The following is a 143517-nucleotide window of genomic DNA, read 5'->3' on the forward strand; positions in this document are numbered from 1 at the left end:
TGTTTGTTTGTTTTGGGGACAGAGTTTTACTCTGCCACCCAGACCGGAGTGCTGTGGCACTATCATGGCTCTCTGCAGCCTTGACCTCCCGGGCCCAAGCCATCCTTCCACCTCAGCCTCCTGAGTAACAGGGACTACAGCCATGTATTTTTGTAGAGATGGAGTCTCACTATGTTACCCAGGCTGGTCTCGAACTCCTGGACTCAAGTGATCCATCCACCTAATCCTCCCAAAGTGCTGGAATTATAGGTGTGAGCCACTGCACCTGGCTTGAACTTGAACTCTTGACAGACTAGACAAGCAACTCACACCGGAAGCTATCCATACTTAAGCAAGAAAGTAAAATGGGACAGAGCACATATTTATAAAAATACGATGACCCAGGCACTTTGGGAGGCCGAGGTGGGCAATTGCCTAGGTCAGGAGTTCCAGACCAGCCTGACCAACACAGTGAAACCCCATCTGTACTAAAAATACAAAAATTAGCTGGGAGTGGTGGTGCCTATAATCCCAGCTACTTGGGAGGCTGAGGCAGAGAATTGCCTCACACACACACACACACACACACACACACAGGTTTTTGTCTTTGTATTTTGGACTTTTTTAATACTCTCTGGGGGATAAAACAAATTAATGATGTTATATTTCATTATTGCAAATAATTTGGGAGAGGGGCTTGATCCCTGATCGTGAGATCAGGATTAATTTCTTGTTTTCAGAAAAACTTTCCATTTCCTGAACTGAAAGCTGTCTCTCTCCCCAGAGGCAGGGAATGGGCAAGGCCCCAGGAAGTAAACACCTGCCTCATACCGAAAGGAGTGTCTCAAGGCTGCATGGCGTGCATCTGCTTCCTTGCTGTCCCTCCTGCCATTACTAAACTTCTTACTATGGAGGAGGTCCTACTATCCCTGAATGCTCAGTGCTGGGCCCAGGGTCTGCAAGAGACAGTGTGAGAAGGCATGCAGCAGGCAGGATGGATCACCAGGAAGAACCATGAGGCCCTCAGAGGGGGTGTGGAAACCTGGGAGTAGCAGTGGGCATTGACTTACCTAGGAAAGATGGAAATAATAAATATAGGCAAGAAGAGAAAGAAATTAGCATTTGTTTAGCACCTCCTAAGTTCCAGGCAACATACAACAAGAGGAATCAATTACATGGTGCCTGGTAATTTCCTACAATCTCTCTCCCTCTCTCTCTCCCATTTTCCATAATGCTTTTCACCTCTGAGCATCAGATTATATATGCATCTACTCATTTACTTGTTAACTGTCTGGCCCAATGGAATGTAAATTCACAATGATACCTTCATAGGTTGAATGTACTGCTGCCTCCCTAGCATCCAGTATGGAGCTTGGCACACAGCAGTGTAGAGTTTAGTCGACATTCACTTAGTGAATAGATAAATAAAATCATCGTGGTAACTTTTTTGAGAGGAATCTTCTTACACTTCTTCCCACCGTGTCATCTGCCTTATCCATGAACATGATCTGGTCCTTACCACACAGTTGTAAAGGTAAATTCTCTTTTTTAGAGCAAGGAGGTTTGGGCTCTGAGAAGGCAAGTGACTTGCTCAAGGTCACTCAGCAAGTAACTGTCAGAGACCAGATTTGAACCCAGGACTCTGCCATCTTTCCCCACAAAGAGAGAGAGAAGTTCAAGGACATGCTGAGAAGCAAGGGCAGACGATGCCCACTGGCACAACTGCTCCCGGACAGGTCCCAGTGCTCTGCAGTGGTGAGGAAGAGTGTGCCAGTGGGACCTGAGGATCTTGGGCAGTCCCTGAGCCCTTAAGCGCTAGCCTTCTCATCTGCAAAATGAAGGCTTCAACTAGGTGATGGCTGAAATTTCTTGTAACTCTGAGATGCTAAAACATAATCCCCTTTGTGATCATGGACCTGAGCCAGAGGACTTGTGCACTGAATTCCATCTTTCCCCTTTGTCTGTATATATGTCCAAAGTCCAGCTAGTTCATCAGGACCTTTGTCACACAGGGGCATAGTGGAACTGGGGTGGGCTAAACTGGGGACAAAGATGAACATTGAGGCAAGGGCAGATGGGGATCGTTCTGGGAAGGAAGAGGCAACAGAGAGGGGAGCAGGGGCCAGGCCAGAGACACTCTGGGTGGCCTCCCTCGAGTCATCCCATGTCCCTGCAGGTAGCTCTCTCCTCCCCTTCTCTTTCCTGTCATTCTCTATCACTCTATGTCACTGAACAGAAGACAGAACTGAGTGTATTCCCTTGCTAGTTTCCCTACAGCTGGATAGTCCTTGATCTCTATTTCAGAAGTGAGTTGGCTGTACATTTTTCTTTCAAGCCCATTTTTCTTCCATATGGCTTATGTTTCTGCCAATGAACATGACTAATGCCTTTTCCTTTGGATCAGTATCCTTAGCAGGGGTCTCTGGTGTCTAGGGCGCTGTCAGCAGCTCCCTGCATAGTGTGAAGAGGCTGACCCCATAAGAGTGCTTAGCATGAGGCAGCTTCCTAGGGGAACACATCTGTCACCCCCACCTGATGGGTGCACCCTTGAATAAGTGCCCTGCACTGCCCACCCATGCCCTCTGTTCCACCTTTGCTTGGCATGGCAGACTAGGGATTAGGTGACATGTATTGTTGACTGGGGGGTCCCTGGGAGCTGAGCCAGTGCCATCTGTTGTGGCTGTAACCTGACAACCAACATACCTGCTGGGCAGAGGAGTGGGGATGGGGGCGCTGATGCTGCTCTGAGCCTGGCTTGTGGACATCTCTCTTCCATCAGGCAACACAAAGTACCCTCCAAGGGGGCAAACCCCAGCCAAGCAGATGGGACAGAGCCAGACGTGACACCCCACATCACAGTTGACATACTGCCAGCTCCATCCTTGCCCCAGAGTGAGTGGCCTTCTGGAGATGACCAGATGTTTGGGTTCTCAGGGGTAACTCCAATTCACATGGAAGTCCTGAGCCTTCCAAGAACTGGACCCTGAAGGACAGGACTGTTCAGAGCTGCAGAGGCTTGCTAGGGAGATGTCCACTGTCTGGAAAGAGGAAACAGCTTACTGGATGCAGGCTGAGAGGAGAGGGCCCAGTCACGCCTGGGAAGAGGCTTTCCGCAGAGGCAGAGGCAGCAGCAGTGAGGCCCAGAAGACAATAGTCCTGAGAGTAGAGGTGTCCACAGGCGGAAGCAAGGTTAGCTAGTGCAGGGATAGTGGCCAGGGCTAGAAAGGCTAGGAAAGTGGCTTTTCTGGGAGAGAAAAGGTCCTTGAATGTAGGATAAAGGGGCATAGGCTTTTTCTGGTAGGAAGTGGGGCACAACCTCATGATTTCCACCCCACTGCTCAGTCTTTCTGTTTATCTTCTTTTTTTGTTTTTTCTGATACGGAATCTTGCACTGTCACCAGGGCTGGAGTGCAATGACACAATATCAGCTCACTGCAACTTCCACCTCCCAGGTTCACACAATTCTCCTGCCTAAGCCTCCCGAGTAGCTGGGATTACAGGCATGTACCACCACACCCAGATAACTTCTTGTATTTTTAGAAGAGATGAGTTTTTACTATGTTGGCCAGACTAGTCTCGAACTCCTGACCTCTTGATCTGCCCACCTCGGACTCTCAAAGTGCTGGGATTACAGGCATGAGCCACCATGCCCGGTCTCTATTCATCTTCTTAAGGTGCGAGGTGGAGATTGCAGGAAGCCAAGATTGCGCCACTGCACTCCAGCCTGGTTGATAGAGCAAGACTCTGTCTCAAAAAAAAAAAAGAACCCAAGTATATCAGACCATTCTTATGTTGCTATAAAGAAACATCTCAGGCTGGGTAATTTATACAGAAAGAGGTTTAATTGGCTCACAGTTCTGCAGCCTTTACAGGAAGCACAGTGCAGGCATCTGCTCAGCTTCTTAGGGGACCTCAGGAAGCTTCCAATAATGATGGTAGGGGAAGGGGGAGCAAGTGTCTCACATGGCAAGGGGAAGAGTGCCACACACTTTTAACCAACCTGATCTTGATAGAAAGCATTCACTGTTGTGAGGACAACACCAGGGGGATGGTGCTAAACCATTCATGAGAAATCCACCTGCATGAGCCAGTCACCTCCCACTAGATCCCTCCCGCAACATTGGGTATTACATTACAACATGAGATTTGGTCAGGACAAATATCCAAACTATATCACTAAGTATAGCAAGAACTTACTTGACAGCAAGAGAAGGATAGCAATGGCTTCTTGCCCATCGGAAGGAAGCAGCAGGCCTAATAGAATAGTGGAAGGGCCTGCTGAAAACCCAGTTACAACTCCAGTTCGGAGAAAACTCCCAGCATAGGCCTTGACTCAACAACCAGTATATGATGCTGCTTTCCCCATCGCCAACATACAGAAGTCTGGGAATCAGGGGCGGAAGTAGGAGTGACTCCTCTCACTATGATAGCACCCACGCAGCCATGTTGCTTCCCATCCCAACTTAGAACCCTGCTGGTTTGGAGGTCTTAGTCCCCAAAGAGAGGGCACTCTACCAGGGGACACAAATACTGATTCCACTGCAATAGAAGATGGGACTGCCATGTGGCCATTTGGGGATCTTTGTGCCACTGAGCCAGCAGGCAGAAAAATGGGCTGCTTTACAGGTTAAGGTGACTGATCTTGTTAGGGGAAACTGGGTTATTGCTGCACAGTGGTGAGGAGCACTATGCCTGCAACCCAGAGGATGTCCTAGGGTACCTATTGGTATATCTATGTCTAAGTCCTGTGGCTACTGCCCAGAGATGGATACAACAATGGTGGAATGTTTTGTATCTGATTTTGTTGGAGGTTGAGAGCATCTTTGTTTTTATAAAGTTTAGAGAGTTGCATCTTGTCATATGGAAGCATACGGTTGTAATTGTTACATGGAAGTTAAAGTATTTACAAAAGGGCGTATATATCAGTGTTCAGTAGCTAAAGAGGTAGACTGTGTTGGTCATTGTGTCATTATCTCTCTGCCCCACCTCCATCTCCTTATGCTCCTGTTAATGCTGGGAGTAGGACTCCACACACCGTATCTTCTCTTAGCTAGCTTGGTCCCTGTTGGGCTCCACTAATAGGAGGTGCTAGATAGAGGCAGAACTTGTTCCTTCCTTGTTGCTTTCTGTCTTAGAAATGGGCCTTCCCCCGTGCAGCAACATTGGGTTCCAGCCCCCAGTTTCTTTATAAATTCCTGGAACCAACTTCATCTAGGTTGTGATAACCACACCTTCTCTTTGTTCTCCTTTAAACTTTGGTGTGTGTGTGTGTGTGTGTGTGTGTGTGTGAGAGAGAGAGAGAGAGAGAGAGAGAGAGAGAGAGAGAGAGAGAGAGAGAGAGAAAGAGAGAGAGAGAAATTATACATCCTGGGTTACAATATTAAATGGTTGTTTTATTTTTTTAATTATAGATTGTGGCCAAAGAGTTTGGAGAAACCACTGGTCTAGGGATCTTTCTTTGTTTCTTTGCTTTGCTTTTTAGATGTGGGGAAAGACCTAAGAGCGTCAGTATATTTTATTTTATCAGTCAAATGAGTACTCACTGAGCAGCTATATACCTGCTGGAGATTCAGAGGGAGCATTGCATGCCCTAAGGAGTTTACACTGTACCAACATAGCAGGCAATATAAGAGAGGTGGTGGCACGTGAGAGGGCAGGTATAGGCAGCATGAGAAGCTGGATGTCTGGATGCGCTCACTCGGATGCTACCTTCTTGACATTTTGACAGGTTATATCAAATCGTAAAACTGTGTTTCTTAAATCATCAGTCAACATACAAAACAGACTCTAATAACCCTTCATCCAGTCCTGACTTTCATTCTACCTGGAGGTGAGGCTCAGGAAAGAATGTCTATGTACTTGGTCTTTTTTTTCAGCCTAAAGTTTAATGGTTGGGTTTTAGACTGAGTCAAAAGGCCCTCACATCAAAACAACTGCGTGCGAAGCAGCTGCTACAGTTGCAGTCAAAATGGATGCAGGAAAATTCCATGGGCCTTCCCCGTGGAGGCCCCTCACACAAACTCTTGCTTTTCCCCTCTGCCAACTTGAGGTCAACATGGCTTGAAAAGGGTGGCATTTGTGTCAGCCAGCTCTGGCCTCCCAGGCGAGAGCTAAGTAAACAGGAGTCCTGGGTACGGCAGTTTCTTCACGAGAGGGCCGAGGTGGGTTTTTCCAAGGGAATGAAAGGTTGCCTTTGTGCAGAGGAGAGGGGAAGGAGAATCTGCTCTTTCAGGCTGCCTGCTCTTCATGACCTCATCAGGGTTGACTTTCCCACCATTTCATCCTGGAGCCAGAGAGAAGGTGGAGAAGAGACTGGTGAATAGTGTCACCTCACTATAGAGTCAGGGAGGCAGGGCAAGTCACAGATGGCCACTGCTCAGGTCAGGTAACCGGTGCTGAAGGAGGGAGAAGGGGCAGCCAGGATGCCCCAAAACAAAGCTGTCTTCGCCCCGGACAAGACACCCAAGTTGCCCCAGGTGCCAAATGCCTGTATGATTTTTCTCGGGAGGATCTAACATGGAAATAACACTTTGCCCTGTAATTTTGGCACTTCCTGGAAAACCATAATTACCCATCCCATTATAATTACCCTGCCACCACTCTCCTATTTGGAACCCTCGCTTCCGTGCGTTCTATTCTTACATTCCTTCCCTGCCCTGAGACCCAAGACAAAGCACTTTAAATAGTTTCTTGATGGGCATTTTTCTCCTCGAAGGACCTTTATATATTCCATACTACCACTTGAACATCTATTTTAACTTTCATATTTATGAGTGCATTTTTCTAAGTGAGTAAAAAGAGAGGAATAAGGAGTTATTTTTTATGACCAGCCAAGAATAGAACCAAATGTTCTGTTCTCATCTATGAGCTGCTGCTTTAAAATGTCCACAAAGAATTCAACCTTTTCGGGAAGAGCCAGCCTGATGTGGCAGAAAGAACACACCAAGATCCAGATGTTTGCCCTTGCAGGAAGAGCCACACCCCCCTGGGGTTGGTTTATTAATTGAAGAAATAAGGATTAGAAAAACTCAGCATTTGGTATCTCAGAATTTGCCTGAGTGCTAAAGCTATGCTACCAGGGATTTTGGGTGGCATATAAACAAGGCATCAAATGACGGTGAAGCAGACACTAAAAGAATTCTTTCCTTTGTGACTCTCTTTCAGTCTTTTGATACTAAAGGGCAGAAAGTCTCAATTTGGTGCTGGTGGGCCTCTCATAGATTTCTAATGCTTTCTAATCTCCCTTTATGACAGATAAGAGAACAGGTCTTAGGTCTTAGCCTCTGCTGGCAGTAGAAGTTGGGATTGAATAACATCGTTTTGATTTTATTTTAATTTTTTCTTCTGCCCTCTGTTTATTTTAGGTACAACTGGTTTTCTACTTACAATGAAAATATGGCTTCCTGTTTAGTTTTTATTTTTTCATTAAAAAGGGTGTTCATTTCTTCATTGGGGGAGAAAAGCAAGAATTGGGGTAGAAAGTGTGCTTTAAGTAAACCTGTCTGGATTAACCTTCCCAGATATTGGAAGAGTCAAACGAAGGAAAGCTATGGCACTTGCAAATGTTGTATTATAGGTGATCAATTTGGACATGCACTCTGCAAACGAACTCTGATTTAAATAGCAGAAATAAACCGAGTACAGATAAACACCTCTGACTATTAGGGAATTAGAGGGATTTCTTTTCTTCATATAAAAAAAATTGCTCTCAACTTTGGCCAGGCGTGGTGGCTCATGCCTGTAATCCAAGCACTTTGGAGGCCAAGGTGGGCGGATCACCTGAGTTTGGGATTTCAAGACCAGCCTGATCCACATGGTGAAACCCCGTCTTAAAAATAAATAAATAAAAATAAAAAATAAATCACGATGGTTTTCTTTCCTTTAAAATAATTTATACATTTATACTTTGGCACTGTTTGTTCTCACAAAAATGAACTCATGTTGTACATACTGTCCTGCATTTTGCTTTATTCATTCAAAATTACCTCTCAGAAATCTCTCCAAGTCCACTGCTATGGCTTTTATTCATTTTTAGAATCCATATATACTGCATATATACTATGGTGTAGATTTATCACAATTACTTCAACCGTCCTTCTACGTATCATGCATTCACACTGATTCTGATTCTTGCCCTTCATAAACAACGCTGCTAGAAACATTCTCACATATATGCCTTGACACACTCATTGTTTAATTTCTAAGTGATAGATCCTCAGGAATGGGATTTCTGGTCAAAGGGGGACTGAATTTTTATTTTAATAGATGTTCATAGATTATATTCCAAAACACCTATAGCAAGGCACATTTCAACCAGGTCCATAGGGTAGTACCTCTTTCCTCAACCTCCTCCTGCAATCCATGCTATACCTTTTTAATTTTTCCTAGTCAAATGAGCAAAAAGTGATATTTCATTTTTTAGTTTAATGTGTATTTCCTTGATGGTTGGTGTTTTTGAGCATCTTCTCTTTTGTTTCTTGGTCCTGCCAAACTTCCTCTTCATATCCTTTGCTCATTTTTTTTTTCTATTGAGTCATCTTTTACTTATCAACTTGCAAAAGTGCTTAGTATATTGTAGATATTACTATTTGGCAATTATGTTAAATTTTTTAATGAATATGTTGGAATAATCTGTTATTCAAAGTATTTTATCCATGCAAAAGCTTTACGTTCTATGTATAGTTAAATATGTCTATCTTTTCTTTTCTAGCTAGTGCTGGTTAAGAAGGACTATCCTAGATTGTATGAAGAGTGTTCTAGGTTTTCTTGCAGGAATTTGTCTTGTATGATCAATCTAAATTTATTTTTTGATATGATAAAGAGGTATTGTCCAATTTTTATTTTTTCCAGGTAGATAGCCTGTGGTGCCAATAACCTATTTCATATCTCACTGATTTACTAATAAATATATTCATAATAAATCCTCATATAATCTGGAATCTATTTACAGATTGTCTAATCTGGTCCACTTGTCTATGTGTCTATTCCTATGTCAATATTATAGTAATTTGATTATACTACTTTGTATTATTTTGATGTCTACTGAAGACCCACTCACCTATTATTTTTCATATACAGTTTAATCTTTATAATCATTAAAAACATTTTATCCTATTCAAATTTTCCCATAAAAAATGACACTTTTGTTGTTTGTTTGTTTGTTTTTTCTTTTTTTGGTAAGACAGAGTCTTGCTCTGTGGCCCAAGCTGGAGTGCAGTGGCACAATCTTGGCTCACTGCAACCTCTGCCTCCTGGGTTCAAGCTATTCTTCTGCCTCAGCCACCCACGTAGCTAGGATTTACAGGCACATGCCAGCACACCCAGCTAATTTTTGTATTTTTAGTAGAGACAGGGTTTCACCATATTGGCCAGGCTGGTCTCAAACTCCTGACCTCGTGAGCCCCCCACCTCAGCCTCCCAAAATGCTGGGATTACAGGCATGAACCACCTCACCCGGCCCAAATTGACACGTTAAATTTGTATCTTAATGATGGAGAACTGATAGTTTACGATATTGCCATCCCAAATAAGAATATATTATGTTTTTCAATAAGATTTTATAGTTTTCTATAAATAGTCTATGTATTTTTTGTGCTAAATTTATTCTAGACACCATATAGCATCTGCCACCCTTGTAATGAAAAATGTTTTCTGCTTCTATATCTAGATGCTTATTGTGGAGATAAGGGAAAACTATTTTGACATATGTATTATCTGTCAAGCCACCTTTTAAATTATCTTACTAATTCCAGCAGATCTTTTTCCCTAAACTCTTTTGGATTTTCTGCATGAACTATAGCATAACCAGAAAAAAATACATAGTTTTAATTTTGTTTGTAACAATAATTTAATATTTTCCTATTATTGCATCTGTTAGAACCTCCAGATTGATGGACAGTAATGATGAGAGCAGACATCCCTGTCACGTTCCTAAGTTTAGTTGAAATTATTTCGGTGTTTCCCTGATTAATAACATTTCCCATTGGATTTTGAAAAAGTCTTTTTAAATGTTTAGTTTTCTTTCTACTTCTATTTTGCTTTTTTTTGTTTGTTTGTTTGAGACGATGTCTCACTCTATCACTCAGGCTGGAGTGCAGTGGCGCAATCACAGCTCACTGCAGTCTCCCCCTCCCAGGTTTAAGCGATTCTCCTGCCTCAGCCTCCTGAGTAGCTGGGATTACAGGCGTACACCTCCAAGCCCGGCTAATTTTTGTATTTTTAGTAGAAATGGGGTTTCGCCATGTTGGTCAGGCTGATCTTGAACTCCTGACCTCATGATCCGCCTGCCTCAGCTTCCCAAAGTGCTGGGATTACAGGCATGAGCCACTGCGCCCAGCCTTTACTGTGCTTTTTTTAGGAATGGCTATTGAATTTTACCAAGCCTTTGCAGTATCTGTTAATATGATCATATGAGTTTTTGCCTTTAACATGCTTATGTAAAAATTATGTTGAATGGAGTTTCTGACATTTATTCTTAGAAAAAATTCTGTTTGGTCAAAATACACTTTTTAAATATTTTACTGGCATTTATTTGCTAGTAACAAATATTTGTGGACAGCTTACTATATGGTAGGCATTGTTTATGTCCACAACAGTGAACAAACTATGAAATTTCTGACCTCATGGAGTTTACCTTTTAGCAAGCTGTTTTTTAAAAAAATTCAGTGACTTTGAACAACAAACCATTCATTTCTTACTCACAGGTCTGTGGGTCACCTGTTAGTTGTCTGGACTTGGATTAAATTTTCTAGTGTACTTTTTAGACTTGTTGAGTATCATACTTCCAGAAAAAGCACAAATCATAAGTGAGGAAACAATTATGTAACCACTACTCAGGTCAAGATAGAGAACATTTCTATTATTTCCCCTTATACAGGTTACTAAACAGGATTATTGTACACAGTTACAACTCTGGTTCTTTTTCTTTCTTTCTTTCTTTTTTCTTTTTCTGAGATGGAGTCTCACTCTGTCGCCCAGGCTGGAGTGCAGTGGCATGATCTCAGCTCACTGCAACCTCTGCTTCTCCAAGCGATTGATTCTCTTGCCTCAGCCTCCCCAGTAACTGGGACTACAGGACTGTATCACCATGCCCAGCTAGTTTTTTGTATTTTAAGTAGAGATGGCATTTCACCGTATTAGCCAGGATGGTCTTGATCTTCTGACTTCATGATCCGCCCACCTCAGCCTCCCAAAGTGCTGGGATTACAGGCGTGAGCCACCATGCCCAACCCCACTGTTACAGTTCTTTCATTCCCCAGCCTCCAACTCCCACCTTTGCCATGGCTTCATTGAAGTTGGAGTATACTCCCCCACCCCACTGATAGTTTGTGAGTTGCTTTGGCCAGTGAAAGGTGAGAAAACACAACAGATGTCACATTCAGCCTTAGTTTGGCTTGACATCTTACAGTGCTGTCCTTCTCCTTGAGAAGATCATTTTTCTGGAAAAAATGTGGAGCAGAAGTAACCCCAACCTGTAGCCTGAAGCCAAGCCTAACCAACCCAACTAAGCTTTGGTTGATGGACAGACCTGTAGCCTGTGTGGAAAGACACTGAGGTTTTATTTTGTTCGTTTGTTTGTTTGTTTGTTTAAAATTGTTATGTAGCATTCTTGTAGCAGGACATCACTAATATAGCCAGCTTTATTAAATGAATTGAAAACATCCTCTTTTTTCCAATGGCCTGATTTTCTTTAAAGGTCAAAAAGAAAAACACAAACTCAGCCATTAACCCAGCTGATACTAGTTGTTTTTCAGTAGTAGATCGTTTATTACATTTCCTCTCATGGGAAATGTGACCAATTTTGGAAATTTGTTTCCAGAAAATTATCCATTTTCCCTAAGTTTTAAAACGTGTTCTTTAAAACGTATGTGTAATATTCTTTATAATTATTTTATTTTTTTTATTTTTTCAAGACAGAGTCTCACTCTGTTGCCCAGGCTGGGGAGAAGTGGCACACTGTTGGCTCACTGCAACCTCTGCCTGTCAGGTTCAAGCAATTCTACCTCAGCCTCCTGAGTAGCAGATTACTAAGGTGCACCACCATGCCCAGCTAATTTTTGTATTTTTAGTAGAGAGAGTTTCACCTTGTTGGCCAGGTTGGTCTCGAACTCCCAACCTCAGGTGATCTGCCCGCCTCAGCCTCCCAAAGTTCTGGGATTACAGGTGTAAGCCACTATGCTCAGCCCTAATATTCTTTATAATTATTTTAATCTAATCTGTAGTTATGTTTCCTTTCTCATTCCTAGTCATGTTTGGTTTTGCCCTCTCCTTCCTTTGGTCTAAGGATTGAGATCAAGTTTGTGAAAAGATTTATTTCATTCACCTTTTCAAAAAAACTCCATTCTGAAGTTTCTTTGTCCATTTTTTTGTTGTTTCTACTTAATTGATTTTGGTTCTTATCTTTTCTTAATTCCCTTTTTCTTGTTTCTTTCTCTTTAAAACTAAGATCCATTTTTTTATTTCTCTTGGTTTATTTTGCTTCTCTAATTTGTAACATTAATATTTAATTCCTGTGTTTTTCATTCTTTGTCTTAAATAATGAAGGCACTTTAAGCCGTAAAATTTTCTGTAGTGAAGTTTTCACTGTGTTCTACTGGTTTTGGTATAAAAAAATCTTTGCTTTCTAGATATTTTATAATATAACTTTCAATCTTTTTTACCCAATATTTGTATGTGTGTGTGTCTGTGTGTGTGTAGGTATGTGTAGGTACGTGCCACTACACCTGGCTGTCATACTTTTAACTTTTTGAAAATTATACTTATAAAGAGGAATCAACTAATATATTCAATTACTTCAATAGTCAAATAGAATCTTCATCAATCAGAATCTTCATTTTGAGTATATATATGTATATATATAATATATACACTCAATATATATATACTCAAAATATATATATACACACACAACTATTGGGATATATATATTGCAGAGAAAAAATTGAGGGAAGAATACAGAGTCCTATATAGCCCCTGCTCCCTCCCATCCCTGCCTCCCCAGACTTTCACTGTCAACATCCCACATCAAAGTGCTATGTTTGTTACAATCTCTGAACCTGCACTGACACATCATTATCATCCAAAGTCCCTACTTTACCTTAGGGTTCACTCTTGATGTTATATATTCTATGAGTTTTGGACAAATGTGTAATGACATGTATCACCATTATAGTGTCATACAGAATAGTTCACCACCCTAAAAATCCTCTGTGCTCTGCCTATTTTATGATGGATTTGATTTTTCAGTCACCCCTTAATTCAATAAAATCAGTCCTAAGAAATTAAAAAATAAAATCTATCATAAAATGAGGAAACATGCTATTTGAAATGCTTGTGTGTCATAAGGGAACTAAAAATTAAAACAGCTACGACATACCTGCTAGAAGGGGCAAAACCCAGAACACTGACAACACTAATACTGGTGAGGATGTGGACTAATAGGAGCTCTCTTATTCATTGCTTAGGACTGACTTTATTGAATTACAGTTGGAGAATGTAGCCCATAACACTGATAATTAATAAAATATGTTAAAGTGTTCATCATGTACATACTAAATTTTTACAACTGTTCCATGAATATATATATATGTATATGTGTATATAATTTACTCAAAAAATGAAGATTCTGTTTGGCTATTGAAGTGAGATAATTGAATATATTAGTTGATTCCTCTTTATGAATAAGTATAATTTTCAAAAAGTTAAAAGTATGACAATCAGGTGTAGTGGCACATACCTATAGTCCCAACTACCTGGAGGCCAAAGCAGGAGGATCATGTAAGCCTAGGAATTTAGGTTGCAGTGAGCTGTGATTGCACCAGTGAACTCCAGCCTGGGTGACAGAGCAAGACCTGATGAAAGAGAGAAAAAGAGAGAGAGGAAGAGAGAGAGAGAGAGAGAGAGAGGAGAGAGAGAGAGAAAGAAAGAAAGAAAGAAAGAAAGAAAGAAAGAAAGAAAGAAAGAAAGAAAGAAAGAGAGAAAGAGAAGAGAGAAAAGGGGAGGAGAGGGGAGGGAAAGAAAGGGAAGGGAAGGGAAGGGAAGGGAAGGGAAGGGAAAGGAAGGGAGAAGAGAAGGAAGGAAGGAAAGAAGGAGGAGGAGAAGGAGAAGAAGGAGGAGGAAGGAAGGAAGGAAGGAAGGAAGGAAGGAAGGAAGGAAGGAAGGAAGGAAGGAAGGAAAAGAAAGAAAGATTCAATGGAAATTGGAGGACTGGATATTTATAGGAATGTTAGTGTAAGATTGTCAGATTAGATACTAAACTGGTTAATGTTCTATAAGGCAATAAATCTTTACCTTTAATGTTATCCTTTACAAGTCAGAGATTATTTGCATATTTATTAGACAAAAATATGCAAGTTAAAAGGTAAGCATTCTATGTGTAAGACCTTTAATCAATAATAATGAATGGGTTGACTAAAGTGCATTCACCCTAAATCACATACCCTTTGGATGGCTCGGTGCCCCATGTAACTTTGAAAAGACATGATACCCAAATGTCTGCCTTATTTTCAAGTTTTGGATAATTTTTTAACAATGCCTTGTCAATTTTTGAAACTGATCTATTTAGTTCTGTGAACTGTATTAAAATTCTCTCTATATATATCTGTGTTTTTACCACATTTAGTAGTCTTATCATTTTTATCTGTTTAGCTGCTTGCTATGCTGTTTGTTGCACACAAGTTTATGTTTGTTATGCCCTATTCATGTCATGATTTCCCTCCTTAATCTTTTTATGCTTTTAGTCTTAAATTCCAACTTGTCTGATTAATATTGCCAATTAATTGTCTATTACATTCTTTTGTCTTTTTTGATACCTCTTTATGGCCACCCTTATTTTTAATCATTTTATCATCACATTGTGTTAGGTACTTCTTGTAAACATCATATGGCCTTAAAAAACTGGAGTGTTTAGTTCAGCCACATTTAAGGAAGTTGTTAATTAGTAGTCTTTCTTCCATCCTATTTTATGTGTATTAAGACAGCCCATTGTCATTATTCACAGTAGTTTTGTTCTACAGAGTCACTGAAAATGCTAAATTGGTGAATGCTGAACCATTGCTCCTAGGAGAAATGCAGGGTTAGGTTTCTGTGACTCTCTGGGTTACATTTCATCAACCAATTAATGCATAACTTTGTTGTGGGTGTGTTTGTGCCTAAAGACACCTTATTGAATATTTGTCATTGAACTTATTAACATTGAACTCACAGCCAACAGCACTATAACACATGCCTGAATCAAGCTTGTGTATTTTGTCCATGCAGCACATAACAGCCTCTTGCACACGGGAGCAGTAGACAGCACTCAGCACTGCACTTGGGGGCCATTTGGAAGTGGAGAGAAAGAAACCATATTCCAGTTACCATGTCCCCACAATCACCACTAAAGTGACTCTTTAAAAATGAAATTTAAGGGCTGGGTGCAGTGGCTCACGCCTGTAATCCCTACACTTTGGGAGGCCGAGGCGGGTGGATAACGAGGTCAAGAGATCGAGACCATCCTGGTCACCATGGTGAAACCCCGTCTCTACTAAAATTACAAAAAATTAGCTGGGCACGGTGGTGCATGCCTGTAATCCCAGCTACTCAGGAGGCTGAGGCAGGAGAATTGCCTGAACCCAGGAGGCAGAGGTTGCGGTGAGCCGAGATCACACCATTGCACTCCAGCCTGGGTAACAAGAGCAAAACTCCGTCTCAAAAAAAAAATGAAATTTAAGGATAAAATTGGATTTATGGAAAAATATTAATAATATTATAGGTGGTACCTGATATTACAGAAATCACAAAGGCGATGTTTGAATGACAGAGCCTGAGAGCACTGCATCAGAAAAATGTCAAATTTCCCTTCCAACTCTGGTGCTCTATTACTTTTCACAGTAGTTACCAGAATCTTCTCCTAACAGAATGTGATGCATCACTTTAAAGAAAAAAAGGAGGAATGATAATCATGATTAAACTAGTTAAATGAGTGGTTTTCAGTCAAGCCATACATATATATCAAATCTATAGCATAGGCATGAAGAGACCTCAGAATAGAGACAGATAATGAAAGAAAGCAAGGAGGCAGAAATTACTGTGTAATGAATGTTTTGGAAACAGTCCGGCGATTGCAGCAAGGTCACAAAGCCATGGGGCTATTAGAGAAAGGCAGGACAGGAATTGCCACCCCGATGGGGATTCCTCTCATGGGGCAACCCCTCCATAGAGGCATCTGTGTGAGTGAGGACCTGGACCCCAACCTGCCTTTACTAGAGAGAATTTCTCCCCAGATAAAGGCCCCAAATGTTTGTTTCTTTTGTTGTGTGGTATTTATTACTTGTCAACTCAATGTGTGGGTGAGGGGAGGAAGGCCACTGTGGCACTTCTTAAAGGCCCGGGTAGTACACCTATTCTTCTTAAAGCCACAGACACACACAGACCTTGAACATTCGCAACCTTGGTCACTCGGGCTGCCATTGGCTCTTCAGCAACACGCAGTATGGCACTTAGTGCCGGGAGGTCTTACTTCCATCTGCAGAGGACTCGCCGAATTGCTCAATGTTTCCCGAGGATGCAGATGATTTTCATAAGGGCCCAACACTACACTTAGCTGAGGACTCACAAGAACGCCTCCCTGTCCTCAGGAAAACTTCAGGACCAAGGCATGGTCAGAAAGGGCTTGCTTTCAGGCCACCTGCTTTACCCGTTCTGGTTCATTTCGTTTAAAATGAAACATAAAGCACACGGAGGGAATAGAGCCCATCACAATAGTTGCAAAAGCCTGACAGCCAGAGGGAGGAGGTGAAGGTGAGCCCTCTCCACAGCGGCTCAGGGAGCCAGCCCGTCGACTGCCCCCCACCCCACCCCTCCTGCTGAGTGGCAGGGCATGGCCGGGCTGCAGCTCTCGCTTCCAAATTCGGGTCAGGACTCTTAAGTGCCTGACCCGCTTGGGTTTCCCAAACCCGCGTGGCTCATGATATTGAGCTCATCACTCAACACCAGGCGCCATTTCTTTCTAAAGTCTGCTGTGTGCCCGAGCGCACACGGGCCCAGGGCCCTTGGGGACTCCGTGCGCACGGCAACGGACCAGCTCCAGCCAGCACAGCACAAAGGTCCGCTCTCCCCGGCTGGCGCGTGGCCCAGCCCGGGGGGTTTCAGTCACTTCGGAGAATTCACTTATTGTTCGTGGGGCTCGGCGGCCGCCGCCTGCAGCCGGCGGGCTGCAAATCTATTCACGCTGCAGCCTGGCGTCGGGCACTGCCGCCGCGCGTCTCCCCCGCGCACCTGCCCCGCTCCCCTCCCTTCCCGCCCGCCATCTGTCGTCTGAGAGCCATTGTAAGCAGCCGCGCCTGGCGTCCTGGACGACACCCAAGGGGACCCGGGGTTTAGGCTGGGCGAGAGGCAAACAAGGAGGGTTTATTCCAGTCCCGTTTGGAGGTGACCTTAAACAAAATAGCCAAGTCTGGGGGCATCCGCCTGCTCCCCCGGCCTCTAGCTTTTATCGCAGGGTTTGGGGGCCCCTTCTGGACGCAGAGTCCCAGGGTTCACAATGTGAGTGGGAGCTTCCTGCCTGGGCGTTCTGGGATGTAATCTGGCCTAGGGGAGCCCAGAAGCGACCGCTCGCCTCTCTGAAGAGCGCGGGAGCCCGTTTCAAATGCAGATGTTGGTTTTGTCTGCCTGTAGGTCCGATCCTCCGAATTGATACCAATTGTCCGGGCCTCTTGGAATAATGGGTTGAAAGAAGGCAATGGCAGATGCAGCCCTTTCAAGTCCCACCAGCCAACCTGCTGCCCGCAGAAGTCTGTACCTATAGTTGTTGAATATCACGCACCCTCCTTTCAAGTCAGTGGAAAGTTTGAAATGTTTTAACATATCCCGACCAAAAAGAAAATAAAACAAAGCTATGATCATCGTGGAGCTTGCCTTTCGAACTACAACCTTGTCCCGCAGTGGTTCGAATCCACCCTCTTCCCTATGCATCTCTCCAGCCCCAGTTTGAGAATCTTTCCCTCCTTTCACTGTGCACTCCCCGCCCAATATACACACACAACAAGCACACCACATCTTTTCATAGAAGGGAAAGCCAAGGCCAAAAGATGGGAGGAGCTATGGATAGCTGTGAACTTTATCTCGCTGTGGATTTAAAACAAAAAGGACCCACACTCAATTTGAACTATTACTAACAGCCATTTCCATGCAAAGAGAAGTGTCAGGGCTCAATGCAGGAGATTTGGGGCTGGTCCCTCAGGTAAAGCTTCTCTAGATGGACACCTCAGTGGGGTTACCTGGGGCAGTAACCCCCCAACTTCTGCTCAGTCTCTTGACCCTGCCACCAAGAAACGGGAGTGCCTGCACCCCAGAGGCTCCAGATCCCAAGAAACACTCACATAAGGCGGGACAGAGTTCCATGCAGACTGGGCTCTCTTCCTTAGAACTTTTGGTGCTCCAGCCCATGATTCTCTATCCAAAGGGCAGCCTGGTGAGGATGAAACCACAACTGCAAATCAGAACTGGAAATGTGGGTGGTGTATTGTACCTCAGATCTCCACTCTTGGACACAACTAGAAAAATGGGGGGGGGGGGGGCGGAAATGAGCTTCTCTGCTTCCCTTTCCCCATCCCTTTCACAGATGGATTCTTTCTCTGTATTTGTAAATATCACATATTATGCCTCCTCTCTCTCTCTCTCTCTCTCTCTCTCTCTCTGTGTGTGCGTGTGTGCGTGTGTGTGTGTGTATCACATACACCTGGTACAGAATTCAAAAGGAACAAATGGCTATTCAGTGAAAACCAAGTCTCCCTTCCACCCTGTTCCCAGATAGCAGTGTTTGCTTTTCTCTTCCTGCTTGGCCCCAAGAGGGCCTAGGCTTCCATCTCCTGCCAGCTGTGGGACCTGGTGCAAGACTCTCTCTTTGAACCTTGGCTGCCTTCTCAGTAAAACCAGTGTAAGACTACCTACAGCATTAGCTTATTAGGACCAAGTGAGAAAAGTGTTCCAGGCCCACTGAAGTGCTGGGCACCCCTATGTCGCTATTTGACACAAAGCACTATTCTCATGCCCTCACCTTGTCTAGCCAGGGCTGAGGGATAGAATTTGAAGAGCTTGAATAAGAAAAGGAAAGATTTGCCAGGTGGCAGGTAATAGGCTGTTTCAATGTGGAGGAGAGCTGGAGTTAAGGGGGGAAAATAGCAAAGGGAGGTATGTCAGTCAGGTTGTGCTGCACAGCGAACGATCACAAAGTATAAGCAACTAGAAGCATTTCTTTCTCACTCGGCATGTGCAGGCCAGCTGCAGCTCTGCCTGAGACTGTAGATTTGTGGGGTGACTGGGACAGTTCCGTTGATGTGTCTTATTCAGGGGCTGTGCTGAGCTCCCTAGTGTGTGTTCTGACAACGCCAGAGGCATGAACTGCCAAACCAAACTACACAAGCATCATATCTGCTAACATCCTATTGGCCGAATAAGTCACGTGGGTAATGTTCACCCCACCCATCATGATATAGTGGCAAAGGTATGTATTATCAGGATGCAAAGAATTGAGAGCAATATTTCAGTCTCTCTTCTCTACATTCCCCATCCCCACAGCTTTAAATACCATGCATTTGCTAAGGATTCCCCAACTTACATTCCAGTCCACAGCTGTCCCCTAAGTTCCAAGTAGCCCCGAGTTCCCACAGCCCTCTCTTCCTCCAATATCTCCATCTGCACATCTCATACACTTCTTCAAATAGAAGTCTTAGTTCCTTGCCCCTACCCCAAACCTGATCTCATCAGCGGCCGCTCCTTCTACCCGCTCAATCAAACCAGAGGCAAAGGATCACCTTTCACCCACCATCTACCTCACCACACACACCACGTTCAACCCACCCAGACGATGCTGCCTCCAGAATGTGCCTCTCCCTGGTCAAGTCCCCAGCACCTCTCCCACCTACGGGTGGTTGCCGTAGCTTTGTGACTGCTCCCACTTCTTCTGCACTTGCTTCCTTCAGGCTTTTCTTGACATAGCCAGAGCAATACTCAAGAGTAAAAGGTCAAGCCATGTCACTCTTCTGCTCCAAACCTCTGATGGCTGCCATCTCAGAGAAACGCTGAAGTCCTTATGATGCTCTGCAAGGCCCTGCATAACCTTCCTGTAGTCCCCGACCTCTCTGACTTACCTCCCTGATACTCTGGCCCTCACATGGTCTGCTCCAGCCACACTGCCCTCCTTATGGCTCTGCAAACATCAGCAGGCACGCCCTGGCCCCAGAGCCTTCGTGTTGACTGTTCCCTCTCCCTGAAATTCTCTTCTCCCAAATATCTGTACTGCTTGTGCTCTTTCTGAGGAAAACTTCCCCTAGTCACCTTATCTAAAACATCACCCCCAACCCGTACTTATCACTGTCAAACATTAATACAATTTACTTCTTTATTTTATTTTCTGTGTCTAGTATAAATAATGTTTGCTCCGTGTTGGGTGGCCATCCCACTTTGCCCAGGCCTGTCCCTATTTTGGCACTGAAGTTTCCCAGGAAATCCCTGGAAAACTGGAATGATTGATCACCCATAAGGGCAGGGATTTTTCTGTTTTGTTCACTATCTTATTTCTCTTCCTGGTGCACATTGCCTGGAACTCATTAAACCGTGGTTGAATGGATGAATTAGCCATCAGAATGACCATCTGAAAATTTAAATCAGCTCATATCTGTCCCATGCTAAAAATTAAGTGACGGCTCCACATTACACTTGAAACACAATCTAAACTCCTTACCATGCTATATTATTTCATTTTCACACTGCTGATAAAGACATACCTGAGACTGAGCAATTTATAAAATAAAAAGGTTTAACAGACTCACAGTTCCATGTGGCTGGGGAGGCCTCAAAACCATGGTAAAAGACATATCTCACATGGTGGCAGACAAGAGAAGAGAGCTTGTGTAGGGAAACTCCCCTTTATTAAACCATCAGATCTCATGAGACTTATTCACTATCATGAGACTAGTACAGGAAAGACCCGCCCCCATGACTCAATTATCTCCCACTGGGTCCCTTCCACAGCACATGGATATTATGGTAACCTCAATTCAAGATGAGATTTAAGTGGAGACACAGCCAAACCATATCAAATGGCCTCCAAAACTGCATCTCCTAGTCCTTTCCTGCTACATTTCATACTTCCTCTTCCTCCATTCTGGTTAGGCTCTGGGCAGTCTGACCCCTTCCAGCCTCTTCATGAACACTCACCCTCATGACAGCTCTAGGTCTTTGCTGTTGCCATTTTCTCGGCTTCCCTTGGAGACACCTGCTTATCCTTCAAGGTTCAGTTCAGTGGGTCCACAGAGAGGCCTTCCTGGGCTTTCTGGTCAGAGAGGCTTCTTCCAGGGGCTACAGCTGCTCACCCACTGTACTTCCTGCATGGCCTCATCACTAACTATATTCACCCCTGTTTATCTGTGTGCCTGTGTGTTTATTACCTGTTGCCCATGAAGGCAGAAGCCTTGTCGGCCCTGTTGTCTACCACTGCACCACTCCCTAGAGCACAAGTGCTCTCTCACATCTGCTGGAGCAATGCCTTATGGTCATGGATGGAGGAAGGCATTGGAAAGATTTCCTACACACAGCGAGGAGCTAATTTTACTGAGGACCAAATGGGCTCTTTGGACAGTGAAGAAATTTCTTGTGCATTGTCAAGGAATGTATTTGTAATAAAATTATATTTTCCATTTATTCATTACTTAACATGGGCCAGGCATAGTGTTAAGCACCTTCTATACATCACCTCATTTAATCCCCACAGTAATCTCATTATTTTCTCCATTTTCAGCTATAAATACTAAATGTAAAATACACCGTTTATTAACTACCTAATTCACATCTTTGTTAATAGAGTCCTGGCTTTCTGTAGGGTGGGAATGTGTCTATCTCTGAGTGATGGATCACAATAATCCTGTTTCCTGCATTCCCAGACTCCCTTGCAGCTAGGAGTGACCATGTGAGCCTGTTCTGGACAGTGTGAAAGAAGTGGAGTCTGTTGAGGAACAAAGTGTTCCAAGAAGGCTTCTGTTTCTACCACATCTTTCTTCCTAACTTAAAGTGTTGTGTTGTCTAGAGCCCTGGCAGCCGTCTTCTAACCATGAGAAAACAAGCTCTGTGGTGAAAGTCATCAGACTAAATATTGCAAATCAGAAAAAGAGCTCCTTGCTATTCTGGTCACATTGCTAACCAGCTAAGCCAATGTCAGAAACCACCTCCAATCTTTTTGTTGCATGAATGACATAAGTCCCTATTTGTCTAAGCTACCATTAGCCAAATTTTCTGTCACTTGCAAGAGAAAACATTCCTAACTAACAGATTGGATTTCAGATAACTTTGGAAAGAATCAAACCTAGAGAGGAAGAATTCCATCTGGAGATTGTGACTTGTGAAAGCCCAGTAATATAATGACTGAAATTTATGCCCACATTTTATTGTGGTGATTGATACTGAAAACAGATGCTGAAGCCATTACTTTTTAGACTACTTAAAAGAGAGAAGAGGATGAAGGTCATATTCACTGCCGACCAGGATGTTATAGTAGATTTCCAAAAGTGTCAGAGAGAAATTTATAGGGAAGGTTGTGTTTAAAATGAAGGTTTTGCATTTTGACAGGGTGTAAAAGAACCAACATTTTCAACATTTACTGTGCTCCAGCACTATGTCAGAAGTTTTACAGTATCAGCCCATTTGAACTTCCCAATTTCCTTTCAGTGCAGAAACTAACATCTCCACATTACAGAGGAGGTAACTGAGGCCTGGGAAAGCAGTAAAGTAAAATAACTAAGAGCTATGGAATCAAAGCAATCCTACCTAAAAGCCCAGCAGGATTTTTTTTTAAATAAATTGACAAGTTGATCCTAAAATTCATATGGAAATAAGAAAGTTCTAGAATACCCAAAACAACCCTGAAGAAGAGGTTAAAAGTTAGAGGACTAATATCTGATTTCAAAAATTATTATAAGACTATCATAATCAAAACAGCATGGCATTGGTACAAAGATAAACAAATATATCAATGGAATATATATATTAAATATATAGTGATTTTCTTTCTTTTGGATATATACCCAGTAGTGGAATTGCTGGGTCACATTGTAGTCTATTTTTATTTATTTGAGACACCTCCATACTGCACTTCATAGTGGCTGTACTAATTTACATTCCCACCAATGGTGTACGAGGTTCACTCTTTCTCCACATCCTTGCCAGCATCTGTTATTTCCTTTGATAAAAGCCATTCTAACTTGGGTGAGATAAAATCTTAGCATGGTTTAATTTGCATTTCTCTGATGATTAGTGATGTTGTGCATTTTTAAATATACTTGTAGGCCATTGTATGTCTTCTTTTGGGAATTATCTATTCAGATGTCACCGATTTTTTATTCAGATTATTTGTGGTTATTTTACTATTGAAATGTTTGAGCGCCTTATATATTCTGATTAGAAATCCCTTGTCAGGTGGAAAGTTTGCAAATACCTTCTACCATTCTTTGGATTATCTCTTCACTTTATTGATTGTTTCTTTTTCTATGTAAGAGTTTTGTAGCTTGATGTCATCTTATTTGCCTATTTTTGCTTTTGCTGCTTATGCTTTTGAGGTCTTACACAAAAAATACCTGCCCAGACCAATGACATGGAGCTTGTCCCCCAGTGTTTTCTTCTAGTAGTTTCATACTTTCAGGTCTTAGATTTAAGTCTTTAATCAATCTTGATTTGATTTTTGCAATATTGTGAGAGTTAGGGGTCTACTTTCATTCTTCTGCATGTAGTTATCCAGTTTCCCCAGCAACATTTATTGAAAAGATGGCCCTTTCTCCATTGTATGCTCTTGGTGCCTTTGTCAAAAATGAGTTGACTGTAAATGCATGGATTTATATCTGGATTCTGGACTCTGTTCCATTTCTGTATGTGTCTGCTTTTATTCTAGTACCACACTGATGTGGTTACTATATACAACATCAAAAGGATAGTACATAAAAGAATAAGTGGGTAAATTGGACTTCATCAAAATTTAAAACTTTTGCTCTTCAAAATACACTATTAAGAGTATAAAAAAAGACAAGCTGCAGACTGAAAGAATACATTTGCACAATATATGCCTGATAAAGGACTTTTGTCCAGAATACAGAAAGACTTCTCCAACTCAACAATAAGAAAACAAATAAGCCAATTTTAAAGGGGGTCAGGGACAAAATATTTGAACAGAGACTTTGCCAAGAAGGTGTAAGGTTGGCAAAGAGGCACATGAAAAGATGCCTAACAGCATGAGCCACTAGGGAAATTCAAACTGAAACCACAATGAGACACTACTACACAGCATTTAGAATGGCTGAAAATAAGATTACTGTACCAAGTTGGTGAGTAGGCAGAGGCAGTGATAGTCTCATATGTTGTGGGTGAGAATGTAAAATAGTAATACCAGTTTGGAAAGCAGTTTGGCAGTTTCTTTAAACGTTGCCATATGCCTACCATATTAACCAGCTATTTCTTTCCTGGGTGACTATTCAAGAAAAAAGGAACTGCATGTCCATACAAATAATTGAACCTGAATGTTCCTAGGAGCTTTCCTTGCAATAGTAATGATTCTGGGAAAAAGTCAAATGTTCATTAAAAGACAAATGGTTAACAAATTGTGCTTCATCCGCACAATGCCAGACTACCTAGCAACAGAAAGAAACTATTGATACACATGACATGGATGACTCGTCAAGGGAATTACGCTAAGTGGAAAAAAAAATAGACAAAAAAGAGAGCCTACTGAATGATTCCACTTCTATAAACTTTTAAACAAGGTAAACCAACCTATAAGAACAGAAAGCAGATCAGAGATTACCTGGGATGGGGTTGGGGAGAGGGGTGGAAAGGAGACTGAAATGGAGCACAAGAAAACTGGGTGATGGATACACTCTCTATCTTGATGATGATGGTCTCATAGGTGTACACATTAGGTCAAAACTTAACAAATTGTTATATGTAGTTTATTATATATCAATAACAGTAAATAAGACTTTTTTTTCCTGAGATAGAGACTTGCTTTGTAGTCCAGGAGGGAGTGCAGTGGTGCAATCTCAACTCACTGCAACCTCCGCCTCCCGGGTTCAAGTGATTCTCCTGCCTTGGCCTCTAGAGTAGATGGGATTACAGCTGTGCACCACCATGCCAGGCTGATCTCTACAGACGGGGTTTTGCCATGTTGGCCAGGCTGGTCTCAAACTCCTGACTTCAACTGATCCACACGCCTGGGCCTCCCAAAATGCTGTGATTACAGGTGTGAGCCATCACACCTGGCCAAGATTGTTTTTCTAAAAAATACCCAAGAGCACATAAGGGGTCAGCAGGGAAGCCAGGGTCCTTACCATCTCCAGAGCTCAAGAGCACAAGCTCAGGCCATGGCCATGGGCTGCCCCCTAGATGGCCAAAGTCTGTTGGCAGGAGCCGTGTGTGAAAATTATGGGTGGAATAGCTGAAATTCTTTAAATAAATTCCAGGAAATCCAGGGACTTTTGGGTACCATATGAAAATATAAGAAGAAAATAAGAGGCTCATTTTGTGAGAAAAATGAAAGATACTTTATGGAGTCATGGAGCCATGCAAGCATTCCTGCCAGCTTTTTTTCTTGGTGCTTGTTGGGGCTGGGTGGGTGTTGGGAAGAGCAAACCCCAGTTCTGCCCGCCCTTTCCAGCTAGGGTCTTATACAGAAGCAGTCCATGGTGCCCATTGAGGCTATCAGGAGGGCAGCAGGGAAGAGGGGGGCACCCATAGGATCCAGGGAGGTGAGGCTCAGGCTGCACAGGGGTGCAGGGCAGCAGGAGCCCCAAAATCAGAGACGTGGGAAGTTACACTGTAGGACGGAGTCAGAGCAGGATCACAGATGTACCCCTGAGGAAGGCTGGTGTCACCTGCAGCTTTCCCTGGCGCCCAGGCTGAGGTAGGGTGTTTCCCACAAGAGCAAGCTCTTTTTGGCAAGTAAAGACACACTCATACCCACACAGCTACCCTGGCTGTGGGCAAGGCAGCAAATCAACTGCTGGTTCTCCTAACCAGTTTAAACTCTGTCAGTAGAGCTTGTCACTTTGTAAGCAGGCCTGGATCATATTATCTACTCCTTGTTCTGTTCAACAGATATTTATTGTGCCAGGCACTCTTGTAGTCTCTGGAAATCCTGACCCCCTGGGAGCTTACATTCCAGTGGGGAGAACAGACCATATGCAAGACAAGTGAACATATAGTGTCTCAGGTGTCGTGAACTGTGGTGGAGAAAAATAGAGTTGGGACAGGAGACAAAGAGACAGGACGAGGTGTGGACAGAGCTGGGAGGGACAGAGCTGGGAAGGATGGTGCACAGAAGTTCTGGTGTGATCCTGCTCTTCTTTTGTCTCCCGTGATGGTTTTCCCCCGATCGTGTAGCCAACAGCAAAGAATCAGGGTGCACTTTATTGTTCCCCTGGCAGCTGTATCCAAGAGCCCAGGGATGAGCTAACACCCCCAGAATTGAGTATTTTCCTCATCTCCCTTCCAAAAGCCAGTCCTGCTAATCCTACCTCCTAACCTTAGAAAGGTCCTACCCGAAGTCTGTCATTATTCTACCTTATGTGTATTCAGGTCTGTTTCTCCACGCGTGATCATGCTTCAGAAATTCCCAGGCCCCTGCCTCTTCTCTGTGCTCCTCACCTACCATGCCCTCCTACTCAAACACTTCATACTCAAAGGTGAAACTCTAACCGATCCATTTCCAGAATCCCTCCCTGCCCACAGCCCTGTGGACCTCTCTCCCTGATCTCCGATAGCACAGAATGTTGGAGCCCCATCATCGAGGCAGTGGTCTCCTGACGGTTGATTGATCCCTCCAGCCGTCCTGGTTGTGCCTCCTGTGTTTTTATCTCTTCTGTGTCCCTGAAATGCAAATTCATATGAGCATACAAAAGGTGCACCACAGATATAGTTCATTTCTTCTTTAAAAACAAGGCTTTTCTTTGTCTACATGTTCTCCTCTCCATCTGAGAAATGGAAGAGGTTTGGAAAATTCCAGCATGGGAGTGTTCAGCCTTATTTGAGTTGTGCAAGTGGGAAAAAATGTGCTTTTCCCAAAATTAAAAAAATTTCCCCAGCCTTTCCTCTGAAAGCAATTCACAAACCTCTGAGCCCAGTATGCAAGCTTGCCAGTTTCTTCACCTCTCTGAGGAATGAATTGTCCTCCCATTTGTATGTCATGGGCACACATGCATTTGTGGGCAAAAGAGGAGGACGGAGTCAGGGTGGAAGTTAACCAATCTAGAAACTGAAGCATGTGACAAGTGGAAAAGGCAAACTCTCTGATGCCCAAGTCCCCTGGCTTTCCAGTATACAGAAGAACCCGTTGCTCAACAGCAGTAACCCCTGCCTGTCTCTGTTCTTCCTCTCCATCTATCCAGATGTTTCCTCTTTCTGATGAAGGCAGCTGCCATGTTGTGAGTTGCCTGAAGTGTATGTGTCAAGAAACTAAGGGTGGGCTGGGCATGATGGCTCATACCTGTAATCCTGGCACTTTGAGAGGCTGTGGCGGGTGGATGACTTGAGGCCAGGAGTTCAAGAGCAGCCTGACCAACATGATGAAACCCTGTCTCTACGAAAAAATACAAAAATTAGCTAGGTGTGGTGGCACATGCCTATAATCCCAGCTACTCAGGAGGCTGAAGCATGAGACTCAATTGAACCCGGGATATGGAGGTTGCAGTGAGCCAAGATCACACCACTGCACTCCAGGCTGCGTGACAGAGTGAAAATCCATCTCAAAAAAAAGAAAGAAAGAAAAGAAAAGGAGGGTGGCCTCTGGCCATTCAGTGAGGACTTGAGGCGCTCCAAACAGCCTACAACAAACTGAATCCTGTCAACAGCCATGTGAGCTCAGAAGCAGATACTTCCCCATTTGAGTCTTCAGATAAGGACTGTGACTGCAGCCAATGCTTTGCTGGTAACCTTGTGAGGGATGCTCAGCCACGGGACCTAGCTAAGTGGTACCCAGATTTCAGATCCATAGTAACTGAAAGATAGTAAACATTGTTGTTTTAAGCCACTCGGGCTTGGGTTAATTTGTTATGAAGCAATAAATAACTCATATGCCAACTATATGCCAGGCATTGTTCTTGGCTCTGGGGACAGAACAGAGGACAAAATACACAGGATCCTTGTGCTCATGTAGCTGATGTCTAATGAGCTGATGTCTAATGTCTAATAGATGATAAATAAAGCATATTGGCCACTTTAGTGTCCCCCAGAATTCATGTATTAGAAACTTAGCCTCCAATACAACAGTATAGGGAGGTAGGGTCTAATGGGAGGTGTGTCGGTTACGAGGGCTCCACCCTCATGAATGAATTCATGTTGCTGGATTGCTTTTTTTTTTTAAAGGTTTTCAGGCCAGGAGCAGTGGCTCACACCTGTAATCCCAGCACTTTGGGAGGCTGAGGTGAGCAGATCATGAAGTCAGGAGATCGAGACCATCCTGGCTGACATGGTGAAACTCCATCTCTACTAAAAATACAAAAAAATTAGCCAGGCGTGGTGGCACATGCCTGTAGTCCCAGCTACTTGAGAGGCTGAGGCAGGAGAATTGCTTGAACCCAGGAGGTATAGGTTGCAGTGAGCCGAGATCGGGCCACTATACTCCAGCCTGGGCGACAGAGCAAGACTCTGTCTCAAAAAAAAAGAGCAGATGTGGATTCACTCTGTCTTGCCCTTCTGCCTTCCACCATATGCAGACCCAGTAAGAAGGCCCACACCAAAAGCCAGAGCCTTTGACATCCCAGACACCAGAACTGTGAGAGTAAATTTCTGTTCTTTATAAATTACCTAGTCTAAGGTATTCTGTTATAGCAGCATAAATGAAGTAAGATAGTGACATTGAAAAATAAAGCAGTGAAGAGACCTGGGGAATTGCCAGGGTTTAAGGATAAGGGGTGAGGTGGGAGTGATAGTGGTTGTAGCTTTAAATAGGATGAAGAAGAAATACCTCTCTGAGAAGGCAGCACTCAGCAGAGACCTGCAAGTGAAGGAGTGAGCCATGAGCTATCTAGGGAAAGAGCGTTACAAACTGAAGGAACAAGTTTTTGTCCAGAGTGAGTTTTCGTCCAGAATAAGTTTTTGTTTTACTTAGCAACACAAAATTTAGAGAAGGAAAGGGTCTTGGCTTCTCTGTTTAGCCTGTAGAAAAAATAGCTAACCTCTAGCAGCTCACCACAACTGCATTCCATCTTCCCTTCTGCCCACAGAGAGAGTCAGAGGCCAGACAGAGATAAGTGTGCTTCTGTTTTCTTTCTCTTCTTCATTCTCAGTATAGGCAGTTACACACCTTGGCAGGCGGGACCTCTGTGCTTTTGAGGTGGGAAAAGAAGCAGGCTAATGCTTCTTGCCCTACCGTTTACGGTGGTATGGTTTTCCTGCTCGAGTTGGAGTAGAGAATGTAGGTATTGGGCAGCTGGGGCTGCCCCCAGAGGATTACTCTGGGATCCTTGGGTCCACCCATTCACATTGGGCCAGACCCCATTTGTTGGGGTCTAAGAAATTCAGCCAAGGCCACTCTGGCTGCCCAGAGGCATTCAGAGCCAGGGACACTGATGACCACTCACTTCTAGCCACACAGGCCTGAGGCTTATGTGAGGAATTCAAGGGGAGAACAGTTTCCAGAAAAGTTGCCCTTTGCAAAATGTAAGCGTAAGAAAGTTATTCTATGGTGTGAGTGAGAAGAGTGTTTGGGTTGGCCCACTGATCCTCCTTCTCCACACCACCGTGCTCAGAGTGAGGCTGGACATTGAGATTCTGACACCACGATTGCCAAGAGGAAAATCTGATTTGTGAGAGGAACAGCCAAGAGCAGCTCCCCTTCGGAAACTGGACCAGAGCCAGATCTGACTCTTTGGGCCAAGTCAGAATCAAATAGCTGCCTGTGACTTCTGCCAAACACTGGCTTGACTTGACGCCTCTCATGCCAAGGAAAAAGGGGTGTGAACTTTCCACCCAGCTCTTCACAGTGTCCTACCGTGGAACCCATGGTACTCTGCTTCTTTGCAAACAGCGGAGAAGTTTGCAATAAAGACCTTTTCCAGCCAACAAAAATGGGGAGCTTTTGTTACCATTTAGATATAGGAAACACTCACAGAGCAAAAGGGAAATGACCCCAACTGCAAGCACAGAGATGTAGGAAGGAATAGAAAGCAATACAGAGGGTCAATAGATGAGTGAATCCAAATGATTTACTCAGTGAAATATGTAAAAGAATGGTAAGAATGTTTTGTGAGATTTTAAATATACATAGAACTAGGCCAGATGCTGTGGCTCACACCTGTTACCCTGGCACTTTGGGAGGCCGAGGCAGGTGGATCACGAATTCAAGAGTTCAAGACCAGCCTGGTCAACATGGCAAAACCACATCTCTACTAAAAATACAATAAATTAGCTGGGCATGGTGGTACGTGCCTGTAATCCCAGCTACTCAGGAGGCTAAGGCAGGAGAATTGCCTGAACCCAGGAGGCGGAGGTTGCGGTGAACCAAGATCGCGCCATTGCACTCCAGCCTGGGTAACAAGAGCGAAACTCCGTCTCAAAAAAAAAAAAAAAAAAATACAAAAATTAGACAAGCATGGTGGTGCACTTGTAATCTCAGCTACTCAGGAGGCTGAGGCAGAAGAATCACTCGAACCTGGGAGGCAGAGATTGCAGTGAGCTAAGATCATGCCACTGCACTCCAGCCTGGGTGACAGAGAGCAAAACTCAGTCTCAGAATAAAATAAAATAAAATAAAATACAAATGGAATTAAAATACATGATGGGAACAGAAAAGATGGGAGGAGAGTGAGTTAAAGTGTTCTCAAGTCTACCTTACCCTGGAAGTGGCGAAAGCATTAATTTGTATTAGACTTTTTGTTGTTGTTGAGACAGTCTCTCTCTGTTGCCCTGGCTGGAGTGGAGTGGTGCAATCACGGCATTGCCGCCTCCACACCCAAGGCTCCAGCAGTCCTCTCCCATTAGCCTCCTGAGTAACTGCGACTACAGGAATGAACCACCACACCCAGCTAATTTTTTTTTATTTTTTGAGGAGACGAGGTCTCCCTGTATTGCCCAAACTGGTCTCAAACTCCTGGTCTCAAGCAATCCTCCCTCAGTGGCGGCTCAAAGTGCTGGGATTATAGGTTAAGACTTCAATAAGTCAAGGCTACATATTGTAATCTCTAGAGAGACCATGGGGGAAAAAATAGGAAAGCTGTAACTAATAATCTAAATGGGATGGAATAATAAAACTACTTAATCCACAAGAAAGCAAAAAAGAAGGAAAATAAGGAACAAAATATGTAAAATCAGTAAGACAAATGATAAGATAGTGGATTTGAACCCTAATATAGTCATAATTTCACTAAATATAAATGGGCTTAATGTCCCAATTAAAATCAAAGATTGTCAGACTGGATCTTTTTTAAAGAAGACTAACTTAGGGCACCCTTTTGCCTGCTCTGCTTAAGCTTAGACCTCTTACTGCTTGAAGGCTGACTTGATAGCTGGAAGTGCAGTGGTTATCTTAGAACCATGAGGCTAAGTCTAGAAGCTATAAGCAAAGAAAGAAGGAAAAGAAAGATAAAAAGAGCCTGGGACACTGAAGATGCCGTGGAGCTGCCACACCAGTCCCAGATTAGCCACCTGCAGACTTCATGCATTATGAAAGAAAAATGAATCCCTAACTTAAGTTTAAGCCACTCTTAGTGTGGTTTCCAGTACTCTGGGCAAATATGACTCCTGTTACACAAGGCTTAGGACGTTACATCTGCAAAATCCACTGACTGATTGATACTAACCTTACCCCAATTAAATCCACCGGGGTGCATTCCACGTACGACTGATAATAAACACAGTGTGACCACACTGCAAGAGATGAGACCACTGGACCAATCAGACCACAGGAGAATTTAGCAGGCTGGGATCAGCCACACGCATATCCTGTGAGTGCCCACTTCTCAGACTCAGAGGGATATTGCTAGGGTACTTTATAAGCACCTTAAATGAGTTGGGGGGAAAGTGGCTTCCTGTAGACAGCCACCAATCCAAAGTTATATGGACCTTCCCATGGCAAAAACAAATGTCCAAGAGTTCATTTCACTCCTTCAGCAAATTTTTATAGAGCACCTACTATGTGCCAAACACTGTTCTAGGCAATGGGGACACAAACAAAATGGGCAAAACTCCCTGGCTTTGTGCTGTTTATATTACAGTGAGGAAGACAAACAACAAACAGACAAATAAGTGAGATAAAGAATATGTAGAGTGGTAGTAAGTCAGTGGAGGAAAAAAAAAATGGGAAAAAGAGGAACTAGAGTATGTTATAATTTAAATAAGGTGATCAGGGCAGGTCGTGCTAAAGGATGATGTTGATGAAAGAACCAAGGGAGTGAATGAGAAACAAAGACAGGCACAGAAAGCTTCAGTCTTCTCATCCCAAAGCAAGAGTAGAGATTCCCAGAGAACATGACTCATCCTCATGAACAGCTTTGGCAGAGGGTGCTGCTGCCTCAGAACTGCCCTTGAGTCTTAGTGAGGGAAACCTGGCACATGGCAGGTCCCACTGCAGTGGAGAGAGGTAAGAATTTAAAGAACTGCTCCATGAGAAGGTAATTATTGACCATGCACTGGACACCATTAAATAGGTTGTTCCATGAATATAACAACCTTATCTAGGAGCTAAGTTCTATTATGATGCTTAATTTTGCACAAGATGAGAGTGAGGCTTACCTTTTTGTTCAAGGTGGTAAAGCCAGTGAGAGAGGAGAGAAGCTTTCCTGAGCTGATGTTCTCAGCACCTTACAACCCTCCACCCTAGACCCACCTCACCATCTCCAGTGACTGCTTATCAGGAGAATCTGCAGGAAATTGTAGGAGTAGAAAGAGTACCTTCAGCTCAGAAGTAAAAACAAAGGACCCCTAAGAAGAGTCGGCTCTTAGGAGCCTTAAGCTGAGCATTCCTCCTCCTCTGACTATGGCATTGAAAGGGGCTTTGTGGGTCAGGGGGTGAGTTGCAGCTGCAAGTGGGGTGAAATGAGCCAGCCAGGTCTCCAGCATTAAAGGCTTTGCAGTTGGAGACACCAAGGGCTCTGTCCCCTTCCCCCATCCCATTCTACCCCACCAACCCACTCAGTCCCTGGACCTTCCTCCCTTAGCTATTGTTCCTCATGGAAATGACACAGCAGGAAAGATGCTTTCTTGGCACTGCCTCCCAAGGGAGCAGACCTGGAATGTGCTAGGGACATTAGATCTCCCAGGGAACCCCAGCTAGAGTCTGACTGCTCAGCCACTCCGGTCTACTGGCTATAAACAGGACAGCCATGAAGACAGGATGGAGACTGGACTCCAGTATGTGTCAGGACATGAAGATATAGGACTAGGGCCGACCCTCGGTTTCAGATGCTCCCCAGGGCTCCAGTTTCCTGAACGGTGGGGAGGAAGAGAGGGAATTCCCCAATAAGTATCCAGGGAAGAGACTGTGTTCTCTCTGTCTCTTTCTCTTTCCCCATGAATCATGTGCTTTTTTAGTGCCAGGCACCAGAATAGTATTTATATGTGTTATGTTGTTTCATCTTCATAACAGCCCTGTGAGGGAAAATCCATCTCATAAAGGAGGGGCTGAGGCACAGAGAAGTGAGTGATCACACGCTTGAGATGACACACCACCAGGGTTGACTGAGGCAGTGACCCTGGCTCTTAACCACTGTGGCAGAGTCTTTCTCGCCTCTCCCTCCATTTACCCCTTCCTGATCTGTTAGGCTTCCCTCCATCTTCCTCCTTTCTCCCTTTTCTTCTCTTCCTGCCTCCCTTTTTTCTTTGTGTTCATTGATCCATAAACATTTATGTTGATGTTACATACCTGGCACCATGCCTGGCACTGGGAATAAAGCAGTGAAGAAAATGCAACGTCCTTCCTGATCAAGCTGACATTCAGTTGAGGGTAGATTGACCATAAAGAAACAATCCCACACATAAATAACTAGGTTGTGATGAAATGACTTGTTTCTATACAGAAAACAGGAAGAGTCGTGTGCCAGAAAGTGCCTGAGGCTGGGGGTGTTTAAGCTGGGTGGTCATGGGGCCCTCTCTAAGGAGGTGATGTGTGAGATCAAACATCAAGGAAGAGAAGGCACCAACCATAAGAAGACGTGGAGCCAGAGTTATAAGGATGGGAACTACAGGCGCAAAAACCCTGGGGTGGGCAGGATCTTGGCAGGTTTGGGGTCCAAAAGGCCAGCGTGGCTGGAGCCCGGTGACCAGGCAAAAGAGCTGTAGGAGAGGTCCAGAGAAGGGTGGATTCTGGATGTAATTCCAAGAGCCTTGGAAATTTTTAGGAAGAGGATCAGTATAATCTAAGCCATGTTTCTGAAAGAGCACTCCAGCTACAATGCAAAGAACAGGCTGAAGTGTGGCAATAGTGGAAGCAGGGGAATGAGTGAGGACACTACTGCAGTGGCCAGGAGGGAGAAGGTGGTGGTTCGGACCAGGGTGGGGAGAGTAGGGGTGAAGGAAAATGGGTATTTACTGACAGCTACTAAGTGCTGGGTGCCAAGAGATGAGAAAGATCCAGAGGCCGGGTGTAGTGGCTCACGCCTGTAATCTAAGCCAAGATTACTAACTTTGGAGGCCAAGGTGGGCAGATCACCTGAGGTCAGGAGTTCAAGACCAGCCTGACCAACATGGTGAAACCTCATCTTTATCCAAAAAAAAAAAAAGAGAGATGAGAAAGACCCAATCCCCTGCCTTTGCAAGGCATCTAGTAAGAAGTTGGTCAAGGAAACAAGTTCCCTGAGGTCTTGTTCTGGGTGTGAAGACAGAGGCCTGCAAGGACACAGGGGACCCAGCTGGGAAGGGTCAATTCCATTTCAGTAGGGAAGGGAGGTTGTGGAGAGAGCTTGGTCTCTTCTGAGCCTCCACCTACTGCAGGTGCAGATGACATTTCTGCAGCCAGCCTCAGGGCCATGCTGGTGAATCGTACCCATGAGACCAGTGGGGGCCTCCAGAATGAAAGTTATTAGTGTGTACCAAGGGCTCTGACATTTTTTGAAGCTATTTAGGAGCTCAGCGAATGGAATTACTCCAGATAGGCAGCTGACTTTTCCAAAAGTTCAGTAGACTTCCTCCCAGTGATCACCAAACTGAGTCTTAAAGGATACATTGAGCTTCCCAAGCAGAGAAAGGGGCTACTCAGGACATTCCCAGAAGATGCATGTTCAAAGAGGAGAGAGCCTAAGCGGAGAAGGACCGAGGCTTCAAGTCAACAGCCAACAGCACCAACTTGCTAGTGATGTGAGTGAGCCACCTAGGAAGTGGGTCCTCCAACCTCAGTTAATACTTCAGATGACTGCAGCTCCAACAAACCTCAACTGCAGCCCCCTGAAAGGCCCCACATCAGAACCCCCCAGCTAAGCCACTCTCAAATTCCTCATCCAGAGAGTTGGTGAGCTATAATAACTACTTATTGTTGTTTTAGCCACTAAGTTTTGGGATTGTTTGTTACACAGCAGTAGTTAACTAATACAGAAAGAAGGTGAGTGTTGAGATGGTATAGAAGAGAAGCTAGAGAGGAAACCAAATCAAGAGCAGGTTGCTAAGGGTATCCTGACCACATTTGCAGGCTGTATACACAGGGGTTTCCCCTTTGCCTGCAGCCCCGATCAGTCCAGTGGTGCATCCTTTCCACCCACAGCCATCCCCATATGGCTGCTTCTTATGGCTGCTCACACACATAAGGACACTTCTAAAAGTAGCTTATTAACACAGAGAGCCAACCATATGCCAGCTCTAAGCTAAGGGCTCTCACATAGAAGTTTTCATTAAATTTGCACAACAAAACTTAGAGGTGAACACTATCATCCCCAGTGCCCAGGACAGTATCTAGCACAGAGAAGATACATGTATTAGCACACAGTAAGACCAGTAATAAACAGACTCCAAAATTTCAGGGCCTTAAAGAACAAGAAGTTTATTCCTTTCTCACCAAAATCCTAGGGGAGAGTTGCATGTAATGTGAAAACACAGTTAATATAACCTTGGCCACTGCATTAATCAGGTTTCTCTGGAGAAAGAAAACCAATAAAATGGGGAGAGAGAGAGAGATTTTAAGGAATTGGCTCATGTACTTGTCAGGATTGACCTGTCTGAAATCTGTAGGGTAGGCTGGCAATTATGTATGTGTGCTATTATATATATGTGGCAATTATATATATATACATACACACACATATATGTGTATGTATACACATAGATAATATATAATATATTTCATGTATTTAAACATATATAAAGAGTAAAAAATTATACATATTTATATAGATAAAAACAAAAAATTCTGTGGGGGAAGAGAATAGAAATATAACTTCAAGGAGAAAAAGAACTAATTAGAATTTCTGATTCTTATTTAAAAAGAACTCCTTCATGTATTGTTTTTCTAAAGGATGTGGATGGGTATTAAATTGGGATGATATTCAGATTCCCTATGATACATTTAAAAGAGCAATTGCACAGCCCTATTTTTCAATGTTTTTACTTAATATTATCTCATTTGCAATGATTAAAACTTCTGAAATAAACTTATTCCAGTGACTTTCCAGCTTATAATTTAGAGGCAATTATTTCTTAAGAATATATCAACTATCAATATTTTCAAATGTTGATAAGCTGGTACATCATGATTTCTGCCAATTTATAGTTTAGTATTCCACCACACACTCACATTTCCACCCTTTCGCAGCACATTACCACAGTTATCAGGAACACGGGACTACTGCCGTGACCAAAGACGTTACTAGCGCACGCAATTCTGACAGGGAGCGCCACCACCAAGGAGTGCTTTCCTTCAACAATTCTACGTATAAACTACATGGGAATAGAAGTAATTTCAAATGTTTAAAAAGTATTAAATGCACAAATGTGGCTGCAAATTGCCATTTAATGGGCTTTGTATCATGGGATGTAAACAACCCATCCCCAGCAAGGGAATGTTAAGCTGACAACCAAGACAGTCAACGCCCTCTATTATCCGATATGCCGCTATTATCTGACCATACCAAAAACAAACAATCTGCAAATTACTTCACCTTTTTAAAGAATAAAATAAAAATAAAAAGCATTTACACTTATAAGTTGAATGAGGAAGTTTTCCCTTCTTCTTAAAAAATGTTTCTGGAGCTGCTAAAAAACTTGCATTTACAAAATAGTTGATAAAAATATTCCTCTGGATTGTACAAGAAGAGAGAGACCACTGCTGGGACAGGGTAGATGATATCAGTCAGAGTCAGCTGCTTTCTCTGGGCTTCATCGGAGCCTGGGCTCTCCTCATTTTTTCAGTTCTTCGTTTTCTGCAGGTAAGGCTTCTTTGGCTTGGTTAGCCACCTCATCCTGTCTTCCCTTTTGTTTGCTCTTTTTTTGTCTGAAGATTTATCCTTTCCTGCTGCCTTTTTGGGCTTCCTTTCTGCTTTAGGGTTCACTGACAACCTCACAAGTCTTCCCTTGGACTCTTCCTTCACCACCCTTTGGCTGAGCTGAGCTGACCTTCCTCTGGGGCGTCTTGGTGGCGGAGAGGGTACGTGCCAGGTGCCTGCAGTGGGCGGTGCTGAGAGCCTTGGTGAAGCAGTGCTGCCTGGCTGCTGTGGCTCTTCTGGCTCCTGGAGCTGCTGCAATCCCTAAGCAACATTTTTTATTCTTATTTTATACATGAGGAAAACATGGTTTAGAGAAGCTAAGTCACAGTCACTTGTCCAAGGTTGCCCAGAGAGTATGCGGCCCATCTCCAACTCAAAGGAAAAGGCAAGCCACAGACTGGGAGAAAATACTTGCAAAACATACATCTGATAAAGAGCTTACATCCAGAATATATTAAGAACTCTCAGCCGGGAGCAGTGGCTCACGCCTGTAATCCTAGCAATTTGGGAGGCCGAGGTGGGTGGATCACCTGAGGTTAGGAGTTCAAGACCAGCCTGGCCATCATGGTGAAACCCCATCTTTAAAAAAAAAAAAAAAAAAAAGAACTCTCACAAATCATTAAAAACAAAACAAACAACTCAGTTTTTTTAAATGGATAAAACATTTGAACAGATACTTTTTTTGTTTTTTGGTTTTTTTGAGACTAATTCACACTCAGTTGTCTAGGCTGGAGTGCAGTGGAGCAACCTCAGCTCATAGCAACTTTCATCTCCCGGGTTCAAGAGATTCTTCTGCCTCAGCCTCCTGAGTAGCTGAGACTACAGGTGCACACCACCACGCCCTGCTAATTTTTGTCATTTTTTAGTAGGGATGGGGTTTCACCATGTTGGCCAGGCTGGTCTTGAACTCCTGACCTCATGTGATCCGCCCATCTCGGTCTCCCAAAGTGCTGGAATTACAGGTGTGAGCCAACGCACCTGGCCTGTACAGATACTTTATAAAAGATGTGTGAGTGGCCAATAACCACATGAAAAGATGTTCAATATCACTAGTCGTCAGAGAGTTGCAAACTGAAACCATAATGAAATGCCATTACATACCCACTAGAATGGGTAAAATGTAAAAGGCTGACAATACCAAGTGGTGACAGATGGGGAGCAACTGAAACTCTCACACATTATTGATAAGAATGTATAACAAAACAGCACATTGGAAAATCGTGTGGTATCTTACAAAGTGAAGCGTACACTTTCCACATACCCAGCTATTCCATTCTGAACTATTCACAAAAAGAAATGAAAATATAGTGTGGGCCGGGCACGGTGGCTCACGCCTATAATCCTAACACTTTGGGAGGCTGAGGTGGGTGGATCACTTGAGGTCAGGAGTTCGACACCAGCCTGGCCAACATGGTGAAAAACTGTCTCTACTAAAAATACAAAAATTAGCCTGGCCTGGTGGCACACACCTGTAGTCCCAACTACTCGGGGGGCTGAGGCAGGAGAATCACTTGAACCTGGGAGGTGGGGATTGCAGTGAGTCAAGATCATGCCACTGCACTCCAGCCTGGGTGACAGAGTAAGACTCTGTCTCAAAAAAAAAAGAAAAGAAAGAAAGAAAAAGAAAATATTGTTTGCACAAAGACTTCTAAGTGAGTTTTCATAGCAACTGTTAGGAATAGACGTTGGAAATAGCTGCTTGGTGCCACGAAGAAAAATTAGCACTGAGACAAAGGATCTTTCAGCAACACATTTTTTACTTCCTGGACTTCAGGGAAGGTACTCTCACTAGCCATTTTGCCGTGCGAGAACAAAGAATAAAGGAAAGCAGACAAATTTATCCTTTACACATTTGGGGTTGTCCTTACTGCTGTGTCTGATCTCCTTTGGCTGGAACCAGACCTCACAATCTAAACTAAAACCCAATTGGCTAACAACTTAAAACTATTCTAAACAGGTAAAAGCAATGGAGAGCTGGGACATACCTGTGAGCACATCTAGCACAGATATCTTGGGTAAAGTACAAGGACATAGAATGTAATACATGCCTGTAAGCATGGCATATCTAACAGCTACATAGGATAGGGCTTTAAAAAGTTATAATAAGCACACTTACTCTTTAACAAGAAAGGAAACTTTAAAAAGGAATTTTCCACTTCCCACAGCAACTTTATTTTTAGTAAACAAAAACTGGAAACAACCCAAATATTTATCAGCTGGTGAAAGGATAGACTTTGGTATATCCATGCCATGGAATACTACTCAGCAATAAAAAAGGAACAGAATATTAGTACAAATAACTTGAATGGATCTACAAAGAATAATGCTAAGTGAGAGAAATCAAACTATATGCAGAAGACTATATGTTGCATGACCAATAATTGTATTCACAAAAAATTTTAGAAAAGGCAAAACTGTAGGGACAGAAAGTAAATCAGTAGTTACCTGGGGCTGGAGGTTGAGGGAGGAACTTGCCTGCAAGGGTAACAAGGAAACTTCTCCATGAAGATGGAGAAGCTAGGCGCAGTGGCTCACTCCTCTAATCCCAGCACCTTGGGAAGTAGAGGCGGGCAGATCACTTGAGGTCAGGAGTTCAAGACCAGCCTGGCTAACATGGTGAAACCCTGTCTCTACTAAAAATACAAAGGAATCAGCTAGACATGGTCGTGTGGACCTGTAATCCCAGCTACCTGGGAGGCTGAGGCCAAAGAATCACTTGAACTCAGGAGGTAGAGGTTGCAGTGAGCTGAGATTTTGCCACTGCACTCCAACCTGGGCAACAGAGCGAGACTCAGTCTCAAAAAAAGAAAACACTAATAATTGCTCTGACTCCATGGTCCATGCCTTTCCCATCTTCCTGTGCTTTCATCCCTACTTAGCCTGCATATCTCTGGTACTTCCCTCTGACATCTAGGAAAAAACTCCCTGTGCCTCTCCAGGGCCAACCCCTTTGTATAAGTGCTGGATTCCATTTCTCCTTCTGCACCAGTCACTTTGGAATTGTGCTGGGGTGAGCAAGATGGGTCTTGCCAAAAAGGTCTGAGAAAGCAAGCTGGAGAACCAGGAAAGACCCGACCCTCAACAGAGTTTAGCCAAGGACTATCTTAAATAAGACTGCACTATTCGTGGTCTTCTACACTGGAGCCATCTCATTCTCCACAAGGAAGTTAGGCTCCATGCTCCAATTTGTACCTTGCCCGATATCTTTTAAGATCAGTCTAATCTCTTCCATCCTATCCTCACTTACATGGATCCCTTAAACAAAATATGTGCCTTCTTTTCTGCAGAAATTGTCAGGTTCTTCATAGAGATTGATGCCATTGTGAAACTCTGAGGAAGAGCACTGATTACGGAATCTCCCAGGCATTTTTGACCAGTGCCCACACAACACACCGTGAGGGCTTCTGCACAGAATAAGCCAGACGTTATCCTACCTCTCAAGAGACACTTCAGCCTCAACCCTGCCAGATCAAAGAACAGAACTTCCCAAAGGGGCTGAAGGGCAGCTGTGCCCTCAGAAGGCAGCAGAAGGTAAGCTTGGAGGAGGCAAATCTCTCTCCCACCACCTTCTCCTATGAATACAAAGAGTAAAGGTTACACAATGAGACCCAAAGGCAGCTCTGGGTCAGTCTTTTCTTGGATAAGCAGGTTTGGTGCTGGGTCATAGGATTAGCCCTGGGCCTCTGCAAGGCGGGACCTGAAGTTTTTCTTCGGAAGGTCTTGGGTCTTGGCTTTGGCCCTGGAGTACTGGAGCTCAGAGTCCTCAAACTGTCCAGAGTACTACCTTCACAGAAGCATCCCCGCCCCCTGCTTATCCTTGGCAGATGTATGGGAGCCCAGCCCGCAGCATGGAAAGCAAGTCCTGAAGTGGTAGAACCAGATGAACAACCCTGAGCCTGCCAGCTTCCTGGCCCAAGTGCCCACACCAGTCCTGACAAGGCCTGGAATGAGCCACCTCAGTGGGAAAAAGGAAGAGGAAGCTAAACAGAGGAGTGAATACCTTCACCCTGGCTCCACCCCAAACACCCGCCTGCTGGATGGCAAGAGATAAAAGAGAAAATGCCAAACCCCTCAGCAAAAGAAAGCCGGAGAGGAGAAGCAGGAGAGGGATGTCACCAAAATTCTGGAAAGGGGAAAACAGACAAATGAGATTCTTGCCTTTCTTCCTGCTGAGCGTTTGGGAAAGAAGCTCCAACAAGCTTAGGAGGCACCAGACACCTCTACAAAGGGGCCAGGGTAGATCCCAAACAGGACTGTTGGTAAGAACCTGAAGAAGGGGAGCACTCTCAAGATCCTCTCCCTCACTACATAAAGGGAACATCAGTCCTTATCCCGTGCCCTCCTCGCTGCCAGATTGGAGAGTTATCATCTGGAGAGCCTAAAGGCAGGGGTGGCAGTGGTGGAGTCCTGGTAGTGCTCATTCCCTCCAACCCCCTTTATCGCCCCCTGCTCGTTCTGCTCTCCAAATGCTGGCTGCCAGCCTCCAGGCAGGAGGCTCAGAGGATCCTTCACTGGAAATCGTGGTGGCCCAAGGGAAATGATCTACATATTCTGCTACTTTGGGCTCCCCAATATCAGGGCTGGAATCCTATCCCACCCTTTTTCTGTGAAACGCTCCAAGAATCCAGCTCTGCTCCCACACAGGGCTTCCATCAGCTGCTAATTATCTCACTCTTAAATAGGATCAGCCAAGAATCAAAGTCATTTGAGGGAAGGCTTAACTACAAAAAACAGAAACCGAAACAAACTAACAGATGAACTTTAAGGAAACAGATAATGTGAAGATCTGAATAAGAAAACAGTTTTCAATATCATTACTACCCCCCAGAGGGATAAGAGAGAAGATAATTAATTCATGAAACAAGAAGATGATGTTGTAAAAAGGAACCCTGGACAAGAAACAGCTCTTGAAAATTAAAAATGACAGCAAAAATATAGAAGGATTGAAATTAAAAAGGCAAGAAATTTTCCAGAAAAGAAAGATAATAGGGAAAAAAAAGTAAAAGTTAGAGAATCATTTGGGGCATTCTAAAATCCAAATAATTGAAATTCCAAAAGACAGAACAGATAAATAGGAGAAAAGTAACAACTAAATTGTCTGAGAAAACTTCCCAAAGTGTAGGGACATGAGATGCCAGATTGAAGGGCTCACCCAGGACTCAGGATGAAGGACGAAAACATATCAAGGCACATTACTGGAAACTTCAGAGCATCAGGCATGCAGAGACAATCGTGAAACCTTCCAGAGAAAGAGGAAATCGTTTATATCCAGAGATCACCAGTGAGAAGTGCATTATTTTTCTCAATAGCAACACCAAAAGCAAGAAGACAATGAAGCAACTCTGTCAAGGTCAGAGGGAAAATTCTTTCTCACCTAGAATTTTACATCCAGCCAACTAGCAATAGTGTATGAGGGTAGAATAAAGCCACTTCGAGACACAAGTGGTTTTTTAAAAATTTGCCTTGCACAGATCCATTCTCAGAAAGCGACTAGACAAGTAACCCCAGAAGGAGGAAGAAAAGAAACCCAGGGAATAAGGGACCACACAGAAGAGAATTGAGAGGAAGGGCCACAGTGAAGATGGAGGGCGATTTCAAGATAAAAGCTGTTTGGTAGGACCGGAGAGCAAACCATCCCAATTCTCCAGGTAGGATGCCACCAGAGACAGACCTGATACAACACCAGTGGGTCCACATTCATTGAGGGAAATTTAGAGTTGTGTGTGTCCATTCTGGCACAATTTAATGCTAAATATATAGAACAAGCAGATGAAAAACAAGGTAAAGTTTAACTCCAACCAAAACAAAAGTTGTATAAGAAAGAAAATTTAATGACAGCACAGTATATGATTCAGTTCTTAATATTTACATAATCACAATAATATAAACATTGGATAGTAGTTTAACCAAAAATGCTATGTAGCCTTGTCAACAGGATGAAGGAAAGAAGTGTGTGTGGTATACAATCCTGATCTTTCATAGTAGGAGATAGGAATTATTGTATCCTGTTTATAACAGCATCTTCTTGTTTCACCTAAAGCAGAAACATCACGAGAGAAGAAAAATAATAATATTCAATAGAAATTCAAGTGTAAACATGGAACATTTTAAAAAGTTTAGGCCAGGCGTGGTGGCTCACACCTGTAATCCCAGCTCTTTGGGAGGTCAAGGTGGGTGGATCATCTGAGGTCAGAAGTTTGAGACCAGCCTGGCCAACATGTGAAACCCCATCTCTACTAAAAATACAAAAATTAGCCAGGCGTGGTGGTTGGCACGTCTAATCCCAGCTACTCGAGAGGCTGAGGCTGGGAGGCGGAGGTTGCAGTGAGCCAAGATTGTGCCATTGCACTCCAGCCTGGGCAACAAGAGTGAGATTCCGTCTCAAAAATAATAATAATAAAAACAAAAAATTTTAAAAGTTTAAAGTGATGTCTGTTTGGAATGGAATTTTGTGTGTATGGTGAGGAAAATAAGATAGTACTGTTTTCTTACATTGTAGAACTATTTGACTTAATTTTCCCTTTTTTTGCGATATATTTAATATATAACAAACCACAGCTAATTAAAACGCACAATTTGATGAGTTTTGTCATATGTACACCACAGTCAAGATAGTAAACATATCCAGCACCCCTCCACTCCAGTTTCCATATGCCCTTTGTAGTCTTCCTTCCCTCCAGGATTACTCCTAGGGAGGGACATGTGGATAGCTGGTGATCAATGGCCACTCAAGAATGGTTCAATACTTCCTGCCACTATTTCAGTGAACCAAGAGGTCTATGCTTCTAGTCCAGGTTCTCCAGATGCCAGCCTGTGAAAGAATCTCACTGTTCAACCTGGCCTTCAGCAGTCAGCTTAAGAAGTATCTCCTCCAGGAAGCCCATCATGACTGCCTGCTTGTGCCTATGCTCCCTTTCTTCAAGGTGTAACTCTCCACTTGATAGTGTTTTTGCTTCTTTTTCCCCTGCACCCAGTGGCCTGAGAGACCTGCAAGAATGGAAGCCCCCTTTGACTCATAGGAGCTGTCTCAGAGCAGATGCACAGGGAAGATTTGTTGATTGAAGGTATGAAATACATGGCAGAATGGATATGTGGAAGGGTACAGGGGTGAGTGAATGCAAGGTGTTTTCCCACATCAACGGGATAAGGCTGTTTATATTAAAGATAGTATCTCTTTAAAGCAGAGGCTGCAATGGGAGGAAAGCTCAGAAACACAACTGGAGCCATGAGTCCATTCTTGGAGAGGTCTGAGAGACACCTGTCCCAGGAGGAAATCCTGTTCCAACATCTCTTCCCCTCCCCCTACCATCACCCCCAACCTCACACTCAAGCCACACTGAGGGAGCCCTGAGCTGAGCTGACCCCAGCAACTGGAGATGTGACGCACTAGGGGGCACTCTTCCATCACACTGGCCCTGCCCCAGAAGGCACAAACCCTGCCCTAGGCCCTTTCTTGCAAACTCAGGGGCCTCTTCACGTTCCCTGCTGCCTCTTGTCAAGAGCAGAGGATATTTCCAGGCAGCAATGGCACATCTACCAAATCAATATTCACTCAGTATAAGGTAACTTTGCAGAAAAGGCAGGTGTCTGCGGTTATGTTGATAACCAGGTTCAACCTGGTCTTCTTTTTTTTTTTTTTTTTTTTTTTTTTTTGAGACAGAGTTTTGCTCTTGTTACCCAGGCTGGAATGCAATGGCACGATCTCGGCTCACTGCAACCTCCACCTCCTGGGTTCAGGCAATTCTCCTGCCTCAGCCTCCTGAGTGGCTGGGATTACAGGCATGCGCCACCATGCCCAGCTAATTTTTTGTCTTTTTAGTAGAGACGGGGTTTCACCATGTTGACCAGGACGGTCTCGATCCCTTGACCTCGTGATCCACCCGCCTCGGCCTCCCAAAGTGCTGGGATTACAGGCTTGAGCCACCGCACCCGGCCCCCGGTCTTCTTTTATTGACTGGCCAGAATGTGCCCATTTTTGGATCCCCACCCCATTCCTTCCCAGTCTGATGGCTATCCACACAGAAATAAACTCAAACGTGCACTCCTGCAGTTCATCCATTTATTCGCCAATATCCGTTAGATACATCTTCCATGCAGGACTGGGAATTGTGAAGGCTCTGGGCGGTTACAGACCCAAAAGAAAGGGGAGGAAATGGGAGCAACGTTCAGAGCTCCCTACCCATTTTGTGACCTCACCATTGGTAGGAACCCTCTTAATCCTGGGCTAGCAGGGGCACCAGAAAGAAAGGGCCACAGAGGAAGACCAGGGGCTCAAGGAATGTGCAGTTTGGAGAGGCAGGGCTTCTTCATTTATTTAGGACAACATCCTCTTACCTGAACCATTGTGGGGCCTAATTTCATAAATGCTCCAACTCTGGGGGACTAAACCCCCAAAGACACAGACCCCGTGAGTTCCTTTGTCCTTTATGGAGATTTCAGACCTGAAGCAAGAGAGTGAAAGGGAGCGGGGGCAACAGTGGAAGGAGAAGGCTTGGGGGAGAAAACCTAGAGGCAGTGACGAAGGGAGGGGTGGAGAAGGGGCTGAAGAGGGGACAAAGAGAAAGCCTCCCACTTGGGTCTTCTTCGCTCCTGGAACTGGAGCACGGGATCTTCCATCCTATTGTTGAGATTCTTCCTATGAATTTGCTTCGTGCTCCAGATTCTGGTAGCCTTCCTGTTCCCATAACCTGTCAGAGGGAGTGCCCAAGGGAAGCTGGAAAAGTGAATTTCACAACTAACAGTCATCCTTTGATCTTGCCACCTGCACCCTGGAGCTCTCCTCTACTGAGCAACCATTTGGGAAGTAAGGGGGAGCATTTCCTTCCCAGCTGCATGGGAGGAGCTGCTAGGGTCCCACCAAGAGCTCATTTTCATATTCTGGTTGGGTGCAGTGAGCTGCAGCTGCAGGGCCAGCTGAGGCCATAAACCAGGCACAGACCCAGACCCAGGCTAAAAAGAGGTGAGGATGTGGGTGCCTGGATCCTTTGCTAAGCCCTGTACACACCTATGCTGCAGCCACACCCCAAGGAGCCACACTTCCCAGAGCAAAGGCCTCCAGCCTGGCTTACTCTGAGAACTAGGTCACCGCTGCATCTTGTAGGACTCCTGACCCAGCCAGGCACATTGTCATCTGGGAAGAATCATAACCTGCAGGAGGAAGAGAGGAGGTAAAGGAGAAGGGGACAAAGTAGACAACGAGAGACAAAGGTGGAGGAAGAAAGCCTCTCTCCCCGTTGCTGTAAGCAAAGATTCATATACAAGCAGGCTGGCCAGCCCAGTGTCCCCTGTGGAGGTCTGACTCTGGCACATCTGAATGGTGGTCACCTTCTCGACCAGCCACCCTGCAGAGCTGGGGTGGCTGCCAGGTTAAGCAGGCTCCACGGAGCCTATCGGCACCCCATGCTTGGAAGATGCTGCCCTCCATTCTTCATGCAGAGAAAAAGAGAAGGGAAAAATAAGAAAAGTACATGCACATTTCTCATTTAGGTTTTGGGATCCCTCTCCCCCTTCTGTCCCCTTGGGAGGTAGAAATAAGCAATCATGGGGACCTGTGTGGCTCTGCAGCAGGCCTGTCCACTCCAAGATGTACCCCCTTTGCTCTAGCTGCCTTGAACTGATGCCTTTCTGCAACCATCTCAAGAATATTTGTCAAACATGTTGTGAGGTATCCCCCCAAATGCCTGAAAGACGTGATCTTTCCCGAGATTTTACAACCCAGAGTACACATGTCCACAACCATTCCCCTCCTCCACCAATTACACTGTCCATAAGGTAAGGCCACCCAGAGACCTCTTCACAAATGACCCATTTGCTCAATCATCTCAGATGCAATCACTATTTGAAACAGTATTTGGCTTCCAAGTAAAACACACACACACTTTTTGTGGGAGTTTTATTAAAAATTAACAATGTCCCTGGCTATTAAGCTTCCAGAGTTTCCTTGTCCCTGGTTCCCTCCGGTGAATTTGGGAATTGCAAACTCCATGCTGAGGGGAGGACCCAGCCAGGGGAAGAAGAAATCAGCCCTGACTCTCTGGGTGGACAGGGGCCTGACTGCCCCCACTTCAGCCCAACTGACTTGTAGAGAGGCCCTGTGTAGTGGGAACTGGGACAGGGTGTGTCAGTGAAGGCTTTCTGAAGAAGGGGTTTGCACCTAGCAGACGAAGTGTCCTGGGGGCAGAGAAGAAGATTCCATGCAGGAGCCACAGAAGTGGATACAAGGGAAGGCCGCTGGCTGGCAGGGGTGTAGGGGGAGGTAAAGAAGAGACTAAAACAAGGAGCGGGCAGGTGGAAAGAGGAAGGTTCCTGGCGTCTGCCCAGTCCATCTAGGGAGCCCGGATTCTGATGGCAACGGAGGGGTTTTGAGAATGAAAACCCAAGCAGCCCCTGGTTGGTTGTCTGGTTCTTTCTGTGTGACTCTGGGCACCCTGCTTAAGCTCTCTGAGCCCTGGTGTCCTCATTTATAACACAGGGATGATAACAGAACTCCGTTGGAGGATGCTAGGCAAGGCTGGATCGCTTGACTGGGAGAAAAGCCGGCGGTGGCACACCCTGCGCTCTGCGTAAAGGGGCGCCTATTATCTTGGGGAAGAGGTGGACAGAGCGCCTGGCGGCGGGAGATTCGGTTGGGTAGATGGATCAAATTGACAGGATTTTCCAACACAGATTCACGCTTCCTGTGGAGAAGGTTCGTAAAAGAGCTGGTGAAGGTGTTTGTAAACAAAAGTGCAATTCAAAGGTTGCCGCGGGGGTGAAAGCACTGGGGGTTAGGGGAAAGAGAGGCTCGGAGGCTGGAAGTATTCACTTCTCCCGGGACAAGCTCCCAGCCCTGAGGATATAGACGTCTTTGCGGTCCTTCTTCCCTTACCCCCTCCCCCGGTTTACACACACACGCACAGCCGGAGCCTCTCCCGCAGCAACCCCGGGACAAGCGTGGCACAGCCCTTGCTGTATCGTTCCGTCGATGGGTTTCGGGATGAAGGGTGGAGAGCGGGTCGGCGACTAGGGGTGTAAGCAATAATGGGCCGAGTTGTATTAAATTGTCTCCAGCAGCTCCGATCGCAAAGCGGGGGGCAGGGGCGGACACACTGCGGCCTGGAGGGCGCTGAGTGCGGAGGAACGGAGCTCAGGGGCCGGCCCGGCGCTCAGCCAGCAGCGCCGCCTCCCGGGAGGAAGGCGGGGGACGGGAGGAGGGAGCTGGAGGAGGCGGAGGGCGGAGGAGGGCGGCGCGCTGAGAGGTTATTTGTGGTTCGCTTTGATCCCGAGGGGGAACCTGAAACTCTCACATTCCTGGCATAACAGCCGCCTCCAGCGCGGACCGACCCTGGGGCTGCGCGCTGGGGCGCGAACTGCCAGAGCGTCGGCGCCACTGCCGAGAATACATCTCCGCCGCCGAGCTGAGCAGGGCCGAGCCGGGGGTTGCAGTGTCTGACTGTGCTGGGCACCCGCGGGCCGCAGCGGTAAGGAAGGCCGCTTGGCGCTGGGGAGAGCGCGCGAGGCCACAGAGACGTGCCCCGGCCAAAGCCGGAGTCTCGGCGCAGCCCGGCCTTTTCCGGGAGTCGGAGCCCGGAGGATCGAGCGTACTCCGGGCGTAGTGCGCCCGTTCGAGGCAGCCGCAGTGCCAGGCAAGGGCCGCTCCGCCTGGGAGCCCAGCGCCCCTGGCTTTGCGGGGCTCTAGCAGCGCGCCGGTCCCCCGGGGCTGGGGGAGAGCGGAGAGGGCAGACTCTATAGAGGCGACGGTGTTTCGGGTTGCAGGTAGGCCGGGGTGGGGGTGACGGGGGACAGGCCTGGAGGCGCCGCTTGGGGTTCAATTTGCAGGGTCTCGCGGGTTGATTTGGTTAGGTGGGGGTTACAGGTGCCTTTGCCTCCAACTAGTCCAAGAATTCCTCTTTGTCTTCCTTGGAAAATCCTCTCTGGAGACACGAATTGGCTCTCACCTAGAAAGAATGCAGCCTGCTGTCCAGCCCGGTGACGTCAGCGCTGGAGTATTTGGAAAACAAAGAGGGCTCGAGAGGGAGGGAGGCGGACCCGCGATGCTTAAAGACTTCTCCGGGCCACGGGCTACCCTCACCGGCTAGCCCCAGGCGTACCCGCGACCACCGGCGATCCAGGTCCGCCCGGGGTCGTGGTGGAGCTGGAGTCCTGGCTGGGGTGCGAGAGTCTCCCGGCTTGGAGACTGTCACTTTGGTTCCTTAGGCGAGCTGGAGCCCAGGCCAAGGCAGCCGACGCGCGCTGGCTTAGACAGGCAGCCTTCAGAGAGCTCAGCGCGCTAGCGCAGCAGAGGGGCGCGGCCGGGGGCGCGGAAGCAGGTTTTAGTTAAGGCTCGGTCGTTTGGTATTTGAAAGGTCGTGAATCTGAGGGGCTTGGCCGGGACAAATTCGCGAGGCCTTGGAGATGTTCCTTGCTCCCAGTCCCCGCACACTGTGGAGCGCCCGGAATCTGTCGGGAAGGCTCCGCATTCCTTCCGGCCGCTCCCTTGCAGCCTCTGTGGGAGTCGGCCAGAGAGTAATTATCTTAAGGAAATGCCCCGAGATAAAACTCCAGAGCGAATTAAATCCCGTTTGCTTGCTTTGCCTCGGGTAGCGCCGGAGTCTTGCAATATCTACCCCTCGTTGTGTGTGGGGGCGCATGAATGGGTGCCAGGAAGGATTGGTACAGAGGTGCCCTCCAGACTCATACCCCAGTCCCCAGCTCTGGGCAGCTGGAGCCCGGGGTGGGGAGAGGGAAAGGATTGGGAATGGCTGTTCTGCCAACATACCATAACCCAAACTGAAGCAGGACACGGGCTAGTTTTGTGGCAGAGGAGGGGCCACATTCCTCCCACTCCCCACCAACCCCTGCCTGTTCACACAGGATGTTTGGCAGTATGGAGTCCGTTTAGTTTTCCCTGGATCCCAGTTTGGAGATTTGTGTTGGAGAAAGCCCAAGTCCAGATGATCTTCCTTGACACTGATGTCAAGAAAGATGCTGAAAGCCCATCCTCTGTTTGCTTAGAGGACCAGTGAGGGCTTTTCCAAGTAGCGTGTGTGCGTGCATGTGTGTGTGTTGGGGAGGATAATCATAAAAGACGTCGTGCCATCCTTTCTTTTTCCTGGAGCTCTCTTGCAGTTACCGTCAGCTCTAAGACTGACCCACTGACCTTAATGGGTGGCAACTTTCTGCCTCATCTCACAAAACCATTGTCGAGCCTTTTTATTCATCCCTTATTCAGAAATTCAGGTGCAATTCCTCCTCCTTCCTGTTCACCTTGCAGAATGACTGCCAAGGTCATCCCATGACAGGGAGTCCTGGATTCATTCTGTCAGCAGCCCTTGATGAAGCAGAGCCCAGGCCCACCCCCCAGGAGCTCTTTGGTTCTGGGAGAGTGAGAAAAGTGGGCAGGGGTTCAGTGGGCTAGAGGGTAGTAGGTTGACTGTGCCAGGGCTGGGCTCTGGCATGCTTCATTCTGGGGGGGGTCCTGGAGGACTTTCACCTAGGGCTTCTACTGGACTACATGCCTTCTGTATCACCTGCCAATAAACTGGGTCCCCACCCAGCCCTAGACTGAATAGCTAAGTGGTTAGATCTGAACTAGGCCTGCCTTGGAATTGCTCATCAGGCTGTTTGATGGGTAGGTGGCTATAGAGGCAGTGGTTCCTGGTGGATTATCTTCTGGTTTTCTTATGTCTTTCTCCAGGAATAGTAAGCCTCTATGAATGTTATCACAGTAATCATTTACCAGGATTTTCACTGTACCAGGAGCTCAAAGGCCTCTTAATTCTCATCTCCATGAGTCAAGCAGAATTCTTTGCATTTTTCTGATGGAGAAACTGAGGCTCAGGGGTTAGGTAACTTGCCTTAATCAATAGATGGCAGCACTGGTACTCGAACCCAGGCTTGCCTGAACTGCCCCCACCCCCGCTCTTCATTTGTATGCTTTCCGCTTTCCACCAGAGTAATAATGGAAATCCTAGAAAGCTGCCTCCTTTCCCATGGGTTCACACTAATTGCTTCTCTCTCTCTCTCTTTCTCTCTCTCTCTCTCTCTCCAGGTGCTCTGGGGCCAGGTGCCACTGGCCATTATCCTGACAGCTGTGTGCAAGCCAAAGAAGCATGAGGACGCTGGAAGACTCCTCGGGGACAGTCCTGCACCGCCTCATCCAGGAGCAGCTGCGCTACGGCAACCTGACTGAGACGCGCACGCTGCTAGCCATCCAGCAGCAGGCCCTGCGGGGTGGGGCTGGAACTGGGGGCACAGGGAGCCCCCAGACCTCCCTAGAGATTCTGGCACCTGAAGACAGTCAGGTGCTGCAGCAGGCCACCAGGCAGGAGCCCCAGGGCCAGGAGCATCAGGGTGGTGAGAACCACCTGGCAGAGAACACCCTCTACCGGCTATGCCCACAGCCCAGCAAGGGAGAGGAGCTGCCCACCTATGAGGAGGCCAAGGCCCACTCGCAGTATTACGCGGCCCAGCAGGCGGGGCCCCGGCCACATGCTGGGGACCGAGATCCCCGTGGGGCTCCTGGAGGCAGTCGGAGGCAGGATGAGGCCCTGCGGGAGCTGAGGCATGGGCACGTGCGCTCACTGAGTGAACGGCTCCTGCAGTTGTCCCTGGAGAGGAATGGCGCCCGCACCCCCAGCCACATGAGCTCCTCCCACAGCTTCCCACAGCTGGCCCGCAGCCAGCAGGGCCCCCCACCTAGGGGACCCCCTGCTGAGGGCCCAGAGTCCCGAGGACCTCCACCTCAGTACCCTCACGTTGTACTCGCTCATGAGACCACCACTGCTGTCACTGACCCACGGTACCGTGCCCGTGGCAGCCCGCACTTCCAGCATGCTGAAGTCAGGTAACTCTCCCCACCTGCAACTTTCCAACTCCTGGCTTTCTTCTAGTACAGGTCTCAGGGAGGAGAGCCTCAAGATCACAACTTGTGTCAGAGCTGGCGTGATCCCCATCCCACCTCCAGCCTTCTTGAGAAGAGAAAGCTAATGCCTGGCAGAAAAGAGGGACTTAGCTAAGGTGCCCTAAGAAGTTAGTGGTGTGGTGTTCCTTGCTGTAATTCAGAGATAGACACCATTGTTTGCTTAGCTGTAGCATTCAAGTAACCTGAGTCCCCAGAGGACACAAATTGCAGCAGGGGGTTAAAGGTTAGATTTCAGAAAGAACTAAAACCAAGGTTGGGAATCATTGCCAAACTGTTTCCAAGTTAGGGAGAAGGTGGGACCTCCTTCTCTAGATGTTTTTTTTTTGAGACAGAGTCTTGCTCTGTCGCCAGACTGGAGTGCAGTGGTGTGATCTCAGCTCATTGCAACTTCCACTTCCCAGGTTTAAGCAATTCTACTGCCTCAGCCTCCCGAGTAGCTGGGACTACAGGTGCGCACCACCATGCCCGGCTAATTTTTTGTATTTTAGTAGAGACGGGGTTTTGCCATGCCTCGGCCTCCCAAAGTGCTGGGATTACAGGCATGAGCCACCACACCCAGCATCTTTGGAATTTTTTAAAGAAAATGTAAGTAGCTTGCTTTCTATGATTATTGGGAGACATTCCTAACTAGAGGCTGGAAAGGCCCAGTGGCCTCATTAGAGACTTCTCTGCATCCTACACCAGGGCAGAAGCTGCCCTGTCTCTTCTCTTCGTTCCCTGCCATGTGCTCCTGTGCCTGCAGCCTGCAGTGGGAAAGGATTCTGGATCCAGGGGGGACCTTTCTGGGGAGGCTCCAGAAAGGCTGCTGGGCCAGGGTAGGGAGTTAGAGTTGGGTTCTGAGTGTGCCTGGAGGCCATCAGATGATGTGATTTGGTTTACCTTTTCTAAACACTCCCTCTGACTACATACAGAGCATGGTTTGTAAGGGCCAGAATGGAAGCAGGAAGGGGGGGGTGCGGTGGGGGAGGCAGGAAGTCCAGAGAGTTTGGAGAAATTAGTGTTCCTAGAAACAAGGCTCTGCCTCAGGCTTCTCATCTGGCCCCGCACCTTCTCCAGAGAGGCAGACACAGCCATCACGGCCACATGTCCCCTTACAGAGTCCGGGAAACCCCACCAAAGGGCCCCAAGGATTTCAGATTCTTTCTCTGGTGGCCCAAGGTCAAAGTCTGGTTCTCTTCATGCCTGCTGAGTGTTCCTTTAGTCACCCACTTTCCCACCGTTCGGCCTTTACTTGCTCTGGAGAAATTAGTGACGTGCTGGCGTTGGTATGGAGGAACCAGAGGATGGAGCCTCCTGGTTTTTCTCCAGCCTCCACCCCCTCCAGACTCACACCTTATCTCCCTTCTCAGGGCTCGGTCAGGAAGAGTTTCGGAAGCTGAGTGAGTGGTCATTTCTTCTTTTGGACAAGCCTTATTGAACTCTGTCAGGAAAAGATAGTAATCGTGGCAAGGAAGTAGACTGTTTGCAGGAGAACAAAAAGCAGGGGAGGGAGGACCAGGAGAAAGGAAAGCAAGTGTGAAGGGAAAGGAGTTACTATTCTTTCTCGGAGCTAAGTCATCCCCAAAGAATGCCAGTTGTGTCTGCCTGGCCCAGTACAGGGGAGAGCAAGTTCTTGAAGCAACCTTGAGAGTGGCCACGTTAGCAGTGGGATGGAGAGTCTGAACACTCCAGTGGGGTGCCCCTGCCCAGCTCTTACTGGAAGCCCCACCTTAGGTAGTAGGAGAAATACATCTGTACGATATCTCCTTTCTGATGATCTGATGAAGATCATTTATTAGGAACTAGAGGCTAGACTCCTAGCCTAGGGTCCTAAGAAGAACAGGGGCCCGTAGGCTGTAGAGGGTGCAGGCTGGCTGTGCATGAGTGCTGAGGTGATGCACCCAGAAGGGGAATTCGATTTTTGCAGGGCTTCTGGGACTTGGAAGATTCTTTGTGAAACTGAGGCAGTTGTGACAGTGGAAAGCACAAGGTCCTAGGAAGGGCCTTGGACTCCCTATGCCCCTTGCCCTTTGCTCCTGCCCTCAACACAGATCCCTAGGGGTGATGTTACACCAATGCCAGAGGCCAAAAGAACATTGTTCCCTGAACTCAGTGACTGCAGTAGTCCAGAGGCAGCCCCTACTTCCAAGGACACACAGAGTTTGGGCCACATTGATTCTTTAAGCTGAGGGTAAGCTGAGGTTCCTACTAGAAGAAATGGAGGATGGGCCGTCACTCCAGGAGAGCCTGCTGCTCGCCCAGCACTCTGCCAGGCCTTACATAGCATCCTCACAAACCCTGGCGAGGCTGGAGACCCTCATGATGCCACAGAGCTATGCCCAGTCTGTCGGCCTGAGGCACGCGCCCAAGGTTAAACAGCTGGAGCAGGGATTTGAACCTCTACTTGTCAGACTCTAGCACTCAGTCTCACCCTGACATCTGTCTTGCCGCTCTAACCTTAACTGGAGTCTTCTAAAAATGATTGTGGTTGTGTGGTGCCTGGGCTCGAAATGGGAGGGAGAAAATGAATGCTTCTTGGGCAGTCCTGAAACTGGCGACTCATAACAGACACAAGGTGCTGCTGGGGCCCAGCCACCAAGTGGCCCTGGGGCCTGGAAGGTTATATGCTCAGTCACAATTGACATGGCCTCCAGCCCCAAAAAGAACCTTCCATTGATTAGAAGTGTCAGAGTGCATTTTTTAAGATAACGTATGTAAGCATTAGTCACTTAGGAGGCCCAGGATTCCTCAGGCTGATCCCCAAGGCCCCAGCCACTGTGAGGCAGGGGTGAAACAAGCATCCTGACATTAATCCCCTCCGGCCCCTGGAGGCTCTTGAGAGCCTCCGGCAGAACCATTTGGAAAAGGCCTTTCCCTCTAGTCCCTGCCTAACACTGAAGGGTTGAATAATGATCCGCGGTAATTTTAATAATATATCGATTATTAATAATGAATCATCTTCCCAGGATGCCTAGAAGTGGGGTGACTCCGGGCGGCTCTGGGTGGAAGCCATGAGGGTCTGTGCTGTCTCTGAGCACCGTCTCTTCTGTTCCCCAGGATCCTGCAGGCCCAGGTGCCGCCTGTGTTCCTCCAACAGCAGCAGCAGTACCAGTACCTGCAGCAGCCCCAGGAGCACACCCCACCCCCACATCCAGCTGCTCTCGGCCACGGCCCCCTAAGCTCCCTCAGTCCACCTGCTGTGGAGGGACCAGTGAGTGCCCAGGCCTCCTCAGCCACCTCGGGCAGTGCCCATGTGGCCCAGATGGAGGCTGTGCTGAGGGAGAATGCCAGGCTGCAGAGGGACAATGAGCGGCTGCAGAGGGAGCTGGAGAGCTCTGCGGAGAAGACTGGCCGCATCGAGAAGGTAGGCCCTGCCTGGGCTTCAGAGGGACAGACCAGAAAGGGACCCCAAGGGGCTGCCTGGGGAGTGGGTAGTCCAAGGAGAAGCAGAGGAGCCTGAAAATCATCTGGCTGGATTTCCCCCTATCCCTCTGTTTTCCATCTCTCTCACCCCTCATGCACCCTCCTGCTGACTCCAGACAGCTGGGGAACAGCCGAGAGGCTGGCAGAGCAGGCCCGGAGCATGAGCAGTTGCTGGCCAGTGGTGATTAGAAAGAGCTCATTCACCAGCTCCTGCACACTCGCACCCTTGCCCTGCACACACCCACTCCAATGGACACCTCCCACAGAGAGCCCTTTGTGTCCCCCACACAACAGCAAGTCTGTTCCAGGCCAGCCCTAGCCAAAAAGAAAGCTTCTCTTCTTAGAAAAAAAACGAGCGACTTGTTGGAATCACAGGCCAGCTAAGAGCACGTGCGGAACCTGCCAGCAGCCAAGTGGGAGGAATGGCCCGGACCGGGCTGGCCCTCTGGGTAGATGGTGATGCCTGGGGCACCAGATACTCCAGGCAGAGGCGGCTCAGGCTTAGGCCTGGTGCCCACTCCTTTAGTGAAGGGTTACCAGTTTTCTGCTGAGGCTCTGCTTTAGCAGACGGCCTCAGGCCTCCCTTGACTGTCCTGGGGTGTCCAAGTTAGGTCAAACCACCCCAGCATGGCTGGAGTCTTTTGGAGTCCACTTCTGACCCACTGTGCTCAGTTTCTTGGTAGAAGCCAGCCAAAAGTAGAGTGCTTCCTTCTGGACACTGGGCACAGGGAAGCTGTGTTCAGTCATCCTGCAGGCAGCTACTTCCAAAGTACCTGGCCTTAGGTTCACTCAGCATCTGGTCCTTGGGGCAGCTGATGGGACCGTTGCTTGCTGGTCCCAGCAGTCTAGTCTACTTCCCGAGGCTACAAGCTTCTGACCATCCCACCATATCACCTGGAGTTTTTGCTCCTGCTTGGTGTCCTCTCTTATCTGTCACCTTTTCTGATGGAGAGTAGTGGGTCAGCCTGGAATCATTCCCTGGGAGCTCTCCCCTTCTTTCAGCTCTGCTGTCTGCCTCTTGCAGCTGGAAAGTGAAATCCTGCGGCTCTCTGAGGCCCATGAGAGCCTGACCAGAGCCTCTTCCAAGCGTGAGGCCCTGGAGAAGACCATGCGGAACAAGATGGACAGTGAAATGAGGAGGCTGCAGGACTTCAACCGGGATCTCAGAGGTGAGAGCCAGTCACACAGGTGGAGGTTGGGGATCCTCTGCAGAGGGCTGACTTCCTCTGTTCTGGGGGAAAAGTGGGGATCTCTATTCTGGGCAGAAATTGCAAATGAACTCGGAGAGCCAGGCTGAGACTCCTTGGAAGAGAGATGCTCGTCTCTGTGTAACAGGCCTAGGATACACTCAGGGAGCTCCCATCATGTGGCCCGGGTCATGGCTTCTGACAGAGGAGGCTCCCTCCCATTGGGCCCTAAGCTGAGCTAGGGCTTCCTTATCAGCCCATCACCAGCGTGGAGGATGCAGCCCCATCCCGATAGGACGTCAGGAAAAATCCCAAGCTGGTAGCTTCACCTGCCACTAAAACATCTTTCCTTCCTTTGAAACAGAGAGATTGGAATCTGCAAACCGCCGCCTGGCAAGCAAGACACAGGAGGCCCAGGCTGGCAGTCAGGACATGGTGGCCAAGCTGCTTGCTCAGAGTGAGTAGGGGCCCCACTAAGAAGCCTGGCATGCGTGCAGGCAATGGGACCACTGCACACCCTCTGGACACCAGGAAGATTGGCCTGGCCCCTTGCAAGGCAGTACTTTGGGAATAGGTTTATTGCCTGCTGTGTGCCCAGCACTAGACTGGATCTGGCTATGGTGGGGAGAAGTGCCTTCCAGAGAAGAACAGGATCTAATTCTACATCTATTGAGAAGATCAATTGATACGAGAGGGAAGGCCAGGGAGCAGTGATTTGCTGAGCTTTGGTGCCGGCCATCAGTGCAGTGCACTGGGCAGTGGGTGAGGCAAGGTAGCCCTGAAGACAGGTGGGGTGAAGGAGAAAGAAGGGTCTGACGGTTTCCCAGAGAGCTTCCAGCAGCAGAAAGGTTGGGAGTGTGCAGTGGGAATGTGAGAGGCAGGGGAGCATGGTGGAGCTGGGCCATAGTAAAGCAGCCAAAGCGGAGGTGCCTGAGACAGCCAAAACTGGGTTCCTAGACCGGAACCAGCAGATGCATTCTAAAGGGAGTAGTCTAAGCATCGCAAAAGAATGGGCAAGTTCATTGAATAGTCCATTTATTCATTCATTAGCTTATTAGCAGATGTGTTTTGAGCACCTGGCAGATGTTCAGGAGAGAATGGGAGCAGGCCCAGGAAGGTACCATGGCAGGGAGGTCGAGAGAGAAGTGATGAGCTTAAGGAAGGTGCAGGTTCCCACAGACTCAAAAGAGCAAGGGTGGTAGTCCTAGAAACTGGTGATTAGGAGCCCTGGTGGCCTGAGAGAGAGGCCCTGTGGGGATGGCAGGGGTGGAGAGCCAGCCAGAGAGGAAGGAGCTGTTGGGTGGTTCAAGAGGTACGTGGGCTGGGTGGCAAAGGGAGCCCTGAGCTCAGCAGTGGGAGGCTCTAGCAATCAGAAGAGACTGAGAGCAGTTACTTATTGAGCTCCTACTAGGAGCTTGAGTGCTGTTCAGGGTGTTTGCTGAGAGGTGGAATGGGAGTGGTTGGTAGCTGGGTAAACGTGGCTTTGAGGCCTCACAGGAATCCTGCAGTGAATGGCACAAAGAGTAGTGGGGTGCAGAAATGGAGGAGCAGCTTGACGACTAAGCTCTGGCTGGCAGCACCCCATCTTCCTTCAAAGAGGGTTCAAAGACTAGAGCAGGGAATGGGGGAACACAGCACTGAAGGAATAGACGGGGTGGGGCAGGAGGTAGGCTGGGCTCTACCAGCTCAGTGGGGTGAGGTGGCTGCGCCTTAAGGTCTCTGGGAAGGAGTCAAGGGGAATGAGGGAGAAAGGGGAGGGGGCAGCCCTGGGGTTGCCCTGAGGAGTCTGGGGAGGAGAAGCTGCAGGCGCAAGGCAGATTAGGGCGCCTGTGGAGGAAGGCGGACTTTTGGGGACTGACTCTGCCAAAGAAAGGAAGCCTTGGGGCGGGTTTCTGGAAGCTTGCTAGGGGGTGAGAAGAGGGGGGCCAGCCGGGAGGCGTTTCCGCTCCCCGGGGAGCGAGTGAGCGCCGGACTGTTCTTGGCTTCTCGCTGGAGCCATTAATCTCGCAGCCGCGGGTGACCTGGATGCCTGGCATTCCAGAGCTGCGAGCTGTTCCGCTCCCAGCCCGCCCCCCACCGCTCTCTCCGGTGCGCGCCGCCTGGCACCCTTCGCCAGGCTTAGGGAGGAGGGAGGGTGAGCACAAAGGGAGTCTGGAACGTGGAGGTGGGGGCTCGCTAGCTGCTCGAGGCGCATCCCAGGTCCCCCGGCACCTCACCTGGCTTCCTGCCCGCCTCAGCTGGCCTCCGGGTGTCCCCTCCCACCCCCACCAGAGCCACGTATTTCTTGCTATGGAGCTCTCCTTCGCGAGATCCTGCAGGCTCAAGGCTTTATCAGGGTCCTCTTGGCAGGGGATGGCCGGAGCTCAAAGCCTCCCAGCCCCCACCAGGGCCTTAGAGATTGTACAAGGCTGCAGGAAGCTTCTGGAAGCAGAAGGCTGGGTCCGCCGGCCCCTCCTTCCCCAGGGCTGAGGAAACCCAAGCAGCTCTTCCTTGCTGGGTAGTAGCCATTGCAAAGGCAGGAAAGATGTGTCTGATTGACCACCCTTTTATCTGGGGTCAGTCAACACTAGGAAAGTCTGGCCATTATCAACAATGCCATCTGCTTTTCCTCCGAGGTGAGCCACACAGGCCCCCTGCACTGCCCTTCTGGTCCCTCTAGGCCAGCTGTGCCCCTGTGGATCTGGCCATGAGGCCTGAGGCCTGCCTGCTAGCTCCACCCCCTTAGGAGTGTTTCTTCTCTCCTTGCGCCTCAGCTTCTCCAGCTATGAGATGAAACAGAACCCTTCCCCGCAGAGTCATGCTAAGGCTGGAATGAGATGCAGGCCTTGGGCAAACTGTGAACCCACAGGTGGAGTAGGGGAGTGTCCTGCCTGCCTGAGTCCAAACCTGCCTGCCCTCCACCCTACTCAATGGATGTTAAGCCAGCAAAGTGTGAACACATCCATCTCAATATTATTGGACTTCCCCATTTTTTCCTCCATGCCACAGAATGATACCAGCCTTGGGCTTAGCCTTCGAAAATCCAAAATGAAGGACCGGGCACAGTGGTTCATGCCTGTAATCCCAGCACTTTGGGAGGCCGAGGCGGGTGGATCATGAGGTCAAGAGATTGAGACCATCCTGGTCAACATGGTGAAACCCCGTCTCTAATAAAAATACAAAAAATTAGCTGGGCATGGTGGTGCATGCCTGTAATCCCAGCTACTCAGGAGGCTGAGGCAGGAGAATTGCCTGAATCCAGGAGGCGGAGGTTACGGTGAGCCGAGATCGCACCATTGCACTCCAGCCTGGGTAACAAAAGCAAAACTCCGTCTCAAAAAAAAAAAAAAAATCCAAAATGAGCCAAGAGCTAACCTAAGTTGCCTCTGTGTCCTCCTGACCTGCCCCAGGGCCCTGAGTAAATGAATGCTGCCTTCCATTCCACGTGCCAGGGTCCCAAGACTTCAATCTTCTGTTCCAGAACTTGCACTCTTCTATATGACAAGTACTTAGCTACATGTAGCTCAAAGATTGAAATTAATGAAAATCAAATAAAATTTAAAATTCGGTTCTTTCATCTTACTAGCCACATTTCCAGTTCTCAGTAGCACCTGTGCCCAGTGGCCACTGCACTGAAGGGTACAGTATAGAACAATTCCATTATGGCAGAAAATTCCACTGAATCAGAATGCTGTTCTAGAGACAGTGCCTTTAGGTTCGTTAGCGGGGAGCCTGCAGCCATGCCCCTCTCCTGCTCTCCAGCAAGGTGGGCAGCTTACCCACTCCTCAGGGGGCAGTCTGGTGCTCTCAAGGGGCAGGTGTCTGGGTGGTGGGTTTAAGGCTAGAGCATCAGTTGGAGGGCTCTGTGGTCTGACTTGGGCCTCTCCTGACCATGCGGAGAGGGTCTCTTAGCAGAGTTTCTTTGGGCAATTAATAGAATGACTTAAAAGGATAGCTGAACCTTCACACACAGATCTTTGGGCCATAGTCATTTTCACTGTGCTGTAGAGTTTGCATTTCTTTCTGAGCCTGGTTGCCCACATCTCAGTGATATTTCCAGATCATGGAAGGAAAAGTTGCCCTCAACGGGAGAGGCCCAGGTCTGCAGAAGGAGCCCCAGAGCTCTGTGTGACCTGTAGGTACAAATGCCTCACCCTGCAGCCAGAGGCAACCTGGGCCTTTGGAGCTTGGCCAGCGGGGGTTTCCATTTGACAGCACCATTCTCCTTTTACGTTTTCTACCCTATAAGTTGGGGATCCCAAATCCTACCTGGAGGGGCTGGAGGATTCATAGAATAAGATGTGTAAGTGCCTGGTATGCGGGACAGCAGATGGTGGTTCTGTTCCGCCTTCCTTCATTCTCCCACTTGAAGGAGGACCATGTCACAGCCCACCTGAGCCTGTTTTCCCATCTGTATGTGGGCATCACAGCTCCTACCTCAACAGTCTCTATCAGTCACAAGGCTCAAGGGAAATTGTGAATGTGTTTTAGACATAGTGGCCCCTGGCACACGTGGATGGTGTTTGGAGGTGCCCCATGGCAGTATTTCCCATCAGAAAGACAGGGTAGCCCAGTTGTTACTACGAGGGTCTTGGAGTTGGGCTCTGTCATTTACTCCTGACTTAACCTGGGCCTCAGTTTCTTGTTCCACAAAATGGGGTTAATAGTGGTACCTAATTCCCATTACTGTTGAGAGAATGAGAAGCAACTGTGTTCATCCAGTGGTCAGCACAGAGCCCAGGAGGCTGGCCCCACGCCAGCCAACATGGTCACTATCACTGACCAAGCCTCTCTCTCCCGGCAGGCTACGAGCAGCAGCAGGAGCAAGAGAAGCTGGAACGAGAGATGGCACTGCTGCGCGGCGCCATCGAGGACCAGCGGCGGCGCGCCGAGCTGCTGGAGCAGGCTCTGGGCAACGCGCAGGGCCGGGCGGCTCGAGCTGAGGAGGAGCTACGCAAGAAGCAGGCTTACGTGGAGAAAGTGGAGCGGCTGCAGCAGGCACTCGGGCAGCTGCAGGCAGCCTGTGAGAAACGGGAGCAACTGGAGCTGCGTCTGCGGACTCGCCTGGAGCAGGAACTCAAGGCCCTACGTGCACAGCAGGTGAGCTGAGAAGACCCGTGCAGGTGTCGAGGCTAGGGCAGCATCTGAGGATGTCGGCTTCCCTTCCTGCTCACGGACTGTAGGTTTGGAGGCCAAGGCCGAGGCCCCAGAAGCCTCTGCTTAGATCTAGGCTGCAGGCCCCTTGGAAGGCTACAAGGGTGATTGCTCTCTGCCCCACCTTTGCTGCATGCTCTCTTCCACTCATCAGTCTTAGCAGAGGCCCTCCCACCTGGCCCATGCCCAGCCCCAGGAGACTCCTGTCCTCAGTAGTAGCAGGGCTTGTTGTCCTTGACCTCTAGAGAAAGTAAGTCAGGAGCCTGGGTATAGAAGGCCAGCCAGCTTTTTTGTCCCTCCCTGGGATTGGGAAGAAAGATGCTTGTCCAGATCCATAGTCCTTAGCCTCACTTTGGACTTCCATGTCAACAACTCTTGGTGTTTACAAACCACATAGAGTTCTTTCTCCACCCCCTACCCTTGCCACAGAGGTATCCTGACTGAACCCCCTGGTTTGCCCAGTTCTGTTCTAATTTACACCAGTTTTCCCAGTATAATTATGAATAGCACCCCCTTTGCCAGTTTGGAGGATGATTTGTCTGGTCACCTGTGTCTCTGTGCCCTTGGCCATAGGATTCAGGGCAGGGGTGGGGAACTGTGCTGCACCCCCATCTCTCAGTAGAGGAAGATTGGGGAAATGTATGCTATGTATGACTGAGCATGTACATGTACAAGTGATAGTCCTTGTGTGGAGGCGAAGACCAGTGGCTGTCGTACCCCAGCCTCCACCCTTGACCACACTCTCCACTCCTTGCTCTGCAGAGACAGGGAGGTGTCCCAGGTGGTGGCAGTGGCAGTGGTGGGTCCCCAGAGCTCAGCGCCCTGCGACTATCAGAACAACTGCGAGAGAAGGAGGAGCAGATCCTGGCACTGGAGGCCGACATGACCAAGTGGGAGCAGAAGTATTTGGAGGAACGTGCCATGAGGCAGTTTGCCATGGATGCGGCTGCTACGGCTGCCGCCCAGCGTGACACCACTCTTATCCGACACTCCCCCCAGCCCTCGCCCAGCAGCAGCTTCAATGAGGGTCTGCTCACTGGTGGCCACAGGCATCAGGAGATGGAAAGCAGGTTTGGCATTGCAGGCCAGGCACCTGAGGTTGGGGAAGCGGGTGGCAACATCCAGTTACTGCCCTGTCCTTGATCCCTGATAAACAGGCCCCTTTCACCACACAGCTCAGCAGTCCCTTTGGAGCTGAACCTGCATGCTTGGCACACCAAGCACTGTAAACATGCATTTTCCCAGAAATACCAACTGAGTCCTTGGTCTACCCAGGAGACTCTGACTGGGGAGGTGTTGGGTGCTATCCAGGGCTTGGGCCCTGCCTCCCTGTCTGGAATGCCACCCTCCAAAATGAGGGCTGTGCCACTGCTATCGTCTCATGACTCTGGCACCCACCTCTGATGGCTGCCTTTGCTGGTGTGAGAAGGGCCCAGGGCCTTATGCGCTGGTGGTTTCAGAGCCTGGGCTCTAAGAGCATTGAATTCCAGAGCTGGCATTTCTAAGGCCCCTCTAGGTCCCTGCTACAAGGGCAAAAGGATCCAGCCTGGCGGGGTCGGGGGGCGGTTCTCTAATGTCTATGAGGCAGGAAGGGTGGCAGTTGTTGAATCTGTGGGTCTGACAATGTGGGCATGGCCTCTCACCCATCAGGTTAAAAGTGCTCCATGCCCAGATCCTGGAGAAGGATGCAGTGATCAAGGTCCTTCAGCAGCGCTCCAGGAGAGACCCAGGCAAGGCCACCCAGGGCTCCCTTCGTCCTGCCAAGTCGGTGCCATCTGTCTTCACGGCTGCAACAGCAGGAACCCAGGGCTGGCAAGGGCTCTCTTCTAACGAGCGACAAGCCGCAGATGCCCCTGCTCGGCTGACTACAGGTAAGAGGAGGCTGCTGGTGGGATAGATCGAGAGGTAGTTTTGCCTGAGCCTGAACACAGATTGTCAGACCTTTCCTTCCAGAACTGAGGCTCATAAGAGCCAGGGCTTCCTAACTCTCTCCCAGGGGAGCTGGCTTATTCTCTGCCTCTAGTGACTCTTCAGCTCCCAGCCATCCTGCTGATGTGAAGTTGGGTACTGACCCCATCGCCATAAATTCCATCACACTTCAGCCCCAGCCACTGAACTGTCTAAGACAAGTAGAATTTACGGCCACGCATGGTGGCTCATGCCTGTAGTCTCAGCATTTTGGGAGGCAGAGGCAGGCGAGACGAGGTCAGGAGATCGAGACCATCCTGGCTAATTTGGTAAAACCCGGTCTCTACTAAATATAAAAAATTAGGCTGGCGTGGTGGCAGGCGCCTGTAATCCCAGCTACTCAGGAGGCTGAGGCAGGGGAATCGTTTGAACCTGGGAGGCGGAGGTTACAGTGAGCCGAGGTCGTGCCACTGCATTCCAGCCTGGCTGGAGTGAGACCCTGTCTCAAAAAAAAAAAAAAAAAAGGAAAATAGAGCTTCCTGTGCAGATGCACCTTCTATGCACACCCCCTCCACTCTTCCTTCTAAACAGATGCCACAGAAACTCTAGAAGACTTAATCTACAAAGAAGGGTCCTACCACTCAAAACATCTGGAAACCAGTCCAATCTGGTAGTTATTCCCATTTGAAAATAGGAGCATTTCGGCTTAAAGTTCTTGCAAATCAAGAGCAGCCCACTCCACCTTGAATCCCCAGCAGGGACAGTTAACTTAGTGTCCTTCACCAGGACCACGTCTTATAGGTAGGACAATAACCATCCATCTACCTTTCCAGCAGACAGGACACCCACAGAGGAGCCAGTGGTTCCATCTCCCCCTGCTGCCCATGCCAAACACGGGAGCAGAGATGGGAGCACCCAGACTGACGGCCTACCAGAAAGCCCCTCTGCCTCCCTGCCACCGGAGCCCGACAGCCTTCTGGGGTGCGGCAATGGCCAGCGAGCAGTGTCTTTGGGTAAGTCCTCCTGACCCCACTTCTGTGCTAGGCAGGGCTGAGGGGGCACTGGGGTGTGAACTGGAACACCAAGGCATTTTCTTCCCAGCCCCTCTCTGGGTCATTGCCCACACTCCCTGGGGAGCCCTGCATAGCCAGAGGTGAGCAGGGTGCCTGGCCTGCCTCAATGTGAACATGAGGGCTGGCTGGACACATGAATAGGGCAATTGGAAACCCTGATTGGAGACAGATCCAGAATTCAGAAAGAGAGCAACCAGATGGGAGGCATTTTAGCTCCTCTTTCACGGTCTTCCTTACATAGTTAATTTCCAATTTGATTATCCAAGAATGGAGCTCGCAAGTCATGCTGATGGCACTCTGGAAGCCTGTTTTAAAAAGAGTCTGGGAAGCAGAAATCTGAGAAGATCCATTTCTTTTTCCACTCCCCTTTCACATTGGCCTTTGCATATTTGCCTGTGCCTCATGATCTCAGAAAACCACAGGCATGAAAAGAATGCTGCAGCCTCCCTCCCTCAGGGCTCTCCATTGCTCTCTCTAAGCCCTCCAACGAGTTCAAAGTTAGAAATAAATGCATCTTACACAGTGGAGGTTGGTGGGCCGGGCTGAGTGCTGAGAGGGAGCAGAGCTTTGTGCTTAGTTGGGCGAGTTCTGGGAACCTGGGCAGCAGAGGTGGGAAAAGTTAGTGAAGACAGATCTTTGTCTTTAAAATGTGCCAGGATTTTCAAAGCAATCTAGTAACACTCACTGGCATGTGCCTGTGTTCTTGCCTCTCTCCAGACTCCGTAGCTATATCCAGGGTCCAGGACTTGTCAGATATGGTGGAGATACTGATCTGAAGGAGGCGGTGCTTCAGGACTGAGCCATTCCCTCCCCTCCTCTGCCCTGTGCCACTCTCAGCCATTTCAGCAGCTTCTCCAACTGCTGCTCTGTCCCTTTCCCCAGCCAGACACTCATTTTCATGGACCATCTGGTCCCAGGAGTTCAGGAGGAGGACCCCAGGGGAGAGGAGAGCTGTGAGAGCACCAGCACCCACAGAAGACTCTGCTTCTCAGCCCACATTCCTCCCAGCCTGATGGAGAATGAGAATTCAGCCTTGACTTGTTGCCCAAGGCCTGCTACTGGAGTAGCAACTGATGGCTCAGAAAGGGGCTGAGCTCCCTCTGCCCCGCCAGCTGTCACTCAGGCAGGGGAGGGGCTGTGTTGGTTTGGGAGACTTAATTTCCAAGGTTGGCTGCCCGTGGACACCAGATGGGCTGGCTCGCTGATCAAGTCAGCCATATCATTCTCTAGCTAAGTTTGGTTCCAGCCAACCTCATCTGCTCTTCAGTTCCTCACTGCCTTTTTGGGATACTAAGACTTGAATCTTTTGGGGACTAATAAGGGTGTTAGTCTTGCAGAAGCCACGGCCTCACCCTCTCTTGCTGTGGGTTAGGGGCCATTTAAGTGGACTGGGAGACAGTGTGCAGTTTGTATATAATTCCCCTTCTTGTGGAACAGAAGACAGGCCTGCGGGTTCCCATGAGTCTCCCTGGGCTGCGCTCCCCACTTCCTACTATCACAGTTCCTGAAACTTCTGACCGGCCTGGCAGTTATTCCTCCTCCCCCGTGGGTGTTAAAGCTGCTCGAGTCCCAGGATCTCAGCTGCCTTTTGCTCCATCTTGAGCCCTGGAAGTGCCCACAGGGCCCCTACCACCAGCTTCTTGAAGTGGCTCCACAGCTCCTGTCCCTGGGACATCCTGTCAGTTTGGTCATAAACCCTGAGCCAGATGAAATGAGCCACCGTGAACAGACATCTGCCATGCTCCCAGCTGGGCTTCGGTGGCCCCACCCAACACCAGTTCTCTCTGAGAAACTGGCGGTGTTGTCTTGTTCTCAGAAGCGTCTTTGTTCCCACCTGGAGGGTTTGGGAGAGGAGCACAGCTGTTGAAAGCTAGTTAATGAGCAACAAGACTCAAAAAGTTCTCTGGATGGAGCCCATCAAAAAACAGTGCCCAGGAGGTCGGCTCCTCAAGCTACCCATGTCCAGTGCCCTAAACAGGACCAGATGCTTTGGAATTGGGGTGAAGCACCCACATGGCAGCCTGCTAGCAGCAGTGACTTTGACCTCTGGTCTTAAAGCGTTGCTCACTTCAGCCCCAGAAGCTACTGGTGGGTTGTAGCGGTTTTGTCTTGACCGTTTGTAGTTCTCCTTGATCTTCGTTTTCTTCCTTTATTGTTTTTAGGTTTGGTATGTGTTGTTTTATTTCCATGGTTTCTTTTTAAACATTTGCATTTGCTGGACAATTGCATATTTTTTTAAAATTCCCCTACCCCTGTTTAAAGCTGAAAAATACATTTGGTTCATGTGCATTGTTTACAAAGCAAAAAGAAAAAAGAGGGAAAAAAAGGCAAAAAATATTGTGAAAGGAAAAAAAACAACTTAATATATTTTGGATTAATATTTGGTAATTCTTTTAAAGTATTTTTTGTGCTGTGAACATTTTCTGCCAAAGACCATGATGTGTGTCTGTATGTTTAAGTTATCGTAAATATTTAAAATGTAAACATGGCTGTTTTGTTATGCCACCCTGTACCAGGATTGCTGCTGCATTCCACTGGGTATAACAGTATTTTAATTAAAAAAAATAATTAAAAGTGATGTCTTTGCACAGTGAGACTTTGCACTGAGGGAAGGGAAAGGCGGTAGGGATTTTGGGAGGCCACCCATGTCATAGTACAATCTCTTCAAGGGCCCAAATAGAACCTAGGAATTTTGTGAACCTGCATGGAGGACAAGTTGGAATGAGGATCTGGTTGGCATTTATCCCTTTTCACAGAGAGGGGAGGGAGTGCCTGGCAGATGGCAGCCTCTCCAGGTAGCTCTGTTCTAATCAGCTTTGGCCACTTGCTGTGGTTACCCACAGTGGGAGTGGGTGTCCAAAGATGGCTTTATCTTTCCCCAACTCCTGTTCCCTCTCCCACTTAGCACATAAAGCCTTGTCCGAAACCATCCAGAAGGTCAGGCACCATGCCTGCCCCTTGCCTGGACCCATGCAGAACACATTCAAGGATGTGGCATGTTCTTAGCCACTGCCTCCCTCCTTTGCTGTGACATCACCACTCTTTCCTGATGCTCAGGAAAGCATATTGCTTCAATTCAAAAAAAGAGAAAACCATTCTCAGTCTTGCTTGTTCTTGTGCCAGAAACAAAATACCTGCTTTGTGCTTCTACACGTGTATCAGGACACTGAGGTTCCCAGTCAGCACATGGCGAGCAGTGGGCCACCAGACAGGCTACCTGACATGCCACAGGAATGGTTCCCCACCATGGCCATGAGTGACATGTCTTCAGGGCCAATGTGGGAATGCAGGAGCCATGTTGATGAGTAACTAACTTGTGATCCTAGAGAAGGTGTCTTCCTGAGCCAGCTTACCAGCCCACAAGTATGGAGACAAACAAGTGGAAGAATTGGAAACATCCAAAAACTTTCCTAGCAACTTTGCAGATGGTGATGAGCCCCACCGGATGAGGAGCGCTCCGTGCAGAGGCATCAAACTCACCCCATGGCCACACCTCCACCCAACCCTCCAGCCTGCCTCCCGCCACTGGGGCCGTGTCTATGCCTGCCTTCCTCCCATGGATCCCTGAACTGGAGTCAGCTCTGTGACTAGATTGCTCACCTGAGATACAGGCCTGGTTCATGGAGGCAGCCTGAACAATAGGGCTCCTTCTCACTGTCCCACCACTGCTCCTCCCTGGGCCACACCAGCCCGTGGCTACCTTTGCTAAGACTTGCTGTCCAAAACAATGTCAGTCCCCGTGACAGGGAGTTCCAAAGGACAGCTTGGCAACTCAGACCTGTGAGCAATAAGCCCTGACAAGAGCACCATCTCACCCCAGTGCCTTGAACCAGGGGTTTCCAAAGCATCTGTATCTTCTGTGAGATGCACTCTGTCGAGAGTCACTCTAATGTTTCCTTGACACAGACCAGGGGGAATAAGAAATCAATCCCAGTGTGCCCTGCACATGTACGTGCATGTGCATTTGTGTGCATGTGCGTACATGTGGGCCTGACCATGTGTCTCAGAGAAAGTGTCTTCTAGCTAGTGTCCCTGCAGGGCACAGGTGCTCTCCAGCCACATGGTCACCAGTGCATCTGAGTGTCATTTTCTCTCAGGAAAGGGAGTAAGTGAGCTGCTCAGTGCCATGTGAAATGAGGCAGCCTAATGAAGTTCAGAGCTGGCGGAGCTGCAGGCTGTGGCAGGGATGGTGAGGCCCCATGGCAGGAGGCGTTTGCCCTCTGTGTCTAACACCTATGAAGGGGTGGAGCCTGGGCCAGAGCTCAGGTGGCTCAATGGGGCCCTTTGGAGGCCAAGTTCTTCTCTGAGGGGCAGCCCCAACCTGCCTGCCCTGCCTCCACCCAGTGCCTCCACCAACAGAACTGGGGATGTGGCTCAGGGGACAGCCCGTGGCTCCGAGTGCAGGAGGGCAGCCTATGAGTGGCCGCCCCAGCCTCTCTCCCTTCTCTCACCTGCTGGTTAATTATTAACTTTTCCCCTGGCCCGAGCATGTGCCAGGCTCAGCAAGCTAGATGAAAATATGCCAAAACAAGGGCAGCAAATTGGGGCCCAGTCACCCAGAGATAGCCAAAGCCACTTTACCGCCCCCAAGAACTCCAGCTAGACAAGAAATTCGTTTGCAGTACCACTCTCCCATCTCCTGGCACAAGTAAGGGGCTGGCCAGGATGAAGTCTTCCCTGAGCAGCGCTTGCTGGGAGTGACTGACCCCTCTGGAAGTGGTCCAGAAACCCCCACACCCAGCAGTGCCTTCCTGGACGTGCCATGCCTGGATCTAAAACATGGAAGAAGTGCCACAGTGATTGAACCCTCAGCATCTTTTTTATTTTTCAAACAAGAAAGAATTCACATACCATAAAATTCACCCTTTGAAGTGCACCATTCAGTGGTGTTTTGTATCACAGCATCTACTTGAAGCTGGTGGTCAACCTCGGGTCATCCCCAAATGTCCCACCAGTGGGCCATATGGACACAATTAGAAGTGTTATTGGATCTGGTGCCTTCACACTTGTCGGCTCCTCTTTCCTAGGCTGATACTTTGAACTTTCTATTGCAGGCAGTTCCCTTTCACCCATCCTGGCCCAGCAGCCCCAGAGCACCTCTGCTGGGCTGCAGCCAGGACACTATCCGCTCTGAGCAGGAGCCTCCTCCGTCTCGTTCCCTAGGCTGCCAGGGTGGAGGTCCTGAGGTTTGGGAAGGAGGCTCATGAGCCCTGAGCCCTGAGGCACCCATGTCTGCTAAGGTTTCCTGGAGTCAAGGAGCACTGGCAGGGGTGGGTCTAATTTTGTGAGGCCTGAAGCTTATGTAATTTGGGAGACCCTCTTTAAGAAAAAGAATGCAAAGTGGTGAATACAAAATTAGATCTACAGTTTTGGAAGGAGCCTGTTCAAGTGAGCAACCCAAGGCACAAGCTTCATTAAGTTCACAGTAAATCCGTGTCTGTCTGGGCATTGGGCATCATGTTTCCCTGAAGGAATGGAGCTCTGGGAAGTGCCCAGGACCTGAGTTCATCCTTGTGTCTCCCAGGTGAGGCTTGGATCTGGAGATGAATGAAGCTGCAGTTTTTCTCCTGCAGATGAAGTGGCTGATTCTGGATATCCACTATAAACAACCCCCTCTTTAGGGTGGAGGTACCCACAAAGGAAGGCTGGGGTCCAGGCACAGGGTGGGGTTGTCACCTCAGAGCCTGGACGAAAGAAAGGACTGACCAGTTTGCTGAGGACCAGCTGTAAATGACTCTCACGTGCAACCTGCTCTCACCCATCAGCCAAACCTCCAGCCCCCAGTGGGAGTGGGAGTGGGGTACATCTGACAGTTGGCTCTCAGGGTGCCCTGGAGAGTCAAGCCACTTGCACTTGATTGCAACAGGGACACATTCTAGTCTACTCTGTGGGCCTATCAGCTTTTGATTCTGAGCCAAGCCGGTGTCATGATCTGTCTCGAGATAAATGCCTCTTGCAAGTCCAAAGGCTCCTACCTGGGGGCACATTCCAGGTATGTTGGGCAATAATATGGTTATTTCCATGCACAGGTTTGCCTCTTCTTGCATCAAGCTGGCCTTTTTGTCAAGCTCCATGAGCCTTGAAAAGAGCCCTGCCCAGTCTCTCCTCTGAAGCCTTTGCTTGCTCAACACAACATACTGTGGAAATCTTCACAGCGTATTGCATTATCGCAAAAATACCAAAATCTCACCCGTAGAGTGACAAACTGCACAAACCATAGCTAGGTTTGCCTTGAAAATCACAATAGCCTTTATACCTTAAAAAGCAAAGCAGGTCCCTGTCTCTTCCTTTCTCCACCATCATGGTGTGTGCTTGACTTCGCCTCTCACCATGTCTTTTCACAAGACTTTGGAGGTTAAGTGATTCCTGGCCAAAATCGTCCTATTTCCCAGTGGATTCAGATGAAAACTGGTAATAAAATCAGGTACAACTCCAGTAGGAGACATTGGAGAAGAAGCAAGCTGGGTCTGCAAGGAATTGCACATGAAATGGCTGTCTGAAGGTGTCAGACTTACGCTGTCTGAAGGTGTCAATGACGTTACCATATCAAGCTGAAAATGTCACCACTATCTGGACAGTTTGACATGTTTTATTGGGAATATATTTTTTCTCTCTGAGTCTGTTATGAACATGCTGGTTGGCTGGGTTCAGTAATAAATCTGTGAGACTTTTCAATGCAAAAAAAGGGAACTAGACCTCCTTCCCAGGGGCTCCAGATTTCATCAGCCTTCTGTGCATGCCCAGCCATATAAACCGCGCAGGGCTGGCTCCTGGTGCACTGTGGCCTCTCTGAACTGCAGGCCTTTGCACGTGACTGTCCTTTTCCTCCCAATGCCTTTCTCATCTCTTTTCTCCTCCAGCTTGAACATCGCTTCCTCCCAGCAGCCTCCCCTCTCCAGTTTCCTTTATGCTCCCACAGGACCGTGATGAGGAGGACAGCTGGGACTGTAGAATGAAGGAACTCTTGTTAGCAGACACTAGTCTGTGGCTCTTCTTGGGTCAGAAGGAGCCACAGGTAAAAAGACATAACCGAACTTTTTAATTACACAGGAGTTTACTCTTGTCCTTGCCCTGGAGTCACAGGTAGCCCCGAACACTGCTTGTACAGTAGTCCTTTAGGATATTCTGACCAAAGGTCCCAAGCTCTTCCTCCTTGGCCAGACACCTGTCCCCCATTGCCATTCACTGAAAGTGGGAGAGGTGGGATAGGATGAAAGGGTGGGTGGAGTCTTCAGGTTAGAGAAAGAGAAGCTGAGCCTGAGGGCTTGGGAAGCAGAGTGGATGAGCAGGTGGAGGTGGGTGTGTGAGCCCAGAACTGGCCCTGCCGGATGGTTGGCCCCTGAGTCAGGCCCAGGCGCTGACTGCCATGTGGTCCGTGGCCAGCCCTAGCCATGGGAACTGCAGGCAGAATCAGAACTCTCTACACCTCTCAGAGGGCCGCACCTGCCTAGGGCTGCTCTTGCCTGGCCCTGACAGCCCTGAGCCCCCTCTGAGAGAGGATAGGGAAAGGGGCAGGGGCAAGGGTGGCATGGGGTGGAATGCTTGTTGTCAGGGCAGCAGTTCCCAGCTATGCCTTGTAGTATTTGGGTCCCAAGAACAACTCACAGGAGTTCAAACCACGGTTACAAGGATCAGAGCCAGACAAGATCCAGGGAAAGGCTTCCCCAGAGACTCCACGCCATCCCCAGGTGCCAGCCTCCCCCTTTTTCCTCCCCAGAAGCCAGAGCACTACAATAAAGGGAGGGAGAGAGGTTGGTGATGCCTTCTGGGGAATAGAAGCATTTGTCTCCCAGTCCCTGCCCCTTCTGTTCCTAAGTTGACGAGAAAACAGAACCTGTCCTGTGCCACGAGAAAGACTCTGGCCTTTACATATGTCGGTGTACCTCTAGTTGGGGCAGCATTGTCAAAGGCCTGTGTCCAAGGCCTGTGCCTCTTACCTGCAGGCCCCAAGCTGGACCATCAAGACCTGGTCTTGGAGAACAGTGTCATCAGGACAGGGGCCTGTGGTTGAAATTTTGCTGCCAACCCACCCCATATTCAGTGAAAGATGTTCACCTCTCAGACCTCCCCTTGCACTTACGCATGTACCCAATCAACCAATAGCCATTAAGGAACCAGAATGTGCCACACCCATTCTAGATGCTGGGGGAGTCATCGCGGAATAAAGCAGACAAAATCCCTGCCCTGTGGAACTTCGTTCTAGCAGGAGTCGGGTGGGGGAAGACAAACAGGAAACTGAACTTTGAGTATGGGAGAACAATAATTCTTTTTTTTTTTTTTTTTTTTTGAGACGGAGTCTTACTCTGTTGCTCAGGCTGGAGTGCAGTGGCGCAATCTTGGCTCACTGCAGCCTCCATCTCCTAGGTTCAGGCTATTCTTGGCCTCAGCCTCCTGAGTAGCTGGGACTACAGGGGCGTGCCACCACGCCTGGCTAATTTTTTATTATTATTTTTAGTAGAGATGGGGTTTCACCATCTTGGCCAGGCTGGTCTTGAACTCCTGACCATCTGCCTCAGCCTCCCAAAGTGCTGGGATTACGGGCATGAGCCACTGTTCCCAGCCAAGAACAGTAATACTTAAACCCTCTGTGGTGACAAACCAGTTGATTTTTTTTTTCAATCTGCATTTGGATTTCTGAGCAATGTCAAATTTAAAGATCCTATAGCTAGAGATGCCATAGCATAGAAGTTTTCAAATACATCCCCTCAATTTCTGTACATATGTCCTCTTGCAGTGCCGGTCCACACTGTGTGCCAATGTGACAAGTGCTTTGGGGGAAAACAGGAAAGGACAGTAGGGATGAGGAGTTTGACACAAGGTGGTAGGGCCTAGGGAGAGCTGCAGTTTTAAAGCGGAGTTATTAAGAAGGTGACATTTGAGCAAAGATTTAAAGGAGGTAAGGGAATGAGCTGTGTTTATAAATGAGAAAGGCACATTCCAGATAGAAGCTTTAATCAAAGAAAAGAGAGTTTACAAACTTGGACTTGACTGGTTGAAGTCCCCTTGAGAGGTGAGGGGCAGGGGCAGGAAGCAAGGGAGCATTGTAGGAGGGACATCTGTGAAGGAAAGGTCCCCCAAATCACCCCAGGACCATCAATATCCTGAGTGGGGCCACAGCTACATTCTACCTGGTCTCCCCTGTCCTTTCAGAACCTTCTTTGTTTACAAACCAGCTCCCAACACCTGATACGAGGGCTACTCACAACACAGGCCGTGCTTTTAATAAAATGACATTGTTTGCTGTGCTCAGTGCATACCTCGAGCTTTGAGCACAAGAGGTACTTTAAGCCAGGAGGTGGTCTGAGCCCTACTCCTGTGTCCATATAGGTGCAGGGCCATGACTACGGGGAAGGTTCAATCCATCTAGCTTGCTTCTGCATCTGAGCCCAGGATATATGGCACAGGAGACATGCGGCAAGATGAAGATTCCTTCCTCCATTGAATGCACTTACACACCTGCACGTGCACACCCATTTCTCTACATACACTTTCATACCAAACACACAAACATGAAATACACTCATGGGCTTGTCCACATGCACACCTGCCACAAACACCCACCACAAGCCTCCAGGTACACAATATGGGCATGCATACTTATACACACACACACGTGCATGCACATACATATTTTTGGAGGCTTGCATGCACCCCCACACCCAACACACACCCCTCAGGTAGGCCCATGTGTCCCCTGAACATGAACTCACTCTTCCCACGGGAGAGTTTCTATTCTGAGCAAACACCCAATATCTGCAGTGAATGGCAAACAAGTAAATGGGACAAAATTCACTCATATGTCCTGGTGCCCCCCGCCACCCCTCACAATACAACCCTGAAGGAGCAGGCAGCAGGCTTGTCCCCTCACCACCAGGCCTTCAGAAGGGCAAGACCAGGGCGGGGATCAGGTTTGGGCAGGAGTACATTCAGAGCTTCTGGGTACTGACTCAAGGCCAGGAGCCAACAGCCTTGTACATTCCCGACAAGCAGGTTACCATGACAAGGAGCACTGGCCCACATGCTGGGACCTATGGTTGACTAGAAAAGACTTGGAGAAAATTCAGCTGTTGTGAGACAGCCAGTGTTAGTAGGTGTTGCCTTCCCATGCTAGTGGGTTAGGTTGGGTCTTTGCAGCACTGGAGCTATGGAGTGTGTGTCAACAGCAAGCACTCTTGCTCAGCACAGAAAAGACTAGGAGAAGAGTGCTGCAGTGCTGGGAAGGAGGGGTGAGGCCCTGGACACATTGTGAACAGTGTTTTTTTAGCGCACCTGTGTGTTAGGCACTGTGCTGGGTGTGTTTCATGTATTATCTTGCAGGACACAGCCCTGCAAGTTAGATTTTACAGAAGAGGAGACTGAGGCTCAGAGGGCTTGAATAAATTACTCTAGGTCCTCAGTTAATAAGGGCAGAGCTGGGATGTGAGTCAAGGCCCATCTCATTCCAGATCTCAGACTTTCTCAACATCTTCATGTTGAAGCTAAAACTTTTACTTTAAACTGTCATAAGCAAGAGGAGCCTAGGGGACATGGCAACTAAAGGTACTCTGATATCCCGGATGGGATCTCGGAACAGAAATAACCATAAATTTTAGTTGATGATAATGTATCAATATTGGTTAGCTAATTGTGGCACATGTACCATACTAATGTGAAAGTGCTAATAATACAGGAAACTGGGGACAGCGCACACAGGAACTATTTATACTGTCTTAATAATGATTCTACAAATCTAAAACTCTCCTAAAATAAAGACTTATTTTTTAAACTTGCATTTTTGCCAGCAGCAGGAAGCAGTAGATAACCAACATTCCAAGGTGCAGCCTGTGTATAAGGCCTAGAGAGGCAGGATCCCAGGAAAGTTTCTCAAAATGAGAGGTCATTCTGGACTTTGAGTTCCCATCACCTGCATAACTTGAAATAGAGACATTAATTGCAGGTCTCTGATCATAGCCAAGGCCACCTTCCTAAATAAGCAAAAGGGCACTGAAGTCAGGCAGAGCACAGAGTTCTGGCAGCTACAAACTGCCATGAATTCCCAAGGCTGTCGCAGAGAAGTCTTGCTGGGTCTGCCTGTACCTCCCTGACAACGTGGCTTGGCCAAGCTGATGTCACTCCTTTTTCTCAACTGTTGCCACTAGAATGTAGTGGAAACAATGTATAAGACTTTCACTTCTGTTAAATTTATTCTTAGATATCTTATTCTTAGAAATACTACTATAAATGTAATTTTTTTATTTCATGTTCTGATTATTGTATATTGATCATATGTTTTGTCACCTTGCTGAACTTGCTTATTAGTCATAATAGTTTTTTAGTGGATTCCTTAGGATTTTTTATATACTACAAGATGATGGCATTTACAAATAGAGATAGTTAAGTTCTTTCTTTCCAATCTTGATGATTTTTATTTCATTTTCTTGCTTAAGTACTCTAGCTACAAGCTTCAGTACAATGCTGAATACAATTGGTGAGAACAAATATCCTTTCCTTGTTCCTGATCTTAGCAGGGAATGCATTCAACTTTCCACCATTAAACATTAAATATGATGTTAAGCTGTGTTTTTAAAACAAAAAGAAAATAGTTGCCCTTTATCAGATTGAGGAAATTCCTTTCTATGCCTCGTTTGTTGAATGTTTCCATCCTGAAAGAGTGTTAAATTTTTTCAAATGCTTGAAATGATCATGTGGTTTAGTCATTAATTCTATTAATATGGTATATTACACTGATATCCAGATATTAAACCAACTTTGCATTCCTGGGATAAATCTCATTGAGCCATAGTGTATACTCCTTCATATATGTTACTAGCTTCATTTTGCTAGTATTTCATTGAGTATTTTTCCCACAAGAATGTGACCCAGCAAGGTGGGGCCACAACTGTCCCACTCATCACATTATTCCTATTCCCTCTAGCAGTGCCAGGCACAGAGAGTGCTCAGTGAACCTCAACAAATGAATGAAAAAGTCAATCTATAAAACACAGGATCTCATGGATCTCCAAAGAGTTCACATTAGGAATAGTGACCATCATATCATCACAAATGTCTAAGTATGTGTAATCCACATAAACTGTAGAGTCAAGGGAGGTTATAAAAAACCCAAACTTAGAAGGAAGCTCTTGCTGAGTGAGGGGGCATTGGGTGGCTTGCTCCACTACAGTCTAGAGTGTCTCACTTTAGGTTTCAAACCAAGAGGCAGAAGCTTATGGGGATTTGGGGCCCTCTCTCCACATGCAGTTTCCCCCCAGCCTCTGTCATAAGCAAGAGGAACCTAAGGGGATACAGCATCTAAAGGTACTGTGGTCTCAGGCGGTGACATACGATCTAGGACTGCTGCGAACAAACATAAGACAGATGAGTGGGTATGTTGTAGAAACAGGGTCTTGTCTGCTGAGGTCTGGGTGGGGACTTGTGGGACCTGTAGCAGTCAAGCTTGTCCCTCTTGACAGGTATTATCTTAATACAATTTCTAAGCAGGTTTCTTAAGCTCATCCTGAGATCACAGCTATCAATCTAAACTCTGGGGGCTGGCATGAGGACTAAATGAGATAAAGAATGAAGACCCCCTTAGCATGATGCCTGGCATAGACTAAGTGTTCAGTAAATGAGAACATTGTTGTTTTATGCTAACTTTTATTATTTTTACAATTATTTTAGAAGGATGTTCACTGACAGCCAGACTCCATTGTAGCTTTATTTTATTCATAACTTTAAAAATCTGGCAGTCTCCGACAGTAGGTACCACTTGATTCAATCAAAGACCCAAGAGGGATGCTTCAAGACAAACAGGAAATAAAGCTTTTCATTGTCTCCCTCAATAAAGGCCCTGGGGGCTAGGGAAGTTGCCCTCCCTCTCACCCTTTGTTCCCCCACCACATTTCAGGCTGGCTATTGATGGCCACGGTAAGGACAGTCCACTCACAACACAAAGACCATGGCACAAGAGGGCACCATAGGAAGAAATCTGGGCACAGCCAGAGAGCTGAGGCAATAGCTCTGCCTGCCAGCTCTAAGAGGATCCCGGTTCTTCTCTCCTGTGTGGTGGGAACTCCTCTCAGGACTTTGGCACCAGACCTCCAGCTCCTCATCTCCTCCATACCCGCCTTATCAGAGCAGGGCAGAATCCACCAAGAATGTATTTGCTGGTCTTTTAGCAACCATTGTGCTTGCTGAGCCAGCCTCAGGCCCTTCCCTTCCAGGAAGTAGGGCAGCAGAGCCAACCAGGCCAGGGCTTTGGCTTGAGATACCGCCCAAGACCAACCAGCTATGCTCTCAGCCCAGGTGAGAGCTGGGCACCTTCTGTGGGACCATACCCCCCAGATCACCTCATAGACTCCTTACTAGTGATGTGGATTCCATTGCAGCCATTGCTGGAGTTGACTAAGACGTTGAAGGAAATTGAAAAGAACAGTTGGAAAAGTAGAAGGAGAACTGGGGGGATGTGAAGGGCTGTGGGGAAGGAGGGGGGAAGGAGGATGGGGCTGAAGAGGTCACAAGGTCTAGCAGTTGCAAGGTCACAAGTGGCTGTCTGGTGCAAACTTTCATAGCCAGAGAAACTGTTGAGGTTGTCTGTCCAAGGATATTCATTACAGAATTATTTGTAACGGGGAACCATAAAAAATAACTTCAAGGTGTAGCCCAGGAGAGAAATAAATAAATTGTGGTTCAGCCATGCACAGGTTAAAAAAAGCCTGTTAGCTTACAGGTTTTGTTTAGCTATGAAGGAGAAGGGGATTGTTTGCTAACATTAAAAAGATTGAGAAGTTTTATGAAAAAAAATTCCAGATGACCAGCTTCTCTTAAACATCAAAAACTCTGGCAACACTAGACCCTCATTTCCACTTGACATAACTCTGGCTGGAGCAAAAAGCAGCTGCGTCCTTCAGATGAGGAAGTCCCTCCAGGTGGCCAAGGTTTCTACCCAGCCAGTCACTCACGCAGTTTCATGTCAGTATCTGTCAGCTACGAGTACAGATCTTGTACACGTTCTTCCCTGAGCCTGGAACATTCTCCTCTTCACCCCCAACACTGTGCCCAGCCAAGTCCTTTGGATTCTTCAAAAATTAGCATTAATGTCACCTCTTCAGGGAAAATTTCCCCAACTACCACAGCCTGAGTTGGGTTATCTGGTTTCAGGTTCTCCTTGCATCCTTGTAAAACTCTTAACTACTGTCACTAAAGAAGTGTCTGTGACAGCTCTCCATTACAGAAGAAGTCCACTCAATGACTATAGAAAGAAATACAAAGTCACCATTAGAACACCAGATGCCCCTGAAGGCAAGATCCACCCATGGAAATTAAATTTAGTGGGTGAAAATTTAAGAACTATGATATTTACATAGTCTCAAAATATTTTCCCCAAAACAAATTTTTATTAATCACAAAGGGGAAAATATTAACTTGAGAGTAAAGAAACCTAGCAGATTTCAGTTTCACCAAGTGACCAAGGTTAACATCACCAGTAATAAGTTGTGTTGACATCATGTACCCCTGATAGGAGGCACTGAGAAAAGCACGTCACTTCTGTGGTATCCAACAGAAGGCATAATAACGTCATTCTAATCATGAGAAAACATCAGACAAACCCAAACTGAGGGACATTCTACAAACAAACTGCCCAGTACTCAGAAAAGCCTTAAGGTCATACAAGACAAGGAAAGACTGAGGAACTATCACAGATTGTAGAAGATGAAACAAGACAACCAAATTCAATGTGAGACACAGCATCAGACCCCAGAACCAGAAAAAAAAAAGCAGAAAAGAAAGTCCATACTGAATAGCATTATGCCAACATTAATATCTTGGTTTTCAGAGTTGTCATGCTTAGTTATGTGAGGTGTTAATCTTCAGGGAAGCTGGGTGAAAGGTATGTGAAAACTCTCTGCATCATTTTTGTAACTCTTCTCTAAGTCTGAAATGATCTCGAAATTGAAAAAAATAAAAAAGATATGTGTGTGATTATTTGCTAGATGCCTGTATCCCCTGGGAGCCTATAGGCTTCATAAGGATGAGGACAGGGACTGTGAATGCACTATCTTTTTTCTCATTGCATCCTGGCAATATAGAAAGTGCTTTGCACATAGTGGGTATTCAATATGTGCAGAATAAACAGATTCATAGCTATTGACACAGAAAAATGTCCTTGGCATATCATTAAGTAAAAAACCTAGGATACAAAACAGCACAGTGGGATCAACAGTATGATCCCATTTTTTGCTTTGGAAGAATCATACACCAGTATTTGTATAAATGAAAAGACTATACGGATTTAAAAATGAAATGTTGACAGTTATCACTGGAAGTTAAAGTTATGGGTATTTTTTTTTTTTCTTTTTACTTTGCTATATATGTATATATTTTGAGACAGAGTCTCACTCTATTGCCCAGGCCGGTGTGCAGTGGTGCGATCTCAGCTTACCACAACCTCCAGCTCCCCGGTTCAAGCGATTCTTATCTCAGCCTCCCTCCCAAGTAGCTGTGATAACAGGTGCCCGCCACCATGCCTAGTCAATTTTTGTACTTTTAGTAGAGATGGGGTTTTGACATGTTGGCCAGGCTGGTCTTGAACTCCTGGCCTCAAGTGATCTACCTGCCTCAGCCTCCCAGATTGCTGGGATTACAGGCATGAGCCACCATGCCCAGTCTACTTCACTATATTTTCTAAGTTTATTTAGATTTTCACAAGCTATTTTTATATGCAGAAAAAAAAGATGTACGTATATACACATACACAAAGAATGCCCTGAGCACTGCGCCTGGGTTCCTGTGTGTGTGCAGACCTGGAGTCAGAGCCCCGAGGGCTGGGCAGAAGATGCAGGTGTCTAAGCCCTGGAAATGGTGACCCAGCAGCATGGTGACTGTAGTCAGTGAAGGGGCGAGGTGCTAAAAGTGCAAGTTCATTATCCTCCACTTTTCAGCTTCTCCATTCAGCCAGCCAGTACTTTCCAAGCAAAATTCTGGACTCATGTATTAATTCCTCAAGCTGCCATAGCAAATGATCACAAACTAGGTGGCTCAATGCAGGAGCGTATTCTCTCCCAGGTCTGGAGGCCTGAAATCAAGGTGTTCACAGGGCCATGCTCCCTCTGAAGATGCTAAGGGGGAATTCTTCCTAGCTTCTGATGGTTCCTGGCAGTCCTTGGTATTCCCTGGCTTATAGCTGAATTGCTTCAATCTCTACCCTTGTCATCACATGACCTTCTTCCCTGTGCTCCTCTGTGTGACTGCATCCAAATCTCCCTCTCCTTTTTCTTATAAAGACATCAGTCATTGGATTTAGGGCTCACCCTAATCCTGTATGACCTCATCTCAACTTGATTACAACTGCAAAGACCCTATTTCTAAATAAGGTCACATTCACAGGGATCAGGGCTTAGGATCTGAGCATATTCTTCTGGGAAGAGACAATTCAACATACAACAACTAGGAACTACCCTCTGCCCATTTTCTATTACTGTGTAACAAACCACTTCAAAACAACCATTTTATTTGCTCATAATTCTCTAAGTCAGCAATTCGGGCTGGGCTCAGCTGAGAGATTCTCTTGCTAGTCTCCCCGAGCACATTCATGGGCTGCAGTCTTCTGCTGGCTTGACTGTGGGGCAAGGTCCAAGATGGTCATATTCATATGCCTGACACTTGGTGCTGGCTGTACTCAGTCAGTCTAGTGAGCCTCAACTGGGATGGTATTTGTCTACTCCACATGGCCTGTCATGCTCCATCAGCCTAGCCTAGGCATGTTCACATGTAGATGGGCAGAGGACAGTAGCAAAAGCTGCAAAGTCTCTTGAGGACTAGGCAGCTGCATTCTAGTGGTCAAAGCAAGTCACAGGCAAGCCCAAATTCAAGGGGTAGGGAAAGAGGCCCGACCTCTTCAAGGAAGAAGTAGCAGTTATGTTGCAAAGGGGCATGCACATAGGAATGGGAGGGGTAACTGAAGCCATCTTTGCAAACCATCTACCACAGACTTCATAGATAGGAAAAACAGATCTAGGCCTTGACCTTAAGAGGCAATTCTAGGCCGGGCACAGTGGCTCACACCTTTAATCCCAGCACTTTGGGAGGCTGAGACGGGAGTGATCACCCAAAGTCAGGAGTTCAAGACCAGCCTGGTCAACATGGTGAAACCCCATCTCTACTAAAAATACAATAATTAGCTGGGCGTGGTGGCAGGCACCTATAATCCCAGCTACTTGGGAGGCTGAGGCAGGAGAATTGTTTGAACCTGGGAGGCGGAGGTCACCGTGAACCAAAATCACACCATTGTACTCCAGTCTGGGGAGGACAAGAGCAAGACTCCATCTCAGAATAAAAAAGAAGCAGGTATAGCCCCCTGACTAAGAGGCACTGAAGCAAGTGCCATGTGTTAGAATAAAGGCACAGGAGAAAGCAGTGAATTCCCTGGTATGTGTGTCACAGAGCTAGTAAGAGATGAAAATTGAGCTGCTCACTTGCCCTCTAAGTCCCAAGTCAAGGACCTCTCATCTGTGCCTGGTTCTGGATAATGAACCCCATGTCCTGGGCCCTTAGGGCTCCAGACACAAGCTAAAATCATCATAGTTGAACCCTAAAGCAAGGATGGCATGGTCTCAAATCCCCAAAGAAGCAGTTATGTTCTCACGCTGACTGAGGCAAGAAAAGATTTCTCAACATGAGAGTTGGTGCAGAAGTGGGCTGAGTTAACCCTTGCCAGAGTCCCTTTTCCCCACCTCACAGACAAATACTTGCCCTCTCCTCCAGTGACTGCACAGGAGAGGTCTAGCTGCCCACACTTCTGTGGGAGGAAAACCTCCAAGAACATGTGCTAATATGCCATCAAAGGGTAGAACCCTGGCTGCATTTTTTTCACTTGTAACTTTGACCCTGTTTCTTCATCTGTGAGATGTGGGTTCATAGGGCCACAGTAAGAACCAGTGAGAATTATTTGCAAACACTCCAGAAATTGTGCCATTTTCTGTAAGGACATGTGTAGCTCTTGGCTCATTCATTTACTTACTTCTTCCTTCTTGTAACGTTTAACTCCATTTGTCTGCCCAGAGCAGCATCCTCCATCTCCCAGGATCCACTCTTCACTCTTTTCTGACCACGAGCTTTGAGTGGGAAATGTCATATTCCTGGATACCCTTTTCATAGTGATTGGTCCAAGGGTGAGCAATTAGCTCCAGTTGGGTCAGTCAGCATTCTTCCCTGACATTTATCAGTGTGAAAATGTAAAGAAGTAGCTTAGTTCACCTGCTGATTTGGAGCCAGAAAGCTCTGGAGCCATTTATGGTCAAGTCCTTCAGCATGGGGAGGAAATGGAGCGAGGGCAGAAGATGCAAGTGAATTCGGGTGTGGTGTCAGTCCTTGGTTCCAGCCATCTCTGAGGCCCATCTACACCCCGCTCTCCCTGCAGTTATGAGAACTTTCCCAAAGAAACTTCCTTTTGCCTAAACTTGTAACCGAAGGAGTCTTGACTAAGACAGCTGCTTTGTTGAATGTTTTTTGAGCAATTCCATCTGCCAAGCCCTGGAGATACAACAGAGAAGACATGGATCCTTTCCTCTGAAGTGTCAGAGTATCAGAGAAGACAACAGGCAGGTGATGGGGCTGCCACAGTCATAGCACAGAGGAGGCATGCTCCACTTTCCTTAGGGGAGTCCACCAACATCTCATAGGGGGATAAGGTGCCTATCCAGAGCCTTAGGTAAGACTCCCAAGTGGTGGTCGGAGGGGAACTGCAGGGCTGGGGGGAGTCCCAGGAGATTGTTTGTATGTGGGGGATGGACAAAGCCCTAACAGCTTGTATGTGTAAAGGCTCAGGATGTGGATTGACACAACCCTGCTGGGGAACTGAGCATTTCCAGGACTTTCAGGTTTTAGGTGGAGAAGGAGAAGAGTCAGACCAGAAGGATGTCATGGACCAGGCTTGAGAGCATGATAGTAGTGGGCAATTGCTGAGGAGCTGGGTGCAACCAGGGTCACTGCACTTGTAGGAAGAGGTGTACCAGGCGAGCTACAGGCACTGGGAAGGCTGCTTACAGCATGCTAAGCCAGTTACCTAGTTTCTACCTGTAGCCTTCACCCTGCACCTTGGGATACCCACCTGAAGGTAGTCAGCAGGAGCTCTGTCATGCAGACAAGCTCAGCCTTCTCTTGAAGCTGGTCCTGTCATCAGGACCATGGGGACAGGCCAGCCCCTCTGCACATCCAGCCTGCCCACCGAGCAGCAGGCACAGGCCAGTAGTCCCATGGTGGACTGGCTTTGCTGTCGGCACCATGCCCTCTGCTCCCGTGAGATCCTGGCGCAAGCTGCCCTGGCAATAAACATATTTGCTCACAATTTTAAAAGCAGCAGCGGCAACATGTAAGCCCTTTGGTTCATACTGGAGGAAAACAGAGCATTTAGAGGAGGAGGACCTCGTGGAGCCCTTCTCAACTGCACAGGACCAGAGGTATGCTCCTTCTAGAGATCACAGCCCTTCTTTCCCCCAGCAGTCCTTGAGTGACAGGCACCCTGCTAAGGGCTTGGTACACCAAGCAGAAGGGCCCCCCAGTCTAGGGGCAGCCCAGAGGTCGGCCTATGTGGTGCCTATGTGCGGGACACAAAAGCAGGCGGTCAGCTCAAGGCAAAGGGATTTCCTGGACACTTGTACCTAAAGCTGTGGTCAGAGATCAGTGAGCACCACAGAGGCCATCAGGAGGTGGTGCGAGCAGGTAAAGCAGCTGAGGTCAAATAGCTGGAGAGTTTTCAAAGGCTCAAATACATCTTCCCAGATGCTCTGCCAGATAGAATCCCATTTGCCCGCCATCCCCCACAGCACCTTCTTCTGCCTCCTGCAGTGACAGGTAACATGATTCTGTGAATTGTTTGCCCACTATGCTGTGAGGCTCTGAAGACAGGGCCTGGCTGGTTCACCCTGCAGCCCCAGCTCCAGCCTAGGCCTGATGTGGGACAGAGGCTGCAAATGAGTTGTTAGCGAATAAATGATCACTTGAGAAGCTTTCACTCACACCTCAGGGAGAGCTAGCAGTGCACGTTGAAGCCAGGACAGCCCCAGAGACTGGAGGAGAAGATCTCAGAAAAGGGCCACAGGACAAGCAGCAAACTCAGATCCAGAGAGCTTGATCTGAGACTAGCTCAGGGAGAGGGGAGGAACAAGCTGGAACAGGCTGCCTTGCCAGGAGTGTCCCAGTAGAGGAAGCCAAAAGCAGGGAGGACAGGGATGCAGGGAGGTGATAGGCCTGGAATGGGAGGAACTCGCAGGTGAGGGGGCTCAGGACAGAGAATAAGGACCCAGAGTCCCTCATAATCTCAGTCACAGGAAAGATCTCAGCACTGGCCTGGACATCTTCACAATGCCCATGGTGGCCAAGGCCCCACTCCTAGGCTCAGTGGACCCCCAGGAGTCGGGGTGGCTAGGACTCCCACTTGGGAAGGCTGGCTGAGGCAGCATCTGGCAGAACAGGGTGAACCCTGTGACCAGACTGGTGAATGTGAGGAGCCTGCAGGCTGAGAAGGAAATTGCTGGGCAGAGGCTATTACTGTGGTATCCTCAGCGACTTATCAGGAGTGTTGCATCTGGGCCCACTCAGTGGTACACTGGGTTGGCAGTGGAGAGGCGGGAGCTGTGGGACTGCAGGCAGGGCGTGGCTTCTAATCTGGATGGGGGTCAGAGCCACTTCATTGCTAGAACAGCAAGCAGAGGGGAAGTAGGACTTAGCTGGGTGCTGGGGTGGCCTTTGAGTACCATGTCCAAGCACTCAGGCACTCAGGACAGAGGGAAATGGAAAGTGACCCACCAGGTGGAGAATAGGAAAGGTGAGGCTGGAGGGGGATTGAGACCATCCAGGAGGGCTATATAGGCCAAGGCCAGAGTTGAATGCCATCCTGAGTACCTGCAGGGTGCCAGGGAAGGGTTGCAAGCAGGGAGTGGCAAGGTGAGATTAGCATTTCTGAAAGAGACAGACTCACCCTGTCTTCCCCACCGTCCTCCACTCCAAGGTCCACAGTGCTGTGCCCTGTGGTATTTCTTTGGCAGCTGTGTCCTTGAGCTCTCAGAAATGACCTACAGGAGGGCTGGGAGAGACAGACAGGGGTGGGAGTAGGCAAGCTGCCCATGAGCAGCTCCACCCTAGGGCCCCACTCCAGGAGACTCCCTGCTGTGCAGCGACCATGGCAGGGATCAGGCCCAGGCTTGTTTAGACCCCGAATCCCTGAGCATGGGAGGAAGTGTGGCCACTATGTCTTGGGCCTCACCCAGAATGAAGTACCCTTTAGGAGCCCATTGGCTTCTCAAGGCGTTGGGCCTGGCCTGCAAGCCTTCCCCACCTGCCTGGCCCTCCCAGCCCTGGCTTCTCGTTGGGCTGGTCTGGCCAAGCTGGAAGGCCCCAGGGCCACATTTTGAACCCAGCCCTCACCCGTACCTGCGTCAGTGCTGCTGCCCGCCTCCCACCTCGGGCTTAAGGAGAGGGCCCACCCTGCGCTCTGGCTCCTCACCAGCTATCTGGGACTCTCCCGTCCCCATTGCTTGTCAGACAGCCCGGGTTGGGCTGTGCTTCTGAGCCCCATCCTCCCCATCCCCACCACTGCCCAGCTCAGCATCTTCCAGGGATGCCCAGTTCCCAGGCCCTGCCTCAGGTAAGGGCCACATTGCCACTCCTTTGCACAGCTCCAGCTGGCAGAAAACAAAAATGTGCACAGGATAGGGGCTGGGATCCCTAACCCTTCCCCGCTTCTACAGGCACCCTGCCACCCCTCACTTGCTCCCTATGACCATGCCAAGCCATAGTCTATGGCACTTCCCCTGTACTCCTGGGAGAGAGATTTTTACTACGTGGGGACTTGGTGAGAGGTGATTCATCACTTTCAGCAACAGGATGATGCAATCTACAGCTTCATGTAGATTCCACCTTCATGTGAAGGGGGATACCAGGAGCAGGTCCAGGGCAATAGGGAACAGAGAATCACATGTCCAAACATTGTTTTCAGCCCCTTCTCTAACATTGTGCTGGGCACAGATGGAGGAACTCAAGCTGGCTAGAGGTAGACAATAGAAAGCTGATAATATGCAGAGCAGATGTTTATGAAGCAGGAAGCTGAGGTTCCTGCTTCATAAAGAGACCTGTGATCTAGGAGCAGCCAGAAAATCTCAGAGGAAGACCATCTCAGCTAAGGCCTACAGGTTGAGTTGGCCAGTTAAAGAAGTAGAGTGAGGCTAGAAGAAGGATGAGCCAGACTGACATAAGGGAGAGGAAGGCACAGGGAGGACAGCAGACATTCTACATGGCTAGTGAGTGGAGGGCCAAATGGTACAAGGCGGGCCTGGAGAGAGCCCAGGCTAGCATGGGCTTCAGGAAATGCCTACTGCCTGCAGGGCGCTTTTTGATGAGATGTCCATTGGCTGGATAGGGGGATGCGGCTCCTGCCAGGGTCCTAGGTATACAACCCAGAATAACGCCCTCTAAATGGCTCACTCCTGCCTCTGTCCCAGGAGCCCTGGACCATACTACATGGTTAGAACCACAAGAGTGTCCTCTGTGAGCTATTCTGTCCTCCCAGTACCCCAGCCAAACCAGCACTTTGCTTTCACTGACCACATAATAACTTATTTTGCAAATAGGCATCTGAGGTTCAGAGCAGCCAAGGAACTTGACTGAAGTCATGGGGCACATCAGAGGAGAAGGACATTCAAGGCTGTCCAATGCCAAAGCGCTGGGCACTGTTAATGGGTGTCACATGCTACACAAACAGGCACTTTTCTGCAGGACTTTTCAGAGCCTTTAATGTGCCAGTGGATGAGAGGCATGTATAACATGGAGAGACTCATTTTCTCCTTCTGTCCCTAATGGACTCCTTTCATCCCCAGTGGATCTGCTGTCTCCCAGGAGCCTACTCTGGGCCTGCTGTCTGAACTGTGGGGTCAGAGATGGGATTTTGGAGGCCTCCCTGCTCTATGCTCTTTGTATGTTGACTTTAGCACTGTCGTTTTTTGCTTTTCCATTTGCATTTAGGGAGACTGGCTTTTAATTGGAGGTTTACATGAGCTTGGGTGAAGGAGAATGGGGAAGCTAAGCTCCCCTGACCTCCAGCCTTCACAAAAGACTTCTTCATTCCATGAGCATTACCTGAGGCCTTGGATCACCTATGTTGATGTGTTGGTGGCTCAAGAAGGGACACTCCCAGATGAAAGAGCCGCTCTGGGTCACAAGGGTGCCAGGATGTTTTGGGAAGGCTTCCAGGAAGTGGTAGTGTTTTATTGTGAAGGAAAGTTGGGAAAAGAGAAAAGACAAGAGCAAAAGCATAAAGGAAGGAGCCACAGTTAAAGGAAGGGCAGGGATTATAGGGCCTGAGGCTTGGAAGAAGCCAAGAAAGGAAATCAGTGCTGGGGGTAGAGGCCTTGCAGGCAATGAGGAATTTGGACTGGGATCTAGGGGTGTCAGAACCATAGAAGGTACTTGAGACAGGGATGACTAAATCAAATTCACAACAATTCTAGCCTGGATTGACTGCCAGCAGAAAGGATTCCTGGCATTTCTTCCTCCTTGTGAACTTGTCTCACTCCTGCTGCAATGCACCAGCTCTGACCCAGCCCATGCCACCTCCTGCCTTGGCCTTCCTTCCCGCAGCCTCCTTGGCCTGGCATCTCTGTCATCTCTGCTCCTCTGCAAACTCCTGTGGACAGCCTCACATTGCCCTCTCTGAGAACCTTGCACCAGACTCTTTCCATTGTTCCTGTGCTCACAGCCAGCTGCTGTGTCCACCATATTTCTGCTTACCAGGGACTGTCACCAGTGCCTTTACAGAAAGGGCTGGGGCACCAAGAAGTGGCTGGGCCACCAAAAAAAATATTGGCAGGTGCCCTCCTACTCCAGAGAATACAGGATGGTGCTCTTTCCTTAGCGCAGTCTGCTCTCTATCCCATCTTTCCTGGAGCCCATCCCTGGTCTTTGGGAAAGGGACAGGTTCAACCAAACCAGAGACTAGTCCTCAGAGTTACCCTGACCAACGTACTGAATGCTGATTTCACTCCCAATAGGCAGGTGCCAAAAGCTGCCTGGAGGAGAGTGTAGCAACAGAAGAAAGGGGCCTGACTGGGGCATTAGCCCACAACAATCTGCCACCCCCACCCCGTCCTTGGGACTGTGAGAGATCCAGATGTCTAGTCTAAGCCTGCTGTTATCTGTGCTCTCCGGGCCAGGCTGGGACAGGACTGGCTACCTCCAGGGCTCTGACTGACACATCTTTTCTTTGATGGGCTAATTCTTTGATGTGGTTGTCCTTGGTTGTCTGAGTAGTGACTTTTCCCATCTCTGCTGGGATCCTGGGGATGGGGTCACTGTGGTCAGCTCATGACAAGCACTGCCCCCTCAAAATACCTGGCATGCTGTAACATGCTCTTCTTGGAATTCTCTCTCCCTTGGCTTCCATGAAGGGTCAGAAGCTTCAGAATCTCGTGAATCTGCTGTTTAACTCCCTGCTGGCATGTTAGGTATTTTTACAATTGTTCTGAAATCCCATTATCTCAGCCTTCTGAACAGGCTCAGTGTCTCGTGCTGACTGAATACGTGACTGGCCACCAATCCTCCCCTGCCGGCCTCACTTGTGGGGATGCCAGAGAGCCCTGGGCTGCGGGCTTTCCGAAGCCTGCTCCTCTGACTTCAACGCGCTCTCTTCTCCTGAGGCCAGGACCGTGGGAAAAGCACAGTGATCGCAAAAATAGAACGGAATGGTCTTGGCCACATTGGATAATTGTAAACAGTGAATGATGTTTCAAAGAAAAACAAAAGTAAAAATTATAGCGTTGATGAGCTGGGAGAAGCTCAGTTAATTTCACTCATTCTCGGTAGCCAGCACTTCCCACAGGTGTCATTTTACACTCACCGGTGTTATTATTGTTATTATTTGCTTAATTCATTCAAGCAAATAATATTTCAGTATTTCAATAAATATTTATTTATTAAGTACCCCTTTACTTATTCTAGATGCTTGAGCTACATCCATCATCAAAGCAAAATCCCTGTCCTCCAGGGGCTTACATTCCAGAGAATTGGTGGGGGAGGTAGAGGACAATGGACTCAGAAAACAATGGACTCAGAAATCTCAAAGAGACAGAGAATGTTAACGGTGGTAAGTGCTAACGAGCAGAAGCCTAAGAGCAGGTAAGGCATTGCTGGGGTGTCGGGGAAGGCTGTGGTTCTCCACAGAGTGAGCAGAGGCAACCTCTGCGGGGAACATTCCAGAAGGAGCAACTAGCAGAGGCCTGTGGGAGGAACAGGCTGGAGCCAGGTAGCTGGAGCAGGGCAGAGGGGAGTGCAGGGAGAGTAGGTTGGGGAGGTACCAGTCTGGTCACTGGCTCACTGTAAGGCCTTGGGCTTTTAAGAGAATGAAATGGGAGCAGGGAATGGGAGTGGTGCCCTGTGAGAGCCCCAGGAAGGCAGGGTCTGCAACCTAATGCCTAGGACAGGGCATGGCACCTGGCAAGAACATAAAAATTCCACTGGAATGAATGAACGAATTCATGAATTCCAGTGGGAGACTGTGCCTACACTTCCCTAGAGAGATCGGACTGGAGGTACATTTGGACAAATCTACTTCCAATCTGGTCCTTGCATCTGAACCAGAGCTTCATATCCTTATCAGCTGGAGAGCTTTTCTAACTCATCATACCCAGACAACCTCCCCAAAAGTCTTAATTATAAGGCTGGATGGAGGAGGGTCCTGAGAGGGGCCCCCATGAGTATGTGATTCTCACGTGTGCCCTCTCCCTAGTGAGAAACATCGGTCTCGGCTATTTCCAACACGTGGCATCGTATCCAGCCCCAGGGCACACATTTAATGAATGAACAAATGTTTGTTGACTGAATTCATGGGCATTTAAATGATAAACAGGGCTAATTGCCTTTTTTCAATTTTCAACTCAGATGTCTGAGATTGCATAAAGAAACAGCATTCCAGAGAGCATGGGAATGGGAAGGCTCAAGCCTTGTTACCTCTGTCCCTCCACCCGCATCCCCCAGAAACCTGCCATTCCCTATTATCAGGGTCTCCTGTGCTTCTTTGACTTTGATCATATCCGCCCTGAACAAGAGGTAACATGGGGAGTTTAGGGATTCTGAAAGCAACTCAATGTATTTCTCCAGAACTCCAAGCCAGCAGAGCCTCTCCTCAGATGAGATGGCTGCTGACGAATGAGGCTGTACCACTAGACGACCCAATGCTCCCAAAGAAAAAGGTTCATGAGCCTGGAGAGCCAAGGAGTGGGGTGTCCCAAGGGACAAAGGGAGGGGCTCTTTCCATGCAGGAGGGGCCCGCCCACATTCCAGGGTCAGGGATGAAATTCTGCTGCAGGAAATGCTGGGGTTTTGAGGACAGTCCTGCCACTCCTTCCCTTCTCACTGCCTGGCCCAGCTTCCCTTCTGTGGAGCCTGGGGCTCTAGCTTAGGGTGTCTGGGTCTCACAGATTCCTGGCCTCTTGCTTGCAGGTGCTGGCTGCCAGAAATTTCTGCATATCAACAGTAAAGAGCTCCTTATTATCTCGACATACTTGGAATAAGCACAGCCGTTTTTTTTTTCCTCTTCCCAGAATTTAATAAAGGCCAGAAATTCCACAGGGCATCTGACTCAACTTCTATCTTCTCTTTTCTCTTGTTTCTGACCCCCCTCCCCAACACCATAACCTTGAAAGGGCAGGATCGGATGCTCCATAGCCAGGCATGAAGCTGCTGCTGCACCTAGTGCCCAGGAGTCCCCTGACCTCTTTCAGGCCAGGGTCCACCTGCACACCCCACCGAGGGGTCAACTTTGTACTCAGGAGACTGGGAAGTGAGCAGGGGAGGGCCTACCTAGGACAGAAGTCAGGCAGCCAGGGTTCATATCTGCTTCTCCACTTATCTACTATTGGCAAAGGAGTTACCTTCTCCGAGACTCAGTTTTCTCACACCTAAAAGACCTGTGTCAAAAGTTTCTTCCTCTTAGAGTGGATGTAAGGATTGAATGGGTAATGTGCAGAGAGCACTTCATAAACAATAGCTAATGACTGCATCTTCATTAATGTGGAGCACTTGCCCTCTTCCAACTACTGCGGAAGGATCCAGGATCCTGAACTAAATTAGATATGTGCCAGGCCCGCAGAGACCACCCCGGCAAGGAGACAGACAAGGAAACAGGAGGCTTTGGGTTTTGCATGATTAAATGCGTGATTCAATTAAATGTGTGATTCAAGATAGAGAGGAAGGTGGGATTAACCCTTTACAAAGAGTTCAAGACAGTTTCACAGAGGAAAGGGACCCCTAAAACGGCTGTCAAGGTTGAATAGGAGTCCTTCGGACAAACAAGGGAGAGAGGACATCACAGGGCATCACATCAGAGGGGAGGAGAGGGGAGGTGAGGGGAGAGGAGGGAAGGGAGGGGAGGGAGGGGAGGGGAGGAGAGGGGAGAGAAGGGAGGGGAGGGAAGGGGAAGGGAAGGAAGGGAAGGGAAGAGAGGGGAAGGGAAGGGAAGTGAAGGTTCACTTGCCATTGGTCATGTCAATTGTCCACCAGTGGCATCTGACTCAGGCCTGGGGAAGCTTAGATCTAGCTAGTGGTAAGAGGGTCTGATTTGGGAGGGATTCGGAACATGTTGATCAAAAGATATAAAATTTCAGTTAGGAGGAATAAGCTCAAGAGACCTATTGTACACTATGGTGAGTACAATAAGAATGTTTTGTATACAGGAAAATTGCTGAGAGTGGATTTTACATGTTTCCCCTCCGCCCCTCCCTACCAACACAATGATTAGTATGAGCTAAGGCATATGTTCATTAGCTCTACTTGGTCATTCCACAATGTAAACGTATTTCCAAACACCATGTTGTTTACCACAAATATATACAATTTGTATTTGTCAATACAAAAAAATTTTTTAAAAAAGAAAGCTTGAGCCAGGCCATGGCAGCAGAGACAGGACAGGGGTCTGCTCAGTGTGGTATCAGTCAGGGAGGCTCCCAAACTCCTGCTTCAACCTCCAAGGCTTTTGTGACTTTGCCTGGGCGGGCAATGCACAACACTGTGGCTGCTCTGAGAGCGAGGACCAGCCCAGCCTCCCCCTGTCAAGCCCACCCAGACCATCTCATCATTAGCACCCCCCCTCATCCACAGCTCTGCTTAGAGCAGAAACAGGCCAATACACCTCCCCTAGAGCAAAAGGGATTTAAGCAGACCCAAGGATGATTCAGTTGTGGAATCCTCTGTGGGCAAGTGGGTTCTGCGGTATTAGTGAAAAATATGTAGAGGAAGAGAGGAGGAAGAAAGGAAGGCAAGAAGGGAAGAAATGCACAATCAGATTCATCTTCACAAGAATTTTGTAAAGCAGGAATTGCTGTACCCATTTTACAGATGGAAAACCAATTGCATTAAGCTACCTGTCAAGATTGTTTCTAGTAAGAAATAGATCTAAGCTACTAGTCCAGCTCTGTCTGACTATAAAGCTGCTTTCTTTTTGAAGAATAAGGTTCTTAATGATACCACGGTAGCAGAGCAACTGGTTTCTTTTTTTTTTTTTTTTTTTTTTTTTGAGATGGAGTCTTGCTAAAGTACAGTGGTGTGATCTTGGCTCACTGCAACCTCCACCTCCTGGGTTCAAGCTATTCTACTGCCTCCGCCTCTTGGGTAGCTGGGATTATATGAGCATACCACCATGCCCAGCTAAGTTTTGTATTTTTATTATAGACGGGGGGGGTTTCACTATGTTGGCCAGGATGGTCTCGATCTCCTGACCTCATGATCCACCCACTCTGGTCTCCCAAAGTGCCAGGATTACAGGCGTGAGCCACCGCACCTGGCCACAACTATTGTTTTTTAAATCCCCTTCCAGTCTTCTCTTGTTCAGGTGACATAAAGGCATATATCTTCCTTTTGTTCACTTAATATTATATCATAAACACTTGCAATATTGCTAAATAGTCTTTGTACTAATCACTTTGACATAATATTCCACCCTGTGGACATACAGTGACTCAGTCATCACTAAATATTTAGGTGGTTTCACTGTCTCAGTATTATAAATCCTCCCTGCCCCCACCCTTCCTCTGTCAGGCTCCCCTGACATGAGTCAGAGCTCCAACTTGCCTGGTGTTTGGAAGGTTATGTAGGTCACTGGGACCTGATTATGCCTGCCATAGTGCACCAAGGCATTCTAGCGTTTCTCGGAAGGCTGAAGCTACTGAGAAAGTTAAGTCCTCTTCCTCTTCCTCTTCCTTCCCTCTGCCAGGCTTGGCATGCACTCCCCCTGCCACTGCCTCCACCCACTCAGGACACAAAATTAGAGCTGGTGCAAACTGGAGATGCCAAAGGCTGGTTGAGGTGGGTTTGGGTGCTTGCAGCTGGTGAAAGCAGCCCCATGCCCAGACATCTCAGGAGCCAAACTCCCAGGTGACCCCAAGGACTGGCCAGCAATGAGTCCAGCACTGGGATGGGACACAGATCCCTTCAAAGAGCCCGCAGCGTCACTTGGTCCCCATTTCCTTGAGAAGCCCCTTCCGGAGAGTTTTCTGTGTTCTGCCCCCTTAAGGAACATGGCCACATCCCAAACTAACTCCCCAGCAGCTCCAGGCTGGACTGTGGAAGCAGAAACCCTCCTGGCAGGCAAGCAGACAGAACAACCGCCTAAGGTGAATGACCCAACAGCACATTTTCAGGATGCTTCTCTGTTTTATCTGTTTGCAAAGCAGATATTTGGGGAGGTTGGGCTCAGAATTGCTTCATGGTTGCCAGTCACATGGGAAATGGTTCGCATTCTTCACATAGTTGGAGGGCTGTGAAGCAACAGAGAGGACTACTCCGAGGCCTCTCGGGACAGAGGAAGATGAGCCACTATCTCGGCATTCCTCTCTCCTTGGATAGGTTCTGGTGTGGGACACGCTGAACGTTCTTTCCAGGAGGGCAGGGCGGTGGGATGTCTCTAGAGGGGCTCTGTGGAGAGAGTCATCACATTACTTATGTAATCCAGGGCTTCAAGTACTTTCAAGGGTCATGTTATTCCTGCCCCTGCCCGGAGAAACACACACTCAGTGCCAGCAGAAATGGGTTTCTCAGAGGCCCGGAAAGCATTAATGCCAAAGGTGTTCTCTGGCCAGTGGTTTTCCATTTCTTCTGGGTATGTTGCTGTTTGCATTTTTTTCTTTTAAGAAAGAATATGTATCATTTAAAAGCAAAATCCCTAAAGATATTTTTGAATTAATAACTAAATGAAAAAGCCTCAAGAGCCAGAGCATTTTATCTCCCACCTTGATCGTAAACCCCCGAGTGGAGCAATCTTTCTTGTCAGAAAATCATGTCAACCCTCTTTCCTCTTTCCTGCAGCCGATCAGATGCCTGCTGCACTGCTGAAGAGGAGGCAGAGTCGTGGCCTCCAGGAGGGGCTCAAACTGTGACTGGTGCATGTACACCATTAGACGCACTGGCTGGGGGCCAGCAGCCCCACCTACAGAATTCCCTGAAATGAGGAATGGCATTCCTGAGACCACTCAGCAAAGACTGCCTCAAAAGGGGAGCTGGATTTTATTCAGGTCCTACTCAATGGCAGGAAATACAGCAAGAGAAAAATCCCCTTCCGGCTCCACATCTGTGACCGGCACATAGGTCCCCTGCCCAGCGGGTGTGTGTAGATGTGCCCTCAGGAAGCTCAGCCCTAGGCCCTCTGGAAATGCCCATAGCTGGGCCACACGGAATTGTCCACTGCTTCCTCAGAGCTCCAGGAAAGCGCCAGAAGAGGGGCACTGAGGCAGAGGAAAAGCCAAACAGCCTGTGGCTCGGGGGACTACCTTGTGACTGCCTGAATGCAAAGCAGGCAAAGAAATCCTCCTGGGAACCTGAGGCCAGGGGTGTGAGTGGGATTTAAGAGATAGCGTGAGAGGCTTGCCTTGGAAGTGTCAGAGCCCAACAGGCGTGAGCTGGAGGCCTGGCAGGAGAGCACTCTCACCATCTGACCATCCTGGAAAGCTGTTAAAGTCCCAGTGCCCACGCCACACCCCACGACAATCCAGTCAAACTCTTTGGAGGTGGGACCCAGGTATTTGTATTTCTAAACATTTCCAGGTAATTAAAATATTCAGCCAGCCTTGAGAACCGGTGCTTTGAAGAGATATCTGATGCATCCCAGGCTCATCAAACAAAATAAGTAGAGCTCCTCCTGAGTGATTCATTAAGCCACCTTCTCTCTAGAGGCCGTCTTCGCTCCTCTAGTCTCTCCAAATCCCTGCTGTTCCCCCACATCCATGTCCATCACCACCTCCTGATGGGAGCCCTCCATGGCTGCCCCAGTTGCAGAGACTGCCTTTCTCCAAGGGCCCCTGTCAATGAGGACCTGCATAGCCATACGTGTCCATCAGTGACAGGTGTTCGCCCGTCCAGTTGAGCAATCCATTCCCATGGGGGCAGGTACGATGTTGTCCATCATGCTTTCTCACAACCTGCTGACCTACCACCTACCACAATGCACTGCCCACAGTATATGCTCAATTAGTGTTTTCTGGCTGACTTACATCCTAGCACATTTCAACATTCAAGCAATCTTGGTAAGAGAGTTAAAAGAATGTCTAATACAAATTAGTGGTTTTGTTGGTGATCAGTGATTGTGGTCCTAGAGATATGTATGATAGGAATGGTATAAGAAGAATGGCCAAGAAATGTTTCTCAGGCTGTCTCTCAAGATGGTACGTGTAACCCATACAACCTAACCCTCACGTGGTCCAGTCTCTGCACTGAAATCTTCAAAGATGTGGTAGTTCTACAGGGCAGTAGGCAATGAAAGGTATTTTCTAATTAAAAGCACTTCAAATATTTACTACAGTTTCTTCAGGAAACTCAAACGTGGCAAACCAAACACATGCATTTATATCTACTGAGGAGCCTTGAGGGGTGGGGAGAAACAGGAAGGTATTCCCGCCAGTGAGACTAGCAGTGATGGGGACAGAGGGACACAGAGCCCCCCTGGTTTTCAGAATGGCAAGAGCTCTTATGAGTGTGGAGCATAAGGAGGAAAGGATGGGGTAGTTAAAAGAGACTGAAAAGGAGCCAGTATACAAAGAGGCTTGAGTCACGGGCCAAGGCGGTGGATTCCAGGTTTTACCATCCAAAGCCTACAGCTAAGAAGTGGTGTCATCAGGTCACTCTGGCAACATGCAGAGGGCAGGAGACCTGTCAGGACACTAGAGCAGAGGTGGGGAGAAAGGACCAGGCAGAGAAGGGCTGGGAGATGTGGGCCAGCCACCACCAGGTCCACCTGCCACTGCCAAATAAGATGCTTCTATGCCCCGTTCCCTGTGTGGTGTGTTCTCAGGCCTGGGGCTGGCATCAAAGGTGCTCCCACACATCTTACCCAATTCATGCTTCGACCCAGTGGTAACTGGCCACTCCATGCCACTCCTCCAGGTCCTGAGCTGAGGTCACATTCCCCCTGGTTACTGGGAGGGCCAAACTCAGCTGCCTTTACACACAGGCCAACATTTTCACTTTATGTCCAAGCCAAAGGACATGTATAGCCACCACCAGATAGAAAACAAACAAATCTTTAGGCTCAGACAGTATGAAATATATTTCAGTGACTTTTAAAAAGAATGTATGTCCATTTTTATCAAAAGAACTTCAAAGTCTGGGCTGCTTGTGTTTTCCAGGAAGCTGATGTTGAGATGGAGTTAGGAATATAAGATTAAGAAGGGCAAGAGTAACACCTGTGAATGAAATCGGGCAAAAGCAAGTGTGCAGTTCTCAGACCTGCACACCTGACTCTGCCAGTCACCCAGGGAGCTAGACCAAAAACAGCCCACTAGAGGACTCCCATATTGGATATGTGGAAACAGTGGAACAGCTGGGCCCTGGTACCACCATCTTGCTCAGTCATTGGCCAGGGACACTCAAAGAAAATAATAAACTTGGTCCAAAAGCTAAGTAGGCCCTGTAGGAGCCAACAGTGGTAGGCTGCCCACTGAGCACAGCTTGCAGCTGGGCAGTCCTTTACTGGGGCAATTTGTCTTCTGTTGGGCACATCTTGGAGCAGTGTATCTGGGCAACGCACCCTTGTGTCTGTGATGAAGTCCTCCCTCCTCCCAGCCTCCAGACTCAGTGGGCCACACTTGGCATATTTGAGCCCTCTGTGCCTGTCCCCATAAGGGGCCCTCCTCACTATCCCTATCACCTTCCTTCCTTGATGCCTCACCAGGGAGAGGGTACCTCTTTCCAGCGATCTGCTCTGTCTTCTCCCTACCTTCAGTTCCCAACACTGAAGCCCCTTTCTTTTGTTTCTCTCCTCTTAATACTTTGTCCAAAACCCATCTCCAGCAAAATCAAAAGATAAATGACTAGCTAGGCAAATATCTGTACCTTTTGAACCACTAAAGGCTAATCTTCCTAAGACATAAAAAGCTCAATACAAGTCACAGATATAACCAAACTGAAAAAGGGAGCACAAGATATGAAAGGCCAGTTTATGGAAAGGAAGTCCAAAAGACCCTTAGATGAAAAGACACTCAACCTGACTCACAGTACAAGAAATTCAAGTTTGGCAAGGCATGGTGGCTCATGCCTGTAATCCCAGCACTTTGGGAAGCTAAGGCGAGAAGATCACGAGGTCGAGTTCAAGACCAGCCTGACCAACATGGTGAAACCCAGTCTCTACTAAAAATACAAAAATTAGCCAGGTGTGGTGGTGGGTGCCTGTAATCCCAGCTACTCAGGAGGCTGAGGCAGAAGAATCTCTTGAACCAAGGAGGGAGAGGCTGCAGTGAGCCAAGATCACGCCACTGTACCAGCCTGGGCGACAGAACAAGACTCCATCTCAAAAAAAAAAAAAAAAGAAAGAAATTCAAGTCAAACTACAGCGAGACACCATTTTGCCTATCAGATTGGCAGAGATCAAAAAGTTTGATTCAGCGCAGTGTTGGCAGGGAAACAAGCAGGCTCGCAGGCTGCTGGTGGGAATGTGAATTGGTAAGGCCATGCGGAGGACAGTTTGGCAGTGTCTAAGTTACTAATTCCCATGACCTTCAAAAGGCAGTCAAATGTAATGGTTAGCACACAGACTGGAGTCAGAACACCTCGATTTGAATTCCAGCTCTACAAGTCCTTTACCTTCTCTGTACCTCAGTTTTTCTCATCTGTAAAAATGGAATGATAATAGTATCTCCCTCAGGAGATTGTTGCAAGGATTAAAATACATTAATTATTATAAAGTACTTACAACAATTCCCAGCTCTTAGTAAATGCCCATGCAGATGTCAACTATCATTATTATTAATTGACCTTGCAATTCCACTACTAGGAATTTATCCTACAGATATGCTTGCACATGTGTTAAATGAGTACACGACGTTATTCATCGCAGCACTGATGCAATTGAGGAGAAGACTGGAAACAATCCAAATGTCCATGAACAGGCTAAGTTGGCCATGGCGCATGTGTATAATGCATTAGGGAGGAGACCTAGTGTAATGGGGATACAAAAAATAATAATAATAATGCAGAAGTTCTTTAGTCCTATCCAGTAGGTGCAGAGCGCTCCTACACATTTTTAAATAAAGAGACTAGCACAAACACAAGTCCACATTCCCTTATCCACAATTATAAGTTCAAAAATCTCCAAAGAACACAATTAAAAAATAAATAAATGACACAAACACATTTGGTAGCAAAACCTTGCTGAAGTGAACTGACTTAGGGAAGATTATGGCTTTATTTATTTTACTTGGTGCAGAAATACTTGTGTGTTTTATCACATACTCTGCTGGGAGTGTGACAGAATACACACACTACCTTTCAACACTCCTTGACTTCGCAATTCCAGAATACACCTGCCCCCAAGGGTTCCAGATAAGGGATTGTGGGCTGTAAGTTTTTTGTTTTTTTTTTTGCATTAAAATGTCTCTTGAAGTATAGACAAGAAACTAGCACCTGTGGCCTCTAAAAAAGGGCAACCAAACTGGGAGGGGGAATTTCGCTGTATTTCAATCCAAACATTTTAAAGTAGATGGAGATTTCATTCCATCCAAAGATATTTTATTGTATATATTTTATATGGAATAAAATATCCGTATACACACATTTTTCCCAGAGCTTTTCCTGATTAATCTGTTGCAAGTGGAACCTCCTCTTGGTCACTGATCCTTGGTGAACTCAAACTAGCAAAACATACATATACACACATAGATTTAAATAATGTAAATACTTTTCCTTATCTTGCTTTTCTTATTCATAAATATCCAATTAAAATTAATCACTGGTTTACCTCTATTTCATTCTCTTTAATAGGTGCATAACATTCCTAAGTATGAACGCACCATAATTTATTCAGCATTCACTTTAATTCCAACTTTTGGACACTATGAACAATAAATAAATAAACGAAGACTGTTTTAGATGTCCTCAGTGCTGGGCTGTCCTGAAGCCTGACCCACCCTCTCGCTGGCACTGGCTGTGCCAGGCTGCCTGGGAACTTGGATCTGGGAAGCAGAGCTTGAGGGTTGGGGCAGGTGGGACAAAAGCCTCATCTCTGACTCAGTGTGCTGCTCTAGGCTCGGTGGTGAGGCCTCCTCCCTAGAAAAGTGGAGATAATGAGAGTGACTCAGTGGCGAGAACTCAGATGGGCCAATTGGTGGGAAAGGCAGGTCTCCTCATCAGCCTTCCGTGCACCTTTCCCCAGGAAGGGGCAAGAGCCACCCCTCGGACTCTTCCTCAGCCACATCTCCCCAGCAGAGCCTGAGAGTGAGGGTGTCAGATTCCAGAATCTAAGGATTTAAGTGTCCATCAAGTACTCAGTAAAGTAAATGGGGCAAGACCCATAGCAGGACAAGTGGTGGGGAGACTCCAGAGCACGTGGCATAAAGGAAAGAATCTAAAGGCTTTCTGCAGGAAGAAACAGGTCATGGACAAGGAAACAGGATTCAGACTGGGGAGGGCAGTAGGTTTGATCTGAGGAGGTGGGCAAACTCAGGAATTCATTTTATAAAGTATTAAAATTTTTCTTTCTTTCTTTTCCTTTTTTTTTTTTTTTTTTGAGATGGAATTTTGATCTGTCACCCAGGCTGGAGTGCAGTGGCACGATCTTGGCTCACTACAACCTCCACCTCCCGGGTTCAAGTGATTCTCCTGCCTCAGCCTCCTGGGTAGCTGGGATTGCAGGTGTGCACCATCATACCCAGCTAATTTTTGTATTTCTAGTAGAGACTGGGTTTCACCATGTTGGCCAGGCTGGTCTTGAACTCCTGACCTCAGGTGATCCGCCTGCCTCAGCCTCCCAAAGTGCTGGGATTACAGGCATGAGCCACCGCGCCTGGTGTAAAGCATTAAAATTTTTCAAGTGTGGTATGGGCAATTGAATATAGAAGTCTGAAATATGAGGGGATTACTGCAATTTTTCCTTTTTTTTTTTTTTGAGACAGAGTTTCGCTCTTGTTTCCCAGGCTGGAGTGCAATGACAAGCTCGGCTCACCACAACCTCCGCCTCTTGGGTTCAGGCAATTCTCCTGCCTCAACCTCCTGAGTAGCTGGGATTACAGGCACGCACCACCATGCCCAGCTAATTTTTTGTATTTTTAGTAGAGATGGGGTTTCACCATGTTGACCAGGATGGTCTCGATCTCTTGACCCTGTGATCCACCCACCTCGGCCTCCCAAAGTGCTGGGATTACAGGCATGAGCCACAGCGCCCGGCCCTTCTTTTTTTTTTTTTGTAGGACTCCCCTTCCCCATAACCTGTGTATTATAATAACCTACTGCATATCCTTCCATACTTTTCTCTAAGCCTACATATACAAATGTATATGAACATATAAACACACACAAACATAGCCATATGTATACACATAATTTGCATACATGTATACATATATCCACATATATAAATATATAATAATACATATTCACATATATGATATACATACATGTATACCTACCCATATACACACATACAGCCTTATGTGTGAATATGCTGCAGCTCTGAGAAGGCACCTCCCGTTGTTCAATCACAGGAGCTTTTTCCAATAGATACCTTGCAAGTGGAATCCCATCTTGGTCACTGATCCTTGCAGCGCTCAGACTAACAAAACATACATATACACACATCAGTTTTAAATCACTGTTTTGCCTAGCTAATGTATACACTTTTCCTTATCTTGTTTTTCTTATTCATAAGCATCTAATGAAAATTAATCACTGGTTTATCTCTACTTTGTTATTTTTAATGGATAAATAACATTCCTAAATATAAATATTCCATAATTTATTCAGATTCCCTTTATTTATTTACTTATTTTGAGACAGAGTCTCATTCTGTTGCCAGGCTGGAGTGCAGTGGCTGGCACTGTCTAGACTCACTGCAACCTCTGCCTCTGGGGTTCAAGCAATTCTCATGCCTCAGCCTCCTGAGTAGCTGGGATTATAGGCATGCACCACCACACCTGGCTAATTTTGTACTTTTAGAAGGGATGGTGTCTCACCATGTTGGCCAGGCTGGCTGGTCTTGGACTCCTGACCTCAAGTGAGCCACCAGCCTCGGCCTCCCAAAGCGTTGGAATTATAAGATGAGCCACTGAGCCTGGCTAGAATTCATTTTAATTCCAATTTTTGGATACTATGAACAATACTTTAATACACATTATCCTGTACAGGACAGATGAGAAAGACTGAATTGGTGGTCAAAATATACTTATAGACATTATAAAATGTAAAATTATTAATTTTATATAATATTTATCATTTTTTTTTTTTTTGAGACGTGGTTTCAATCTTTTGCCCAGGCTGGAGTGAAATGGTGCAATCTCAGCTCACTGCAATCTCCGCTGCCTGGGTTCAAGCGATTCTTCTGCCTCAACCTCCCAAGTAGCTGGGATTACAGGCTCCTGCCACCATGCCTGGCTAGTTTTTTTATTTTTAGTAGAGACAAGGTTTCACCATGTCGGCCAGGCTGGTCTTGAATTCCTGACCTCAGGTGATCTACCTGCCTCAGCCTCCCAAAGTGCTGGGATTACAGGCGTGAGCCACTACGCCAGGCCATATAATTGATTTTTTTAAAAGCTGGAGAAAGTCACATTTCAAGTTACACTGTATGTGAATTTTCTCTGCAGGTCCACCAGCAATAGGTATTCCCAGTCTTTTCATTTTTTTGAAGCTGACCTCGTCATTTCACTAACTATTAATGATTTTTTATATTTTTTTGGCTCTTTGAAACTGCCATTCCATAAATGGCCAGTATGTTTATTGAACCATTTATCTTTTTCTTGGCAATTTGTAAATATTTTTTGTGCCCTTTGTCCTCTGATTTACAAGTATGGTTTCAAAATCTGTTCATCTATTCTCTTTGTGCTTTCGCCACAAAAATTTAAGATTCGAATCCAGTCAAATATGTTTATCTTTTCTTTCATAGCTTCTGGGTTTCTGGTATTAACAAATACCCCCGACCCCAAGTCTTCATTGTCCAAGAAGGCTGCTAGAGCTCTAGTCATCACATCTGTATTATAGGCAGAAGGATGGAGAAAGGGACAAGAAGGGCCCTCCACCTCCCTTTGAAGGCATCTTTCCAGAGATTCCCACACAACAATTCCACTTGCATGTCACTGATCATAACTTAGTTATGTCTACATGGTAGCCATAGTTAGAGACAACAGTGTTACCACCATCTTGAGAAATGCAACCTGCTATACCCACAGTTACAACCAAGAGCACTCTTGCTTCTTGGCATTCAGTAGACAAGTGGGTACCACACGCTCCAGAGAGAAAGCTGAAGCCTGGGAACCCACCTCTTAAGAGAAAAAGGGCTTCTCTTCTGGCCCTCAGGCATCATGCCTAAGACATCAGGCTTAGGAAGTCACAGAGAGCCTACGGGAGGATCTCAGCCCTGAGGCTTCTGTGAGCAAAATCCCAGAACAATGGCAGTCTCCAGAGGTGTCACCTCTGCCTCAAGCTCCTCTCCCTCCAGTGTTTTCCCCAGGGGATGGGCAAGAGTTTGTGACTGGGTGGGGAATAGCTAAGCCTGCTGGCATGCAGGGCTGATGGCTTCTGAACTGTGGGAAATACCACTAGGCATTTCCAGGCAGATAGGGGCTTTAGGGAATTACTTATGATTCATGCCAGTCTGCAGGGTGTGTCTGTGCCAAAGAGAAAAACACAACATTGGAAATACTTTCTAACTGGAATCACTCACTCCCTTAGTCACTTACAAGCCCACTTGTCATTCACTGAGGGCCCAGAGACGGGACCAGTCACATCTACCTGGCTTTCTTCCTATAGTTCTGTTCTCAGTTGAAAAAAAACATCAGTGGAAGAGGTAGGCCAGTGGAGAATAGCCAGGCCGCGAAGGGAAAGACCAAGAAAGTTCAGTGTAAGCTGGCACACAAAACCCACAGCCATGCTATGGGGCAAAATGTGGACCCCGAGGACTCTCCTGCCCTCAGAGGCTGGCACCACTACATGCCTCAGCCTCTCCAAGCCCCAGCTTTCTCATCTAGGAAGTGGGAGAGTTATGCCAGCCTCGCCTCAGTCTCAACATTGAGAAGGGAGTGATGTGGGGAGTCTCTACAGACCAGCGTGCTCTGCTGCAATGCTCCTGTTTTTAAAAAAATATCTTTGAGGCCAGGCACAGTGGCTCACACCTATAATCCCAGCACTTTGGGAGGCCAAGGCAGGCAGATCACCTGAAGTCAGGAGTTCGAGACCAGCCTAACCAACATGGAGAAACCCTGTCTCTATTAAAAATACAAAATTAGCCTGGCTTGGTGGCACACACATGTAATCCCAGCTATTCAGAAGGCTGATGCAGGAGAATCACTTGAACCCGGGAGGCAGAGGTTGCCGTGAGCCAAGATGGCACCATTGCACTCCAGCCTGGGCAACAAGAAGAAAATTCTGTTTTAAAAAATTTTTTTTGAGGCTGGGTGCAGTGGCTCAGGACTGTAATCCCAGCACTTTGGGAGGCTGAGGCAGGCAGATCACTGGGTCAGGAGTTCGAGACCAGCCTGATCAACATGGTGAAACCCCATCTCAATTGAAAATACAAAAATTAGCCAGGCATGGTGGCGCATGCCTGTAGTCCCACTTACTCGGGAGGCTGAAGCAGGAGAATCACTTGAACCTGGGAGGTGGAGGTTGCAGTGAGTCAAGATCGTACCACTGCACTCCAGCCTGGGCAGCAGAGCAAGACTCCATCTTAGAAAACAAAATCTTTGAGAAAATTATACACGTATTACATCTTTGTCATTAAAATAGCCAGAAAACACAGATAGGCAAAAGGAAGGCAATAAAATAACTGTTAATTCCAGAGGAAAGAGCTGTTGAGCTGTTAACATCTAGACATAGGCTCTTTCAGTTTCCAGTACCTAGATATATTTTTAATTGGATCATACTTTATGTATGGCTCTATGATCTCCCTTTTTGCACTCAACAATATACCATGAGTTTCTTTACACGTCAATAAGCAAACTTCATTGACATATCCTAATGTTTGCATGACATTCTATCAATGTATTGTATGACTAATTTTTCCTTTCCCCCAGGTCCAAACGTGACCTATCACAGAACTGTTACTGAGCCTGTCTTTATTTACAAGTTTGATATTTGGTTCACCAGGGATTAATTTTTACTTTGAAAAAGTCACATTAAAATATCATTTGTCTTGATTATGGGGTTTTGGGGTACTCCTACCTCACTTGCTTCACCCTCATCCCAGCCCTGTGTCGTGCGGACACTCCATACTTTATGCCACTAATTGTTGGGATCCTTAGGTTGTTTCCAGTTTTCCAGTTTTTCTGTCTCTGTATTTCCAGAATCCAGTACAATGCCTGGTATCTGGTAAGCACTCATTAAATATTTGTTGGATGACTGAATGGATGGATGAATGAATGAATGAACCGTGAAGGCAGGAAACACTGCAATGATTATTCTTGTGCCTAAATCTTTGTACACATCCCCTGAAGGAAAAGGGAATACGTATCAAGAGAGGAGGAGGAAAGGCAGAGGCGTCAATGGAAGGGCAGCACAGGACCAGATGTCCGCAGCATGGAGTTTAGAGGAGGCAGCAGCCTGAGTCGTGTGTGTGTGGGCATGAAGCAGGGCTCTGGTGGGCTGGAGTTGTCCTCTCAGTTTATGCACTGCCCAGGCCCACCTGGAACCCCCTTTGCAAGCCCCCAAATGGAGCCATCACTACTGCAGTGTGGCTCCAGCCCAGAGAGCTGGAACCACAACACTGCTACGTCCCAGCTGTGTGACTAGCACATGCTCACACAGAGACACACACACCCAGCCCCGAGAGCCTCCTGTGCACAGGCTGACTCAGGAACTCACTTGGAGACTGGGCTGCAGGCCGGCTGGCTGGCTTACTTCTCCGGGGGGCGCCAAGACTCTGTGCCCCCAGTGTAGAGCTGCCTCTCCATAGCAATAGCAACAGTGGATTTTCTCAACCCTAACCAACGTGTGGAATTTTAAAATAACAAAGCCAGAATCCAAGAGAGGAAATTCTAAGAACATGAAATAAGTCAAAAAAGCAGAGGTGGGTGTTTATTTTCCATCAGCTGCTTGGTCCTCTGCCTCACTCCCTGACCCCAAAGGCTGGGGGAGGGGTCCGGATTCAGATGTCAGCACCACACAGCTAAAGGAAACCCATCTTCCTGTGTTTGCTGAGGAACAATGCTGGAGAGGCCATTCCAAGGCCTGCACTTTTCCTCTGCACACAAGAATTTAGGTCCCAGTGCATTCCCGGGAAGGGGGTGCTAACAAAGAACTTCTGGATATAAACATTCCTGTTCCATCACTCAGTGACATTTGGGGCACACAGAGACTATGATCCCCTGTGGCCTCGTGTGCTCAGATCCATATTGAGCCAAGCCAGGTGAGGATTTAGTAGGTGGCTTAGAGTCCTGGTCCCACCTTGCAGCTAATCAGTGGAAGGGTCTGGTCTCCTCTACCTCCCCAGTGACAACCTCCCAGCTCTGCTTTCTGTCCCTGCCCTCCGAGCTCCCATCAGTCCTTTCCTGGATACTGCCCAAGTTCAGCCTTCCTGACCCTGACCCTCCTTGCTTCATTCATCCTGTTCTCAGCCCGTGGGCCAATCTCCCACGCTGCACCTGCAAGCAAGGCCCTTCTCTGCTCCAATTCCTCCTTGCCCACAGCACCGGACGCCCTGGATGTATTCCAGGACCTTTATGATGGCCTCTACCACGCCAGTCTCATGTGCTATGTGCTACCACCCCCAAACCAGGGAGGGACAAAAATCAGGAAGTTCCATGACTAGACCCGCATGGTCTTCCCCTTGACCAGGCCCCTCCCCAGGGAAGAGCTGGACAGCTGCCTTTTCGGAACCAGAAACCAGTACCACGAAGGGGAAGAGGAATCGGTCGATCGGGAAGGTGAGGAGAGACCAGCCAATGTATACAGAGCCAATGTATACACCTACTAGGTGCTAGGCCCCCTGCCAGATGCTTTATGGGGATTATCTGTCAGTCCCCACAATACTCCCACAGCAGTGTGCTGAGCCCTGATTCTCTTCTCACTCCTCATGGGCCACTGCTGTGCCTCTTGCAGAAGAGGGGCGCCACAGACCAACTGACATCATGGGTGGACTGAGGTGGACACCCTGACCCTTACTGTGACTCAGCTGGGCCTTTGGCAGGCATGGGGAGAGGCCTGGAGCAGACTTAACTCTCTGTTTGGGGGCCAGTCAGACCATAGGCTCTTCCTCCACAAGGTTCCCTCTGTCTAAAATACTCTTCCCCCATCTTTTGGGCTGACTCCTACAGGTCTTCCAAGTTACTTCGCAGCTTCTCCGGGGAAGACCTCCTGTATCTCCACCTCCAATCTGGGTTATTCCTTGGTGTCCCCCCACATCCTGGGCTCCCGCAGCTCTCCCTGGGTGTTTCAGAGACCGTCTTAAGGATCAGAATGTCATCCCTTCAAGGACAGAGGATGACTTCACCTCTATGTCCCCAAAATTAATCTCAGGGACTGGCATGGAGCAGACAGTCGGTAAATGAATGAGTCAAATGCTGTTAGTTATTCAGTCACTCTCTGGGCGGTCAGAAAGCGCCTAATCCCAAACTATATTGTCCGCTTTTCCTCTCCGCGTCTCTCCCCAGGTCTTGCCATTCACAATATGGCCCCTAAATTGGCACATTTTGAAATCTGAACCCTGTGTCCCTTGAGGCTGATGATGGGGAGGGGCAGGTCCTCTATTTCCCCTTTCAGCTACTGGCCAGGCTTTCTCAGCGCATGAGCGCACCCCTGCGGCCTTCCCTCCCGCTGCACCCCTGTCCGGTGCCTCCTGCGAGTCCTCCCTCGGGGCCCTGTCCTCCACCCGGACGGACAGTCGTGCCAGGAGCTCGGAGGGGTGGCTCAGAGGGGGCCAGCGTTCTCCAAGGGGAGGAGAACCAAGTTTTGCACTCACAGAGCGCAGTGAACACCCTGTTCACATTCCTGTGCCGGCCGGAATGCCGGCCTGGGACCAGCCAAAGGCCGCATTCCTCACGCCGCGGCCAGAGCACAGTCCCGGATTCCGCCCCGCCCCGCCCCTCCCCTCCCCTCCCGGGCGCTCCCCGCCGCCGACCGCCCCTCCCGGGCCCGGAGCCCGAACCCGAGCTAGTGCGGGCGCCCCCTGGCGGCTGCCCCACTCCGTGCCCAGCGCGCCTTTTGGGTCTGGGAGTCCCCTCTCCCTCTTCACCGGGAAGCGTTCGGCCTCCCCACACTGCTGCCTCCATTGCTGCAGCCCCACTCCTCCGTCGTTTTCAGTTTTGTTATTTGCTCCCAGTGAAAACAGGTAAAAAGCTTTCACGGCCCCTCAGCCTTGGTGACAAAACACCTCGCCCCCGGGCTGCTTCCTCTCCCGGCTTCCCCGTCCCCCCGGGCGCGGCCTTGGCCCTCTCTAGCGCCCGCACCTCTCCGCGCTCCCGCCGCGGCTCCCGGCTCCCGGGGTCGGCTCCCGCGCAGGCATCTCAGGCCTCGGCCCCGCTGCAGCCTTGGCCCTGCCCGCCCGCGCGGCGGCCCTGCGGAGGGCTCAGCGAAGGAAACGCAGCCCGCCCCTGTCCCTGCAGCTCTGGGTTGGAAACTGAGTGAAAATGGGCCAAAGTAGGTCTGTAGGAGTGTCCACCCGCCCCGCCGGGTAAAGCGCCGCTGCCCCGTAGGGAGGATCACGCTCCTGGGGAGAGTCGAGGCCCCAAGAAAGTCTACAACCGCTGGGCTGGGGGTTTCCACGACGGTATAGAAACCACTCGGATCGCACACACCAGCACACGCACAGCTGCGCCGACGTGGAAACACCACGGGATCAGGTGAGCAAATGGGCTTTTCCCTAGAGCCAGACCACAGGCCTGCGGAAGTCCTCGTCGTCCCGCAGCGACTCGAGGCGCCAGTGTGTGCTGTCCGCTTGCCCCCGCAGGGGGCCTTGCCCAGACTCCCGGCCAGTGTGTGCCGCCCTGGGCCGGCACAGCATGGGCTTTCACCCATTCCCCAGCTTGCTGACGAGGAGCTTTCTCAGTGGGAAAGGTGCCACATGGCCTAACAGTATTTGCGTGGGGAAATTTGCATGTGTATCAGCCCACAGAACTGTGGAGGACTCACCCTGTAGATGAAGTGACACCTGGGAACCCAGCAATGCAGAAAGGCATGCCTGGAACTTGCATTGCTCACCATCCTGAGCGTGGTTTGTGCTGCCAGGAAAGGCGGGAAAGCAGAACCCAGGCTCTCATTGGCAGACACCTGGCCTGGAGGAAGGGTGGGAAGTCAGGAGCGCTGCCTGCCAGGCTGAGCCTGATGGCTGACTTGCCTTGCTTGGTTGGTTTCGTAGCCTCTGAAAGCCGGAAAATAAAGTGGCCCCCTTCCTACCTGGCAGGGGTGTTGCCTGCAATATCTGGAGGTGAGCCCAGAGCGACCAGGTGGCAAGTGGCCATGCAGCCCTGATTTGAGGTTGCAGCCCTGGCTCAGGGTCTGCCTCTTCCCTGTAACACAGAAGATGGACATTCTAGACATTTTACAATACCCTGGCAGTTCATCAAATGGCAGTGCCACAGCTCTGTCTCAGTGGGGTGTGAGGGTACTCGAGGTGATGATGACTAAGTCAGACACAAGAGAAGCCCCCGTGAGGAGCCTATTCATTTTACAGACACTTATGGAACCCAGCCCCTACCTCCAAGAGACTCACTGTCCCCTGGGGGAAGCAGATGCCTGGCCATTTCAGTGCAGAGTGATAACTGACAAGGCAGAAGCAGCCCCAGTGTGCAATCCGAGGACCACAAGGGTTGCTGGACCCGCCCAGGGCAGAGCAGGACAGGGTGGGCCTTCTGGAAGGAGCTGTGGTCCAGGGCAGCAGAGGCAGGGAGGAGGCTCTGCCAGGAGAAGGAACTTTCTGGCCTCTACTCTAGAGTCCTGTGTGTGTGTCTGTGGGACAGAGTCTTCCTCTAACACCCAGCTAGAGTACAGTGGTGCTATCCTGGCTCACTGCAGCCTCATATGCCCAGGCTCAAGCCATCTTCCTGCTTCAGCCTCCTAATAACTGGGACTATAGGCGCGAGCTACTTACTGCACCCAGCCTAGAGTCCTTTGTAGGATTCTGCAGGCAACATGCCATTGTGCTGATATTCTGCTAAAGAACCTCCAGGGATTTGGCCAGTCATGTGGTTAGACTGGCATTTAAGCCTTGCATTCTAAGGTTCCTTTCTGAAGATGAGTGGGATTGTGATTTCCCACTGGGCCTAGGTAGGGATCTGGTTTGGGGGATGAAATGGCCTCAGAAATTCAGCCCCTTCTCTTGGAGTTACTTCAATTCAGGGCCCTCCTCACTGAAGTGTCATATCATTCCCCACACTCGCGTGTGTCCAGTGTGTGCAGCGGAACTGGGCTGGGAGGGCTGGGTTCCAAGGGAGGACCGGCCCCCATCTCCCGTTACCTTTCCTGCATACTCACATGAATGGCTGACCTCTTCGGAGCCTCACTTCATCCTTGTGCTGAAAATGAATAAACGACCCCCAGGCCTTCCCAATTCCATAGTAAGAGAAATAAACTCAAATAATAAACTCTTTGAAAGACTTTAAAAATGTCATTTTACAGAATAATGTTTCTCAAAGTCCCTAGTTTGGGATGTAGGGGAGGGGCTTGTTGAAAATCCCTTTTCCTGGACGAGCTCATAGAATCTGAGCTGGGAGGCCATAAGCAAAGCCCAGGACTCTACATGCTTAAATCATCCTAAGGAATACTGATGCTTTGACAAGAACTTACACAGACAACCTTATGTTTGTTCTCAGGAAGTCCTCTTAGAAAGTTCATTTAACTATCTCAAATCTGTAATCTCAGCACTTTGAGAGGCTGAGGTGGGCAGATCGCTTTAGCCAAAGAGTTCAAGAATAGCCTGGGCAACATAGTGAGACCTCATCTCTACAAAAAAATTTAAAAAATTAAAAATCAGCCAGGCATAGTGGCACGTGCCAGCTACTTGGGAAGCTGAGGTGGGAAGATCCCTTGAGCCAGGGAGGTCAAGGCTGCAGTGAGCCGTGATCGTATCACTGCACTCACAGAGTGAAACCCTGTCTCAGAGAAAGAAAATAAATAAGAATCATCTTTCTGTCAAGATTCAGACAAATACCATGAGAAAAATCTACCCCTGAAAGGAAGAACTTAAGAAAAGGAATCCAGAAGGAGGCTCCTCCATTGTGCAAGATGGGAAAATGCACACAAAGTCCACACTCGAGGGAGTGCCACAGAGCACCACGCAATGGAAGGCTCCAACCTGCTTCCTCCTCCCTTTTCTCTTCCTCCCCTCCTTTCTGTTACAGGAATTGGAGACTCATAAAGTAGACCAAAAACAAAAACCACCTGACTTTAAATGCCTCAGTTGGAATTGAAACCAAAATCCCCAAGGGTCATAGTTCCAATACCTAGCCCTTGAGCAACGTCAGCAACAGTCTTCACATACCCAGCAGCTCAGCCCCTTGGCTCCAAACAAAGAATGGTAAAGATGGGTCGGGGTGTGGTGGCTCACCTCTGTAATCCCAGTGCTTTGGGAGGCCAAGGTGGGTGGATCACGAGGTCAAGAGATGGAGGCCATCCTGTCCAACATGGTGAAACCCCATCTCTACTAAAAAAAATACAAAAAATAGCTGGGCTTGGTGGCAAGCTCCTGTAGTCCCAGCTACTCAGGAGGCTGAGGCAGGAGAATCTCTTGAACCCAGGAGGCAGAGGTTGCAGTGAACTGAGATCACACCACTGTACCCCAGCCTGGGCAACAAGAGCAAAACTCCATCTCAAAAAGAAAAAAAACAAGAATGGTAAAGACAGGAACGCTGAACTGTTGGCTGCAGCATACTCCGGTGGCCTTTTGATCTGTGCCTCCACCTCCAAATAGGGTTTTGCCTGTGCCGGGATACACCGTATGCCTGTGCTTCTGTCACTAGCTGTTACTGTATCAAGGTACGGTGATTCATTGTTATTACAGCAAGGTTCATCGTAAGTGATAATATATATAATTTCAAATAATTTTGACAGGTTTAAATTTGGAAGATGGGTGCCTTAAAGGTCTATTTAGAATGCCATTTTTATGTCGTAAGGCAGCTAAGAGTTCCCACAAGAAGCAGAAGCGGCAGCTCAGGCATCTTCCTCTGGTTCAAATGTGCAGATACTGATCACTTTACCATCAAAGCTTGGATTCTCCATAGGAATCCTTAGAAACTACTTGTCAATTCCGTGAGGATGACTCTGGTTCCGTTATGTGTTATCTACTTAGGTTTGGTATAGCCACCATAAATCCCATCCAGCACGAGCCAGGCCAACTGTGCCGAGGCCTGTTCCTGTCGGGCACCCCCATTCTTCTCTCAGTTCACCACACATACTTTGCTGACTCAGGACTATTTGAAATACAAACCAGTGACAGAGCCAGCACCAATCTGAATATAAAACATTAAAATTAGCTGGGTGTGGTGGCAGGCATCTGTAGTCCCAGCTACTTGGGAGGCTGAACTGGGAGGATCGCTTGAGCCAGGGAGGTGGGGGTTGCAGTGAGCGGAGACTGCACCACTGCACTCCTGGTGCGATCAGCCTGGGTGACAGAATAAGACTCTGTCTCAAAAAACAAAAACAAAAAAACAACAGTGTAGTCACATTGTCATTTATTTACTTATTTTACAGATAGGGTGTCCCTATGTTGCCCAGGCTGGCCTCAAACTCCTGGGCTCAAGCGATGCTCCCATCTCAGCTTCCCAAGTAGCTGGGACTACAGACCCATGCCACTGCATCAGCTCTTATTTTTGGATTAAAATTATAAATACATACATAAAGGTTCTGTTATTTTCTTTCTGCACCCCAACGGATCATTTTACATACCCCAATTTGGAGGCCACTGACCTAAGCAGGGTCCTCTCACCCCAGGAGCCCATCTCTGAGCTTTCTGCTCTCAGAAGGGCCCCAGCAGTTAGCCATTTCCCTGAAAATCAGGTGGCCAGGCCCTACAACTGGAAGAATTTCTGACAGAGCAGAAGAATCACATGTTCCAATTCAGACTTCTACTTTGGTATCTGCAACCGCCAACCTCCCTGTGCTCTCATGCCAAGTTGTGAGGGTGAGGGTGGGCTGAAAACTGTGCTGAAGCAAGGTGAAGTGGCCCCTACTGGGTGTGAATTTTGTGGGACTCCCTTGTGTTCCCAAGGCCACACACTCGGGCTGCATTCCTGAGGTCTGTAGGGGAGTGGCTGCGTTCCTGGCCCAAGCATGGAGAAACAGCGGCCCCTGGTGGTCCTGACATGTAGTGTCTCAGAACCCCCGCTTCTTCCTCTATTTGCTGAACTCCTTTTGATGCTCAAGAATGATGGCGTAATTATGTACACAGATATGTGTTGGAAAGGCCTGGGGGCGTATCAGGGCTCATCTGTGTCATCTTAGGCAAATTAACTTCTCTGATTCACGGTGTCTTCAGCATTAAAATCGGATAATCAGACCTACTTCTTAGGGTTGTTGCTAGAAGTAAATGAAAAGCAGTAAACAGTGCCCAGCACATAGGAAGGACTTGTGCTGTGATGTTGGTCATGATGCTTGATGTTGTTGCCTGCAGACACTGAAAGGCAACTGGAGCACATTTCTGGACACAACCCTGGAGAGAGAGTGAGAGGTTGCGGACAGGAGCTCTCCTGTCCTGTGCTAACACACACACAGGAGCACTGAACATGTCCCGCATAGGTGTGGTGAGTATGAGCCTGTGTGTGTGCAGGTGTGCATGTGTATGCACAAGCACCTCCCCAAGGAAATGCAGAGACTCTGGAAGGTGCTCAGCATACATCCCAGAGGGGAGGAGTGGTGACAGCAGGGAAGTGTTGTCACTAATTCTCCAGGCACATTGCAGAGCTAGACGCTGAGAAAGGATCAGAGTTTATTAATTCATACAGTTACTTATTGATCACCTACTATGTGCAAGGCAAGGTTAACAAAATTTAACAAACAGCGATCACAAGACATTCGAATAGAGGCAAGTGTTACACAACAGAGCTAGTCTAGACTGGTATTCTAGGGGCTAAGAATTATATTCCCTGGAGCCACCAGGACAGAATTATTGAAAATGCACAAAGCCAGGCCCCGGGCAGAGTAACGCTTTCTGTGCTCTGGCGGCCTGTGGGAGGTGCACCACCACCCAGCTCTCTGGAACACGCTTGGGTCCACTCAGTCCAGATGAAGCCAGGACAAGGTGTGAGCATCCCTGCTCATCACTAGGCTTCCAACCAACTAAAATGTGGTTCTGTTAAAAGCTAGTAACCCCTGAGTGTTCCCCCACCTTTCTTCTCTCCACCACCCACAGAAAGGAATATGACCCCTTCCTGGGTTTGGTGATGAAGAAAGAGAAGGTCTGGTGGCCCAGAAGAGGTACACAAGATCTGCCAACCCCCAATAGGGCCCTTAGGGGATGATCAGTTCTTCCACAATACAAAGATTTTACATGTTTGCCCAGATGAACTGAAAGATCAAAATACATGAAACATTTGTTGCTGTGCTTCCCAACCACCCCTAAATTACAGACTTCTGACTTATAGATATCCATCCTCACACCCTTGAGAAGTGCTCTGACCTCACAGAGCCTATTACTTCTATCACTTATTGAGCATCTACTATGTGCTGGGCAGGGTTAGCAAAATTAGGGGTGGAGAAGGCTGGGTGTTAAGGTCAGGGAAGGGCTTCTGCCCAGTTGAGCCTTCCCCTTCTCATAATCTCCTTCTCCCCTTGTATTCTTTTTCTCTCCTGTCCATCTCACCCACATTCACCCACTAGGGGGATGGAGGGCTTGCCTTTGGCCCACTGCTATCTTCACTAAGCAGAAAGCATCAATACTCTCTCTGCCTCCAGCACTGCTATACGAGGTAAATGCAAAATTATTGCTGCTTCAATGTTTCTACTTTCTTGCAAACTTGAAAAACAACACTGCTACTTTGTTGTTTGTTTGTTTGAGATGGAGTCTTACTCTGTCACCCAGGCTGGAGTGCAGTGGTGTGATCTCTGCTCACTGCAACTTTCACCTCCCGGGTTCAAGTGATCTTCCTGCCCCAGCCTCCGGAGTAGCTGGGACTACAGGCGTGCGCCACCATGCCCTGCGAATGTTTGAATTTTTGGTAAAGATTGGGTTTCACCGTGTTGGCCAGGCTGTTCTCAAACTCCTGACCTCAGGCAATTCGCCCGCCTATGCTTTCAATGCATTTTCAAAGTGCTGGGATTACAGCCGGGAGCCACTGTGCCCGTCCCAGTCTTACAACTTTTCTGGAAAGGTCCTGTACAGCTGTTCAGCTTAGGGGTGTGTTGGGGTGGGAGATGGGCTGGGAACCACCCACCATGGAAAATGCTGTTTCTGTAGAGACATCCTGAGGTCAAACAACTGATTTCAAAAGCTCCAGCTCCCTACATCCCTGTGGATCTGTTTTCCCTTTTCCTTGTCAGAAGCCTGGAAACATTCCACGTTTTTCCTGCCTTTCTTGTCTGCCTGACACTCTAATCTGTCTTTCTTTGTTGTTCTGTCTTTGCACCTCAGGAGGGAGAGAAACAAAGGAAGGATCCAGTCCATGGACAAGGGCTCTTCCAAATTCAAAAGTGTTTTTCAGCTCCATTAGGAGGGTTTAGAAGGTACATTAAAAACTAAGCAAAAAATAAAAAATAAACAATTATTAATGCCAGGAAAAAATAAAAGGAGACATAATCATAATGGACTTTTTGACTCAACCATGAATTGAGCTCACATGTTTATCCAAAAAAAAAAGAGTAACAATTTAACAAAAAGTTGGGGCATAACTATCACAGCAGAATGCAGAGAATGACAGTGGGGACATGGTGGTGGTGTTGTCAATAAATCTTTGTCTTCCATGATAGGCCATCAAAAGATAACATTTAGAGCTGAGAAATATGGCAGTAAATACCAGGAAAATAATAGTTCAAAAGTTTAGGGAGGCCGGACATGGTGGTTCACCCCTGTAATCCCAGCTCTTTGGGAGGCTGAGGCAGTTGGATCACCTGAGGTCGGAGTTTGAGACCAGCGTGGCCAACATGGTAAAATCCTGTCTCTACTAAAAATACAAAAATTAGCCAGGCATAGTGGCACATGCCTGTGGTCCCAGCTACTCATGAGGCTGAGGCAGGAGAATACCTTGAACTCAGGAGGCGGAGGTGCAGTGAGCCAAGATCAAACCACTGCACTCTGGCCTGGGCAACAGAGCAAGACTCTGTCTCAAAAAAAAAAAAAAGTTTAGGGGGAGGATTAGGAATAAGAAATTGTGGGACAGTGCTATTTTCACTATAAACTATGTAAGTTATATTTTGCTCATAAAGTAATCCTCATATACTACTTTGATTTTCAAAAATAATAATCTAGAATTCTTAAAAAGAAAGCTGTATGTCTGGGAGATAATGTTGAAAAACATCTCCTTTAGGGCAGAGTGTAAAGACTGACAGATGGAAAACATAGGCTAAAATAAAAATAACATGAAGATAATTCTAGACCCAGATGTCTGGATGCAGGAAAGAGGCAGAGAAGACAGAGGGAAGGAGGCAGTTGAGGAAGTAACCAAAAGACGTTTTCCTGAGGCAGAGAGGCACAGATGATCAGAGAAAAGGATCCACTGAAGGTGAGAATATGAATGGGGAAGTCAAGAAAACCACACCAACAAATAACAACACTAATGGCCAATAAACATAGGGAACAATGTAAGCCACACACACAACTGAAAAAAACCACATATTAAAACACCAGTGTTTTCACCTATCCAGATGGGCACAACTTTGAAACCTTGAAAATACCCATTATTAATAAGTAAGTGGGGAATCAGCACTTTGATTAATCTGATATTGAGAATGCAGTGGTGCCGAGTTTGTGGGAGGCAAATTGGCAAGAAAAAAAAAATCAGAATTTAAAATGCCCTTTCTCTTTATTCCGGAACTGTCACTATTAGGAATTTATCCCTTGCATAAACTCGTTAAAGTATGTCAAGGTATCTGTCATTAGTAACAGCAGGAGGCAGGCAAGTGCCTAGACAGATAGGGTTGGGTCTCCAGTGAAACCCCACCTCCAAGCCAAAGACAGTAAAGCCTGAAAGTCAAGCTACAAGTCAAATCCACAGACCAGATTGAGAATCTGTCTTTTTGTTTGACGTGCTTTCTGATGGATCCCCTCCGTTCACCTATTTAACATATACCTACCCTTTCCTAATTGGTTTTCTACACTGTTGTACCCACTTTTGAGTGATATCTTTGCTTTAACCTTTTACATACTCACAAACCAATCAGCACACACTCCCCATTCTGAGTCCATAAAAAGCCCTGGACGCAGCCACATGGGGAGAGAAATCACCCAACTGTGGGGTGGCATACTACCCACTACGTCACCTCTCTGCTGAGAGCTGTTTTGTTGCTCGATAAATTTCTTCACCCATTCTCACCCTTCAATTGTCAGCATATCCTAATTCCTCTTGGACATGGGACGAGAGGTTGGGAACCGCCGAACGTGGATACAAGATATAACACAGGTAGACCAAGTACGTGGGGCACCCCCAGTGGCAGGCCTGAAGCTTGAGTGAGGGCCCAACAGGGGCTGGGGGATAGGGGTACATTACCAGCTGTGGAGGTCCCTAGTTGGCAGTGGCTGAGAAAAGTTCTGCATCATAATAATTCAAAGATGTTTCCTGCAGCATTGTTTGTTGGCACATTTTGAAATGATCTAAATGTCCATCCACAAGGTTCTGCTTAGGTCCATTTCGGTTCATGCATAGAGTGGAATGAGGGAAACATGACTGTGTGTGCTGACCCCTAGAGCTCTCCAGAAGATGGTAAGTTCATGTGATGTGTACGTTTATAAAAATGAACATTATATACCAGTATAAGCATTTTTTTCCTGAGTGACACCCAAAGAACCAGTGAGGATGGTGATCTTCAGGAACAGGAATTGAGCTGTACTTTTCCTTTTATACTGCGTGGAACTGTTTCACTCTTTGCATGATATTGTGTTATTTTATGCTTAATTTTTTTTTCTTTTTCTTTCTTTTTTTTGAGACAGAGTTTCGCTCTTATTTCCCAGGCTGGAGTGCAAAGGTGCAATCTTGGCTCACAGCAACCTCTGCCTTCCAGGTTTAAGCAATTCTCCTGCCTCAGCCTCCCTAGTACCTGGGATTATAGGTACCTACCACCACGCCTAGCTGATTTTTTGTGTTTTTAGTAGAGATGGGGTTACACTGTTGCCCAGGCTGGTCTCGAACTCCTGACCTCAGGTGATCCACCCATCTCGGCCTCCCAAAGTGCTGGGATTACAGGCGTGAGCCACTTTGCCCAGCTATGCTTAATTTTTTTAATTAAGGGTCTTGTTCTGTTGCCCAGGCTGGAGTGCAGTGGCACAATCTTGTCTCACTGCAGCCTTGACCTCCCTGGCTAAAGCAATTCTCCCACCTCAGCCTCCCCAGTAGCTGGGACCACAGGCATGCACCACCATGCCCAGCTAGTTTTTGTTTGTTTTTTGTAGAGATGGGGGTCTCCCTATGTTGCCCAGGCTGGTCTCAAACTCCTGGGCTCAAGCAATCCTCCTACCTTAGCCTCCCAAGGTGCTTGGATTGCGGGCGTGAGCACCACACCTGGCTTATTTTATGCTCTAAAAGTGTCGGTTGGAGTTATCTGGCTGGTGGTACTGTGAGCCATTTTTGCTTGCTTGGCAATATGTTTTAATAATAAGCCAAATAAGTATTTTGTTTTGTTTGTGTGTTGTTTTAAGGGACCCACTGAGGGCAATAAGGATGAGTAAAGAAATATCACATTTAAATACACTTGGGTAAAATTTCAGAACTTACAGGATAAAGAGAAAATCATATAAGCTTCCAGAAAGAAAAAAACAGGTACATATAAAGAAATGAGTTTCAGCTTGACATCAGATTTCACACCAATTAGATGCTATAAGACAAAGATAGTATCTTCCAAGTTTTTAAAGAAAATTAATTTGAATCTGGAATTCCATAGCCAGACAAGTTACCACCCAAAGTGAAAAAATAAAGACATTTTCTGAAATTCAGGGAGTCAGAAAATTTACTACTCATGCACTGCATATGAAGAAATTACTCAAGAAGATGTCTCACTAAAACCAAGTAATTCCAAAAGGAGTAAGTAATATTGTTAAGAAATAGAATCTTCGCTGGGCGCAGTGGCTCAAGCCTATAATCCCAGCACTTTGGGAGGCCGAGGCAGGGAGATCACAAGGTCAGGAGATCCAAGACCATACTGGCCAACTTGGTGAAATCCCGTCTGTACTAAAAATACAAAAATTAGCTGGTCCTGCTGGCATACGCCTGTAGTACCAGCTACTGGGGAGGCTGAGGCAGGAGAATAGCTTGAATCAGAGAGTTGGAGGTTGCAGTGAGCCAAGATCATATCACTGCACACTCCAGGCTGGCAACAGAGCAAGACTCTGTCTCAAAAAATAAAAAAAGGAAAAATACAATTTGAGTGTGAGAAGAAATATAAACCTGGAACAAATTCAGCTAGTTTTATTAGTTTACATTTTGATACATGGGACATTCTCCTTTGGCCTGGAGATACTTAATAATGGAAGATCATTTTCTTCTTCAGAGCTGCAGTCTTGCTACTTGATCCTGCAGCAAAGAATTATACAATATAACGTCATAACTGCAGGGTACAATGTCATGCATGTGACCAATCTGTAGACAAACATAACAAAATGAACAGAACACAATGTAAATATTGTAAACATTGACTAAGTAAAGGGAAAAATATGCTGAAGTGTTAACATCCAGGGAGCTACATTCTCTAAATTCATTTAGCTGCCATTAATATAGATGCTTCTCAACTTTTGATGGGGTTAACATCCTGATAGACCTGTCCCAAACTGAAAATACTGTCAGTCAGAAAGTATTGAATACACTGAACCTACTGAACATGGTAGCTCAGCCTACCTTCAACGTGCTCAGATTCCTTACATCAGCCTGCAGTTGGGCACACAGAACACTAGAGTATCAGTTGTTTACTCTCCTGACCACATGGCTGACTGGGAGCTGCCCAGCATGGCAAAAGAGTATTATACAACATACTGCTCACCCTGGAAAAGATCAAAATTCAAAATCCAAAGTATGATTTCTACTGCATACATATCACTTTCATACCATATAAAGTTGAAAAATGGTAAGTTAGAACAACTGTAAGTTGGAGACCATCCATACGCACATCAAAATCCAGGCCTGGTTGACTAGATTTTAGGGTTCCATTCAACGCAGACTTGAGAAGAAGTCAGGCCCTGATGTAGAGGATCTGGCTCTAGTGAAGTATGGGGGCTGTGTCTTACTGCTCCTTAGAGCTGAGTGTCTTCATCACGTCCCAATCATTCCTACTATAGTTAATTGCAAGCTAACAACATGATGTTAGCTCAAAACAACATGCTGTCGTTAGCTTGCAATTAGCCATACTCAGAACATTCACACAATATATACATCAGGGCTTTTTGTTTTTCCTCTCATAGAGGAGCCAGTTGTTCAATACTTGCCAGCATGGTCCTGGGAAAGTCAAACCTGAAGAATTGAAAAACTGTGTGGAGAAGGAGGTTGTGGAAGCTGTTGATGAGATCCTCAGAGCTAGACCCTCAGGGTTGTGGGGAAGCTAGCGGCATTCTTAGAAGGGGAAATCTGCTAAGACAGGAGTCAGCAAACTGTATCTTAAAGGGCCAAATAGTAAATATCTCACAACTACCCAATTCTGCTGTTACAGCTCAAAAGCAGCCACATACAATACTAAATGAAGGCACATAGCTGCGTTTCAGTAACACTTTTATCTACAACAGGCAGGCAGCCCATGGGCCATAATTTGCTGACTCCTGGTCTAAGACAAACTCCACAGGAGAACACTTCAGATATGGTGCAGAAATTGGCTCTGCAACACATTTGGTGGCAGCTGTGTAGCAGGATATTTGAGCCAGAGGTCCCATTTCTAGCTCCCCATGGCCTCCAAGTGGTGTAGAGAATCCAGAATTTCCTATGTCCTATGCAAAGGGACACAAAGATGATTTATCAGATAGGTTTAGGTTTGGTTTTACAGTAGCCTAAAAACATACAGTTTAATAGTGGCTTAGAACATAACACATAGATTTATTTTCTCATGTAAAATCCTGGAGGCGGCCCATCCAGGGCTGGTAAAGTGTGAGAGACCCTTGCGTGTCTGAGCTTTCCTTTCCTCCATTTCTAAGTGTGGCCCTCATCCACATGGTCCAAGCTGGCTCCTTGGGGTGCTGCCATTATGTCCACCACATTCAGCCCCCAGGAAGAGGTAAGCAGAGGAGGTTGTCCCCTCTTCACCTCTTAGTAAAAACCCTTACCAGAAACTGTACACACTTATCTACGTATACCCCATTGGTTAAAACTTAGTCAGCTGACAGTACCCAGCTGGAAAAGAAGTGGTGATGTGTAGTCTTCAGCTACAAACTGGGTGTTAATTGGAGGGAAAGATACCAAAGGATAACTGTCTAAGCCGCTGAGAGGGTCTGTGGAGTGGCGGAGTCCCAGGGATGTCCAGAAGTGCCAACTGGCTGCTCCAGCTGAGGATCCACCACACAGGGCCAGCTTCACAGATCTGCCCAATTGCATAGGCCCCATGCTCAGAAGGGCCCACACTTGATTTTAGTAAAATTCCTACTAATCATATAAAATTTTAATTTTTCTTTACTTAGAATGGCATTAAATAGGCCAGGTGCAATGGCTCACACCTGTAATCCCAGCACGTTGGGAGGCCGAAGTGGGCAGATCACAAGATCAGGAGTTCGAGACCAGCCTGACCAACATGGTGAAACCCTGTCTCTATTAAAAATACAAAAATTACCTAGGCATGGTGGCACATACCTGTTATCCCAGCTACTCAGGAAGCTGAGGCAGGAGAATCACTTAAACCCAGGAGGCAGAGGTTGCACTCCAGCCTGGGCAACAGAGCGAGACTCCATCTCAAAAAAAAAAATGACATTAAATAGCAAATAGACAACACCACAAAAGACCAGGTGTGGTCGCTCATGCCTGTAATCCTAGTACTTTGGGAGGCCAAGATAGGCTGATCACTTGAGGTTAGGAGTTCAAGACCAGCCTGGCCAAGATGGTGAAACCCTGTATCTTTTAAAAATAGAAAAATTAGCCAGGTGTGGTGGTGGGCACCTGTAATCCCAGCTACCTGGGAGGCTGAAGCAGGAGAATCATTTGAATCCAGGAGGTGGAGGTTGTAGTGAGCCAATATCGTGCCACTGCACTCCAGCCTCCAGGAGGTGACAGAGCAAGACTCCATCTCAACAACAAAAAAAGAAAACACCACAACAAATGAAGAGAGAAACACCAGAAGAAAGGAAAATGTTTTATATTTCAGGATCTTTAGTGGCACTTTTTTCCTGCCTTTTGAACGAGGGATTCTTCATTTTTATTATTTTTCATAGGGCCTTGCAAATGATGTAGCCAACTTGACAGCACATTATCCCAGGATGCCTCATGGAACAGTCATACCTCTCAGGTCCACTGCCAGGAGCAGATGCCCGTCTCTTCAGTGAGCACAGCAAAGGGCCAGAGGACCCAGGTATATGAAGACCCCTTCACTTCAGGGATACAGTAAGGGCCATCCTTTACCTAGATACACAGACGGCATCTTGGGGCGAAGAAAGGAGATCAGACAGAGCTCAGAAAGACAGAACTTGGAGACACTGAATTTTTCTAAGAGACTATGGAAAGCAGCCACACGAGGGAGTTCAATTCCAAGACTGCAACGAGAGAAGACATGTCTATTGTTCAAGGCAACCCTTGGCTTCCCCACTACACTATAGTGTGGGGCCGGTAAAGAAGATCCTAATCTTCCTTGCAGATCTGAATGGGGCATGCACATTGCACACCTGCTATCCTTGGATCCAAAGCACTTTCTATCTGAAATACCATTCTTCCTGTTCCTGCCCTCATACCATCCCTACTCCTGTAACCCTTGGACATATGGCTAACCTCATCTTTCTACAGTTAGTTCAGGCTCTCCTCTCCTAGGAAGCCTTCCCTGACACCCCGACTTTCACTCTCCCCTTCTCTGCACACAGCCAGTTTCAGAGGAGCAGTCTGAGTGACAGCAGGCATTATGGGGTCATAGGCCTGGAGTGGAGCTCTTTCTGCTTCACGTTTATTCCTGGAGCCTGTTCTCCATGTGAAAAATGGGGGCAATAATGGCAGCCTCACCTACCTTACAAAATGTTCTAAAATTTTGTTTTTGAGTAAGTACTATACATACACAGTTCCTAATTCTATGGATATATAAGGGTACACAGTGAAAAATAGCTCTCCTTCTCTCTTCCCTCCTCCAGGCTCCCAACTGTCTTTGCTGAAGACAATCCCTGTTACAAGTTTCTTTGCCTTGCTTTCTGCATAGATACTCCATGTGTTTTAAAGCAAATAGACTTTATATCAACACCTATGTAGTATTCCAGGAGAGAATAGATAACCTTAATCTAACCATGAGGAAGTATCAGAAAAACCCAAAATGAGGAATATTCTTTTTTTTAAGCATGTTTTTGGGGGGGATAGTGGTATTATCTGAAAGCATCAGTAATCAATATCACAAAAGACAAGAAAGGTTATGGATGTGTTCCAGAATTAAGGGGAATGGTAGATTAAAGTATTCCATCCATGTTAAATTTATCAAAGTTGAATTTTACCCAAGTTCGTAAGTCTACTGTGGTTGTATTAGGACTATCCTTTTTGTTTGTTTGTTTGTTTTTGTCTTTTTTTAAAAATACATACAGACTTATTTAGAGGTAAAGAGCCCTCATATATGCAACTTACCCTCATGTAGTTCAAGAAAAAAGTTGTGTGTGTATGTGTGTGTGTGTGTGTGTATGTACATTGGAAGAGGAAGAAGGACACAAAACAGAAAGCAAATGGGGCAAAATGTTAACAGTAGGTGAATCTGGACAAAGGGTTTAATAAGTATTCTTGTACTACTTTTATTTTTGGAAGTTATGTTTAACTTTGAGATCATTTCCAGGAAAAAAAGAGTTAATCTTCGTTATTCATAGATTCTGCATTTGCAAATTCGCCTAATCACTAAACTTTATTTGTAACCCCAAAACCAGTACTCACAGCCATTTGCAGACATGTGTAGAGCTGGAAAAAAATTTGAGTCACCCAATGTACATGGTACCAACTGAAGTTGAATCAGGCCATGCTCTGCTTTCTTGGTTCGGCTCTCATACTATAAACTACTGTCCTTTCTGTGGTCTGTTTAGCACCACATTTTTCACATTTTTGTACTTTTTGTTGATTACTTTTCTGTTAAAAATGGTCCCCAAGCATAGTGCCGAAATGTTGTCTAGCATTCCTAAGCACAAGAGAGCGGTGATATGCTTTAGGAGAAAATGTATGTGTTAGATAAGCTTCATTCAGGTATGAGTTACGGTGCTGTTGGCCATGAGTTCAGTGTTGGCAATGAGTTCAAACATATTGTCAATGAACCAACAATATGTTTTAATATTTATTAGGTGAATAATATATTATATATTAAATGTATTGGATCAATAATACACGCATTAAACATGGTGATTGATGGGTTTACAAAAGTGTTGTGACCAGAGGGTCATAGAAAGGTAACCCTGTATTTCTCTCAGGAGAAGATGTTTCAGTATTCGCTAATTCAGTGTTCTGAGCAGCTCTTTGCCTATAACTACTGCAAATAATGAGAATTGGGCATTTATATACATGCACTTCCTGTACAAATGATAGTATATAGTACGCACTGTTCTGTACCTTATATTTTTAAAGCAATATTTCTTAGAGATCATGCTATTAGGTTATATTTGTTCTTTTAAACAGACACCTGGTATTCCCCATATGGGTATAGTCTAATTTGTCTAACCAGTCCTCTAGTGATAGACAATTGGGCTTTCTGTTTTTGTTTTAATTTTTTTAATTGAATATTAGCAAGGTCATTTTTCTATTTTCATTTGGTTATAATTTTGGGGGACATATATACATACATATATATCTCTCACCTTTTCTTGATCTATTCATCTATTGATGGACACTTAGATTGCTTCCAAATTTTGCCTGTTGTGAATAGTGCTGCAATAAACACGGGAGTACAGATACCTCACCAGCATACCGATTTATTTCTTTTGAATATATACCCAGTAGTGGGATTGCTGGATCAGACAGTAGTTATATTTGGAAGATTTGAGGAACCTCCATACTGTTTTCCATAATGGCTACACAAATTTACATTCCCAGCATCCATGAGCAAGTGTTCCCTTTGCTCCACATCCTCCCCAACCCCTGTTATCTTTTGTCCTTTTGATCATAGCCAGTGATATCTCATTGTGGTTTTAATTTGCATTTCTCTGATGATTAGTGATGTTGAGCACCTTTTTTCGTATACATGTTGCCCATTTGTATGTCTTCTTTTGAGAAATGTCTATTCAAATCCTTTGCTTGTTTGTTTTCTCACTGAGTTATTTGAGTTCCTTATATATTTTGAATATTAACCTCTTATTAGATGTATGGTTTGCAAATATTGTCTCCAATTCTGTAGCTTGTTTCTTCACTCTGCTGGCTGTTTCCTTGGCTGTGCAGAGGCTTTTTAGTCTGATGTATTCCCATGCGTCTATTCCTGCTGTTGTTGCCTATGCTTTGGAGTTATATCCAAAAAATTATTGCCCAGACCAATGTCATAGATCTCCTACTCCATGTTTTCTTCAGTAGTTTTACTGTTTCAGGTCTTACATTTAAATATTTAATCCATTTTGAGTTGATTTTAGCATATGATGTGAGATAAGAGTCTAATTGCATTCCTCTCCTTGTGGATATGCAGTTGCCCCAGCACCATTTACTAAAAAACCTGTCCTTTCCTCCTTATTTGATCTTTGTCAAAAATCAATTGATCATAAATGTGTAGATTTGTTTCTAAGCTCTCTAATCTGTTCCATTGGTCTATGTGTCTGTTCACATGCCACTGCCATGCTGTTTTGATTACTATAGCTTTGTAGAATATTTTGAAGTCAGATAGTGTAACGCTTCCAGCCTTGTTATTTTAGCTCAAGATTGCTTTGGCTATTTGGGGTCTTTTGCGGTTCTACACAAATTTTAGAAGTTTTTTTTCTAGTTCTGTGAAAAATGTCATCAGAATTTTTGTAGGGATTGCATTGAATCTATAGATCATTTTGGACATTTTAACAATATTAATTCTTCTAATCCATGAACACAAGATATCTTTCCATTTATTTGTGCCTTCAATTTCTTTCATTGTTTTAGTTTTCAGTGTACAAGTGTTTTATCTCTTTGTTTAAATTGATTTCTAAATATTTTTGTACCTATTGTAAATGAGATTTTCTTGACTTTTTAAATAGTTTGTTGTTAGTGTATTAAAATACTTCTATTTTCATATGTTGCTTTTATATCCTGCAACTTTGCTGAACTTAGTTATTATTATTATTATTATTTTTTAGGGAGGGAAGAAGGAAGGGAGGAAGGCAGGAAGGGAGGGAAGGAGGAAGGGAGGGAGGAAGGAAGGGATGAAGGAAGGAAGAAAGGGAGGAAGGGGGGAGGGAGGGAGGAAGGGAGGGAAGGAGGGAGGGAGGGAGGGGAAGGAAGGAATTCAAGCAATGAGAGAGATATCGCCGACCTGGATGTAGAGGTTTACAAGTTGATTTCTTTTTTTGAGAGAAGGAAAGAAAAAAAATGAGTAAAGGAGAGAAAGAAAGAGGAAGAGAGAGAGGGAGGGTGAACGGAAATATTGCTTTATTCTGAAAAAAAAATGGGTATTAATAATGGCCAATCAATGTTTCATTTAAACCTATGAGTAGGTGTGATGTGGTATTGACAAGAATGTACATTTTGTGTATTTGAAGTGGAGAGCTCTATAAATATTTATTAAGTTTACTTGTTCTGGATCTGAGTTCGAGTCCTTGATATCCTTATTAATTTTCTGTCTCATTGAATCTAAGTCTCTATGTATCTGGGTGTTGGGATCGTTAGCTCTTGTTGTTGTATTGATCCTTTTACCACTATATCTTTGTTGCTTTAAAATCTATTTTATCCACTATGAGAATTGCAACTCCTGCTTTTTATTTATTTATTTATTTATTTTTGCTCTCCATTTGGTTGGTAAATCTTTCTCCATTCCTTTGTTCTGAGTCTTTGTGTATCCTTGCAAGTGAAACAGGTCTGGATGTAACATGCCGTTGGGTTTTGGCTGTGTCTTTTGATTGGGGGATTTAGTCAATTTAAATTTAGGGTTACTGCCATTTGATGTTAACTGGCTGTTTGATCCATTCGTTGATGAAAATTCTTTATATTGGTGCTCTTTACTTTTTGGTATATTTTTAGTAAGGCTAATACTGGTTGTTTCTTTCTGTATGTAATGCCTTTTTTAGAAGCTCTTGTAAAGCAGGCCTGGTGGTAATAAAATCTCTGAGTACTTGCTTGTTCATAAAAGATTTTATTTTTCCTTCAGTTGTGAAGCTTAGTTTGGCTGGATGTGAAATTCTGGGCTGAAGGTTCTGTTCTTTGAGGATGTTGAATATTGGCCCCCACTCTCTTCTGGCTTGTAGAGTTTCTGCTGAGAGATCTGCTGTAAGTCTGATAAGCTTGCCTTTGTGGGTAACCTGACCTTTCTCTCTGGCTGCCCTTAGTATCTTCTCCTTTGTTTCAACCCTGGTGAATCTAACGATTATGTGCCTTGGGGTTGCTCTTCTTGAGGAATATCTTTGTGGTGTTCTCTGTATTACCTGGGGTTGAATATTGACCTGCTTTGCTAGTTTAGGAAAATTTTCCTGAATAATATCCTGAAGGGTATTTTCCAGCTTGGATTCATTCTCTCCTTCACATTCAGGTACACCTATCAAACGTAAATTTGGTCTTATCACATAGTCCCACATTTCTTGGAGACTTTGCTCATTCCTTTTTATCCTTTTATCTCTAATCTTGTCTTCTTGTTTTCTTTCATTAAGTTGGACTTTGACCTCTGTTATCCTTTCTTCTGCTTGAACAATTCGAGTATTTAAACCTGTGCATACTTCTCGGAGTTCCTGTATTGTATTCTTCAGTTCCATTAATTCACTTATATTCCTCTCTAAGTTGTCTATTCTCAATAGGATTTCGTCAAACCTTTTTTCAAAGTTCCTAGTTTCTTTACATTGGGCTACAACATGTTCTTTTAACTCACAGAAGTTTCTTATTATCCATTCCCTGAAGAGTGACTCTGTCATTGGGATGCGCTCGTTCTCCATCAAGCCTTGTTCCATTGTTGATGTGGAACTGTGATCATCTTTAGAGGGAGAGGCGTTCTGATTTTGAGTATTCTCAGGCTTTTTATGCTGGTTTCTTCCCATCATTGTAAATTTATCCTCCTGTCATCTTTGAAATTACCAACTTTCAGATTTGGTCTCTTGATTGGATGTCCAAGTTGTTAGTTCCCAGGGCCAGAATGGAGGCGTTAAGACTGATGGTGCTTTTCTGTCCAGGATTCTCCTGTCTGGCTTCCTTCTTGTGTCCCTAATGGGCGACTCTGCCTTCCCGGGGCTCCAAACCTCGGTCAAAAGGGGAACCAGTCTCGTTTACTCTGTGCCGAGAGCTGCCGCGCTGAGGTGCCGTCACAGCCGCTGCACCTGTCTCAGGAGTCGTGCTGGGGACCCGTGTGGGTCCTCCAAGCCTCGGTCAGAAGGGGAGCCAGTCCTGTTTACTCTGCTCCGAGCTGCCACGCCGAGGTGCCGGTGAAACTGCTGCGCTGGCCACAAGAGTAGCGCTGGCGACCCGTGTGGTTCCTCCACTGGGGATCTTCTGCTCCGTGAGCGACCAGAATTTGTCTGAAAGTGTGGCGTCCTCTAGTTCTCTGTGCTTTGACTGAGAGCTGCAATCCCGAGCTGTTATCGATTGGCCATCTTGGATCATTCACCCCCTTAGTTATTATTTCTAACAGTTTTTTGGTGGAATCATTAGGATTTTTTATATAAGACATTTGGATTTGATCTTTTCAAAATATATAGCCGATCCTATCATTGTCTTACTTAAAGTATTTTCATAGCATCCTCTTGCACAGGGGATGAAAATTAAAATCCTAAATATGACCTGCCAGACACTCTCACATAGCTTTCTTGCATCTGCCTGTCTCCCTTCTGTTCCCCACTCATCCCCTGGCATCATCTCCCTTCCCTGCTGCCACAGGACATTTGCACAAGCTTTCCTTCTGGAACATCTTCCTCATCCCTCACCCTTAACCTGGTTTATTCTTTCTTCCAACCTCGACTTCACAGTTCATCTTTTGGTCACTAGTGTATTGGCCTAGTGTAGAGCCTGCTATACAAAAGGTGCTCAATACATTTTTTGCTAAACAATTGAATGGATGAGGCAGGGGGCATGCAGGGAGGGAAGCCAGCTGGTAAGGGTTATGTTTTTGTGAGTCTCTTTTGACCAAACACTTGATCTTAAACACTTCATAGAATAAAAAGTTTATAGCTTTCTTATCTTCTTTCGGGTTCTCAGGTCTTTATCACTAAAGGGATGTTTGTTTGACTTAGACAAGTGATAATGATGGGAAATCAAACAAGTTCTCCAGAGTAACCCTGAGAAGATTGCCAGAACTTTCTGCATCAATCTCTCCTCCTTGAAAAGGGGGTGATAATGTCTGGATTTGGCTCGTGAGCAGCACACCTGCTGGCACTTAGCACATTCCTACAAGAGCTCCTATCTCCCTTCGACTCCAGCAACCTGTAAGATGTTGATTCTGCCCTCTAAGAATTTTCAGCACATTGGCTCAGAACAAAAGAGGTTTAAATGCAAAGATCCAGTCACAAGTCACCATTCTCTCAACAGGCTTTTTCTTACTTTTCCTCCAGGAAGGAGATGTCTGTTGGCACCCAGCTAAAGACAAGAACACCAAAAAGAAAGTGTCACAGCCAGAGTTTTTGCCACTACTTCCCAGGGACTGATCCCCATGACCTTGAGGGAGTAGGAGAGGAGCTCTGTCTGGGCTGTCACCTGACCTTGGGCTTTTTTCTACCTTTGAGTGACTAATTCTATTCTCATGGATTCTCTAACATGATATGAAACTTGCGGTGTAACCCACATCCTTCTCATATGCCAGAGGGCCCACAACCACATCCTCCCCATTGACCACCACTGTTTTCCTCTATTTTTGGTGGTAAGACGAATCAAACCGGCTCACACAAAATACTTGAGAGAGAGAGAGAGAGAGAGAGAGAGAGAGAGATTACACTGTTGATCTCCTATATCCAAAATTCAACCACTTCTTGCCACCTGCCGTCTACCTCCCAGGTCTGAACTGTCTTCATCTCTCACCTGGTTTATTGCAATATCCCCAGCTGATCTTCCTGCTTTCACCTTTATGCCCTCAATATTTCTCCTTTTTAGCATAAATATATCACATATATTGCAAGGGCTATACTTATACTTAAAAAAGTATGCATTTATCTGAAATTCACCTCGAACCTCGACACCACGTAGTTTTATTTGCTGACTCTGGTAACCCCATTCTTCAGCAACCAGAGTCATCCTTTTAAAATACAAATTAGGTTGGGCGCAGTGGCTCATACCTGTAATCCCAGCACCTTGGGAGGCCAAGGCGGGTAGATCACCTGAGGTCAGAAGTTCAGGACCAGCCTTGCCAACATAGTGAAACGCCATCTCTACTAAAAATACAAAAATTAGTCAGATGTGGTGTTGGGTGCCTGTAATTCCAGCTACTTGAGAGGCTGAGGCAGGATAATCACTTGAACCCAGGAGACAGAGATTGCAGTGAGCTGAGATCATGCCAGTGCACTCCAGCCTGGGCAATAGAGCAAAACTGAGTCTCAATAAATAAATAAAATACAAATTAGCTCGTATCATTCCTCTGCTCAAAATCTGCCAGTAGCTTCCCATCTTTGCTCAAAGTGCTGACAAAGCCAGAGTCCTTACAGAGATCTGCCTTCCTCAGGGCCTCTAGGCTCTCCTCTTCTTCTCGCCCTCGTCCACTCAGTCCAGCCACCATGAGCAAGAAGTAAAGTTCTACTTTATGTGACAGATTTTGGGGCTGTCTGCTACCCCAGGGGACAGGCTTTGCTTTGGTAGCAGACAGCCCCAAAATCTGTCACATAAAGTAGAACTTTACTTCTTGCTCATGCTACATTTGAAGAATGAATTGGGAGGGGCTCTGCAATTCAGTGTCTCAGAGATCTGGGTTGATGGAGGCTTTTCTGAAGTGTGGTTTCATCATCTGGTCAGCCCTTCAGAACAGGAAAAGAGAGAGATGAAGGGACACACACTGGTGCTTAAAGGCATCAGGCCAGAAGTGAAGGCCATCACTTTCACTCAGTTCATTGACCAGAATCAGTCACATGGCTTCCAGAGGCCTAGGAGAGGCAGAGGACATATAGCTATTCTGTAAAAACTTAATGTCTCTTCCCAGCCACAATTGTGGGGAAGGAGAGGGGAGTCATACCTTCCCCAAAGGTATGGGGTCTATTCAAAGATAGATTACTATCTACTCACCCATTCCACCTCCCAGAGCTTGCAGAACTCAAATCAGCCCTGGCTTACACAAGACGAAGAGATCAAATATGAGCCAGCTCCAAGCACCTGAACCAGGCCAAATGGCAGGATGATTTCCTGGGCAAGGCAGGCACCAATTTTGCCTCCCTCTCCACTCGCTGATCCCAAACCTGCTAGAAGCATTGCAGACCTACAGCCAGACCATTAAAAACTCTCTGAGCTATCAGTAATACTCAATGACATCAACAAGAAGAGTTTCTTCCTTCTTTTAGATTATTTCCCTAGGATAAATTCCCAGATGTGGAATAACTGGCTCAAAGTATAAAAATATTTGTACAGCTTAATCAAGTTGGCAGAGTGCTTTCCAAGACTTGCATGGTGAATAAGCACTGTCTATCATATCTGTTCCTTGTGCTGTCACCAAGATTGGGAGAGATTTTAGATTTTGCCATTCTGATAAGCAAAAATCATATTTTTTTCTTTAATTTGTATTTATGTGATTATAGCAGGCTTTAACCTTTTGCTACATTTGTTTATAACAATGTTTCCACTTGTGTGATTTGTGAGCACAGATGTTGGCTTACTTACTTACTCAAGCCTTAATTTCTTAAACCAATTTTTATAAGTTCTTTATGTAACAAAGATGTTAGTTTTCTGTCTGTGGTAACAGCAGCATTGCACTACCCTTTACCACCCTCATTCTGGTCTCTTTGCTTTTTCATTTTGGTTATTTTATTTTCATTGCTTTTGTTGTAGTGAAGAAGTTTTAAATTTGTATTTACCCAAATTTGTCAGTCTTTTCTTTTGTGGTTTCTTCCTTTTTGGTTTTCACTTCAAAGCTTGTGAATATATTCCCTGTTCTGAAATTTGATTAATATTTGCTTCTATTTTCTTCCCTTTGTCTTCTATGATTTGGTTTTTTGACATTTAAATCTGTAATCCAAATGAAACTTAGTTTAGAATTATGCCATTTATTTTTCCAAAAAGTAGGAAGTATAAGACTTCCTGCAATTCCTTAAGCCAAATAAATAAACAAGTAAAAGTGAAGTTTGTCCAAAAGTATCGTTGGTCATGTGAGGATGGGTTGGGCCTGAAATAGAATTTTTATTTAGTTCTCTTGAACCCTTAGTGTTTCTGAAGAATAGACAGGATTGGAAATGGCCCATCTGAATAACCTCTTTTCCATCAGGTCCTCTTTAGAGGACACAGAATGAAGTCCAACTGCTAAAATCCTTATTTTATTTTATTTTTGAGGCAGGATCTCATGATGTCACTCAGGCTGGAGTGCAGTGACGCAATCTCAGCTCACTGCAACCTCTGCCTCCTGGATTCAAGGAATTCTCATACCCTAGCCTCCCAAGTAGCTGGGAGTACAGGCATGCGCCATCATGCCTGGCTAATTTTTGTGTTTTTAGTAGAGACAGGGTTTCACCATGTTGCCCAGGCTAGTCTCTAACTCCTGACCTCAAGTGATCTACCAGTCTAGGCCTCTCAAAGTGCTGGAATTACAGGGGTGAGCCACCACACTGGCCCTTCTTTTTTTGTTGTTGTTTTGTTTTTTTGAGTGTAACATCTACAGGGTTGATAGTTGTTGGAGGGGATGAGGATGGATGGGGTAGGTGCCTTTGTTTCCAGATTCATGAGGGTTTTGTTACAGACTAATATTGTGATTTGCATTATCAGGAGCATTCAATTTTCTGCATTGAGAAGGCTATGTAGCTGCAGTCCATAGCAAATCCTTTTAAAGCAAAGACTGGGGCAGGGAGGATAGAGACAGCAAACCACCATGGCATGTATGTACCTATGCAACAAGCCTGAAGGATGCAGGATGTGCACATGTGCCCCAGAGCCCAAAGAACAATTAAAAAAAAAAGTGAAAACTGAGTAGGGGATGGACCCAGGACATGTATGGGCCAGGTAGTTCATTACAAAGAAGAAACACTGACTTTGATTTTTTTGTCTGTTCAGGTTTTTTGGTTTGGCTTTTCTTTTCTTTTCTTTTCTTTTTTGAGGCAGAGTCTCACTCTCACACAGGCTGGAGTGCAGTGGTGTGATCTTGGCTCACTGCAACCTCCACCTCCCAGGTTCAAGTGATTCTCCTGCAGCAGCCTCCCAAGTAGCTAGAATTACAGGTGCACACGACAATGCCCAGCTAATTTTTGTATTTTTAGTAGAAACAGGGTGTTTTGCCATGTTGGCCAGGCTGGTCTTGAACTCCTAACCTTGGATGATCCACCCACCTCGGCCTCTCAAAGTGCTGGGATTACAGGTGTGAGCCACTGCACCCGGCCAATTTAATTTTTTTATTTTTAATTTTTTGTGGGTACAGAATAGGCACATATATTTATGGGCTACATTAAATATTTTGGTACAGGATGGAAATATTTTGATAAGGATGGATGGACATTACTCATACAATAAGTAATGATCACACCAGAGTAAATGGGTTATCCATCACCTCAAGCATTTTTCATTTCTTTATGTTACAAACATTCTAATTATACTTTTAGTTATTTTAAAATGTGCAATAAATTATTGCTGACTGTAGTCACTCTGTTGTGCTATCAAATATTAGATCTTATTCATTCTATCTAACTATATTTTGTACTCATTAACCATTTCCACTTTCTACTACCCATTTTCCCCACCACCACCTCCACTACCCTCCCTAGCCTCTGGTGTTCATCATTCTATTCTCTATCTCCATGAGTTCATTGTTTTAATTTTTAGATCCTGCAAGTGAGTGAGAACAGGCAAAGTTCTTTCTGTGTCTAGCTTATTTCACTTAACATAATGTCTTCCAGCTCCGTTCATGTTGTAGTAAGTGACAGGATCTCATTCTTTTTCACGACTGAATGGTACTCCATTGTATATATGTACAACATTTTCTTTATGCATTTGTTTGCAAAGGGGCACTTCAGTTGCTTCCAAATCTTGGCTACTGTGAATAGTGCTACAATAAACATGGGAGTGCAGATACCTCTTCGACATACTGATTTCATTTCCTCTGGGCAAATATCCAGTAGTGGAATTGCTGGATCACATAGTAGTTCTGCCTTTAGTTTTTTGAGAAACCCCTATTTTTTTCTCCATGGTGGTTGTACTAATTTACATCCCCACCAATAGTGTACAAGGCTTCCTTTTCTCCACATCCTCGCCAGCATTTTTTATTGCCTGTCTTTTGGATAAAAGCCATTTTTACTGAGGTGAGATGATATCTCACTGTAATTTTTAATTTGCATTTCTCTGATGATCACTGATATTAAGCACCCCTTCATAAACCTGTTTGCCATTTGTATGTTTTCTTTTTAGAAATGTCTATTCAGACCTTTTGACTATTTTTGCACTAGATTATTAGTTTTTTTTTTTATTGAGTTGTTTGAACTCCTTATATATTCTGGTTTTTAATCTCTTGTCAGGTGGATAATTTGCAAATATTTTCTCCCATTTTGTGTGTTGTCTCTTCACTTTGCTGATGTTTCCTTGGCTGTGCAGAAGCTTCTCAGCTTGATGGGATCCTATTTGTCCATTTTTTTGCTGTGGTTGCCTGTGCTTTGGGGGTATTACTTGGTAAGTCTTTCCCCAGACGAATGACCTGGAGAGTTTCCCAATGTTTTCTTTCAGTAGTTTTATAGTTTGAAGTCTTAGCCTTAAGTCTTTAATTTATTTTGATTTTATTTTTGTATTTGGTGAGAGATAGAGGTCGAGTTTTATTCTTCTGCATGTGGATATCCAGTTTTTCCAGTGGCATTTATTGAAGACTGTCTTTTTCCCGGAGTATGTTCCTGACAGCTTTGTAGAAAAGTAGCTCACTGTAGATATATGGATTTATTTCTGGGTTCTCTATTCTGTTCCACTGGTCTGTGTATCTGTTTTTATACCAGTATCCTGCTGTTTTGGTTACAATATCTCTGTAGTATAATGTGAAGTCAGGTAATGTGATTCCTCTAGTTTTGCTCTTTTTGCTCAGGATAGCTTTGGCTATTCTGGGTCTTTCATTGTTCTACATACATTTTAGGATTGTTTTAAGCTTTTAAAAAGTACGAATAATCTCTAAAGGCAGGGGATGCCAAGCATAGAGAAGTGAAGGGTGATGGAAATTGAGCTCCATCTCATGCAGAGCATCTGACAGCTAATTGAGTGGACAAGCCCTTGAAGCAGGCTGCCATGAGATGGAGTAGCCTCGGGAACACTTGCCAACTCAGGGTTTTGTGAGCAGTGCCTTGTTTTTCCCTCATCAAGAGCAGAGCCGGAACTGTCTCCAATCGCTCCAATACCCCATGCTGGGCAAGGGTGGCCTTCTCTCACAAGAGTGGGAAAACTGAGAAGAAGCAGAAACTGCATCATTTCTCCCCTGCCCTACCCCCACTCCATCCTGTTTTCCCCAGTAAAGATGGGTAGAGAGCAGAGGGAATAATAAATGTCAACTTTAAAAGCCACTAACCTGGGCCAGGCTCACATCTGTAATCCTGGCATTTTGGGGAGGCTGAGTGAGGCAGGAGGATGGCTTGAGACCAGGAGTTTGAGACCAGCCTGGGCAACACAGCAAGATCCCAGTCACTACCAAAAAAAAAAAAATTTTTTTTTTTTGAGATGGAGTCTCACTCGGTCGCCCAGGCTGAAGTGCAGTGGCTCAGCCTCAGCTCATTGCAACCTGTACCTCCCAAGCTAAAGCGATTCTCTTGCCTCAGTCTCTGGAGTAGCTAGGTGCGTGCCACCATGCCTGGCTAATTTTTTGTAGTTTTAGTAGAGACAGGGTTTCACACATTGGCCAGGCTGGTCTCAAACTCTTGACCTCAGGTGATCTGTCCAACTTGGCCTCACAAAGTGCTGGGATTACAGGTGTGAGCCACCATGCCCGGCCTTACCAAAAAAAATTTTAATAGCCAGGTGTGGTGTCATGCACCTATAGTCTTAGCTACTTGGGAGACTGAGGCAGGAGGATCACTTAAGCCCAGGGGTTTGAGGCTGTAGTGAGCTATGATTGCACCACTGCACTCCAGCCTGAGTGACAGAGAGAGACCTGTTTAAAAAGAAAAAAAGCCACCAATATCATCTTTCTTTTCCATTTCTTTTTAGTCAGTCTTGGTAGGAGAAACTGTTCTGAGAGGTAAGGAAACTTATTTTGGGTTTTGAATTCTAAACCCAAGGTACCAAGTATTAAGTTCTTGGAAATTGTTGGTTTGGGGAATTAGGGATAACTCTGCTCCTCATTTTAAGCAAACTGAACTATGCAGCACGACCACTTCTCTGCTTCCTCTTTGCCCACTTGCTTGCTCTGTCCTTCTGGCTTTTTAAATTACCTGCTTAGACTTTGAGCAGAGACTGCTCAGACAGGCCTTAATATCTTTTTTTTTTTTTTTTTTTTTTTTGTGAGACAGAGTTTCACTGTTGTTGCCCAGGCTGGAGTGCAATGGTGCAATCTCAGCTTACTGTAACCTCTGCCTCCTGGGTTCAAGCATTTCTCCTGCCTCAGCCTCTGGAGTAGCTGGGATTACAGGTGCCTGTCACCACGCCTGGCTAATTTTTTCTATTTTTAGTAGGGACAGGGTTTTACCATGTTGGCCTGGCTGGTTTCGAACTCTTGACCTCAGGTGATTCACCCGCCTCGGCCTCCCAAAGTGTTGGGATTAAAGGCATAAGCCACTGCACCTGACCTAATATCTATTCTTTAGTCAAGGAAATGAGAGATTCATTAAATCAGGTACTTTGGCAACTTTGAGGACATCCTTGGCCCAGCAGAGCATTAAAAACAAACAAATCCATCTCCAAATGTTTGTAGAGTTAAGGCAGCTTTCACTGGATGTTTTACTAAAAGGTGCAATAAAGAAAAATTTATGCCATTTAACATAGCAATTTTTCCCAGCCCCACTTCTTGTGGAGAGGGGAAGTCTTCTGCTTCATAAAACCCACTCAATTCCCTCCTCTGGCCACTGGAGCTCTCTCTCTCCCTACATTCCTCTCCTCTCTTCTGTGCTTTCCCAGGCTCAGCTTCTGCTCCTCTGCCTCACATCCCAGCAGACCTGACTCGTCCTGACAAGCTATTTTCTGCACTTGAATGTTATCTGTCAAAACAGATCTGAGGGGCTTGGCAGGGTGGCTCACACCTGTAATCCCAGCACTTTGGGAGGCCTACGTGGGTGGATCACTTGAGCCTAGGAGTTTAAGACCATCCTGGGCAAAACGGTGAAACCCCATTTCTACAGAAAATACAATAAATTAGCCAGATGTGGTGGTGCATGCCTGTGGTTCCAGCTACTACAGTCCAGGCCGAGGTGGAAGAGTTGCTTGAGCCCAGGAGGCAGAGGCCTCAGTGAGCCACAAAGCTGTGATCGTGATCATGACACTGCACTCCAGCCTGGGAGACAGAATGAGACCCTGTCTCAAAACAGAAACAAACAAACAAAAAAAGATGTGAGGGCCCACTCTCCCCAGTGGCGGGACTCCCATTTTATTTACTGAGGTCCTTTGGGTTTGTATTCGTTTTCTATTGCTGCCGTAACAAATTATCATAAATTGAGCAATTTAAAATAACACAAATGTAGTATCTTATAGATCTGTAGTTCAAAAGTTCAAAATAGGTCTCTTTGGGCTGAAATCAAGGTGTGGGAAAGGAAGGCTGCGTTGCTTTCTGGAGGCTCAAGAGGAAAATCTGTTTTCTTGCACTTTTTTCAGTTTCTAGAGGCATTCTTTGGTTCATGACCCTCTGCCATCTTCAAAGACTAGCAATTGCATCACTCTAGCCCTGCTTTCATAGGCAGTCTTTTTACTTCACTCTGGCTCTTCTGCCTTTCTGTTTCACATTTAAGGAATCTTTTGATTTTATCAGCCGCCCCACAAATCCAGGGTAATCTCCTATTTTATAGTTGGCTAGTTAGTGACCTTAATGCTGTCTGTAAACTTAATTCCTGTTCACTGTATAACAATGTAGTCACAGTTTCTGCAGATTAATACCTGGACACCTTGTTGGGTGTATGTGTGTGGCATTATAGTCTACAACAGGATTCAAAGGCCAATGTGGCCAGTAGTAGCTTGGGTTTCCTCTTCCTGTAGCCATAGACAACACAGGAGAGAGGTCCTAAACCTGATGCTAATAGGTAGCCAAGGGGCTAAGGAAAACCTTTCTCCAAGTTTAGCATAGTGCCGTCCTTTCTCAGTTTTAGCTCTGCTCTAATCCTTAACCTTAACCTCCGCATTCAATGGGCAATGATGGGTGGCGATTGTCAGAAGAAACAAAGATAAGCAGACACCTCTATCCCCAGTGAAGAGATGTTTGCTTTTCATGACCTCTTCAATCCCCTCCTGGACCTCTTGGCTCACCAACATTGAGTCATTCAGATTTTGGTGGACATCTTGGCATTTGATGTCTCTCCCATCGCCAGGTTAATGCCAGAATAACATTAACTCCTTCTCATTGATGCAGGGAGGAGGAAAACTCATTTCCCTGGGGCTCTGATTTGTAGATGAAGAAATGCAGGATGGTCACCTACTTTGATCTGGGACCAATCATAACTCCAAATCCCCATGCTTATGTGGTATAGTGAGATAGTCTCCAAATATAGCTGATGCCAATTCCTTATATCCCTGAATGCACTGCTGCTCCTCACATTGAGATGTAGAGTCTAATTCTTCTCCATGGGCTAATCTTAGTAACTTGCTTAACCGCTAAAATGTGATGGAAGAGAGGTTCTAGGTCTTTTGAGGCTAAGTCACAAAGTTTTGCAGGGTCCTCTTGGGCATTAATTCTTGGAATCCAGCCATAACTCTGTAAGAAGCCCAAGCCACATGGGGAGGCCAATCATAGACTCTCTGGTTGATAAGACCAGATGAGCTTCCAGCCAATGGCTGTATCCACTGCTAGCCATGAGTGCGTTGTCTTGAACAGTTAGCCCAGTCAAACCTGCAGACAGAAATTAGGAATGAGAGAGTTTATATCTGAAAGAAATAACATGGACCAAAATGGCAAACCAGAAGAATGATGAGTAGATGAGAAATATGAATAGAGTTAATTGAAAACACTCATCTTTCAAGACTCAGTTACTTCCAGGCAGCCACCTCCTCTTTCATTTTCCAAATGTCTTCCTTGCTTGAACTGTTTTCTTTCCCATTTTAATCATAACACTAGGAATACTTTGGTATACTGTTTTTTTAAATTTAAGATTCTTGTTATGGTTAGGGCAAAGGTAAGTGTCTACAACAAAGATTTCTCCAAATTCAATTGCTTAAATCATGTAGAAGTTCCTTTTTCTCTCCCATATAAAAGTCATGAGGTCATGAGGTGAGGCCTGCTCCTCATGGTCATTCAAGGACCTTGATCCTTCCAAGTCATTGCTCCACTATCCTTGGTAAATTCATCAACTTCTTTATAGAAACTTGGTCACCACTATATTTGGGTTCCAGCCAGTCTGGAAGAGGGAAGACAGGTGGAAGAGGCAGGCCTGATACCCTAGGCCTAGAAATGGCCATATCACCTTCTTCACAGGTTTTTATCAGGAACTTGGTCACATGACTGCACTGAATCCGAGGGAGGACGCCGGTCCCTAAGAATGAGACTGCTTCCTGACCCAGAATGGAGCTCAATCTGAACCTGCTGAAGGTATGAGGCTGTTGCGGCGAGCTAGGCTGGAAGTGATAAAGGTGAACGCTGATGTGGGGGCCTGAGAAAGGAGAGAGAAGACAGATGTGGAAGAATTTAATAGGGCAAATGCCCAGGGCTTGATGAATCTTGCCAGGACAGAGAGTTTTGAATGTTATGATCCTTTGTGATCTAAGTTGACAGTTTTTTGGCACAACTTTAAAGAACTTGAGCTGAATACTTCACTTAACAGAAATTTGTTAAACACATTCCAAAGTTAGAAAATTCCTCAACTGTTTCAAAATCACAGGAAAAAGCATGCTTTGAGCTTGAAGGCTTTCAGGGTTCTGGTTTAATATAGCTACTGTTAACAGGTTTAAGCACCAAATTACACATTAGGGCTTTCACCTGGCTGCCATTCCATACCACCAGCCATACCTTCCTGGCTTCAACAGCACCTTTCTGGATTGCTAATAAGTGCTCCAGAAAGCAAAACTGTGCACTCATTCCCTCATGTCCAGACACTTGCTGTTTTCTAGAGTACCAGGCTCTGTGAATAAGCACTGTCTGGACACATCATTCTTTAAAGTCAGCACAGGTTTTGGAATCAGTGCATACTGAGTCTGAATTCTGGCCTGGCTACTTACTACCTACTTTAGTCATGCTATTTCACCTGCTAAACTTCTGCTTAATCTGTTAACTTACCTTCTTAAACTCTATGCAATGGAGACTGTATTGGGTCTACATCACTGGGTGTGTGATAAGTATATTAGTCCACTGAATGGGCAAAAACTGGAAGCATTCCCTTTGAAATCTGGCACTAGACAAGGATGCCCTCTCTCACCACTCCTATTCAATATAGTACTGGAAGTTCTAGCCAGAGCAATCAGGCAAGAAAAAGAAATAAAGGGTATTCAAATAGGAAAGGTGGAAGCCAAATTGTCTCTATTTGCAGACGACATGATAGTATACCTAGACGACCCCATCGCCTCAGCCCAAAAACTCCTGAAACTGATAAGCAACTTCAGCAAAGTCTCAGGATATAAAATCAATGTGCAAAAATCACAAGCCTTCCTCTACACCAATAACAGACTTAAAGAAAGCCAAATCAAGAACGAACTGCCATTCACAATTGCTACAAAAAGAATAAAATACCTTGGAATACAACTCACAAGGAACGTAAGAGACCTCTTCAAGGAGAACTACAAGCCACTGCTCAATGAAATCAGAGAGGACACAAACAGATGGAGAAACATTCCATGTTCATGGTTAGGAAGAATTAATTTCGTGAAAATGGCTATACTGCCCAAAGTAATTTACAGAATCAACGCTATCCCCATCAAGCTACCATTGACTTTCTTCACAGAACTGGAAAAAAACCACCATGAACTTCATATGGAACCAAAAGAGAGCCCACATAGCCAAATCAATTCTAAGCAAAAAGAACACAGCAGGGGGCATCACACTACCGGATTTCAAACTATACTACAAGGCTACAGTAATCAAAACAGCATGGTACTGGCACCAAAACAGAGATATAGACCAATGGAACAAAACAGAGGCACCAGAGGCAACACAACATATCTACAACTATACAATCTTTGATAAACCTGACAAAAACAAGCAATGGGGAAAGGATTCCCTATTTAACAAATGGTGTTGGGAAAACTGGCTAGCCATGTGCAGAAAGCAGAAACTGGACCCCTTCTTGAAACCTTACACTAAAATTAACTCTAGATGGATTAAAGACTTAAACATAAGACCTGGCACGATAAAAACCCTAGAAGGAAATCTAGGCAAAACTATCCAGGACATAGGAGTAGGCAAGGACTTCATGAACAAAACACCAAAAGCATTGGCAACAAAAGCCAAAATAGACAAATGGGACCTAATCAAACTCCACAGCTTCTGCACGGCAAAAGAAACAGTCACTAGAGTGAATCGGCAGCCAACAGAATGGGAAAAAATGTTTGCAGTTTACCCATCTGACAAAGGGCTGATATCCAGAATTTACAAAGAACTCAAACAGATTTACAAGAAAAAAACAAACAAGCCCATTCAAAAGTGGGCAAAGGATATGAACAGACACTTTACGAAAGAAGACATATATGAGGCCAACAATCATATGAAAAAATGCTCATCGTCACTGGTCATCAGAGAGATGCAAATCAAAACCACATCTCACACCAGTTAGAATGGCGATCATTAAAAAATCTGGAGACAACAGATGCTGGAGAGGATGTGGAGAAAAAGGAACACTTTTACACTGTTGGTGGGAGTGTAAATTAGTCCAACCATTGTGGAAGACAGTGTGGCGATTCCTCAAGGCCTTAGAAATAGAAATTCCATTTGACCCAGCAATCCCATTACTGGGTATATACCCAAAGGACTATAAATCATTCTACTATAAGGACACATGCACACGAATGTTTATTGCAGCACTGTTTACAATAGCAAAGACCTGGAATCAACCCAAATGCCTATTGATGATAGACTGGATTGGGAAAATGTGGCACATATACACCATGGAATATTATGCAGCAATCAGAAATGATGAGTTCGGGTTGTTTATAGGGACATGGATGAATCTGGAGAACATCATTCTCAGCAAACTAATACAAGAACAGAAAATGAAACACCACATATTCTCACTCATAGGCGGGTGATGAAAAATGAGAACACATGGACACAGAGAGGGGAGTACTAAACACTGGGGTCTATTGGGGGGAAAAGGGGAGGGCCAGTGGGAGGGGGAGGTGGGGAGGGATAGCCTGGGGAGAAACGCCAAATGTGGGTGAAGGGGTGAAGGCAAACAGAACACACTGCCATGTGTGTACCTATGCAACTGTATTGCATGCTCTGCACATGTACCCCAAAACCTAAAATGCAATAAAAAAATAAGAAAAAAAAAGTATATTAGTCCATTTTCACACTACTATAAAGACATAGCCAAGACTGAGTAGTTTATAAAGAAAAGA

At 46.6% G+C, this 143517-nt stretch overlaps 2 protein-coding genes and 1 long non-coding RNA gene across 13 annotated transcripts; 1 reads left to right on the forward strand and 2 right to left on the reverse strand.

Annotated features, from left to right (window-relative positions):
- Window positions 1-48280: 48280 nt before the first annotated feature.
- AMOTL2 (angiomotin like 2) lies at window positions 48281-67577 on the forward strand. Of its 8 annotated transcripts, none has more exons than XM_035277756.3 (10): window positions 48281-48403; window positions 51424-52218; window positions 55333-55639; window positions 56723-56867; window positions 57250-57342; window positions 61669-61964; window positions 62781-63088; window positions 63669-63889; window positions 64760-64939; window positions 65717-67577. In XM_035277756.3, exons 2-10 carry the CDS (start codon window positions 51485-51487, stop codon window positions 65773-65775), a joined length of 2343 nt encoding a protein of 780 aa, XP_035133647.2. In that variant the 5' UTR covers window positions 48281-48403; window positions 51424-51484; the 3' UTR covers window positions 65776-67577. The 8 variants fall into 8 exon arrangements, with proteins under 8 accessions (XP_035133647.2, XP_078210315.1, XP_008982047.3 ...); XM_078354189.1 differs by having other exon boundaries at window positions 64763-64939; XM_008983799.5 differs by lacking the exon at window positions 48281-48403 and adding an exon at window positions 48663-49148.
- A 10038-nt stretch (window positions 67578-77615) lies between these two features.
- On the reverse strand, window positions 77616-85979 carry LOC103788839 (uncharacterized). Of its 2 annotated transcripts, XR_614867.5 has the most exons (4): window positions 85953-85979; window positions 84084-84294; window positions 82995-83506; window positions 77616-79226 (listed from the first exon to the last, which is right to left on the reverse strand). It is a non-coding gene; the product is annotated as an uncharacterized LOC103788839 (long non-coding RNA). The 2 variants fall into 2 exon arrangements; XR_004735928.3 differs by lacking the exon at window positions 77616-79226 and having other exon boundaries at window positions 80315-83506; window positions 84084-84289.
- A 15925-nt stretch (window positions 85980-101904) lies between these two features.
- LOC144579927 (uncharacterized) lies at window positions 101905-109628 on the reverse strand. Of its 3 annotated transcripts, none has more exons than XR_013528631.1 (2): window positions 109550-109628; window positions 101905-102047 (listed from the first exon to the last, which is right to left on the reverse strand). XR_013528631.1 is itself a non-coding variant. In XM_078354191.1 (2 exons), the coding sequence occupies exons 1-2, from the start codon at window positions 109433-109435 to the stop codon at window positions 102043-102045; spliced, it is 573 nt and encodes a 190-aa protein (XP_078210317.1). In that variant the 5' UTR covers window positions 109436-109628; the 3' UTR covers window positions 101912-102042. The 3 variants fall into 3 exon arrangements, 1 of the variants encoding a protein (XP_078210317.1); XM_078354191.1 differs by having other exon boundaries at window positions 101912-102047; window positions 108868-109628; XR_013528632.1 differs by lacking the exon at window positions 109550-109628 and adding an exon at window positions 105046-105161 and having other exon boundaries at window positions 101916-102047.
- Between the last annotated feature and the right edge of the window lie 33889 nt (window positions 109629-143517).

Source organism: Callithrix jacchus, chromosome 17 (genome assembly GCF_049354715.1).
Source record: "Callithrix jacchus isolate 240 chromosome 17, calJac240_pri, whole genome shotgun sequence".
In the NCBI taxonomy this organism is placed as follows: domain Eukaryota; kingdom Metazoa; phylum Chordata; class Mammalia; order Primates; family Cebidae; genus Callithrix; species Callithrix jacchus.

Excerpts from the sequence above, each read along its gene's own strand:
- LOC144579927 (XM_078354191.1), bottom strand. The coding sequence starts at position 109,435 with ATGGGTGAAAGCCCATGCTGTGCCGGCCCAGGGCGGCACACACTGGCC.
- AMOTL2 (XM_035277756.3), top strand. The coding sequence starts at position 51,485 with ATGAGGACGCTGGAAGACTCCTCGGGGACAGTCCTGCACCGCCTCATC. Across the intron at positions 52,219-55,332 it reads TTCCAGCATGCTGAAGTCAG|GATCCTGCAGGCCCAGGTGC; the intron begins GTAACTCTCCCC and ends TCTGTTCCCCAG. Across the intron at positions 57,343-61,668 it reads GGCCAAGCTGCTTGCTCAGA|GCTACGAGCAGCAGCAGGAG; the intron begins GTGAGTAGGGGC and ends CTCTCCCGGCAG.